Below are 144,179 nucleotides of genomic sequence, written 5' to 3'. Positions count from 1 at the left end.
AGATATAGGAAGAAATGGGGATAATTGAAAACATAAAACAAGACAGAACAACTTTTAGAACGTTAATAAAATAATTTTTAAGGGTTTCCAGAAAAAGGAAAGCAAGAAAGGAAGTTACATCTGGACGGAAGAACAGGGAGGGAAAAACAAAGCGAAAGAAGGAAGAATTATTTATGAGCAAGAAAATACTGTGGCGGCGATTAGGAATTTGAAGTCATAGTGGGGGAGGAGGAACTAAAAACACAAATTTCAAAAATCACTTCCGACCTAATTGCAGCACCAGAAAAGCACAATAATAATTATTAAATTAATGTCATACGGTCCACCTTTTTCAGTACTAAAATCGCTTGTTTCCTTATTCCTTTTCTTCTTGATTCAAACCCTATAAATCCATACTGATCTCTATTTAGGACAGTCGCCCAGGTGGTAGATTCCCTATCTGTTGTTTTCCTAGCATTTTCTTAAATGATTGCAAAGAAATTGGAAATTTATTGAACATCTCCCTTGGTAAGTTATTCCAATCCCTAACTCCCCTTCCTATGAAAGAATATTTTCCCCAATTTGTCCTCCTGAATTCCAACTTTATCTTCATGTTGTGATCTTTCCTACTTTTTAAGACACCGCTCAAACTTATTCGTCTACTAATGTCATTCCACGCCATCTCTCCACTGACAGCTCGGAAATACTTCTTATTATAATTGCTGTGAACATACCACATAGTCAAGCAGCTCGTCTTCTTTCCCCCACGTTTCCCAGCCCAAACTTTGCAACATTTTTGTAGCGCTACTCTTTTGTCGGAAATCACGCAGAACAAATAGAGCTGCTTTTATTTGGATTTTTTCCAGTTCTCCAATTAAGTAATCTTGGTGAGGGTCCCATACACTGGAACCATACTCTAGTTGGGGTATTACCAGAGACTTATATGCCCTCTCCATTACATCCTTACTACAACCCCTAAACACTCTCATAACAATGTGCAGAGATTTGTGCCCTTTATTTACAATCCAATGTATGGGATTTCCCCCGTGAAGATCTTTCCTTATATTAACACATACATACTTACAGTGATCCCCACAAGGAACTTTCACCCCCATCAACGCAGTAATTAAAACTGAGAGGACTTTTCGTATTTGTGAAACTCACAACCTGACTTTTAACCCTGTTTATCATCATACCATTGCCTACTGTCCACCTCACAACATTATCAAGGTAATTTTGCAGTTGCTCACAATCTTGTTACTTATTTATTACCCTATACAGAATAACATCATCTGAAAAAATCCTCATCCCTGATTCCACTTCTTTACTCATATCATTTATATATATAAGAAAACATAAAGGTCCGATAATACTGCCTTGAGGAACTCCCCTCTTAATTATTACAGGGTCAGATAAAGCTTCGCCTACTCTAATTCTCTGACATCTATTTTCTTTTTCTTTTTTTGGTAGTTGCTTTACGTCGCACCGACACAGATAGGTCTCATGGCGACGATGGAATAGGAAAGGCCTAGGAGTGGGAAGGAAGCGGCCGTGGCCTTAATTAAGGTACAGCCCCAGCATTTGCCTGGTGTGAAAATGGGAAACCACGAAAAACCATCTTCAGGGCTGCCGACAGTGGGGTTTGAACCTACTATCTCCCGAATACTGGATACTGGCCGCACTTAAGCGACTGCAGCTATCGAGCTCGGTGACATCTATTTTCTAGAAATATAGACACCCATTCAGTCACTCTTTTGTCAAGTCCTATTGCACTCATTTTTGCCAGTAGTCTCCCATGTTCCACCCTATCAAATGCCTTAGAGAAGTCTATCGCAATACAATCCATTTGACCTCCTAAATCCAAGATATCTGCTATATCTTGCTGGAATCCTACAAACTGAGTTCAGTGGAATAAACTTTCCTAAACCCGAACAGCCGTCTATCAAACCAGTTAATAATTTTGCAAATATGTCTAATATAATCAGAAAGAATGCTGATAATCTTATCAAATAATTCTGAATCAGCGTCAGCACTACACTTTCCCTATCTGTACATTCCAAAGACATCAAGTTGCCTATTATCTTTAGAAATGAGCCTTACACCTAGAATTTCATGTTTCTCATCTTTAACATTGTTTGTAGCTTACAACTTCTTCTTTCACTAGAATGAATTCTCCCCTTCTACCATTCCTATCTCTACAATACACACTCCAGTTCCGTGAGAAAATTTCTGCATCCATTAAATCAATTCTCAACCATAATAACTCATATTACAATATCTGGTAAGTATATATCTATTAAATTACTAAATTCTAATCCTTTCTTGACAATAGTTCTACAGTTCAACACTAACATTTTTAAATCATCCCTACTTGACTTCCAGATTTCTGTACCATTATCACCGCTCCCTAGTCCAGCTCCATGGCTAAATGCTTAGCGTGCTGGCCTTTGGTCACAGGGGTCCCGGGTTCGATTCCCAGCAGGGTCAGGAATTTTAGTCATAATTGGTTAATTCCTCTGGCACGGGGACTGGGTGTATGTGTCGTCTTCATCATCATTTCATCCTCATCACAACGCGCAGGTTGCCTACAGGAGTCAAATCAAAAGACCTGCACCTCGCGAGCCGAAGTCCTCGGACACATCCCGGCACTAAAAGCAATTCGCCATCTCATTTACCACTCCCTAGACCACGCTGTTTCCCTGAATGTACTTCTCTTTAACCCTTCTAAACAAATTTCCTAACTGCGGTTTAAGTGAAGGCCATCTGAGTGCAGATCCCTATCTCCTACCCACCCATCAGGATCTAGAAATCTCACTCCCAGTTTCCTGCATATCCACTCCATAGTCTCATTTAAATCCCCCAATCACCTTCTAGTCAGTATCCCTCCTACACAGTATTCCACTGATAATCTCCCTAGGCAAATTAACTTATATACATAATTATTTCTGTAATGTGTTCCTTGGTTCAGTACCCTCATGTGTTTTTTTTTTTTGTTTTTTGTTTTTAATTTTTGAAAAATATCCACACTGAATGTAGTTATAAGGGCTTAAGTGAAACTCTGCATTGACTCACATTAGCGCTCGTAGTGGTGATTACGTGAAACTCTGCATTGACTCACATTAGCATTCGTAGTGGTGCTTAAGTGAAACTCTGCATTGACTCATATTACCACTCTTAGTGGTAGAAAAAGGCAAACTGCTAATCTAATCAACCGGATAACGATGATTAAGGAAAAGATTGTATTTTTTAGGAATAAATAAAGAATTCTCATATTTCATTATATTTTATTTACCTAAAATTTGTAGTTCATCCCTTGGATATTTTCAACATTGAGTTGCTTGCCTGAAGGGGTACAACTGTGGATTTATTTTATTTTTTCTCGAGTGGTTTAACGTCGCACTAAGATATCAAATGTTTTCAGTGACACAAGGATCGTGAAAGCCACTTGTCAAACAATGGAACATCTCAGCAGAAGAGTGAGAAAGTTCAATCGGTTACTTTACGTGTTCCCTCAATGGTCAAATTGGAAATAATAATAATAATATGGCCTCACCTAATGTGGACAGCCATTTCATATGACGCCATGTAGGGCTGCCTGCGCGTCTATTTACTCTACGAGATGGCAGAGTAAACCATCTCCCCTTTGGTGGTCTATGACTTGGTTGATAAGGGTGATATCCTTTTCATCGTTTAAAAATATGACTACATCTGATTTGATTTTGCGATCTTTGGATCCAGAGGTCAAACAACTACCTCTGATCCATAGAGGAATTATTATTATTATTATTATTATTATTATTATTATTATTATTATTATTATTATTATTATTATTATTATTGTCCGGGGATTCCGTGGAACGCAGAGATGAAAGAAGGTGCGGGCATGAATGGGTGTATAGAGAAAAGATCAAATTTTAATTAAAAACTTTGAATTTTATTTCTTGTCTTTCTTTTTTTCTCTGTTCAAATTTTAAACTTTGCTAAGCAATAAAGAATAATCACATACAAAAGTTTAGCTCGTGAGCTCCAGAAACAATGTTAGAAAAGTCGACAACAATCAGACAACATGATTTAACAACCTGAGCTTGAAGCTCCCCACTTACAATTTTAACAAGAGCACCACGGCTCCTTTCAATAAATCTACTAGGAGACTGAGCTCCAAAATTTACAACAGAAGGAATAGCATCTTTGCTCCACACAATTTCTCTCTAGGAGACTATTCTCCAAGATTTACAAAATCCAGGCCTCTTAAAGACACAATCTACCTTTTACCAAAAACAAATAGTATTCATTGTCTTATCTGCTCAGCAGTTGAATTTACATGGAAATAGTAGAAAACTTTAACAGGGGTAACAATACCTATTCTACCTGGGCTTAGTAGAAAGAAAAGGTTAAAGTTATGGGCTGGAAATCAAAATGTCAGAAGGCAAACACTTGCTCTCCTCTGGAATACACTTGAAAAGTATCTAAACACTATTTGGGCTGATGGCCCTAAGTTACAGAAGCTAGGTCTATACTATGGAGGTGACTAGATTGAGAGAAATTTTAAATTACAAGATAAATATAAAGTTTATGAAATCATAGTCACCTCAAAACCAAGTTGAAGGGGAATACAAGAGGGTTCCCACTCATTATTCCCCAAGTTAAATTAAGATCTTAAAGCTGATCAAGAATTGACATGGCCGGAATCCATTAAGAAAGAATGTTGAAACCTTCCCCTCGAGGTAGCTTTCTGAGAAAATTACATTATTAAAAGATGTCCGCCATTACCTTGAGCTGGAGAGCCGTCCGGAGATGGGCAATGCACGTCCCCTGCCTCCTATATTAACACACACTACTGCTGGACTGGAGCAATCGGAAGACAACATGGCCCAAACGGTCCCAGCTTCGGATAATCAAATTAATATCGAAAATTTCTGATTGGTGGATTAAATAAATACAAAATTTCCTATTGGCTACAATATTAAGTTGGCAGGAAGAGATAGAAGTGCTAGTAACCTTAGAACACAAAAAACAATCTATAAACAATTCAGTTTGGGAAACCTTGACACACAAAATTACTTTGAAAATTAATTGCTCATCCTCACCCCAGAGGGCGCACATAAGTTGATAGTAGAGACATCTGTCGATGAAAGTTTCAAACTTCTTCCGAAATGAGTTTCAATGTTCATGTTATAGATGGCATTCTAAAAGGCACTTATTTTAAATGCACAGGGCGGGTGTACCTCCGGTACAATTATTATTATTATCATCATCATCCAGAAGACTGGAGTTTGATTGCCCGTCAGGAAGTTGAAGAATTTAAGAAATGAGATTTCCACTTTTAGACGTGAACATAGCTCTAAGATTCACTCAGCCTACACCACAAAATGAGTACCAGGTTAATTCCTGAGTGCAAAGGCGACCGGGTGTACCATACCCCACCAAGAGCCGAGGTTATGGTTACTGGAAGCTTTAACCTTCCACCCTTCCAAGGGCCTTCATGGGCTGTACAAAGATGACTTTCATATTATTATTATTATTATTATTATTATTATTATTATTATTATTATTATTATTATTATTATTATTATTATTATTATTATTATCATTGTTGAGCGTTTTACGTCCTGCTAACTACTGTTATGCTTTTCGGAGACGTCGAGGAGCCGGAAGTTTGTCCCACAGTAGTTCATTTACGTACCAGTAAATCTACCGACAAGAGGCTGACATATATGTGCACTTTCAAATAGGTACGGTACCAGCGGACTGAGCCAGGATAGAACCTGTCAGGCTGGACTCAGAAGGCCAGCGCTCTACCGTATCAGCTACTCAGCCCGGCATTATTATTATTATTATTATTATTATTATTATTATTATTATTATTATTATTATTATTATTATTATTATTATTATTATTATTATTATTATTATTATTATTATTACATGAGTAGGGTTTTTCGGACAACGTCTGCGATCACCTACCTGTCGCAAGTGTCGTTCTTGGGTGTCACCACTACACCAGAGGACGTAAAGAGGTCTGTTCCGCTGACAAGGGAGTGTGATGTTGAGGCTTCCTGCACCAACAACAGTTGAAAAAGTTTTTGTCGTTGATAGGAATCTCTGCAGCTGAATTATGTTCTGATTTCTCTGCAGGAGATCTGTCAATGAAGAATGAGGCACCATCATTAGAGGCTGACACATCATGAAGAACATTTTGCCAAAATATAAAGTTTACTTCCCCAAATACGAAAAGTAATTGAATACTATGAATTTAAAAGAGTCTAAGTGCCAAAATTGGAAGTTTCAGGTTTATCAGTTAAAAATGGTCTCTGTAAAGGCCGGTCTCCACTGATTTACATTTAACAACAACATGTTAAATGTTAAAAGTGTTAAATGTTAACTGCTTACACCAGCAACATGTTAAATGTTGAATACTGTTCCATTTAACATTGTGTCCACACTTAATAAACATGTTAAACTTGACTTTCTTTGTTTATATATAGGTAGTTCATCATATCAATTTGTGGTAATACATTTAGGTGGTGTCTGGTATTTTCAAACAAGGACAATGGACTCAGATGAAGAGGATTTGGCCTTTCCTATTGCTATAGTTGCTTCTTGTTATGATTTAGAAATGCAGTTCTATTAGACACATATCCTCCCATCATCCTGCTCATTGCTTCAAAAGCAAACCACTTTGAAGTATAAATTTTGTCGGCTCCCGCCCCCGACTTTTCTGACTTTTTTGCAACACTCGACTGTACTGGGAGCCCAGGGACGCTAGGTTTTTCCTTCGATGCACTCGCGGGAACAATTATAGATAATTTAGAGTTCCTGGAAAATGTCGGCTTTCTTCGCTTTATCCCTACATTACTTTGATGAGACATCCCACAAACACGGCCTTTCTATTATATCATGAATTAAGTCCAAAGTAATCTTGCTCCACTCCATTTCTGACTATAAATGTTATTATAATGCAGAGAGAACGACACATGTGCGCGTATCTGTACCAGTACTATATTTGTAGTTTATAACAAAGAGAATGGGTGTTGCGGAGTGTTGTAACTATAATCCTACTTCACGAGAAGCACGTCGTTTGCATCGTTTGGCTATCTGTTGACATGGAAACGGAAAGGAAGTTGCTGAAGCTGTGCCAACATCTCACGAACAACGAATTGACTTGACATGTTTTCCGCTCCAAGTGGAAAACATGTCAAGTCAATTCGTTGTTCGTGCGATGTCGGCACAGCTTCGGCAACTTCCATGATGTTTCCATGCAAACACATAACCTAAACGACGCAAACGACGTGCTCCTCATATAATAGGATTATAATTACAACACTCCGCAACACTCCTTCTCTTTGTTATAAGCTACAAATACAGTACACGCACGTGTGTCGTTCTCTCTGCACTATACTAAAATGTATAGTCAGAAATGGAGTAGAGCAAGGAGATTACTCTGGACTTAATTAATGATATAATAGAAAGGCCTTATTTGTGGGATGTCTCATCAGAGGAATACAGATATAAAGCGAAGAAAGCCGACAGTTTCCTGGAACTCGAAAATATCTATAATTGTTCCCGCGAGTAAATCGAAAAAATAAAACTAGCGTCCCTCCACTCCCAGTACAGTCGAGAATTGCAGAAAGTTCAGAAAATTCGGTAGTCGGGAGCGGACGAAGTTTATACTTCGAAGTGGTTTGCTTTTGAAGCAATGAGCAGAGTGAGGGGAGAAAATGTGCCTAATAAAACTGCATTTCTAAATCATAACAAGAAGCAACAGTGGCAATAACAAAGGCCAATTCCTCTTCATCTGAGTCCATTGTCCTTATTTAAAAATACTAGACACCATCCAAATGTATTACCATAAACTGATATGATGAACAACCTGTATATAAACAAAGAATGTCAAGTTTAACATGTTTATTAAGTGTGGACACAATGTTAAATGAAACAGTTTTTGACATTTAACATTTAACATGCTAATGGTGTCACCAGTTAACATTTAACACTTTTAACATTTAACATGTTGTTGTTAAATGTTAATCAGTGGAGACCGGCCTTAACAAGCACAATGCATGTGTCAAAAAGTAGGAAGAATTTGTTTTTACAACAATCCAAAGATGGAGCTGGTTGTACCGTATCAACAGTAGTCATGGTCAGTCAAATAGTGTGGTAGAAGTAATACAAAGTAACATGAAGTTAAACGTTAAACTTTAGTGAGGTGGACATAGACGATGTATATAGAGTGGGGAAAGTGAAGGGGGGGGGGGGGGAGACCGATCAAGGTTAATATCAACCCTGAGGGCGGAAATAGTGCTGAGGAATACCAGCAACATAAAAGGTGAGAAAATTTGGGTGAGAAGGGACATGGACAATGGCGTCATCAAGGAACAAATCATTTTACACAGGCAGCTAGGCAAAGCTCTGTGGTGTAGTGGTTAGCGTGATTAGCTGCCACCCCCGGAGGTCCGGGTTCGATTCCCGGCTCTGCTACGAAATTTGAAAAGTGGTACGAGGGCTGGAACGGGGTCCACTCAGCCTCGGGAGGTCAACTGAGCCATCCTGGAAGTGGTTTTCCGTGGTTTCCCACTTCTCCTCCAGGCAAATGCCAGGATGGTACCTAACTTAAGGCCACGGCCGCTTCCTTCCCTCTTCCTTGTCTGTCCCATCCAATCTTTCCATCCCTCCACAAGGCCCCTGTCTGGCATAGCAGGTGAGGCCACCTGGGCGAGGTACTGGTCATCCTCCCCAGTTGTATCCCCGACCCAAAGTCTGAATCTCCAGGACACTGCCCTTGAGGCGGTAGAGGTGGGATCCCTCGCTGAGTCCGAGGGAAAACCGAACCTGGAGGGTAAACAGATTACGAACGAACGAACCTAGGCAAAGCAAGATTTCAAGGCCTAAAGGCCTACATTAAAGGGCAGCGTTTGATCGTTGGAGACGGTCGCTGGTGGAGCACGTGGACACCAGCTCATCTACAGGATATAGACGAAAAACACCAATATCTGCAAAGTGTAACGTTGGAGGAAGGAGCAGAAGTGAGCAAGGTAACGCTGACGGATTACTAGAGCCCGGATTTTTATGCATTAATAGGTTAGAATGCAAACTAACTGAAGCGAGTAGCAAGTATAGTCTACCTTCACAACGACTATACTATGGGGTTTGCATGAACATTAGGGGTACGGCCCATCAGAACCCCTATCATTTATGTTACTCCTGCTACATTATGGAAGAGCGGGTGGCCGACACTTCCTACTAACCATCCAACCTGTTACTGCATAAAAATCCGGGCCTTAGTGATTACGTAGGTAGGAGCGATACGGCAGAAGGAAGAGGAGCGGATACAAGAGACGAACAGTCAGCGGCGCACGCGGGAGCGGAGGGCAATGCACTGGAAGACAGCCCTATCGAGTAACGCACAGGGATCAACAAGGGGATTGAAGAAAGAAGTCGAGAGACAATGGTAAAGGATAAAAACCTAAGTCTAAAAGATTTATGGGCAAAGAGAAATAAGTTACAGACTGATAAGGGGGGAAAGAGAATGGCGAAACGCATAAAACTCCGGAAGAGGATACGGTAGAAATAGAACCAACGGAAAGATCTAGAATGACCAGAAGTAAGTCAGGGAATTTAGAATATAAAAGTAAAAAACTAGAGTTAAAGGTATCATGTGTTAATATCGAAGAAAACATTCTCCACATAGGATTGGCGTAAAACTGATTTTATTTATTTATTTATTTATTTATTTATTTATTTATTTATTTATTTATTTATTTATTTATCTACATACACCTGTCCTTGTAGTTGAAATAAGGCCAGGAATTAGAAAGACAGACGTAAACATGCAGGCATCCCTAAATACTGGCCGCTGGTCAAGTATGCGCACAAGGTGGAAGTTTTGCCACTCATCCCAAGGGGGAAAAAAAAGACAACATACTCGTCTGAATGACATTAGAAATAACAACACCAGTTTTGACGTAAGGCACTAAATTTAATAAAATAATTTTGGATCCAAGAAAATTACAAAAAGTTAGGCCTAAATAGTTAGAGAAGAAAAACGGATAATGAACATAGAAAATAATTTATGAAACAAATGAAAACCTACAACTTGTTTTTCAGTCATTGACCGAGTCAGGGATGTAATGAATGAATCATGTATAGGCTAGTAATACGATGATGTCACCACTCCCGAAGTGATTTAGTAATGACTGATAGATGCTATGAAATGAGAATGGAGAGTGTTGCTGGAATGAAAAACCGGAGAAAAACCTGTCCCGCCTCCGCTTTGCCCAGCACAAATCTCGCATGGAGTGACCGAGATTTGAACCACGGTATCCAGTGGTGAGAGGCGGACGCGCTGCCGTTTGAGCCACGGAGGGTCCAGAAAATAATTTAATTCAAAGTAATTAAATGAGACGTGATCAATCTCAGTGCTACAATTATATTAACTTCGGTGTGATCCATGAAAATACACGACGCCATTTACAGACCTTCGTAAATAAAAATGAAATTAAAACCCCAACAGAATGTTCACAGAAATAAAATAATCCACCCAGAAAATAAATCAAATCACCAGCACGGACAGTTGCAGGTCCGCCTCTGTGGTGTAGTGGTTAGCGTGATTAGCTACCCCCTCCCCCCGGAGGCCCGGGTTCGATTCCCAGCTCTGCCGCGAAATTTGGAAAGTGGTACGAGGGCTGGAACGGGGTCCACTCAGTTTCGGGATGTCAACTGAGTAGAGGTGGGTTCGCTTCCCACCTCAGCCATCCTGGAAGTGGTTTTCCGTGCTTTCCCACTTCTCCTCCAGGCAAATGCCGCGATGGTACCTAACTTAAGGCCACGGCCGCTTCCTTCCCTCTTCCTTGTCTCTCCCTTCCAAACTTCCCATCCCCCCGCAAGGCCCCTATTCAGCATAGCAGGTGAGGCCGCCTGGGCGAGGTACTGGTCATCCTCCCCGGTTGTATCCCCGATCCAAAGTATGAAGCTCCAGGACCCTGCCCTTGAGGCGGTAGAGGTGGGATGCCTCGCAGAGTCCGAGGGAAAAACCGACCCTGGAGGGTAAGCAGAATAATACTGTCCCCAGTATGCTGCCAGCGGACACGCGCGGCCGCTATATGATTGTATGAAAACATCGGACATTGGTCTGTAAACAAATACAATATCTATATTGTATTTATTGTTAATTTGTTGTGCGTCCTGAGGCTGAGGGAATCTATCAAACGTTAATTTATTCTCATTTTAGCCATTTGTTGTGAGAAATATGTCGAATTACATATTTAGACAGTACTATATTTTAATTTATTTTACAGGAGAAGGAGGATCCTTACAATTACGCCATAAACTGTAAAAGTTCTTTCGTGTTTAACTTCTTTATGGACAGGGTACGAAATACCAGATGTCAAACGTTTTGTCTTTAATGAAAGCGGAGAAAATTGTGGTAACGTTCAAAGAGACCAATTTTAAAATTAAGGGGAATTAGATTATTATTATTATTATTATTATTATTATTATTATTATTATTATTATTATTATTATTATTATTTAATCAATTTACCAGGTAGGGTTTGTTTTTCCCTCGGACTCAGCGAGCATTCCCACCTCTACCGCCTCAAGGACAGTGCCTGGAGCGTGAGATATTTGGTCGGGGGATGAAACTGGGGGACGAGGACCAGTACCTCGCCCAGGCGGCCTCACCTACTATGCTGAACAGGGGCCTTGTGGTGGATGGGGAGATTGGAAGGGATAGGCAAGGAAGAGAGAAGGAAGCGGCCGTGGCCTTATATTAGGTATCATTCCGGCATGCCTGGAGAAGAAGTGGAAAACCACTTTGAAAGTGAATGAGGCAGGAATCGAACCCCTCTTCACAATGAAGTTACAATTAATTAATAGTTTTCCTTGATCAGGAAAAGCCAATTTAGCCAGAATGTTTTATCATAGAAACATCTTAATCAGTTTCTGAGGAAGCGTCGATGGATAGACCTCTAAGTGGTTGGCGTCACAAGTGACACCTCGTGGAAGGCGAACACAAGTGGCGTTACCTCGCTTGTTTCTTCTCCAATCTCAGGGTTGGCCAAAACCTACTCCCAAATGTTACTTGTTTCCCTTTCCAGCCGGAATTCTTTTGATCATGAGTGTTTACTACTCACAGTCCGGCCTTTCCTCCGGTAACAGTTGCCACACGACGCAGCCAGATGAGAAGTATTTCTGCAGGGCCGTCACGAGTTCAAATCTCTTTTGTAGTGTTGACTCAGCACTGATGGATGTGAAGGGTAACAAGATCAGAAGTGCTAAATACTTATGCTTCAAGCAAGTCATTATTGAAGATAGTAGAGTGATTTTCATTCTCTTCTATTGGGCACACTGATCTGGAACAACAAGGAATAAATATCAAGTAAATTCTCCGAAATTCTCTTAATTCAATGTAAGTTACTTTATTTTATGCAACAGTATTTCATCCAGATTACCGCAGCATCCTTTGGGATAAAAGTAAAATTACAAATAATTATTACTTAATTTTACCATTGTATGAATGTCTATCCCTTATTCCCGTTTCCTGATACAGGATCAAGGATTAGGTGAGATGGAGTTACACGAGGGCTGTGAATAAGATAATGGTAACTTTGATAGTGTACCGGGAGGTACACCTCAACGCCGCACATTCAAAATTAGCGCCTAAATAAACTCCTCTATCGAACAAAAGTGGAAACTACTACAACAGGGACTTGGAACTTTAATCAGAAGATGTCTCCACCGAAATATTAAGTAATTTTGTTATTGTGAAGTTTCCTAAACTGACTGAATTTCTCCTTGTTTTGTTTGCCATTCATCAAGAAGTTTGGACATTTTTCTACAGAGGACACTACTAAAAACTATTATCATGCACCCTGGTGCGAGGTGTAAGAAGTTATAATTTGAAGCATTTTTGTATTTCTAGGTTTTTGTAACTGATTGATGTTCATTTATTTTTGGGTTGGCAATATTTCCTTTTTCTTTCCGCCAGTTTTGAATCTGGGCAATGAAAAATTTCTGTAATTAATTTTCAACCTATCACAGGCTTCTTTTTCAATTCTGAGTGTAACTTTGAGATTAACCAATTAAAGTGAGAGGGTGTGGCTGGTTTAGTCTTGAATGATCTCGAACCTTCCTTGAGGGTTTATAAACTGCGGCTTTTCCCGTTTCTTGGCCAATTGATCGTCGTCTTTCAGAGAGTGTGTGTTTAAGCAGGAGGCGGGCGGCCTCTTTCGTCGGCAGCTAGAACGTCTACAAGGTAATGGCCACATAAAATCATTCTCTCTTGCTAACTCCGCAGTTTAATCCGAGGGAAAGGTCCACATCTTTAGTTATGCAACAAACTTTTATAAAATGTAAATCTTCTTTCGGTTAATGTAAACATTTCATAAAGCTTTAACTTAAATTGGGGATAGAGAGTGAGTTACCCTCTCGAGCTCCCCTTCATATTGGTTTGAGGTGACTACGTTTTGTAACAGTTCTTCCTTCTGTAATGTTTTAAAGTAATTTCTATACGAGTCATCTCAGTAGTTTGGGAATAGCCCCTGTTTCATCGGCCTTGAGCCCTTTAGGTTTTTTAGGTTTTCACTATCTTGGAGCGCGGTGTACGCCTCCATTCCTTTGGTGTTTTGGGCCAGTTATTTAACCTGTTTCTTTTCAATGAAGGCCCCGTAGGTTGGGTATTAAATACCCCTGTATAAATCATTTTTCAAATTGTAAGTTGTGCCTTGAGAGGCATTGATTGTAAGTTGATGATACCTTGAGTAGGCAGTAAGGAGCCGAGAGCCTGTTTGCTCTTTTTCTAATGTTTTGTAAGATTAACGAGTGCCTCTGGAAGGCTGGATATTGTATTTTGGGAGCAAGTGCTCTTGAATTAGGGGATTTCTGCTCTTGAATAAATGATTCCTTGCTTGAATTATTGTTGTAAATTGGCTCCAGTATATCTGACATTGTAAAATAGGGGCTTGAAGCCCAAAATTGTTAAAGGTCTCAATCTTATATTTTTCTAGTTTTGTACCTGATATTCTTTGTTGACTTGTTTTTTTTTTTTTGAAGAAATATAACCTTCAGTTCAAATTTTAAATTAAGTCGTATCTTGTAGTTAGACCCATTCAAGCTCGCACCTTCTTTAACCTCTTTCTGCTCCACGGGTATCCCCGTATCAGATAGAACGCAGTATTTCTTGAACTAACGAGTACAATACATTACATTCCTTCATTCTAGTCACCCGCAAAGTCTATTAGCCTACCTATTGCCAAATGTCGGAAAGCCGAAGAGGACCACTGGCAAGGCGTTCTCTGTTGATGACAGGGACGGAGCGCCCTACTGCACGGAGCACAGATACCATGTCAAGAAATCGGTGGCCTCAGAGGGGTTCCGTCAACTTCGGAAACAGGTCGAAGTCACAAGGACTCATGTCTGGTGAGTACGGAGGATGCGCCAATAGTAGTCACCGTTGACGGTTTGTCCCTCAAGCACAGTATACGTAAGAATAAAATAATAACACTCTCGTAGTCGTATGCCACAATCAGCATTAGCTTCACTCTAATGGGTTCCTGTCAAAATTACTGTAGACGTGGTGAACCTGGGTGACGCCATTCCTTCGATTGCCGCTTTAATTCAGTCTCGCAGGCTCGTTCCCACATCTCATCAATGACGACAATAGGCTGCATAAATGCGTCTCCTCCGTTGCAGTATCTGTACAGGTGGATGCCAGCCAGTGCATACCGGTGCCATTTCTGTACGTCGGTGAATTGATGCGGAACCCAGCGGGACGCAATTTTCCTCGTGTTAAGACATTTCGTCAGTATGTGCCACACTGTTTAATGACTTGAGACCAACCTCTACGGATAATTTCCGGATAGTCCATTGATGATCTACGGAAACGAGACCACTCACGATGTCAAACTGATCTTGAGGAATTGACGGCCAACCTGTGCGGTGCAAATCCGCAGTGTCATTCTGAATCGCACGAAACGCCTTGAGCGATCGTGCAAAGCATTCTCCCCGCGGGCTTCACGTCATCCTCGATGACTTTCTGATGTGTTTTTGCCCCGAGCAACCTCGATTTTAATCCACGAACGCTGATCAACTTTTGGAAACATGATTTAGTGCGGTGAAATCGACACTCTTCGCTTTTACGCTACACAGCATCAACATTCCCAACTGGTTGCCCGTCAAATGTACAACGCCACCTGACCGCTCCCATACCCGATCAGCGTCTAGACTACGTTGCCTCTACTTCATTTTTTTTGTGCAATTGAATTTCCGTAGCATCGACACGACGATAGGATAGGAAAGGCCTAGACGTAAGAAGGAAGCGGTCGTGGCCTTAATTAAGGTATAGCACCAGGATTTGCCTGATGTAAAATGGGAAACCATGGAAAACCAACTTCAGGGCTGTCGACAGCAGAAATCGAACCCATTTTCTCCCGTATGCAAGCTCACAGCTGCGCGCCCCTAACCGCACGGCCAACTCGCCCGGTCCTTACTTTATTTATAGCCCTCGTATGTTGATAAATTTGACCATAATAAGGGTCTATTTATTCCTGTACTGACTCGCATAAACTCATTAAAAGCTATATAAAATAATATTCTGGTTAAATCCGGCTAATCAATACACTTTCTATTAATGAACCTTATTTATTAATCATACATGTTTCGAGAAGAACAAATATTCTCTTCATCAGCGACAATGCAAGACTGCCTCTGTGGGGTAGTGGTTATGTGATTATCTGCCACCCCCAGAGGCCACGAACTTGGAAAACTGGTACGAAGGATGGAAAGGAGTCCTCTCAGCCTCGGTAGGTCAAGTGAATAGAGATGGTTCGATTCCCTCCTCAGCTATCCTCGAAGTGGCTTTCAGTGCTTTCCCACCTCTCCCAGGCAAATGCCGGGATGGTCCCTAACTTAAGGCCATGGTCGCTTCCTTCCTACTCCTAGCCCTTCTCTGTCCCATCGTCGCCATAAGACCTATCTGTGTCGGTGCGACGTAAAGCAACTAGCAAAAAAAAAAAAAAAAATAGCTTTCTTCCCTCTTCCTTGTCTATCCTTTCCAATTTTCCCACCCCAACAAGGCTCCTGTTCAGCACAGCAGGTGAGGTCGCCTGGGCGAGTAACTGGTCTTCCCCCAGTTGTATCCCCCGACCCAAAGTCTCACGCTCCAGGACACTGTTCTTGAGGCGGTTGAGATGGGATCGCTCGCTGAATCGGAAGGAAAACTAACCCTGGAGGGTAAACAGATTTAGAAAGAAAGAAAGAAAGAAGCGATTATACAAATTTAATTCAACTGTTAAAGTCTAACTTAAAACATTTTATATAATTACAACATCAATAAATAAAAACAATGTAACAATTTCATTTCTTTAGCCTGAATTTAAAGAACTGATGCATAGCTTTCGTTCGAACTTCAGTAGCATCCTTTTATCGCAGAACACAGGCGAATTTTGTTTTCACTTCAGACAACCAAACGGATCCTGTGATTTACATCCTCAACCGATCCACCCAACCTTTCCAGCACGTAGCCAAACGATTTAAAACTGCTACATTTCGAGAGTGGCTGGAGTCGAGACAAATACCTGGCTTTGAAGTTTCAGGCTCTCTGAAACAGCAATCAAGAGCTTCAGTCTATGAGTGGCTCACTGTCTTCTAGCACTTTTCTGATCTACTTGTTCTAAGAAAAGTCTGAAGAACCGCTGTGAGGACCCGCTGTAAATAGCCAGTAATTAGTGAAGTGCTGTAGTTCAGTGACGGCGATAAGGAGGATGAGGAGGAGGAGGAGGAGGAGGTGAAGGAGGGGGGGGGGTAGCTACCTCCGCTTTGTGGAGAAAACGTTATAATTTTATTCCATTTTAGCCGTCTGAAACTGTGAATTATTTTTTAAAAGCTATTTGTACAAACCCTGGTGCCTTATCAACTAATAATTTCCTTTATTTTTTGTAATTATTAAGAAAAGTACTTAGCGGAAATACGCACAAAATGTGTAAGTCTCTGGCGAGACCTCATCTAGAGTATGATTCCAGTGTATGGGACTCCACACTAGATTACTTGATACCAGAATTGGAAAAGATAAAAAAAATAGCACGATTTGTCCTGGGAGATTTTCGACAAAACAGTAGTGTTACGAGAATCTTGCAACTTTGGTCTGGGAAGACTTGGGAGTAAGGAGACGAGATGTTCGACTATTTGGTATGTTTCGAGCTGTCATTGAGGACATGGTGTGGAATGACATTAGTAGAAGAATAAGCTTGAGCGGAGCTTATAAAAGTAGGAAAGATCATAATATAAAATAAAGTTGGAATTCAAGAGGACAGACTGGGGCAAATATTCATTTATAGGACGAGGAATAATGGTTGGGAATACATCATCAAGGGAATTGTTCGATAAATTTCCAAGTTCTTTGAAAACTTTTGAAAAAAGCTAGGTAAAGAATTGATAGATAATCTGCCACCTGTGCGATTTAGCGGTTGTAGTAAGGATGTAAAGGAGAGGGCATATAAGTCTCCGGTAAGACACCAACTAGGGTATGGTTCCAGTGTATGGGACCCTCACCAGGATTACTTAATTCAAGAACTGGAAAAAATCCAAAGAAAAGCAGCTCGATTTGTTCTGGGTGATTACCGACAAAAGAGTAGCGTTACAAAAATGTTGCAAAGTTCGGGCTGGGAAGACTTGAGAGAAAGGAGACGAGCTGCTTGACTAAGTGGTATGTTCCGAGCTGTCAGTGGAAAGATGGCGTGGAAAGACATCAATAGACGAATACGTTTGAGCTGTGTCTTTAAAAGTAGGATAGATCATACAAGAACTTAAATAAACGCTTATACATAATCACTATTAGCATCTGCTCGCAAGGACTAGAGCCATAGTTCCATGAAGATAAATTTGGAATTCAAGAGGACAAATTGGGGCAAATATTCGTTTATGGGAAGGGGAGTTAGGGATTGGAATAACTTACCAAGGGAGATGATCAATAAATTCCCAATTTCTTTGAAATCATCTATGAAAAGGCTAGGAAAACAACAGATAGGGAACCTGCCACCTGGACGACTGCCCTAAAGGCAGATCAGTAGTGACTGATGATTGAATGATTGTAAAGATTCTGAAAAATACAAAAATATCGTACAATAGTACGAATTAGAGCGGGTTGCTGCAAGAATTTAAATAAACGCTCATATATCACCCTTAGCATCTGCCCGCAAGGATTAAAGCCATGGTTTCATATAGAATACTCACCCTAGTTCACAAATTAAAAACGGAAAATCGTCGTATACACTGACACTTCCTTTGTAACTAGTGTCCGAAAACTAGACACATAACTCTGATTTTCCTGTTGCACCAACCAACACACAGAGTGTGAGGTGTGATGTCCCTGCTTCCGCGGCGGAACATTTGGGTGTACGCATCGCTTTACTGTTTGTGGACTATGTCTAGATCTGCATTAGATTTTGAACCATTTCTTGCACTCTCGGTGTTTTTATTTTTATCCATTAGAGACAGCACTCTGAGACGGATTGTTTAACAGAAAAAGTGGTCATTACATGTAGCATTAATGAAGATAATAATCAATACAAACCATAATGGACTCACATATAAGGTAATTCACAATACATTATTTTGTAAATGTTAATTTGTATATAATGAGAATAAATGGGTTCTGAAAGTGAGTAACCGCCTCGAATTGTTAGTCATAGCGACAAGGCACTTTGAAGTACAGTCTGCCCAGAAAAAGAACGAGCGTAAACTGTCACATGAAGTTTTTCAGAATCAAATCTTCTGCCATTCCATAAGCAAATTGCATTTTCACCATCAGTCCGTATGTATATTCTAGACAGGAAATTACCCCACTCTGCTGTTAACTTCTCCCATTTTAGTGAAATTCATAGATATGAAACTAGGGGATCATTCAGGATACATCCTTCTCACACCAGTCAATATTATAGAGAATATAACATATATTGCCTCCTGTTATAAAGAACTGTAAGTCAGTCAAATGTTTAAAAAAAACTGAAAGAATATTACTCCTATACCTTAATATAACCTCTATGTAACTTACTCGAATTAATACATGGATATATTGTTACTATTTAATATTTTATAGCCATGCAATATCTTAATAATTATACTTCTGAAAAACTATGAGGCTAACGCGTTAAAAAACTATATCTTATACATCTAAAAATGTACTTGTCACTTTACTGACAAAGCTATACCATCTGTAATGTAATTATTGTGTCACCTGAACAACAATATGTACTGCATTGTCCTTATCACGAGCCATAGGCTCATGGGACCTTTTGTCACCAATCTATGTAGCCTATATACGTCCCTTCCGTAACTCATGTGGAAAAGCCCACCCGTCCTACGCCCGCAGATGTAAAGCTCGTCCCGCCCCTTCTGATAATCCTAAACTCGTCGCACCTATCTGCGCTGCCGATTCACCTACCAGTCCCAGCCGCTATCTTTTCCAATCTTCTACAGTCGAAGATTTAATCCGATTCGTCACCATAGCCCTCTCCAGTATTCAATCCTATCACCGTCCTCTCGTCTTAACACACCTGCAAGCTGCCGCAAACCAAACCCTCAATGTCCACTTTCAAACTTCCCATGCGGCCTAAATACTCACTTCCATTTCACCCGTTTGGAAAGTCTTGTCTGAACCCTGTTCCTCATACGCCCCTCACCCCCACCCCCAACAAGCTCATCTCTACAGTGAGCATTGCAGCACCCAGTCAGCAAATAGAACAGCGTTGGGGGGGGGGGGGGGGTGGGAGAGAGCTCCAGCACCACATCGACGGCCACAATCAACGCACACATCTAACACAGAAACAGGACTCCACATATCTCCCCGTCCCAACCTGGCCACGCAATGCTACAAATGCCTCAAACTCTATCATTCTGCAGCTAGCTGCTCAGCGTCCACCTGCTGCAACAGATGTGATGGCTCTCACCATCACTCTGTCTGTAAGGTGCCACGGGATCAGCCGAAGTGCGCAAACAGCAAACGCAGCCATGCGGCTTCGTTTCCTGGCTGGCATTACCGTCAGCAGCGCCAGGTTACCTACTTAACACCCATCCCACGTCCCTCCCACACCTCAACATTCCACCCGCTCTGAACCCAGCATCTTCAATACCCTCCCCCCCTACCCAACTTAACTCAAGATCCCAACAACCTACTCCTGATACTACTTAGCCTCCTCACTACCCAGAATAGGTCAGGAAGTAATATCGGGCGTGGTCACCCACTGGATGGGTGGACTTACGACCGCATGTCTCCTTCGCTCTCACAGCACAACCACTAGATGCTTAACCAGCACGAACTGCGCAATAATTGACAAAACCATACTCCGACCCAAATTCTTCAACAATATTAAGGCAGGAGTACGTACACACCATTATGGTAAGGCTCTCAAAACAAATAATGGTTGACGAAAGAACTGGCTCTTGCTTGAAAGGCATCAGTGTGGCAGTTGTGGCGTGTTGAGGTGCGTGCCAGGTGAACTATGGCCACATTATTACCAAATACAGTAGAGACAATACACGACACTTACGGATTTCGCCTTGCTAAAATGGGAGACAATTCGACGGTGGCGCTCCTAGTGACTTGACCTGAACAAAGCGCGCTAAATTCAAATATCAATGGAAATGTATATACGGAAATGGATAAATAAATTACGTCTAGAAAGAAAGTGGTATTGAGATATTAACTTCGAAGTTGCTAAAGCAATTCTGGATAAATGAATGAAGAATTATTTAAAAGGTTATTATTCAAAGACTGAAATTAGACATATAAACAAGGTGTGAAATGGACTGCTGTGAAATGGCTTGATCTTTCATTTATGCATTACTTTTTTAGCTTTAGCACTCCTGCCTGAACTGTTACGGTTGTATTTGTCTTTTATCCTCATTTAAAAACATTGTATCATCACATTAAGACATTTGTCAATAAAAATATCGGCATGTTCCTTACACATATGATGCAATGAATTAACATTTAATAGCTGGACAATTTTCCTCTTAACATGAAGCCTACTAACAGAAAGAAAATCTATAAAATCCCGGCTTTAATCTGAGAAGAGGGATAAAAGAAAGAAAAGTTTGAAAATCTCGATAGTGATGCTTTGAGGAATATTTACGTACAATTAGAGTAAAAATCTAACATACCCTTGGCTGTATAGTCGAGGATTTTTAAAGTCGCTGGCCTGGAAATGATCTGAACAGATCTTATAATTCTTATACAAGCGTAACGTCCCTTCTTTCTTGTACACTTTATCCAAATCGCTTCTGTGACATTTCAAAACCCACAGATCACACCTACAACAACACATCGGTATTGAAGGTTAACTGCTGCACTATACAATAAAATATGCGTATTATATTTTAAGCCCGTTAAAACATGGGTCGAGCAGGTCAGAAGATTATGAAGAAGACCCTACTATAAAAATCTCTGTCACTGGAATATATATGCAAACACAATATTACTTACATGTTCTTGTCACAAGGGAACCTGAAGAACGAGCGCGCATGTTTCTCTACTTCGTAATTACTGCAGCCAAACACAGCACATACCTTTTCCCTCATGTTGAGAGGAGATATCAAGGAATGACCCACGCTACTATTTAATTATGTCAACTCACTGAAAACGCATAAATAACACCAAAAACTTCACACAAAAATACACGTGCTCTTATGACAGAATCAGTACCGTTCAGGTCTATCCGCTAGAGTGAGCTCCAATAGCTGTTCCTCGATATCTCGCTCAGTGTCGTGTATTGTCTCTACTGTATGTGTTATTACCAAATGCATTCAAACAGGATCAACGTGCTGTTATTCTGTTCTTGGTTGCCGAAGGAAAAACACCGGTGGACATCCATCGGAGAATGAAGACTGTGTATGGGGCAGCATGTCTGTCGAAAAATAACCGTTGTGGAATGGTGCACAAGTTCCGTGCAGGTCGCGTTTCGACAGAAGACATCTGGGAGGCCAGCCTTGTCCATTATGGACAACAACAAACGGGCGGTGGATGAGGCCTATAGTCCTGATCTCTCCCCAATGCGATTATCGCGCTTTCGGCCCCTCAAAAAAGGCCTTGAAGAGGCGAGGCTTCCTGTCGGACGAGGATGTGGACTTCTTCACGCGGCAGGACACGGTGTTTTACCAAACGGGGATCTTCTACCTGGTGCGTTGGTGGGATCATTGCCTCAATGCTCACGCCGATTTTGCCTGATTGGAATCCCGATGCTGGACTGTACGGCAGTCGAACGGAACGGAACATTTTTGATAGCCTCTTATACTTTGTATTATTTAGCCTACTTTCCTTCATAGTCAACAAACATCTAGTTGAGAATCCTTCTAAATGCGTACAAGGATTTGATCTTCCAAGGCGACACTAGAGAATCATCAATCTGATAAGAACTGGACAAGGCAGATATGGTTAGCTATTGTGCAAATGGGGTTGGACTATCTCTGTAGATTGTGATTGTGGTGCCCCCTCTCAGTCAATCCACCACATTGTTGCTGACTGCCCAATTCGAGCTTTCAAAGGAACGCTAGTTGACATTCACCGCACATCGGATGAAGCAGTTGACTGGGTCAAAATACTAGACCTAGAGGTGTAACTTGTGACTACGCACGTTTATCCTGAAACTGCATATATGTACATAGGCCTACATTCATCATACGATAAATAATAATAAATACTTCCTTCATATCAAGACGTATAATTATGATTATTTATTTGTTTGTTCCAGATCAGAATATAATAATCTTTTATGTAATAACGCTGATTCTCCAGACAAGAAAAATAAAAAAGTAAAGGGAAAATAAATGAAAATGAAAATGAAATAAAATAAAGCTGTAAACTCCTTAGCCAAGAGGCCCATACCCCTCCCATCTCCTCCTTCTTCACATCATTTCACCCACCTCCTTCCTCCATTACATCTCCCCAACTCACCCGCATCTGTTGGCCAGAGACAGAGCGTAAACCTCTAGGTGGCCCGCCTCACCCCTTGAGGTTGCGGAATGAAAACGTCTTTGATGATGATGATGATGATGAAATGATGATGATGGTGATGATAGTGGTGTCCAGCTAAACTATATTTTGACAGTATTTAAAATTAAGTCTCATAAAATATTTAATGTTCTTCCTCTTAAAACAAAATCACCAGCACTTCTATTCTGCAATCCCCCTGTGGGTGGGGGACGCAGACGAAGAATACACCCACGGTATCTCCTGCCTGTCGTAAGAGGTGACTAAAAGAGGCGACCAAGGGATGATTGAATTAGAACCATGAAACTACTTTTGATTAGTACCATCACGCGGGGAACACCGTGGGTTGCCTGTACTTGCGAGTAGTACCACTATATTAGGTACGAAATAGGTTTGTGATTAGTAGCAGCAGAGAGTGTGTCACTGTGGGTTTTCAATACCCGTGAGTCGTACCCTTGTGAACAACACCACGGGTCTGGGCGTTGCCTGTGATTAGTACCACTATATGAGCGGCACCGTGGATCTGCGTTGCCTGCGCTTAGTACCCACTATGTGAAGAACACCACGGGATTACCCTCGGCCGTGATTAGTACACCTAGGTGAGGAACACCATCGGTTTGCGTTCCCTATGTGTGGCGCCATTATGTGAGGAACACCGTAGGTCTGCGTTACCTGTACAACGTACAATACTTGTGAGCAGTACCATTATGTGTGGAACACCGTGAGTCTTCGCTCCTTTTGATTAGTACCCCAACAAGACACATACCATGGTTCTACTTTACTAGCGATACGTACCATTTTGAGGGGCCTTTGACCTGGATTTTGGACCCCTTTAGACATCCAGCATCCTCGATTCAGGATTGTCCTTTAGAAGTGGTCCCTTGGTCAGTAATACTATTATTTATGATAGTTTTTTGAGCCGGATCAACTGATTGTTTTAAGTTCATGTCCATCCATTCATCCTTGATGACTTTTTATTTTGGTCAGTGGATGATTTTGAACTTTTACTTTGTCATTTCATTTCGTACCATTAGGGGCCGATGACCTCGATGTTAGGCCCCTTTAAACAACAATCATCATCATCATCATCATCATCATTCTATTCTTCAGTAAACTGTTATTATTTCCTGACAGTGGAAATGAATCGCTCACTTTCTGTTGTGTGTGAAAAACGTTCTGACAAAATATGATGGTTACATTAGAGTTGGTTACTTCTCTCGCTGTACCTTAATTAAGGCCACGGACGCTTCCTTCCCAATCCTAGCCCTTTCCTGTCCCATCGTCGCCATAAGACCCATCTGTGTCGGTGCGACGTAAAGCCAATAGCAAAAAAAAAAACTTCTCTCGCGCTCTCTCTCTCTTTCTCTCTCTCTATGTGTGTGTGTGTGTGTGTGTGTGTGTGTGTGTGTGTGTAGCGGTGCAATTAGTATTTTTAATGGGAGGTCTGTCTCTCAGAGCTTAACGTGTTAATGGAATCGTGTCTGTCCATTAAACAACAATCTGCTACGCTTGGTCGCGATCATGAGCAGTAGCGGCGATTGGGAATTAGAAATAGGGCGGGGGGGGGGAGTGGCGGTAAAAAGTACAGACAACGAAAAGTAGCGGCTAGGCGCGGGGGGGGGGGGGGATATATACATCAAACCTCAAAGAAAGAAAAACAAAAAAAATGGTAAGTTTTTAATACTCACTGAGCGAATTTCGACAGTTTAACGACTTAAATGTGGGGTAATAATAGTTTTTGAGATTTCGATTCAGTACTATAACATAAAACTTTCACTAAAGGAACAATATTACTCACGTATTACAATTAATTACAGTACGACATGTCAGCATATAGGTTGAGAATATCATATAGACACTTAGAAGAATTTAGCTACAATTCATTAAGCGCTCGCCGATAATTATGCCAACAACTGTTTCTACCTAAAATTATAAATGGCGTTATAGATAGTGGTGATCTACTGGCCAGAATAAATTTTAACGTAAGCAATTCTAACTTGCGTAACCTGACGTACTTTTACAATCCCTTATCGAACATATTAATTCATAAAATTTCGCCATTAGTAAGGATGTGTAGTACGTTTAATATCTTATTTAGAAACCACGACATAGATCTCTCAATATCTCTAACAGACTTCAAAAAATGTCTAGTGATTTTCTTTAGTGAATATACTTAAACAATCTCAACAAATAGCATGTCATAAAAAGAATTCATTACACTATCTCTTTGTCAATAATTCAAGAGGAATATAATTGTCTGTAAACTTCGAGGAATTATTTTTACACTGTTAATCATGCATCTGACCTGTTCGCATATGCGTGTGCCTGCACATAAAGTTTTAGTTTTTCCTACTTACGTAATCAGAAGCCAGTAATTGCAGAACTATCTAATCCCGATCTGTATATAACCTATTGTTGTTTTTGTAATTTTTTCTTTTAAATTTGTTTACTATAATTTTTCTAAATCTGTTGTTAATTTTTCTGGACCTTTTTCCGTTTTGCAATATTATTGTACTATACTTTGTAATGTCTGTTGTAATTGGAGTGCAACTCTATTACAGGCATGTGTCATAAATAAATAAATTATACAATTAAAAATAATTTGATATTTAACTGCACACTAAGAAACTAACAGACACTAAAGAGATTGCCAGATTGACGAATGCGTGCGGCGAGCGGGTGAATCATACCTCAGTGTGCATGACGTTGGCAAAAAAAGAAAAACCCTACTACCCTTCCTCACAGCACATGCAAAGTCTCCACTACTTGCTGTGGCGCTATACAAATCGGTTAGCCGCAACGACCGTATTTCCGCTAATAAGTTTGTCAATGAAATGAAAATCCACAGCCTGTTTCCAGTCATTCGACCGGGTCAGGAATGGAATGAATGAAGCCCCATCTAGCGGCGAGGATTGGAATTGTGCCGGCTGCCGAAGTCTGTCGCACTCCTCTGGGGCAATGATTAATGACTGACAGATGAAATGAAATTATATTGGAGAGTGCTGCTGGAATGAAATATGACAGGAAAAACCGGGAGTACCCGGAGAGAAACCGGTCTCGCCTCCCCTTTGTCCAGCACAAATCTCACATGGAGTGACCGGGATTTCAACCACGGAATCCAGCGGTGAGAGGCCAGCGCGCTGCCGCCTGAGCCACGAAGGCTCTAATTTTGTCAATAATTAAATAAAATAAAGGAATAATTAGCTGAGAAGACAACAGGGCTTGTACAAATAGCTTTTCCTAATAAATCCTATAATTTCTAGTTTCAGACGGCTGAAATAAAATAAAAATGTAATGTTTTCTCCACAAAGAGTGTGTGTGTGTGGGGGGGAAGGGGTTGCAGAGACGGGGTGGCCACGGTGGGGTTGAAGGGACTGTACAAATGTAATGGGACGGTGAAATAGTAAGAGTGGTGGTGGTGGTGGTGATTATTGTTTGAATGGAAGGGGTCCTGTACTTCAAAAAATGAAGGTATTGGCCGAAGAAAGACAAGGGCCACGAAGGGTGTGAAAATGAAAGACTCCCTAGGCCTCCAGTGCTCTAATACCGTCGGGGTCGGAAAAGAATAAGACTTGACCAAGGGAGATCGGATAGGATGGACGAGAATGAGGAGCCTGGCACAAGTAAGAGGAAGCAAAGCTAGGATTCAACTAAGGGCCCCGTATTTCGGTAGCCAACCCACGCTCCGAAGTTAAGAGCACCTGGGGCTCATTTTAGTCACCTCTTACGACAGATAGGGAATACGTGGTGTTGTTCTGACGCCCCTGTCCACAGGAGTTAGGTGGAAGCGGTGGAAATTCTTAGCTGGATGGGATGATGGGGACGGTCGTTGTAGAGTCCATTCTGGTATTGATAATCTAACCCTAGAGTACGATACCAACATTATTCGGCAGGTGCCCAATACTATAGCTCATTCCACGTTAAGAAAACAGTATTGCTCTTATGGACCTACAAGAAGTGATTAAGGGATATTATATTGTACTTTGTAATGTATAATGAAAGACAGATTAAAAGGATGAGCCATTTTTGCCCGCGAGTTATTAAAATAACTACATAATATTTCCTTTTTCATAAATACATTCGTAGGGAGGAAGCCCAATGGCAGTAACAGCCATCGCTTCGTTGCCTTCCTTCATTTCCCTTCTTCTCTGTTGCTCTCGTACAAGCCTCGTTGTAGTCGCTAACTCTGTGAACAGCTGGTACCTCACTTCTGTAGTGAAGTCATCCGCGGTATTTATTTGTTGCGTGTATGTTTTTAGACTTGAAATCAGTGCATAATTGTCTTGCGTTGAGTGATATTTATGCGATAAGCCTACGTGTGTGATTTCTTTCCTTAAAATTAATACTGCGATATTTTGTAGAGTCATCCACAGTATTTATCTGTTGCGTCCGTTTTCTAGCCTTTATTGCCTGGATAAATTTATTACATGCAATTAAATTCATCCCTCACCCCTCGAGCCTAGAAAAATTATTTGTATATTTTCTCAACAAGTTTGCCTTACACTTCAAAGCTGAGATGGCCTTTAGTTCGTAAAAATAATTTGTAGCTTAGTTTCTTCCGCGAAGCGAGCTCGATAGCTGCAGTCGCTTAAGTGTGGCCAGTATCCACCAATCGGGAGATACTGGGTTCGAGCCCCACTGTCGGCAGCCCTGAAGATGGTTTTCCGTGGTTTCCTATTTTCACACCAGGCAAATGGTGGGGCTGTACTTCAATTAAGGCCACGGTCGCTTCCTTCCACTTTCTAGGCCTTTCCTATCCCATCGTCGCCATAGGATCTATCTGTGTCGGTGCGACGTAAAGCAACTATCAGATGGCGAGCGGAGTTTCTTCCACTTTTTGTATTGAATTTAAATTCTGAATTTCACACGTTTATGTGCCGCCGTTTTCGCGTCATGGTGTTGAGCAGAACCCAACGAGCTAGAATAACATAGAGGCGCGGAAGCGCTGCCTGGGTGAAGCTAATAGAACTTTTTTTTTGTTTTTTTTTCGCTAGTGGCTTTACGTCGCACCGACACAGATAGGTCTTATGGCGACGATGGGATAGGAACGGCCTAGGAGTTGGAAGGAAGCGGCCGTGGCCTTAATTAAGGTATAGCCCCAGCATTTGCCTGGTGTGAAAATGGGAAACCACGGAAAACCATCTTCAGGGCTGCCGATAGTGGGATTCGAACCTACTATCTCCCGGATGCAAGCTCACAGCCGCGCGCCTCTACGCGCACGGCCAACTCGCCCGGTGCTAATAGAACGAACGTCCGCCATGTTTCCTGTGGTCACTCTAGCAAGAGGGCATGGCCCTTGAATGACGAAGCGTGTGGAAAATACGCATTTTAGAATCACTAGGGGAAAATTAAGGACCGTTGCCGAAAGCATTAAAAGTCATAGACTGCAAATACAGCCACTTCATCATATTGCGGCACATGGCCAACATCATGATCAATTGATTGTAAGGTATTTCAAAATCATCGCACAGTGACATACGACTAGGTCTCGAAATCGGAACAAGAGCGTTACCTTGCGTGTCTGTTGTGGTTAAGCGTAAATTACCATAAAAACCGTGGACATAAATATTTATGACAGAAAGCCTTAAAATGATAGAGATCTACAACAGGTTACTACCTCATTCTGATCGTATTTTTAAAAGTATTTCATCCCCATGAGTACTGCCTTTCTTTCTTAATCTATTTAGCCTCCAGGGTTGGTTTTTCCCACGGACTCAGCGAGGGATCTCACCTCTCCCACCTCAAGGGCAGTGCTCTGGAGCGCGAGACCTTGGGTCCGGGATACAACTGGGAAGGCTATTTGTTTTACGTCGCACCGACACAGATAGGTCTTATGGCGACGATGGGAGAGGAAAGGCCTAGGAATGGGAAGGAGGCGGCCGTGGCCTTAATTAAGGTACAGCCCCAGCGTTTTGTGGTGTGAACATGGGAAACCACGGAAAACTATGTTCAGGGCTGCCGACAGTGGGGTTCGAACCCACTATCTCCCGGATGCGAGCTCTCAGCTGCGCGCTCCTAACCACACGGCCAACTCGCCCGGTCAACTGGGAAGGAGGGCCGCTGCACCTGCTATGCTGAACGGGGGCCTTGTGGGGGGATGGGAAGGTTGGGAGGGATAGAGAAGGAAGAGGGAAGGAAGTAGCCGTGGCCTTAAATTAGCTACCATCCCGGCATTTGCCTGGAGGAGAAGTGGGGAACGACGGAAGACCACTTCCAGGATGGCTGAGGCTGGAATCGAACCCACCTCTACTCAGTTGACCTCTCGAGGTTGGTGTAGTGGTTAGTGTGATTAGCTGCCACCCCCGGAGGCCCCGGATCGATTCCCGGCTCTGCCACGAAATTTGAAAAGTGATACGAGGGCTGGAACGGAGTCAACTCAGCCTCGATAGGTCAACTGAGTAGAGGTGGGTTCGTTTCCCACCTCAGCCATCCTGGAAGTGGTTTTCCGTGGTTTCCCACTTCTCCAGGCAAATGCCGGGAAGGTACCTAACTTAAGGCCACGGCCGCTTCCTTTCCTCTTTCTTGTCTATCTCTTCCAATCCCCGCAAGGCCCCTGTTCAGCATAGCAGGTGTGGCCACCTGGGCGAGGTACTGGTCATCCTCCCCAGTTGTATCCCTCGACCCGGAGTCTGAAGCTCCAGAACACTGCCCTTGAGGCGGTAGAGGTGAGATCCCTCTCTGAGTCCGAGGGAACAACCGACCCTGGAGGGTAAAAAGATAAAGAAGAAGAAGGCGTACGCTTGACCGAAACAGGTGACTTTCGTGGTTACGTTTCCTTGGTGACGGGCGCTCCATTTTCTTTGTTTGTAAATGTGAATGAAAATTAAATAGGGTTGGAACGGCATTTGCCAGTAATAGCCGTTGGTCATTTTTTTCTTACATGCACTTATCTTCGAAATGTACAGCGCACAAACGACTGTATTGAGTGGGATACCATTTATCTCTTTTCGTCCTCACAACGCATTGTTCCGTTAATTCCTTGTTCTTTGAGGGAAATCTGAAACATAATCCGACAAATAATTACCGTGGCTATCCGTACTTTCGATGTGTAAGCAATAAAATGGGTTTAATTACAAATAGAAATTACAAAAAGGAACCTCGGTTATCATTCAGTAATACTTAAAATACGACATATACTTGGTTTTATTACTCCGATTAGTACAACCGTACGCTGAGTATACGGCTGGCATTCTTGAAAGCGAGAATCTATCTTTTTTACTTCTAACACTTTGATCGTGCATACCAATTTAATTTCCTGTCACCTCAACATACAGTATGTTCTCGCGCCAACTCGCTTTGTTTTGACAACCGTTAACATGGCTGCCCCTTATCAACTTGCTTCAGCAGTGAGCGCTGATGTCAGGCATACAGCCCCTCTATGTTATTCTAGCTCGTTGGCAGAACTGTTCGATGTGGCAACCCTGTTGTCATAAGGGCAATACTGCTTTCTTAACATGGAATGAGTGAGCTATAACCACCGCCGTCTCGATTGCTATAACATACGTAAAATTTACGCGCATGTCCACATCTACGCTAAAACAATAAGAAAACTCCACATTGTTTAAGAACTACGAAGTACAATTTGCATTATGTTGTTAATAATGAATAATTCAAAACACCTAAGTGGATCAGCTTCTACGATGTAGGTTCTGGTCGGATTTGAATTATGTTCTTTCTTGGGTATTCTCCTCTGTTTGAATCAGTTGTTTTCCATACTGACCTATGCCCATTCTTACCATAGAGTTTATGCACTTCACGGACAACAAAAATCTGTTCTAGAGGTTGGGAGGCTGAAGCTGAGCTGTTTCAAGTAGTCACTTCTGTTCTTCTCTTCCTTGTTCTTTTTGGCGATTTCCCTTTCGATGCCCACTCAGTTTGCTGAATTTCAACAGAAGCTTGTAAATCTGGATCACGGTCGAGATTATCTTCGGAACCATCGTCACTGGGTGCGTAGTTCGGATGGTCATCGGAGAGTCTTCGTGCTCAGATTCAGTTTCTAAACAGTTGTCTTCTCCGCTCTTATCTTCATCCAGCTCGTCAAGAATACGGCAAATAAACTCCTATTTCACTCTTTGTTTTTCCATTGTGTCCTGGAAAGCCACATGCCTAGTAACTATGAAGCAACCATTCGGAATGAGCAACCTACCCTCATACAACAACATGCAAGAACCTGTTACATACCGGTAATAATAATAATAATAATAATAATAATAATAATAATAATAATAATAATAATAATAATAATAATAATAATACTTAAGTTTTACGTACCAACGGTACTGCGTCAATACTAACAATACGTAAAAAGTCCGACTCGTTGGCTGCACGGTCAGCGTACTGGTTCAGAAGGTCCCGGGTCCGATTCCCGGCCGGGTCGGAGATTTTAATCTTAATTGGTTAATTCCTACGGCACGGGGCCTGGGTGTATGTGTTGTCTTCATCCTCATTTCATCCTCATCAGCGCGCAGGTCGCCTACGAGAGTCAAATAGAAAGACCTGCACCTGGCGAGCCGAACCCGTTCTGGGATATCCCGGCACCAAAAGCCATACGGCATTTCATTTTTCAACACGTAATAAAAGCGCAGTGACTTGCCGAAAATGAACTCCCGGCATGAACTCTTCAAACTTAGGCTCCTTTTATAGTTACATGCCACATGCTACACGCCACACGCCAAGCATGTGAATTAACATTGTTTAAATGGGACCATTTTATACTTACCTGCTCCCGTCTCGCGGTCGCTTCCTCCCGCCAGGCATGTGACTGAGGCGGGTCGGGACGAGCAGGTGGCCGCCACGCCTGACATGTCACGCCGCGCGGGTGGGACCAAAACCTTATGGGAATGTTTATAGTTGACGCTTCATGCCGGGCGGTTCAGTACAGTTTGTGGTGTAGTCTAGTGCTAACCAGGACAATGGATGCTGGATTAGATACGGAACTGCTCATTAGCGAATGCAGTGTAGATCGGTATTATGGGATCCAGGTAACGAAGACTACAAAAATCGAGATCTCCGGAATAAGGCGTGGGAGTAAATCTGCAGCGTTATCACCCCTACGTATGAAGAAAGATTCATATAATGCACACTCTCGAAACCAAACCGATTCGGGTCAGTCCCAACTGAGCGATGTCCTCCCAAACCAACCTTCTACATCTTTGTCTGATCCAGGGCAATTCCAAATTTACTATAATGATCCACATCAACGCCGGCCATCATATATTTGCCTAGATGAATCTACACATTCTTGGAAATCAGCAAGTTCTGAATAGTTTTAAATATGAAATGACTAGTCAGCAATATACAAAGGACATTAACGTTACTCAAAGCTAAAGTTACAAACATAATGTTAGAAATAATTTACATTTAGTTGTTTACATGGTATTTTATATAATGTTCTTTGTATCTGTAGATTGTAGTTTCACAGAACCGCTCTATTGGACGAATGGACAGGAAGTGTTTTCTTGTAATATGGAACTGACATTCTATTTTTCCAAATAATTCATCAAATGATTTTGGGGTCATCCTAAAATAATTAAAAATATTGTTTTGTCCTCTCGTAGGTCAGTGTAAAGGGTTTTGAAAGCTCCTATCATATACTGTATATTTGAATGTTCAGAGGATGAAAACTGAAATGCCTTTTCATCTTTTTTTACTGCCATTATCTCGCAGAGGTATGCAGCTGCGAATACTTTAGATGTAAAATCTGCCATTGTACCTGCTCGACAGATACGAAACTATAAAAGGGTCCTTTCCAAGTGCGAACGCCACATGCCTGGCTTCAAGCATGTGGCATGTAGCATGTGGCATGTAAGTATAAAAGGAGCCTAACGCATCTCAATGCCATGGTGACATCATCCACATTGATCAGTGGAACCACTGCATGGAGGTGGTCTGTTGGGGGTAACGCGGGAAGGAGCAGTTATTGTACGTATTTTCTATTCTAGGGCTAATTTGGGTTGGTGATATGTGGTGGCGCCGAGTCTACTGCTATTCGACGAGGGGTGGGTTGTCTTTGGTGGCTAGTGAGGTGCTATCCGTTCATATTTTATCCTTAAAGATTCCCATTGTGGTGCTGGTGCCGCTGAGAGGAAGGTGGGAGTGCATACTGCGCAGACATGATGGTCGTGTGGTAAGCGACTTCGGCTGCCGCTTGAGCGGAGCTGGTACCTACTGAGTACTGTACATGTGGTGGTTGCCGTCGTGACGGTAACTGCGGTGTGTGGATCCCTCTGGACATAAGGAGAAAGTCGCAACAGAGGAAGTTCTCGGAGATTTCTTGGTCTTTCTGATGATGATGGTGCTTGTTGTCTAAAGGGGCCTAACATCTAAGTTATCGGCCCGTCTTCTCAGTCTTTCAGCTCTGCGGGGCGAATCTCCCCGTGGGTGGGCGCGATAAAATAAAATCCATGTTAACCCATGCCTGTCGTAAGAGGCGTCTACAAGTGGAATCAGGGGCTCTGAACTTTAGAGCGTGGGTTGAAGACCAGGATTTCCTCAGCTGAGTCTGGCATTGCTTCCAATTACTTATGCCAGGCTCTTCGCCTTTATCTTTCCTATCCGGCCTTCCTTGGTCAACTCTTGCTTTCAAAATCAGTCAATACTGATCTGCATTCAGGGCAGTCGCCCAGGTGGCAGATTCCCTATCTGTTGTTTCATAGCCTTTTCTTAAACGATTTCAAAGAAATTGGAAATTTATTGAACATCTCCGTTGAGAAGTTATTCCAATCCCTAACTTCCCTTCCTATAAACGAATATTTGCCCCAATTTGTCCCCTTGAATTCCGACTTTATCTTCATATTGTGATCTTTCCTACTTTTAAAGACACCACTCAAACTTATTCGTATATAAATGTCATTCCACGCCATCTCTCCACTGACAGCTCGGAACATACCACTCGCCTTCTTTCTCCCAAGTCTTCCCAGCCCAAACGTTGCCACATTTTTGTAACGATACGCTTTTGTCAGAAATCACCCAGAACAAATCGAGCTGCTTTTCTTGGGATTTTTTCCAGTTCTTGAATCAAGTAATCCTGGTGAGGGTCCCATAAACTGGAACTATACTCTAGTTGGGGTCTTACGAGAGACTTATATGCCCTCTCTTTTACATCCTCATTACACCCTTAAACACCCTTTCATTTTCCGACCCCGAGGTAGTCTCATTTTCACGCCCTTCGTGGCCATCCCTTTCTTTTGCCGACCTCTTCATTCTTCTAAGAGTCGGACCTCTTCCGTCTTTTCCATCTGATTGGTGTTAAAAGAGGATGGTTGCCCAGTTGTACTTCCGCTTAAAGCAGTAATCACCACCACCATTCTTTAAGAGGATGGTTGTACTTCCTCTTAAAACAATATTCACCATCACAATCACCACGACCTGCTTCTTTTGTTTCTCTGGAACGATCTGTACTCCTGCGCATTGTGATTCAATGGTGCACACCAGTGCACACTCTTTGCATTGGTATCACTGGATAACCTCAAATAGTCGTGATGTGCGATTGCCGGGTTGTTATGTAGTGTTTTAGAGGTTAGGTTGTTACGGACAAGTTGTAGTACGTATTATAAAATGTACCGAACAGGATTTTATTAGGGAGCTTATTCTTTCCACGTGTGCTGTTCTATATATTCGTGCTGATAATGAATTTTTAACTTCAAGAAGATGACACTTAAAGTGTTTCTTTGCGATTTCTGTTTGAGACATAAACTTGGCATTGGGAAAGCAAATTTCATTCGACAATTTGGGAGAAGTATTTCATCTGAATCAGGTCTTTCTTCTGATGGGAGTATTAAGAAGAAAGTGAAGAAATATACTCATACTGTGATATTGCCTAAAACAGATTTTCCTCTAAGACTTGATTCTAGTAAGAGGACTGAGACGGAGTCTTTCCTATTTGATGTAAGTGAATCTCTCCTTTGTATTTATACAATTAACATGTGTGGGAATGTAGAATGAGTTCTTGGTTCAAAGTTGTTATAGGGACCGGGCGAGTTGGCCGTGCGGTTAGGGGCGCGCGCCTGTGAGCTTGCATCCGGTAGATATTGGGTTCGATCCGCACTGTCGGCAGCCCTGTCTACATGGTTTTATGTGGTTTCCCATTTTCACACCATGCAAATGCTGGGGCCACAGCCGTTTCCTTCCCACTCCTAAGCCTTTCCTATCCCATCGTCGCCATACGACCTATCTGCGTCGGTGCGACGTAAAACAAATTGTATAAAAAAATAAAATATAAAAAAAGGCTATAGGGGTAAAACTTCTGTACCTGGCTCGTAAGGTTATAGATGAGAGACTCTGGCGAGCTCACGGGCTTGCCAACTTCCACATTATACATAGTTACTGAATAACACAAAAGATGATGAAAGGTAGGTTACAGCTACAAAATATTCATCTGGACAAGACCTTTGATCTGGATAGGTTAGTTTAGGCTAGTGACAAGATCTTTGGTCTGGGGATGAACAAAGGAGGTTTTGGAGCATAAGCCCCTTGCTTAGGGCCATGAAGAAACCAGCTGGCTTCTAGCACTCCTGGACTCCTGCTTAAGTGGGGAAAAAATGTGATGAAGTGACAAAAAGTAAGAATATGGACACACGCTCCATTCAGGATTATTCGTCTAATAATGTCATTCCACACCATCCCTCCACTGACAGTTTGGTATATACTGTTTAGTCAAGCAACTCATCTCCTTTCTTCCAAGTCTGCCCAGCCCAAAGTTTGAAACACTTTTGTAACACTACATTTCGATGTAAATCACTCAGAACAAATTGTGCTGCTTTTCTTTGGACTTTTTCCTATTCTTGAATCAAGTAATCCTGGTGAGGGCCCCGTACACTGGAACCATACTGGTCTTACCAGTGATTTGTATGTCCTTTCCTTTTCATCCTTACTACAACTCCTAAATATCCTCATAACTATATGAAGTAATCTATAATCTTTATTTACAATCCTGTTATGTGATTACCTCAATGCAGATCTTTCCTATACTATCACCTAGGTACTTGCAGTGATCCACATAAGGTACTTTCACCCCTTCAGTGCAGTAGCCCAATTAAAACTGACCGTGCGAGTTGGCCTTGTGGTTAGGGGCACGCAGCTGTGAGCTTGCATCCGGGAAATAGTGGGCTCGAGTCCCACTGTCGGCAGCCCTGAAGATGGTTTTCTGTGGTTTTCTATTTTCACACCAGGCTAATGCTGGAGCTGTTCCTTAATTAAGGCCACGGATGCTTCCTTCCCACTCCTAGGCCTTTCCTATCCCATCGTCGCTGTAAGACCTATCTGTGTCAGCGCAACGTAAAACAACTTGTAAAATTAAAACTGAAAGACTTCCTCTTGGTGAAATTCACAACATGACTTTTTCACCCTATTTACCATAATGCTGTCCATCTCGCAACATGTCGAGGTCTTTTCGTAGCTGCTCATAATCCTGTAACTTATTTATTACTTTAAGCAGTATAACATCATCCACAAAAAGCATATCTTTGATTCCAGTTCTTTACTCATTTCATTCATATAACTTATATATATTTTGTAAAAAAATATTAAGGTTCAATAATACTGCCTTGAGGGATTCCCCCTCTTAATGATTTCAGGATCAGATAATGCTTCACCTCTTTTAATTCTCGTATGAAAGAAGAAACATTTCTAGAGGCGGGCTGGTGGGTACCTAGCAAGCATTGAGAAAGGATCTCTCCTCTATGCGACTTCAGGTATTGTGAAACATTGTGTTTCTATGATTCAAACATCCGGATTGGATTTTGTCCACCGAGAAGGAACCTTAGAAGACTGAATATCATATAGGGAAGGTAGAATCCATTGTGATGTAAGATATATAAATGTTACCTTCAAGTGCTTGTAGAGGAGAGATGTTTTCATTATGAATACCAGCCCGCTGCAAAAAGTATGTTTACTTTAGTCAAGCAGCTTCTAGCTCTGCCAATGGCTGACATGATGTTATTCCCAGAAATCAAAACGCACAGATTCCATTACCAACCTGCGCAGAATAAAAACACAAGTAAAGGCTCTTTCCTATGCTGTGGCACATACTGTCCGCACGTCAAGGAAAAGGGTAATTTATTAGCTGTAACCTGCCTTTACTTGTCCGACTCGTTAGCTGAATGGTCAGCGTACTGCCTTTCGGTTCAGAGGGTCCCGAGTTCGATTTCTGGCCGGGTCGGGGATTTTAATTGCTTCTGATTAATTCTTCTGGCTCGGGGACTGGGTATTTATGTCTGTCCCAACAGTCTCCTCTTCATATCCAGAACAACACACCACACTACCAATTACCACAGAAACACGCATTAGAGATTACATCCCTCCATGTAGGTTTGGCGTCAGGAAGGACATCCGGCCATAAAACAGGGCCATTCCAATTGTGTGCCACAGTTCGAACCCGCAACCCCACTGGTGTGGGAAAAGCGGTAGGAGAACATGTCTTTGCATATCGAGGCCAATCTCTGTTTCTAAACAATGGCCCCTTCAGGGTCACTCTCCCTTCCAGAGGTTCTTTTCTATGGTCATGGAGTGTACTGTCCACACATCAAGAAGATAAACCTTATTTAGTACTATCTGCGCACTTTTTAGTGATAGATTTACACCCTAGTGCTGAAGGGGTCGACTTCGGTTATCTTCGAGATTCGTATTGGCAACCTTTGAAACACAAACTAAGAATCGCTTATCATCGCTGTGCGACATCTGGCGTACACTTTAAGTACTCGTACTGTTGTTGTTTACACAGCAAAGCCAAACTATAGAATTCATGCTAGGAACACGTTTTGCAACGGGAAATGTTATATAGTATTATATATTGTGTGTGTGATACAGTTGTTTGCTTAAAATAATAAAGGTTTATAAAATTCATATCGATCGATCATATTATCGATTCAATTCAGATTTCATTTCCATTCAGTTGGCAGTATTAACGGAACCCTTCTTACTTCTCCAACGAGTAAAAAAATCTATCACTAAAAAGTGCGCATACTATACCTTTAACTTATCTTTTGTATGTATTGTCCCATCCCACTACAGTTGGTAGCACCTAAAGACGCTCCTGTCCGCGCTCCCATGAATTAACAACAAAAGAGTGGGACTCTTGACAAGGGAGAACAAAGGAGCATCGCCCTAGATTTTTTCTTTTATTCCTACAAGTTGCTTTATGCAGCAAAACAGATAGGTCTAAAGCTATTAAAAACTATTTAAAATAGTTTATGCTTGGTCCACCTTCCTTCTTCCTTAAATATTTAACACTAGTTTATACAACGGGTTCTCATCTGTACTTCTTTCATTCAAACTTGATTCGAAGTGATCTTTTGAGCAAGATAAGTTTCTAAACTTTCTAAAACATTCATAAGTTTATCAACAGATAGGTCTTACAGTGACGATGGGACAGAATGAGCTAGGAGTGGCCTTAATTAAAGTACATTTGCCTGGTGTGAAAATAGAAAACCATCTTCAAAGCTGCCGACAGTGAGGTTTGAACCCACTATCTCCCTAATACTAGATACTGGCCACGCTTATGCGGCTACAGCCATTGAGCACGGTCCTACTCTCCATCTTTACTCCTTGGAGTGTCTGTCCTAGGATTCTATCATAGGGAATACGAAACCGGAACAGACAGATCACTTGAAGAATTTAGGATATGTATTCTCCCAGGAAGGTAGTGTAAGGTACTAAGTAAAATGAAACGGAAATGGTGTATGGCTTTCAGTGCCCGGAGTGTCCGAGGACATGTTCGGCTCGCCAGGTGCAGGTCTTTTGATTTGACGCCTGTAGGCGACCTGCGCGTCGTGATGAGGACGAAATGATGATGAAGACGACACATACACCCAGCCCCCGTGCCAACGAAATTAACTAAGGGTGGTTAAAATTCCCAAACCTGCCGGGAATCGAACCCAGGACCCTGTGACTTAAGGGCATCATGCTAACCATTTAGCCATGGAGCCGGACAGTTAGTAAGTGAAACTGAATCAAGTTGCAGCAAAACTAATGCAGTGAGCTAGCAGTTGCGATCGATGATATTCTGTAATAAAGAAACTATCTTTACAACGGTCTGTTTTCAGACTTTAATCTATGGGAATAAAAGCATGGTGGTCTCAGCATATTCTGTTTTTAAATTGGAGGAAATGGATATGAAGGTAGTGAGAATGATTTCTGGTGCAAACAAGTGAGAACAATGGCAGGAGGGCACTCGGAAGGAGGAGATAAAGGCCGAGTAAGGAATGAACTGGATATGTGAAGTTTACATGTAACTAATCTCATTATTAGACCCGTATTGAACTATGCTATGATATACTAATAATTTGTTGGTTGTTTTGATCCACCTTTTCAATACAAATTACAGTTTGTGTTGCTAAGTTGTAATGTTACAACACTAATTTACCGGGACATGTTTCGCTTTTATTCACAAGCATCATCAGCCTATACAATTGCCTCAAGGTGTGTCATATTTGGATTGTTGTTACAAATTTCATTTTATTGAATGTAAATCTAATTTCAGTGATAACAATATTTAAAACATAAGAATAATATACACATTAAAAATTATGACAATATGATTTGCAATGTTAAAATGGAGTAACTCTTAATTCTAAAACACATTGAAGTCCAAAACACAGTTTTTACAATTTGAAAATTTGGCTAAAAATTGTTTGCAATGTTAAAATAAAATTGATTCAACTATAATTTGGCATTAAAATTTGTCATAAATATAAATATAAATATGATGCAAAATTGCAGTCTTTTTAAATAACATTATATAGAGAGCACAATTCTTAACTAAAATTCTCAATACTGAAATATTACTGTATTCTAGAAACCAACGCACTTCAGAAACTATGGCTCCTATATATTAACATCCAATATTTATATGTATGACTCAAATTTTAATGCCAAATTATAGTTGAATCAATTTTATTTTAACATTGCAAACAATTTTTAGCCAAATTTTCAAATTGTAAAAACTGTGTTTTGGACGTCAATGTGTTTTAGAATTAAGAGTTACTCCATTTTAACATTGCAAATCATATTGTCATAATTTTTAATGTGTATATTATTCTTATGTTTTAAATATTGTTATCACTGAAATTCGATTTACATTCAAAGTAATGAAATTTGTAACAACCATCCAAATATGACAAACCTTGAGGCAATATTATAGGCTGATGATGCTTGTGAATAAAAGCGAAACATGTCCCGGTAAATTAGTGTTGTAACATTACAACTTAGCAACACAAACTGTAATTTGTATTGAAAAGGTGGATCAAAACAACCAACAAATTGTTAGTATATCATATGTGAAGTTTTACGCTTAAACTGGCTTTGGTGGTGGGGAGTGTCAGGTAAATGGAGGAGGATAGGTTACCTAGGGGAATAATGGACTCGACCATGGAGGGTATGAGAATTAGAAGAAGACCAAGGGGATGATATCTAGACTCAGTTTCTAATGATTGAAAGGTAAGAAGCAAGGAACTAGACAAAGCCACAGAGCTAGTTACAAATAGAAGATTGTGGAGATACTTTGAAATTCTAGGGCACTAAATCACAGTGTGGAACTTTGGCATGATGTTAAATTATTGTAGTTTGGTACCCACAGTTCATTTCCAGGAAGAAATTGTATTAAAATCTTATATCTGTTTAGCATTTCCACAAAAACTGTGTCCCACCCCTTGGTTTGGGGCAATGTTGGGACAGGCATGGGGCAAAAGAGGGATACAGTATTAACTCGGTGAGAAAGCTTGTTTGACAGATACTGATGCAAATGTGGGACAGAGCTTATTCTTATTATGTGACTGATTTTTTTAAAAACAACTTTTTTAACATAATATTACACTACTTTTGTTAATTAAACAGATTTTTACTGCCAAAAGTTACCTGATGAAGCAACAATAATCACTTTACTACTAAGATAGGCCTACAGAAAACTTGGGGTAAATAATAACCACTGTCCATACATATTGCTCAATTAAAATATTAGCCAAGATTGATATCAAATACTTCTCAAATAGAAAACTTCACTCACTGCACATCGTTGATATGAAATGCCATAGGGCACCTAATAAAATATAAGTTGGACAAAAAGAATAGGCTACTATTATAGTCTACGATAAGTCAAAGTAATCCATTGACCTATTTTTTCTCCATTACATCTATGGCCTCTGTAAATTCATAATGGATACGATCCCCAATACACACAAATTTAGGTTGTGGCAGTTTAATATTCACATGACTAATTAATGTCACATCTTCATCTGGCCTGAATATTCAACAACACATGCATATCTGCAGTCATTGATTTTCTGCTTTCTTGCTACTTCAATTTTCACCAAAACAAAAGCTGACTTTACCCTATGAATGTCCCTGAATTACCCAAAAGAATGCCCCATCTATTGCCCCGAATAAAAAAAGAAGAATTTCTTGCTTAATATTGATCCTAGCAATACATGATTTTAGAGACGATTTCTGCAATGTTCTCTTTAAATTTGGATTAAAAGAAATTAATTGTATCTACAACAGTTTTTTTCTAAAATTAGAAATATTTCTCACCAGAAAGCAAATTTTTTAATGCCAAAAATAAGTGTTTTTCATTAATTTTGCAGCTCCCAACATGGTCATTTTTGGTCATTTAGTCATTGTCTGCAATTCAATGAACTCAAAATAATCTATTGCCGCTAATCAACCTTACAGATAATGTACTCGTAAACAGCTATGATGATGTCCTGCTTTTACCCTAACATTTTACTGTCCCATATTTGCCCCATTGACCCTATGTATAAAATGGCACCGCTAGGTTTTCGTTTTCAACTTCTGTTATTCTCTCTTCCAGAAATGCAAGTTTTCTTCTCTCTACAAGTGGCAGAGAGATCACGTCTCTGGACCAGAGTTTATTTTACATGATGGTCCTCCATATGCAAATGGGAAGCCTCACATGGGCCATGCTATTAACAAGGTGAGTAACTTGTGACCTCAAGTTGCTGAACACGTTTCATCAGCACCTCGTTGTCGGCTGTAACTTTTTCCTGCATAAAGTGAGCAGTTCACCTCAGTTTATGGATGTGTTTGCAATGACTAAACAGACCAATCTTGGCATAAAATATATGCCCACACAATCACACTGAATGGATGCAGGAGGGTGGGGTTGTAATTGATGGAGCTTTCTTGCTTATCGCTTGACCTCTTGATGTCTGCAGCATTCTCTTTTGAACAAGTTAACAGTGGTGGCTGTAGTGTTCCGCCACAGTGAACGGTCCACAGCGCATTCTTTCCATGTTGTATATGTATACCAGTTGTCTTCATGATGTGTTTCAGCTGGTCCTTAAAACGCTTAAGAGGGGCTCCATGAGGTCTACTGCTGGAGCAAAGTTCACCGTAAAGAATTTGGCGGGGAAGCCTGGTGTCACTCATGGGATGAACACGGCCTAACCATCTCAGTTAATGAGCGATGATTGTTGCCTGACTGCTATTTAGCTGTGCTTTGTCGAGAACTGCAGTGTTGGTCACATAGTCCTCCCACTTGATATTTTTCTATGACACATACTTTTTAGTATAATGAAGGTTTTAATGTGTGCTTTAACATTAAATAACAGGAATGTATCTTTGTTAATTATGTAGTAAGCCTAAACAAATGTAGCTGAACATGTCTACAAAGTAGACAAAACATGTCCTAAAGTTTTTTAATTTGCCTTAGGGCTGGTTCTACCACCTACAGGTAAAGTAGTGCGTAACTTGCCCTCTGCCTAAAAAGATATTTCCGTTCAACCACTCCTCTGTGGCGCTATCGGCAGCATAAATCGTAGTTACCCAGTGTGCAGTTTATCGGCCACTTTGAGGACCCGATAAGACTTTAACTGCTGGGCAAGTTTTGAGAGCTGAACATTATTAGCTGTATTTTTGGTGACATACAGTATAAATTAACGTAGTATGTTGATAAAAACCTAATACAGTTATCGGTATTGTATTGTAGGATTTTGAACATGCATGCTTCCCTTGAGTTGCAACTGTCACACTAGCCTCTCATATCTGCAGAGTCGGCAACACATTTTATATGTCAAGCTTTCGCGAAGAAGCTCTGCAAGGATACAAAATCAAAACCTATTTGGAAATCATCTCAAATGAGCTTTAATTTTCCAGTTTTAATTTTTCAGTTTTCGGACGCTAGGTATAAGTTGTTATATGTATGTGGGTCACCCTAAGCATTCTCATAGCATGATGGCTAATGCGCTCGCTTCGTAATATGAGGTATGAAGGTTCGAGTTGTCATCATACTGAATATTTTTATTTTCATAATTACCTGTTGTATTCAACTGCATGCCTCTTTTCATGCGTTCTTTTTGTTAAATAATATATTTCATTGAAATGTTTACTCACAATGTTATGTCTACTAGGAGAATACTTTATATGTGTGCTACATATAAAAAGTGATGTTATGATTAATTCCAATCAGCATTGATCTACATTTAGGACTCGCCCAGGTGGCAGATTCCCTATCAGTTGTTTACCTAGTATTCTTGCAAATCATTTCGAAGAACTTGGAAATATATTGAACATTTCCCTTGATAAACTATTCCATTCCCAAATTCCTCTTCCTGTAAATGGATGTTTACCTAATTTTATCTTCATAATTAGAATCAAAAACATGTGGAAGCATGTGGAATGAAACAAAGTAACAGAGCTAGTTGCACAAAGAGAATCGTGGAGGTACTCAATCCATTCACAGAAGCCTGCAGATAGAATGCTCAAAGGAAGATGTGGGTACATACATACAGCATATGGAAGTACATAAAAGAGAGTCAAGAACAACGCCAGGATGTGAAAATAAATTTTAAACTTGAATTTAAATTAAAAAGACAAAGAGAACCTGTGTACTTTCTATTTTGGAGCAAGCACCTACTACTGGAATATCTTCCAAAACGCTGTCTTATATGACAGCTTATAACTGGCATAATAAAATGTAAACATTAAAATCTCGAAATTATAAACCCAATTAGATATTGATTTTGCTTGACATAAATCGTTGTCCATAACTCTACAGACTATTAGGCTTGGTGTTGGTGATAATCAGCAGATGCAAGCGACAATCGAAATGAGCTTCATACATCTAACGATAGATAGCATCTCTGTTGAAAGAGAGAAGTCACTGAAAATCAATCCAGCCAACCCTGAATATCGGTGTCTAGCTCTGGGTGGGTAGCTACCTATACTAAGGCCCACGAGAGTTGGGGTGCGACGTTTAGCGCCGCCGGCTAGAAAAAATTGACCAACACTTCTCGAAAATGGTCTGTTGCTATGGCAACGATAACAACAATGCCACATTTATGGAAGCTATCGCCACATGGGTTGGCTTTTAAAGATAGAAATTTCATAATGTTCCGTATTGAACTGTATCACAATTAAATTGAAAACAAGAAATAAAGTGATTCAACCTATTCAATACAAGGAAAATAAGAAATGTAATGTTACATTCTTATTTGATTAAAAGCGGTACCAGTTTCGACCGCTATTCTGTGTCATCATCAGCCGATTAAAAAATAAAATAAAACAATGCATAGGAAAACAATAAGTAAAGGATAAGTCTTACACTAAAAGCAGTTCAAGAAGCATTATAACACTATAGGGATTAGTATTGCGTGATGTAAGAACCTAAAATCCAGAAGAAGTCAAAGATCAGTCATTTAAACGAAGCAAGGTGCAAGTTCTTGAAGAGCAACATAACATACGTAAAGTCCGGCACTGTGCTTCGAAATGTTTATTTGAATGGGTGAATAGTTCAGTGAACAAGCCTGCAAATACTTCTAGGCATAAAGTTATAATCCAGTTTAATAAATTTGAAGTCCTATATAATTAATCGGCTGATGATGACCCAGAATAGTGGTTGAAACTGGTACCGCTTTTAATTAAATAAGAATGTAACATTACATTTCTTATTTTCTTTGTATTGAATAGGTTGAACAACTTTATTTCTTGTTTTCAATTTAATTTTAAACGTGGGTTGGCTTGCTTTCGGTCGCTTTTGTGGTATTATTCAGAGTGGTACTTTGTTAGTTGTTGCTGGTTTATGTATTTACATGTTGGTTTCCTGATTTTTTTAAAAAAATTATTATTATTATTTTTTTGTAAGGGTTTTTTTTTTTGCTAGGGGCTTTACGTCGCGCCGACACAGATAGGTCTTATGGCGACGATGGGATAGGAAAGGCCTGGGAGTTGTAAGGAAGCGGCCGTGGCCTTAAGGTACAGCCCCAGCATTTGCCTGGTGTGAAAATGGGAAACCACGGAAAACCATCTTCAGGGCTGCCGATAGTGGGATACGAACCTACTATCTCCCGGATGCAAGCTCACAGCCGCGCGCCTTTACGCGCACGGCCAACTCGCCCGGTTTGTTGTAAGTTAATCAATGGCTAGTTGAACAGTTCTTTTCTGTATTCAACATGTGCACTTGTTGAGGTTATTGTCAGAAACTGATGACTTTGTTAGTGATTATTAAATCTCATAATTATTGGCAGTGACTTGTCCTGTCAGCACGAGCTTAGGAACGGGTCAAAGTTTATTGAATTGCATTAGGCCTACATGTATGATTAAATACTCAGCCTGTATGAAAGGGTGATATGCTGCATTTTGAGGTAACTATGACAATGCAGCATACTTCGTAGTTTCTGCTTTCACTGCTCAAATGTCAGACTCCAGCTCTCGTGGGAGGTGGTAGCCCACAAGCCAAAAGTACCAGCTGATTTACACCCTTAGTTAGTTTACCTCCCGCATAGCTGCCATCTAGTTTACCAGCCCTTAAGCACATAAACAGTATCGATTAGGTGGAAACGTTGTGTTTTTAATACTTTTAACAGTGTGTAATATCGATGTGGAAAATGCGGATGATTGCTTGCAACATCTTTATTATACATCACCAGCCATGGCAACCAGTTGTACAGTGCCTCTGTGCAACGTAACTGGTTCTTGGGAAAGAGTGAAGAGAGAATGACATTCTGTTAGCCTCTACAAATCCACAGAATGGCAATCTGCAAAACATGTGATCCTTCAGATTCTTAGAAAGGCCACAGCTGCTCAGTGGCAGAGGTATAATGCATCTACTGTAGGCCTACCTGGCACATAGTAAAATTAACAGTTTTAGACAGCGGGAATATTTTCGTGATGGATCAGCATATTGTAAAGACTCGTAGAACAGGTATTGCTGGCAAATTTTCAACTGGTTCCTGTCGATATTATGATGCCAATTTTAAATTAATGGTGATTAAACACACGGAAATGAAAAATAATTGTCTAACCACAAGAAAGTACAGCATAACCGAAACCAATGTTCCGCGGCAGCGTGAAGACAGAGATAGCTTAAAACTGCATACTGTACAAAAAATGCATTCAGTAGCCTGCAACAAAGATGCTTTAACCCGCCATCGGTATCGTTGTTAGGTAGCCCCTAAGAAAAACATTCCTTATTAAGAAAAGTTTTTTTGGTTTAAGACTCAAACTTTTCAAACTCCAGGTATTCTCAAATGAGTTTATGAGTCACACGTTTTCCTTCGTTACGCGATGATTCAAACCAAAAAACTTTTCTTAATAAGGAATGTTTTTGTTAGGGGCTACCTAACAACGATACCGATGGCGGGTTAAAGAAGTCGAAGATGAAATTGTGAAGTATGTGCATGAAAAACGCAAGGGCGGAATGGCCATACCATGGCGCAATAAGCTTGTTGACCTTGAGTGTCCACATCTTTATTATACTGTACATCACTTGCCGCTGAAGTCGGCTGAAGCTGGCAAGAAGGACTTGTGTCTCACTATAATCGCTAGTGTCATTTTATTCAATGTTTAACTTTTCTATTTTTTTTTTTTTGGAATTGTTCTTACTTATTAAGTAGTTGAAAATGTCCCAGAAGAAAGGGACAAAACATGTCCTACTTGATATAATTGTATTTTAATACGTGAATACATTGTGTTAGTATTGAAAAAAGATGGACTTCTCTCAAAATATTTATATCATATACTGTAATTAATCACTAGCAATACTGGCTTATGACCATGAAATTTATTTCGTGCAATGTGTGACAGGGTGTTGGTATATTCATCAAACCAGTCATGTATGTGTGCAGCCCTGTGAACACAGCTGTTGTCATCTTGGAAAATGGAGGTTTTCACAGCATACTCATCATAAAGAATGTTGAAATAAACTTTCTGGTTCTTGTTCACAGTGATCTGAATGAGTGGGTCCGAGTCATAGTATGTAAAACACCCCTAAACATCACAGAACCACCTCCAGCCTAAGCTACATCCTCTACACGTAGCGAGTTAAATGCCTCATTGGGCCATCTCTGCACTCGACACCTTGCGTCATTTGAAAATGGGCAAAATCATGGCTCATCGGACTATGCTGTTTGCCTCCAGTCAGCTACTGCCCACGTTCAGTGTTATTTGGCCCATCGAAGACATTCGACTTTATGTACTGTTGCGAGCAGTGGCCTCTTATGAGGTACTCAACTCCATATGTTCATTGCATACAGTTCCTTTCGCAATGTTCACTCAGAAACTAGTCGGCATGGACCTTAATTCGATGACAAGCAGCAATTGCCGTCGTGTTTGTAAGTGATTTTCATTGAAAAGGTGTGCCGCTTTTTTTTTTTTTTCTTTTTCTTTTTTTTTTTTTAACACCACAGTTCTCATAGTGTGTTTCATGGCTGAGAGTTGTGCACCATTCATCTATCCTATCTGACCTCCCTTTGTCAGCTCTTGTTCTTTTCCAGCCCCAGAAGTTTTAGAGCATTCAAAGCCCTTGTCTTTCTCTGGCTGATACCTTCATTTTTCGAAGTGTACATCACTTCACTGCTTTGATCATATGTTAACAGTGAAGGGTCACATGACTACCTGTTACCAATACAACACCATCTGCATTGCTCCAAAGCGACTTATATGATCTTTCAAAGAAGTGACTAGTTTTTGTCCGGTGTGCTTACATACATACATTCATACATACATAATCACCATCACCGATTCTCCACTCCAACAGACCTTGTATGGGAGTAAATAAGCCTGTATCCTGCCACCACTTGTCTTCCTGTATCTTCTCCCATTTCAGGCTCCTCCTAGCCATGTCGTTTTGCACCTGCTTCATCCATCTCTTGGTCTGCCTCTAGGGCTTTTCCCACATACATTTCTTCCACATTAAGTTTTAGGCGTTCAGGTTGATGTCATCCTCATCATGTGACCAAACCAGTTCACCTTGACTCCTTCAAAATGTCATGTAGTCTTTGTTTCAGCCCTAGTTGAAGGCACACTGATTCTGTCGGGTGTAATCTTCTGTATATTTGACTGATACATGCGGCCAGACAGACAGAATTGAATCTGTGGTCTCCAAGGCTTTTTTAGTGAAATAAGATAATGATTTTCATGATGTACAGACAAAGCATACCGGCCCCGCAATGTAGAGGTAGCGTGCCTGCCTCTCACCTGGAGGCCCCGGGTTCGATTCTTGGCTAGGTCAGGGATTTTACCTGAATCTGAGTGTTGGTTCGAGGTCCACTCAGCCTGTGTGATTACAGTTCAGGAGCTATCTGACGGTGAGATGGTGATCCCGATTTAGAAAGCCAAGAATAACGGCCAAGGGAATTCGCTGTGCCAGTCACATGACACCTTCAGCTGAACAACGGATGCTTGGTGGGTTATGACCCATTGGGGCTGTTATACCATAGGGTTTTGTTAGGTTTGGTTTGGTAGAGACAAATCATAAATTTTATTGATAGTTTTATTTTTTATTTCAAATAATCACATATAACCTGAACGAGAAACCAGCATGGCAAAATAGAATAGATAAACTGGTTACAGCACAGCATGTTACCAAGAATGCATATACTAAAAAGTGTCTCTCAATAGCAACCAAATTGGAACGCTACAAAGCAGTCAGCTAGTCACAAATTACATATGCATGTGAAACATTATTCAAAACAACAAACACAGTTGCAATAGATAGAGTACTCAAGTTATAAAGGAGAATAGTGAGAACCTGTTTAAATAAAAATTATCAAGTAAACAGAGTCTGGAGACTAGCTTCCAATGAAACAGTTTATAAAGAAATAGAATGTGTGACTAGCACTAAAAAAAAGAAACAAATATGAGGGGGAATGAAATATAAACCGGATTTTATTTTTCCACATAGTTTTCTGCTTTGGAAATGCATTTGTCCCAGCGTATGGGCTGCTTTTTGATGCCCTCATCATAAAAAGAAGAGGGTCATGTCACCAGGCAGTTGCGCACGAAGTCTTCCACACTCTCGTCATCTTCAAATCGTTGCCCTCCTAGAGCTTCTTTAAGCAGTCCGAACAAATGGAAATCGCAGGGTGATAAGTCCGGGCTGTAAGGAGGATGATCAAGCCTCTGACAGACCTCCAAACATCTCAACTTGAGATTTTTGGTCAAAGGCAAGGAACCCATCAGGAACACAGTTTAGGGAACTGTAGGTCGTTAGTGATGATTGCTTGACAGCTCCCATAATTAATTCCGACTTGTGCTGCAATTTCTGATACTCTTGTCGCAATAATGTCTTTACCCGCATGAATGTTTTTGTCTGTAATGCTGGTCCAAGGACGGCGATCCTGTTGCTGATTTTCCACACGTTCTCGTCCTTTCTTGAAGTTTTTATGCCAGGCAAACACGCGTCCTTGACATTGTTTGATCACCGAACTGTGCAGTCAATCTGTGGCGAATTTCCGCCACTGTAACTCCTTCACGAGCACGGAATTTTATAACTATGCGTTGCGCAGTGGAGGGGTGCACCTGTTGATCTGACATCGTGAGCGTTACTGACAAAACGGTGGGAAATATCTGACAGCACGCTTGATGCAGCACGGTCCCGCCTAAGCGTAGCAGAAGCGTGTGGCCTGTCCTACCAACTGTTGATGTTCAGGAGCAAAAATCCTGTTTATATTTGATCAACCTTCGTATCATTCTTAGGGCATCTAACACGGTCACCAGAAAATAGAATCAGTAGAAAAATAATCAAAAAATTATGTGAGGGTAAGAATAATATTAGATGGATCACAGAACTTAAAGAAGACATGAGAGAGTTACATATTACGATAGAAGAATTAAAATACAAAACAAATACACTCAAGACATTGAAAGATAAACACACTAGACTACAGATGAAAATCAACAAGCAGAGAATAGGAAGAGTGATTCCAGAAGCAGAAAATAAATTATGTTCAGAAAGGATGAAACAGTATTAGGCTGTGTAAAGTAGTCCTATGTTGGCTAAAAAATTAAAATAAATAAATATTACAAACTATGACATAATTGTCATCTTTTCATACTCAAAAGTGTACGGAAAATGACACTTTACTGTACTGTTTTATTAGGAATCTCCTCTGGTTGGTTGAACTCTGATTCACAGTAATGTAAATATGGAAGATATTCAGAGATAGTCTATTAGGCTACAATTCAGTGAACATCAAACTTAACCTCGTTGTACTGTTTCTCCACCTCATTGCATCATCTACCACACCAAAAATGACATCTCTGCATTCCCAGCTCAAGCAGTCTACAATTATTTATAATTAAACAGTTCATATAAAATAAACCAAAAATAAAACAAACCAAAATAAAATTACTTTAAAATAAGTAAATTCATCACAGCATGAAATAACATATTGTACGCAACAGCCACTAAAGTGATGAGTTAACTTTACTTGCTTCGAAATTCCGTCCAAGCCGGCTCGGATGTGAACATCTCGGTCACAATGTAAACAGATCACTTTCTGTGGCTGTTGTATAAATAACTGTTGCTGGCCTTTGCCATTTCTATAATCTGAGAGAGTAACACTCCTTTATTACCTTGGATAATTAGGTTCTAATGTACACTGTATTTACAGATACTCAAGGACATCACTGTCCGACATCATCTGCTGCTGGGCCATAAGATTCACTTTGTTCCTGGTTGGGACTGTCACGGACTACCTATTGAGCTCAAGGTACTGACAGAGTCGGAGAAAGACATATCAGCTTTGTCGCCTGTGGAAATACGGCATAGAGGTACGTTACTAATAGCACTCGGCAGCGTTGGCAACTTTGAAACAAAATGTTGGAAACAGTGTGTTTAAAATTGTTTAAAACAAAACACATTGATTCAAATCAGTTTTTAATTCAATGTTTCAAACAACTTTTTAAAACTCAAACTGTAATTTTATGTTTTCTTATGTATAAATATTCCTTACCTGTAGAATTGGAATGCAATTGAAGTGATTGTGTTGATGGGTGGATATTACTGAACTTTCAATTTGGGTTTCATTTTCATATTCCATTTCTATGACTACAAAAAATCAGTGTCATCCTCAGATTGTGCAGACATGGTTCTGTTCCTATAAGGTCATTTTGTCACTATTTGTTGTTTCATTCTAGCAACTCCCCCAACAATGTCTTCCTTGCACAACTTACATTTTGCCCTAATTGTTTTGCCGTTAGAACTTTTGTAATGTATAAAATGTTTCTTCACCCAGTTGAACTTTATAACTGCAATAAACTTATTATACTGCTAAGTTGTAAACACTTTCTACACAGCAATAAACAGAAACACAGAGAAGTAGAACACACCACCATTCAAACATAACCTAACACAAACAGCAGCCAATCACAAGTTGCAGAGAAAACAGTCTCAGCTGGTAAGCTAAGTACCCTGCTGGCTGAGATTCAGTTCTAAACATTGGTTTATTACCTACCATATAACTCTGGTCAAAATGATCTCTGAAGTATTTATGTTCAAGTGTTAAAATACAATATTTTATTACACTGTTTAAAACAGGTTCAGATTTTTAAAACTGTTTAAAACAAAAAACATGTTTTAATGATTTTTTAAAAACTGTTATTTTGCCAATCATGGCACTCAAGAGTGTGTTTTCAGTCACTCCATGTACTCACTTATTTTTCTTGAAATTTTTAGGTGTACAGTGGTGTTATTTCTTTTGTAATAAAGCATTTCTTAAATCTTAGAGTAATTGAAGGAAACTTGGTGATAGTTACATAAATATAAGATTTATAAATCTCAGCTGCATGATTGATTGGAGAAATGAGAGATATCCCCCTTTTAATGTGCCCTTTGTGCACAAGGCTCAAGCTTTTTATTTATTGATTTATTTATTCATTTACGAAGCACAAGATACAGCTACACTGAGCAAATTTCACTTGTACTGTCAACAGATTAATTAACAAGTGTAAACTTTCATGATAAAATATAACAAGCATAACAAACAATGACAAGATCAGATTCACAGCCTACTAATAACAACCGTCCAAATCGAAAACCATGAGAATGTCCGTGTTCATAGCCAAGTCGTCGTAGGTCAAGATTACATAAAATCAGCTTCTTGGTCCGTATCGCACTTCAATAGATTCACAATTAAGTAATTTATTTTCCACCTAGTCGATACAATGATTGCTTAAGGCAATTTTTAATGGTTAAAAGTGGTACATGTTTCGTATATTATCAACATCTTCAGCCACATAACACTGTTTAGATGAAAAATATATAAATTGACTAAGTAATGCTTTAGAGGAAGTGTCAATCTTATGTTAATTTTAAGGACACTTCCACCACTTTTAACCATTAAAAATTGCCTTAAGCAATTATTGTATCGACTAGGTGGAAAATAAATAAATACTTAATTGTGAATCTATGGGTCAAGATTGCGGTGTAACCTCTTCATGTCAACTTATCCTTAAGAGATTATTTACACCCCTCTCTAATGTACTTCTACTTTATGCTATATCAAGCTCTTGTCTCCTATTAATAGTGTTAAAGAAAGTTAGGAGGCAGATTATGAAAGATTGTTGAAGTATTGAGTGCTGAGTGTGGAGAATGTGGAGAAGATTTTTGATTCTGGTGGAGCGGGAAGGAACATGAAGAGAGAAGAGTGAGACAAAATGTTCCGAGTGGGTAATGCCCAATTGAGATCCCGTGGAGGAAACTGAGGTCAGCGACCCGTCGCCTGATGTGGAGAGAGAAATCTGATAAGTGCCGTTAGAACTCTGTCAAGTTACTACAGTCAGAACCAACTCAGACCCAATTCTTCTAAGACATAAGTATGTGCCATCCATTTAAAGAATGCGGAAGCTCATTATGAGTTACGTCTAGAGCGGTCAGGTATTCAGTTGCAGCACTGTCACGCTCCAGAATACCTCGGAGTGACCCTTGATAGAAGTCTTACGTTCAAAACCTATTGTAAGAGTAATAAGATGAAAATCTCCACACGAAAGATTCTTATTCACAAATTCACAGGGTCATGATGGGGCTCTCATCCTCAAACAATCTGAACTTCAGCAATGGTACTGTTTCTCTGCTGCTGAATATGCTTTCCCAGTCTGGTACAGTTCATCTTATGACAGACAGGTAGATAATGGTCCTCAATGAAACCTGCAGGTTGATTACAGTTTGCTTAAAGCCCACTCCAACAGGTAAGCTCTATTACCTGGCTGAAATAGTGCCACCCTGTGTACCTTTAAAGATAAGAATTTCATAATGTTCTGTATTGAACTGAGTTCACAATTAACACGTTGAGTGCCAGACCGATTTTCATAGGATTGCCGTCTAGTGCCGTGAGCTAATAACATCGAGTTACTCCCTGGTGCCAAAACGTTCACAGGCTTAACCAAGCAAATGATCGCTGAAATGAGGATGTATTTATGATATATTAGGTTAAATTATTATGTATATTAGGTAAAATATTGCGACCCCATATGGGGTCGTATTGGTCATTACGAAGTGTACACGTACACGCGCCCCCATATGGGGTCGTACTTATACAGTAGTTACTGACACGAACCTCGGTAATATTTACCTTTTCCTTTGCAGGGACGCGTTAAATGCTGTTGATTATGAGAGATGTGCTAGCTTGTTCATACTGGAGCCGTAAAAATGTACGATCCCCGATTTTAGGTCAGGAAATGTTTGTAAATGACGATCTTCCGAATTTAGGTTAGGAAATTTTCGTATAGAATATAGTTGTATAAAGTAATGAAAATCATGTGAATTTGGTAAATTAGGATGTAACAGAATAATAATATAAGAAGAATTAGTAGTTAAGTAATACTGAACAAGTATATAATTTTGTTTGTATAAATTTTAATTTGAGTAAGAGAACCTAGCAGCGATGATTGTGCAACATGGGAAACGAGTGACTACCTGTATATGGTTGAAGACGGTCATAATTTTTGCAACAGCTGGCTTAGAAACCCGGATTACAGTGGGGATACGTATGCTGAAGACAGTAACATCAATGTGGATGAACGTGCGAGATCGCTATTTGCTCTGTACTGGGTTCAAAATCACTGTAACTATATACTTTGTCTACATCATCATTGTCCGACTTGTTCGATATATCGTCCAGACTATCTGCACTAAATCTTTTACTGTTCGATTTACTCGTAATGACTTAAAAAAGAAAAGGAAACTCACAGCTCTGCACACTTACATAAACAATCCGTGCGCGAGATAGACAATGACTTTGTCACCCTACAAAGCATTTTGACATATCCATATGGGGTCGCGCCAAAACAGGGATTGAGGAATGGAAGTTAGACTATGCACGTACTTAAATGGACGACCAGCAGATGGCAGGAAGAGACTTTATAGAGCTTCGAAACACATACTTACTGCGCACCCAAATGGGTTTGCACAGTTCTCGAGTTAGAACGAACGTACGACCCCATATGGGGACGTGAAGTTCAAAAACTTCACTACTCTCACGTACCCAAATGGGGTCGCATGGCACTCAACGTGTTAAATTGAAATAAGATATATAATGGTTCAACCTTTTCAGTACAAGTAGAATTAGAAATGTAATGTTACATTCCTAGTTGATTATAAGAAGTACCGGTTTCAACCACTGTTCCGGGTCATCATCAGCCGATCACTTAAAATATAAAAAATAGTGCACAGGAAAATAATAGGTGGTGTATAAATTTTTCACTAGTTGTAGTTCATGAAGTATTATAACACTTTACGCAGTAGCACTGCGTGCTGAAAGTTCTTAAAATCTTGAAGAAGTCAAGGATCAAATATATAAATGAAGCCAGATGTAAGTTCTTGGAGAGCAGTAGAACATATGTGCTAATTGGCACTGTGTTTTTAAATGTTTATGTGACTCAATGAAAAATTAAATAGTTCAAGGATCAAATTTATAAATGTTGCTAGTCATGAAATCGTATAATACCGTGTAATATACTTGACGATAGAAATATATATTAATGTTCATAAAATCTCGTATGTCAGATTCTTAAAGTTTGGAGATGCAGAACAGTTGACATAAAAAACAATTGTGAAAAGAAAAAAGTTTAAAAGCACAATACTAGAACAATCAAAAATTGCACCCTTTCAAATTATTATAACATTTAAATATCCAAAAATCCTTCCTTAGTGAGCACCTACACTGTAATCTAAACACATCTCCAAAATTTCATTTCTTTATGTCCAGTAGTTTTGGCTCAGCGATGATGAATCAGTCAGTCAGGATATGTTATTTTATATAGGATGTGCTTAATGAATAAGAAATACCTTTAACACCATATTTAGTAGTGTTAGAGGAATCTTTGTAAAACTGGTTTGATGATCTTGTGTTATAGGTGTGAATATCTTTCCTGTATCGTAGTTCTGTATTAACAGAAATCATATTGTTTATATACCTGAACATAAATAAAGCTTGAGAGTATTTAATCTGGCATTGTACTGATAATATGTTTGTTCCCTGATAACCTTTCACAGATGGTTTCAGAAAAGCAGAGTCTTACGAAAGAAGTTTTTACTGAGACACAGTCTTTATGAATTCAGGCGGTCTTACGAAATCACAGTCATTTGAGAAAAGTTCATGTGGAACAGTCCCGTAAACTACATTAAGGTACAGTCTTTGCGAACCAAAATATTTGTACAAGTTAGTCACTATCAATAACTTGAGATGTTTCGCCTCCTTCAATTTCACACGAAGTTAAAGTTCTAACATCGCACTTCTAACACCTAGAAAATTTAACTGTATCACTCATGTCCTGTCATCGGCACTCAGCCGGACAGAGTAACGATCTCAAGTACGACATCCACAGCTGGCGTGCGTGACGTGGCAGCTGGAATACGAAGACACACACTGAATTCTACTGAGCCAGCACGCTTCTTTTATACGTGTGAGTCGGACTGCGAAGTTTCAAATACAAGATTCTTCAACCTTTAATAACTCGGCTATTCTTCCGCTGATTTTCTTGAAATTGGTACATTATTATCTGTTATAAAGATCCACATGATGACGTGGTTAAAATTTTGATCGGACATTCCATTTTGGAGATAATGAAATGGAAGCGATGGAATGTTCGATCATGACGTCACTTGGCCTTGGCTGACTCCCTGCAGCGAGCGATCACCTGCCTTGCTGTTACATCCACTGCTGGAGTGCTCAGCGGTCTTTTCAAACCCTAGTAGATGGGTGCTAGCGCGAGTTGCGTAAGAAATACTTTGACGGCGAATGTCGACAGGGCATTCCCGTTTCAATACATAATTTTGAAAGCTCTCTTGTGTAGTATTTCTAGTTCCTATATAGCTTCCTGTGTACACTTTCCCCATATTATATACATGTACATAAGTTGTGAATGTATGAGGGAGATATACGTATATGCTTTATAAGTGTTGGTTGTTTATTCCCAATCTTTTTAGTACATTTACACTAATATTTTTTTTCCCTTTATATTTGAGATATGCTTATTCCAACTTAAGTTATTCTCCAAAGTCATGCCTCAATATGACAATTGCTTTACTCTTTTAATGCGTTCATTGCGAATTTTTACTACGTTACAGGTATTGACAACGGGACTTGAACTGGCGAACCATAGTGTCGGACCAGAAAGACCTAATGCCTTAACAACCATGGCCGGGCATGTAATCTATAATCTTATTCTGTATAATGTCTAGCAACATGAATTCTTCTTCTTCTTCTTCTTCTTCTTCTTCTTCATCATCATCATCATCATCATCATCATCTGCTTCCAACCGCAAGAAACGTAAGCCTCTCCATCATTTTCTGTCCATCCACCACTTCTCTTCTCTCACTGTCGTCCAGTTCCCTCTTCTTGCCTCGATGCTCTTCTTTACACCTTTCAGCCATCTTCCCTCAGTCTTCCTCTAGGTCTCCTTCCCTTCGACTCCATTTCTAACATCTTTCTTGGTATCCTTTCTTCTCCCATTCTCTTAACATGTCCGTACCACTGCAGCCTTTTTCTGTCTTTTATTGTAGGGGTACCTCATTCACCATTTCCCAAACTCTCTCATTTCTTACTCTGTCCATTCTTGTTAAACCTACTTGACACCTCTGAAACTTCATTACCACTGCTTGTATTCTACTTTTATCCCTCTCCTTCATCACCCTTGTTTCTGATCCATACATCAAAATTGGTACAAAATAAATCTTGTAGATAATTCCTTTACATCTCTGTGGTACATTCCTGTTCTGTATCAATCCTCCCACACTCTTAAAGAATGCATTTGCAAACCTTCCTCTTTCATTGATTTCCATCCTGTTTCCTCCATTTTCTTCATTTACACTTCTCAGGTATTTAAAACTTTCAGCTCTTTTCAACTGCTCCCCTCCTAATGTCATGCCATTATACGTTTGGATATTGTTTTGTGTCATTACCAACACTTCCATCTTTTGTGCTGAAAACTTCATTCCATAAAATGACACAATTGCCTCCCATACATTGGGCTGTTTCTGCACTTCACTTGACGGTTTCCCCATATTCTTGATGTTTGAAAATAAAATAAATGGGTAATTAAATATAAATTATTCTTTAAAGTTAAGGATCATTATTTATCCTCACCAGCCATTCATTAACTATTTAAAATGAGGTTCATTTTCTGAATATTGCTTATAATGGCCATGTTAAAATTAGTGGGTCCGGGCGATTTGGCCGTGCGGTTAGGGTCGTGCAGCTGTGAGCTTGCATTTGGGAGATAGTGGGTTCAAACCTCACTGTCGGCAGTGCTGAAGATGGCTTTTCCATGGTTTCTCATTTTCACACCAGGCAAATGCTGGGGCTGTACCTTAATTAAGTTCACTGCCACTTCCATCCCACTCATAGCCCTTTCCTATCCCATCGTTGCATTTAGACCTCTCTGTGTCAGTGCGATGTAAAGCCAATTGTGAATAAATAAAAATTCTCTTAGAATTAGTGATCATTTTCTGTTATTTAACCCTTTCAAAGTGTAATCATAAGTGAAATCTTCTTGATAGGAACTAACATTCCTGTAGTATATTAATACTGTCACTGGGAAGGTTACTTCTGTTCTTAGTATTATGGTGTCTGCGCGAATAATTAAAGCAACGTACCTTTTCTGTCCAACTTCGATGTGATCTGTCTCTGTAAGTTTACTTTCACGGGGTTGTTCTAGTAGCTTTTGTCTTATAACTAGTGCTCTGATGTTGAAGACCTGTACATTCAAAAAAAAAAAACCCTAAAACTATCACAAAAGTCCCTTAAAACTCGCAAAAAGGACTAAAAATGCGATCCAAATGCATTCAAAATTTTAGCCTTAATTATATATTTAATGAAGAAATATAATGTTTTTATGTGCAACATTCTGGTGGTATGCAACATGCAATGCAAAAACATACGAGTGAAATACTTCTTCTTACAGGCGTTAAATATTTTTAGATTAAAATAATGCAAAAAAAAAAAAAAAAGGAATTCCATGTTTGTTAAAAAAAGTACTTGCAAAATTTAGAATGAATTCGGTGAACTCGCAATGGCCATCCTGGAGAAAGACATTGAAATTATTATAACTGCAGTTAAGCTCGCAGCAGCCGGAATTACGTTCAGGCCACGCTGCAAGCATAGCCCGTAGTAAGGTTTGACAATTCACTAAAATGTTAAAAATTAAATAACTGGAGGTTATTGAATAGGTGAACCTCCAGTTATTTAATTTTTAACATCAATAATTTCAATACGGAACAATGAAATTTTTATCTTTAAATTCACTAAAAATCGAGAACGAGCTATGCACACATTCTGGTGGTTACATCGTGTTTCTTCATGTACTAGTTACGAGAATATTTACGCTGATGGCAGTATTATATGTCTAAGTCAGAGAGTGTACGATATTTTCGACCAACATGCATCAGTAGATGTTGTCACTCAGTGAGCTCTAAGACATGGCTTTTCACGTCAAACATGTGTTTGACGAAAGTGATATTTTCGATATGTTATGCGCAAATGAACATATTATTGACATATGAATTTGAAACAACTTCTTACATTTCATATGATTGGAGTTCATTTTACGGCCTAGCGCATGTTACATGTTATAAACCTCATTTTAGGTCCGTATTGAAAATGTTTACAGTTCAACAATAATAAAGGTGTTTTAATTTGTTCCACCTATTCAATACTTATATTTTCACTTATAGTGGTTACATAAATAGTTTCTTAGTTTCATGGGACATGTTTTGCCCTCAATTAAGGGCATCTTCAGCCTAAATACAATCATCAACAATATAACTAAATTAAAAGTGGAAGTTAAAAGTTTAGTCAGATATTAAAATTCGGAACATAAAAATGTGAAAAGTGATACAATATATAAAGATGCTAATGGAAAACTGTCTTAGGATTAAACTGTAATCTTGTCGGAGACTAAAACTTCTATTAAAATTCTAATTAAAAACAGTTCACAGTTTTCCACTAATATTTTATATGAATTTTAGAATTTTAATGCAAAGAGTAAGGATTAGCACTGAGAAAATATGCCAATAAGAAGGCTAAGCTTTGGGCTGGTTCATCAAGTAATTAAGTCTCCTGACACGTACGTTTTAATAATTTAATATAATTCCATAAAGATGTCGATATGATGTATATTTTCCTATGCCATTTGATATAAATATTTACTTCATCAGGAAATAAATTAATTATTTTCAGTTGCATGGCAATATTTTATTTCTTATCGTATTATATGTCATGTATTTGATAGTTGATGTTCTGCCTGCTCAGCATGTGACAAAATTTAACGCATTTTCACATTTTCAAGTCTACTGGAAGTGCCGTTACTTATTGAATCGGACTAAACCAGACTATTATTTGATGAAAGATTGAGAAGATGTTTCACAGGCACAAGAACTAACAGGCTTGCTGTACTGCAACTTTGTACCTTACTCGCTATCGTTCATATCGCGTGACGTCAGAGCGCTCCAGCCAATGGAAGCTTCAACCGCCGGAGTAGCCTACCTTTTATTCTAGTTACCTTGGGGTTAACCACACTAGGGTTATAGAAATTGGAATTCGGAAACCTTACCTCAGTTTGCTTTGCAGTATATCAGAATAGTCATCTCCAGGTTATAGGTGTCGAGGATCGTCGGTTTTTAGTCAGCACATTGCCAAACATTGAGAAACTTTTATCACCATCAATGGATATTGACAAACACTCTCATCAAAATTTTCTCCTTTCAGTATGTAATTTATCGTGCACATAATTTGATACCCCTGGTTTTTTAAGCATCAGTTTCTTTATTTCATTTCATTTTCTCTTTTACTAAAGAAAAGATGTTTAAGAGGTGATGGATGAACTAGTTATGATTCGAATTGAGAAAGAGCTGTACAAATGTAGTCAAAAGAGGTTGAGGTTCCAAAAATAAAAGGCCGTTATGTCCTATAAAAAGGACCTATAAGCCAAAAAAAGTCAAAAATGCAAAAAAAAAAAAAAAAGGACAAATAAAACCCACCATTCTCTGAGCCTCGTCTTTGGACACTTTTGCTCAACTTCCGAGCCCTACTTACAACATTGAGTGAATTTGAAATTGTTCTGTCAGTTTCTCGGTCTCTCCATCAGTAAACTCGTAGTGATGCTGGATGCAGAATGGAAACCTCACACAGATCTGTTATAGTGGAAGCCATTTCTTTTCAGTTTTGACTAACGTCCCCATTCGATGAACAAATCACCATCAGCAAGGTCATAATGTACGCGGCCTGACAAAATAATGGAAGCACCCAGAAGGGCAGGAGGAAACGAAATGAAACTTCAGATGTTGAGAGTGTATGTGATGTGAACCATTTTCAGGGCTGCCGACAGTGGGATTCAAAAACCCATTGGAAGACCACAGCTATACGGCCAACTCGCTCAGTATGGAGAGGTTTGGAATTGAATCCACGCTTTGGGGATGAAATTTAGAGATTATAAATTCTACACCACCACTTTTCCTACCCTGGTGGCCAACGTTCTGATGGTGAATTTTTTTTTTCTGCCCATGAGACTCAGATTGGCTAGCCCCAGTGTCGGACCATTGAAACTTAAAGCAGATAAATTGTGATAGAACGGACGATTTAAGCATATTTATGTACGTCTTTCCTCACCTCTCTTCAATGAAGCTAATTGAAGCACTGTTGTGCATCTTTCAGCTCGCAAGTTTGCTGAAGCTGCTATCGCAGATCAGTTGTCCGTGTTCCGTTCGTGGGGCATCATGGCTGACTGGAGCAAATGTTACTTTACTTTCAACAGTGAATACATTAAGAACCAGTTCCGTCTCTTCCTTAAGATGTACGATATGGTGAGTCTTGCATCTAACAAACGTTATACTGTAGGGAGCACTGCTTTGATAAATGTAACATCCATTTACAAGTAATAATAATTTTGTGTGGCTATTGCTTGGTTATGCCCCTCCCCTACCGCACTGTCTCACATCATTATCATCCTCTGGTTATCTCCACATACTCTCTTTCTTCTTCAGCTGTATTCTATCCCGGTGTCTTGCATTGCATTTTATTTTATTAGTTTCTATTTATTTCTGCTACCACTTTCGTCCATGATTCATCTGATGTCCTCTCTGTTACTTTTTTGTGCACACTCGGTGTCATAGAACATCTAAATTGGTGCTTAATGTTGTCATCAGCTCCCGCTCGGAGCTCTGTGAGCCACCTGGTGACGAACAAGCATACCACATCACATCGAAAAGTTTAAGTCGAGTTCACTTGGAAAAATCACTTGCTATTTGCTTTACATCGCACCGACACAGATAGGTAGGTTTTATGGCGATGATGGAACAGCAAAGGCATAGGAATGGGAAGGAAGCGGCCATGGCCTTAATTAAGGTACAGCCCCAGCATTTGCCTGGTGTGAAAATGGGAAACCACGGAAAACCATCTTCAGGGCTGCCGACAGTGGGATTCGAACCCACTCTCTCCCGGATGCAAGCACAGAGTTGCATGACCCTAACCGCACGGCCAACTTGCCCGGTATGGAAAAATCACTATTTTGGCTTCTAGCGTACACGTAAATGTCAGTTATACAAGTCTTAGAATCACCTTCTTCAATGTTTATAAGATCCTCTACAAGGTTCTACTTATTGAAAGTTTATAAGTACCGTTACACCAGAATTATTCCATGTTCCACAATTCACATGTCACTTAGACATAATTTCACCCTGCAGGCCGACTCCGTACTATGCGGCAAACCAACATCGTCGTGTTGCCGGTGTGAACTGAGTAATGGGTTCACGATCTATGGCCTTTTATAATCTAGCTCTGACGTAATGTTTTATAAAATCTTGAATATCTTCGTAAATCTGAATCAGTTTTGGAGAAATTAACATGAGGAGTGGTTTAAAGTGTGTTCTATAAGATGTCGTTGTTTCTGAATTGATATTTCAATTGATTTAGAATATAGCAAATTTCTTGCATGGATGTTTCCAGATCGTATGATTCAACCTGTCCTTGACCCCGTACTGGCCGTGCGATGAAGAAAGTAGCATTGTGGCGGGTTGACTACTTGCTCTTGCGAGACTTTGTTATTATGAGCACTGAAAATACACTCGCTAATACTTTAAATTATTTATGACGTATTTTATTTAAGAAATATTTGATGTATGGTCAATCCTGGTACAACAGTGAATTAATACTAGTTTGTTTTTTTCTTTTCAGGGCTTCATTTATAGGGGAGTGAAGCCTGTCTTCTGGTCTCCTTCATCCAGGTACATTCAAGTATTATTCATACCATATTTTTTTGGGGTTCCAAAACACTGATGAATTTCTCTTCAATTTTCTGGAAAGGCTTATACTGTACTGATTTTTCCTAATATCACAAAAAAAAAAACTTGAAATAACTTTTTACTTAAAATGTTTATTCCATAACAACAGCAATCAAAGTTTTCTCTTATTCTCAAAAATGGAAATTCTATCTTTTGCATGTTCTTTTATTTTCTAGGTCTGCTCTCGCAGAATCAGAATTAGAATACAATCCACAGCATCGTAGCACATCTGTGTTTCTTCGCCTGTCCGTATCATCTTTGCCAAGTTCCATCGCTGCTCGAGTACCGTCTGAATCTCACAGATCATACGCTCTTGTATGGACCACAACGCCTTGGACATTACCAGCGAATCAGGCTGTGTGTTTCAATCCCGTTTTTCAGTACTGTCTGGTTGTTGATGAGGCTAACGAGAATGACGTCTACATTTTGGCAAGTGAAGAGGTTGGAGCTGTTCAGGAGAAACTTGGAAGAAATTTACCAGTCATTGCCACCTTCCCAGGTAGAATGGATTCTAAATCCTCTTTATTAATGTTTCAAACATGTTTTTAGAAAAGTAGGTATCTTCATATTGATTATGAATTTATGAGGGGTCTCCAAAACTAATGCACATCTCTGTTATATAAAGCCAGAGGGCTAACTCACTCACTCACTCACTAACATTAATCTTTACCCACTTCCAGATGAGCTAGAAACCTGAAATTCAGCAGGTGCAATTTTTCGGGTGCGCTAGAAGGCAAAATTAGAGCTTTTAGCCTGTAACCAACGGAGAAATTCCAAAAAGTTCCAGTGTTTAACTTTCACCTCTGAAAAATATTGAAATGTTGAGGCAGTTTTCAGGATGGTGCAGACCATCGTTTCGAGGTTTGTTGTGACTAAACGATAAGTCATATCGCCAAATGGACCACATATTCAGTACCCATCGTAAAGATTACTACAACTTTCGTCTTATGACTTTTAATACTGTCTCGATCCCTTATGCCTTAGATAGAGCTGCAGTTTCTGATTTTATATCAATTTTGTATATTTCCAAAATTAATTTTGCCGGGCTGAGTGGCTCAGATGGTTGAGGCACTGGCTTTCTGACCCCAACTTTGCAGGTTCGATCCCGGCTCAGTCCAGTGGTATTTGAAGGTGCTCAAATACGTCAGCCTTGTGTCGGTAGATTTACTGGCGTGTAAAAGAACTCCTGCAGGACTAAATTCTGGCACCGCGGCATCTCCGAAAACCGTAAAAGTAGTTTGTGGGACGTAAATAAAATAACTATTATTATTTAATTAATTTTACTGTTTGGGATACTTAGACTGATAGAATCATGAAATTCGGCAGGCTCATCACTGACTGGGTAGCAAATGGCCCATGGACTTGCCAGCGAGCCTGCAAAATTTCTGGTCTGGTTGTGCAATCTGTTTGTCGATTCGACATACCATTTTGCCACAGTAATTTTCCAAATGACCATTTCTAATGAAGAGCAACATAGCGGTTTTCTAGGTGCAACAATTTCCTACACATTTGCTATTTATAAGTATTGGAAAAGAACAAACAAGTGTCAATTATAGTCATATGCCAGGTGGTTCACCAACCCCTTACGATTTAGTTTTATGCATCCCTCCGGTTTTACTACAGTTCTGAAATACATCGGTCCCTCTCCCTAAACTGGGTTACTGTAATGAGATGTGTGTTTATGGGCTAGAAGACAGCAGGGATCATGAGCGCCACTGTTAGTTCATTATAGGTACCTCGAATGAACCTGTGAAACGAGCACAGATACGAAAAACATGTACTTTGCAACAGGACGTGTACATACACAGACCACGAGCAGGTATTGATAGGCTGGGAACTGGGCGCTGCATGTCAGGCCTCGCAGTAGCTCACATGCCATGAGCACAGTGGGATATGTGATAGTGGGCAGTTTTAGCAGTAACGGGAACAAACGGGCAATTTAGGAAATAACCATAGCTTATTTATCACTATTTGGACCGCATGAATATCAGTGTCAATGTTCCGATTTACTCTACTAGATGGCAGAAAAGCCAGAACTCTATTGCCTGACTTGTGTGAAGTTCCAGTTAACTTTGTCAGGCATGTATGTATGTATGTATGTATGTATGTATGTATGTGTTTATTTATTTATTTATTATTTTTATTTTATTTATTTTATTTTATTTTATTTTATAACACCCCTTGCTCAAGGCTTAACATCTCCGCCCTACAGACAAATCGCTATCTTCAGCATCATATGTCCTCTCTTCATATGAACACTGCGGAGATGTTTGGAACTGAATTCAGGCTCTTGATACGCTATCTAGTGATTACAAATTATATATCACCACTTCTCCTACCCTGCGGGCCAACATTCTGAGGGTGAAAATAATTTTCCACAAACATGGCTCAAACCGGCTGACCACATTGTCAGACCATAAAGGCTTAACAATCACGGCCACCTGATGGAAATTGTGGTTTTAATTCACTATAGTAGAACTGGCTTTATGACGAGATATAAAGAAAATTTAAAAAAAGACAAAAAGAACATGATTCTTATGTTCATTGTGTTTACCACAGTTGTGATACTTTCATACCATCTAATTATTGCCTGTATTATGAAGTCAAACTGAACTGAAAGGCTTGAAATTCCCAAGTATTGTGTGAATTTATATAAAATATCAGAATGTTAATTTCCCTTTTTTTTTTAAATTTTTTTATTTTTATTTTATTTTATTTAAGACATTAGGCTACTGTTATTCTTTATAATTTTGAACGTTGTGCTAAAAAGTAATATGAGAAAAACATTTGTGACTAGACTAGATGTTCTGTAATGTTTCAGGTAGTGCCTTGCGAGGGGCAATGTATCGACACCCTTTTGCTCCACATAAGGAACTCCCATTTGTGGCGGCAGGCCACGTGACTACTGGCAAAGGCACTGGTCTAGTACACACCGCTCCTGCTCACGGACCAGACGACTTCCTTGTCGGCCTCGAGCATCGCATGCCAGTGGTAAGAGATTCTCTCTGAAATGGAATAATGTAACACATTTCATCTGACTCCTGTGCAGATATGGCGACATGCGTTTACCAGGCCGATCTGATCTGAATCCAAGCCTGAGAATAGGGTACAGTTTACCACCCAGCCCTGCCCATTGGCCTGTATTTTTATATGAAATGTGTTTTAAGGGGACTGGGAAGTGTTCCAAGGAGAGAAATGTACTTGTTAGTACAGTATATCTGGCTTAATGTCATGCTGGGTGGTCCAGATAACACAAAATCCGGATATCAGAGAGTATCATTAAAATACAGCCAAATTCACACAAAGACTCTAGGTTTAAAACTTTATTTAATAACTCAGCGGCAGTGGCAAATACTTGTTTCCAGGCATGCAATTTTCCTCACTTCAAATTCACAGCAGTTTGTGTGTGAAGTTTCAGAGGCTGTACAGGCCAGTTCTTGAGCAGAACATACTTCCGCACACCGTGCAGCTTAGGGGCGGGGGAGATCTTGGCACTTTCTGGCAAGTCGGGATCCTCGTTAAACAAATTCATGCCATTGGCGCTTTCCTGATACTTCCTTCACTTTCCTGATTTAGTAAGTACCATCATCCTAAGTTCTTTCTTTCTTTTCTGTAAATGTGGTCAAGGAACTGGAGGTAACTCTCACTCATATGGGAAGATAGACGTTTCTTGGTGCTCAGTTCATTCAGAATGGAAATAGTAACTTTATACACTGTGTATTCAAATCAAACATAGTGATCATCATCCTTAATTTATTCCAGCAAGCCAGGTAGGATGTTTAAGAATGATGTGCCTCCATTTGTTACTGTCTTGGTATGCTGCTTTTCTCTCTAGAGCATCTCCTGTCTTCTCCTGTCTTCTCTAGGTCTTCTGTTATCTGGTCTAAGTCCCTTTTTCTGGGGCGTCCAATCAGTCTTCGTCCCGAAACGATCTTCTCAAAATACTTCCTTGAAATTTGAGTCACCTGCACCTGCTTAACATATCCTAGCCACTTCAACCTTGCAACACTCAGCCTTTCTTCCATGATCCAGCTGACCTGCAGTTCTCTTCATATCTGATCATTCCTAATTCTGTCCTTCCTTGTTTTCTGTACAGCTGATCTAAGGAGCTTCATTTCACAGCCTTGCAGTTGATTTACTTGTCTCCTATGTATGACACAACTCTCCAGACTATATGTTATGGTCATACCGTATTTACACGAGTAATCCCCGCCACCGAATAATCCTCGCACCCTAACTTTAGGAAGGCTGATTTTTTTTAAAAAGTTGCCAACATTGACTTGAATAAAACCCGTACCCCAATTTCGTGCCTCAATTTTTTATAAAAAATGCGTGGGTATTATTAGTGTAAATACGGTCATTCTTAAACAGGGTCTGTTTAGCCCTCTGAGGAACTTTCTTGTCCCGTACCATATTCTGTACTTGATGAAAATTTTAAATACTTTTTGCACCCTGTTCAACACTTCATTCTTGGCACTTCCATCATTTGATATTGTACTCCCTGGATATTTAAAAGTATTCACACATTCAGTCTTCTCTGCATCGAGGGTGAGGTTACAAGGTGTATTTATCCTGCTAACTTTCATTACCACTGTTTTGCTCTTGCTCACAGTTAACTTATATTCTTTAAACTTGATGTTCCAGAGATCTAGTCTCCTCTGAACATCTCTCTCAGTATCTCCCCAAATGGCGACATCATCAGCAAAAACAAATGCATTAAGATCTTCCTTATAGCATTCCATTTAGTTACTTTATAATAGTATCCATGTGTGAAACGAAGAGCGATGGGGAAAGAGTATAAAACATAATTAAAATATAAAAAGCAAACACAAAACTTACAACAAGTAAAAGCTAAGTTCATGTTTCTTTTGCTCAGTTTTTTTTTTTTTTTTTTTCAGTTTTCAGCCTGTTTAACTCACTGTAGTCTTTTTTTTCTGTAACACTCACAACTGACTAACACAGACTAAGGCAATACAGTAGGTGCATGACATTGTTGAGTGCGTGAGTCAACAATCTTCCAATCCCTCGCAGTTGCCAGTCTGCATTTCCTCCTTGCATTCCTTCTTATGCTACAGCCCAACTCAGTAATGTACTGTAGTTCACTACATCCAGGCCCAAAAATATTAACTTGTCATATGAATTTTAAAACATGTATTTCTGTAAAACATGCTGAATACGAGAGGTTCTACTGTACCAACAGTTTTTAAAAAGGTTTCTATAGGATACAAGGTATTCACTGGCATTTTGGAAGGGAGGGTGCGATCGGTGTTTGAGAGTAAGTTGGATAAAAATGAGTGTGGTTTCAGAACATAGAGGGGCTGTCAGGATGAGATTTTCAGTATGTGCCAGGTAATTGAAAAATGTTACAACAGGAATAGGCATTTATGTTTATTTTGTACGTCTAGAGAAAGCATATGACAGATTACCAAGGGAAAAGATGTTCGCTGTACTGAGTGATTACAGGATTAAGGGTAGCTTATGAAAAGCAATGAAAGGCATTTATGTTTACATTGGGCTCCAGTGAAAATTGATGATAGAATGAGTTTGTGGCTCATGTTACTTACAGGGGTTAGACAAGGCTGTAATCTGTCACCTTTGCTGTTCATTGTTATCATTGATCATCTACTGAACAGTATTAAGTGGCAGGGAGGGATTCAGTTAGGTGGAAATATAGTAAGCAGTCTGGCCTATGCCGATGACTTGGTCTTAATGGCAGATTGTGCAGAAAGCCTGCAGTCTAATATCTTGGAACTTGAAAATAAGTTCAATGAGTGTGATATGAAAATTAGCCTTTCCAAGTCTAACGTGATGTCAGTAGATAAGAAACGTAAGAGAATTGAATGTCAGGTTGGAAATACAAATCTGGAACAGGTAGATAATTTCAAATATTTAGGTTGTGTGTTCTCCCAGGATGGTAATATAGTAAGTGAGATTGAATCAAGGTGCAATAAAGCTAATGCAGTGAGTTCGCAGTTGTGATCACAGTATTCTGTAAGAAGGAAGTCAGCTCCCGGATGAAACTATCTTTACATAGGTCTGTTTTCAGACCAACTTTGTTTTATGGGAGCGAAAACTGGGCGGACTCATTCATAAGGTAGTAACAGACATGAAAATAGCGAGAATGATCTCTGGTACAAACAGGTGGGAACAATGGCAGGAAGTTACTCAGAATGAGGAGATAAAGGCTAAATTAGAATTGAACTGGACTGCAGAAGCTGTATGCATAAACCAGCTTCGTTGGTGGGGTCATGTGAGACAAATGCAGAAGGATAAGTTACCTAGGAGAATAATGGACTCAGTTGTGGAGGATAAGAGGAGTAGAGGGAGACTGAGATGACGATGGTTAGACTCAAATGATGTAAAGGTAGGAGGTATGGAACTAAGCAAGGCCACAGAACTAGGATTGTGATGACATCTAGTAAATCCACAGAGGCTTGCAGACTGAATGCTGAAAGGCATAACAGTATATAATTAAGATGATGCAGTATCTTGTCCATAATTTTTGCTAGTAAATTATCGAAGCTTGATATTTGTTTCTCCACAGTTCCTTTACTTTAATTCAAAATACTTCTAGCTTAATAAACTTCAGCAAAACAATCAGTACGGTACAGTTTATGAGAAAATCTTGACACTTGTGTGGTTTTTCATAGTCGTGTCGTTTATTGAACAAGCTGTTTTTAAAAAGAGAAATTGACAAAATGATGTTCTAAACATATTCTGAGATCTGGGCAAAAGACTCATAACTGTGGACTTTGCTCCTTTCAGGAATGTTTGGTGGACGAGTCTGGCTGCTACACTGAGGATTCCATCCCCGAGCTGCGAGGCTTGCCTGTGCTGTCATCTGGCAGTGAGAAGGTGCTACAGATGTTGAAGGCTGCAATACTTCATACTGAAGTCTATGTACATAGTTACCCCTATGACTGGAGGACCAAGAAGCCTGTTATAGTTCGAGCTAGTCAACAGTGGTTTATTGATACCGGTGCCATCAAGTCCACTGCTATTGTGAGTAACAGGATGGTCTAGATGTAACAGCTGTAAAAAGTCCCAGGAATTAGATTATTTTTTTGAATAGTACTGTATTTCTCCGAATCCAAAACAACGGTTTTTTCTCAGAATCTCTTGTAAAAAATCAAGGGTCATCTTGCATTCACAACCTAACAGTAATGAACAACCCTGGCAGCTAACACGGTAACCATGGTGCTTCTCACCCCTCTCCGTGCGCACACAAAACTGTTGACAATCAACATCCGTCTCTTTATTGTACATCACTAGCCACGGCAACCGGTTGTATCTCTGTGTAATGTGACTGGACCTCGGGAAATAGTGAAAAGAGAATGACTTTCTATTAGCCTCTACAAGAAGTTCCTCAAATCCGCAGAATGGCATCAAAACATGCAATCCTTCAAATTCTTAGAAAGACCATGGCTATTCAATGGCAGAGTTAGGCCTATAACGTGTCTACTGTACATGATGCTTAGTAAAATTAAGTTTTATAGATAGCAGGAATATTTTCCTGATGGATCATCGTGGAACGAGTATTGCTGGCAAATTTTCAACAGGTTCTCTTTGATATTATGATGCCAATTTTAAGTTAATGGTTATTGAACTCTCGGAAATAAAGAATAATTTTGCAGCCGCAAAAAATAATACGGCATAAGTAAAGCCAATGTTCTGCGTTGGTGTGAAGGCAAAGATAGTCTAAAAATGCGTACAGTATAAGAAAGGCATTCATATTATTTCACGAAGCAATTTTTAAGCCTGATTTATTTTTTTATTTTTATTTTTGCAGGAAAAAGTAGGGGTTACCGTATTTCACGGCATAATCGTCGCCACCGCGTAATCGTCGCATCCTTTATTTTCAATACAAAAATCGGACTTTAAACCTTTAATTACATAATCGTCGCACGTCCAAATTTTGTTCACTAATCTGGTTAAAAGGTAAATGGCACTGCAACGTAAGTTGCACATGAATGCGCAATTTAAATACGTGTATGGTTTATGGGCAATTTGGCAACACAGTCACGTTTGCGACATGTTGCACAACGTATAAATAAATAATACCGGTATATGTACGACGCATGGCTTACCGGTAGACTATCGGCAGTTTGACAACGTGGTCGCGAGACAGTGTACTATTTATTCACCACCTACATATTATGCTTACCGGTAGGCTATCGGCAGTTTGACAACGTGGTCGCGAGACAGTGTACTATTTATTCACCACCTACATATGAGTTCCCATTTGAAATAAGTAAGGCTGTAAGTTATCGCTTATCGGCAACGTCGCCAGGAAATACCGGCTAGGTAGGTTGAATGGACCTCGAACCAGCCCTCAGATACAGGTAAAATTCCCTGACCCGGCCGTGAATTGAACCCGAGGCCTCCGTGTAAGAGGCAAGCACGCTACCCCTACACCATGGGGCCGGCTCCTGTGTTATAGCGCACAAAGTGAAATCCAAGACGATAACGCAGATTTCCACGGAATTATTCAGCCGAATTATTTACGATGTCTCAGTTGTCATCGCTAGACTCTTATCTTACTACTACGTCATAAGTGTCTGGGCATGGGATGAAAACTTTTATCCAAGCAGTCAAGATAATTATTATCCAATGCTATTAAAGTTTTATTTTATAAACTCGTCAGTAATGTATTGTAAAATCATCAATAACTGGGAAGAAATATTAACCTAATTACCGTATGTTTAAAAGAAATTGAAAAAAATGAATGTTTGTTACTGACGTCTCGGAATACAGTCAACTATACAGTAGATCTACACCGCGCTAGCTAGAGCTCCGGTTTGCGAGCTTTGCGCAAGCGCAGTAGTGTGTCGCAACCAACGAGCTAAACTGATAAATTGTTGCATGCTTCCTTGCTGCCTAACAGTATTGGCTGCTCTGGAATGGACAGATCACAGATGCATTTATTTGTTTCAGATTTACGTGATTACTGTAGACATGTGTGCGTGAGAATTTAAGTTTTTAATTTGTGTTTTGGGTGTTTGCAGAAATAATTTGTTTTAATAGTGAACAATTACGGAAAGTCATTTATATCGCAAAACATTAACGTGTGAAGCATTTATAAGCGATTATGGATAAATATAGAAACTATTCTGCGGGCTTCAAGCTAAGCGTAATTGCCTTCGCTGAACAGCACGGGAACAGAGCTGCAGAAATAATTTTCTGTGAGTGAAAAATTGGTGCGTGACTGGCGGAAAGTAAAAAACAAGCTAAAAAGCACAAACCCTTCTAGACGCGCGTTTAGAGGTCCTAAAACAGGGAAGTTTCCTATAATTGACGAAGAAGTGTTTAGGTACGTCAACCCTTTAAAGACCACTTACGTCGATTTTACAACGAGTGGATGCTGAGCGGCGATCAGCAATTGACGCCCGCCGGAAATATCAGGCGTCCACCCTTGGACTTGTTATGCTCGTGGGTGAAGAAGAGTTGGGATCTTATACCACCTGAACTAGTCTCCAAGAGCTTCAAAAGGACTGGGATTTCGAATGCACTAGACGGTTCCGAAGTTGACGCAGTGTGGCAGGGAGACTAAGAATCTGATACTGGTATGAACAGAGGCGAGGACGGCGCATTAGATAGCGAAACCTGCGATAGCGACACCGAAGATTTGGAATAAATTGCGTACCGGTAAGTCCGCATTTCACAACAAAGCGATAATTTTTTGCAAGTGTAATATTTTAACTTTAATACTCAAATTAATGATAAATTAACTCAATACGTTCATTTTTATTTTCAGGTTGGAAAAACGTTCGCCGAATTGTTGCGAAAAATTATGAATTTTGTTTTAGACTATTTTAATTATTTTGATGTATAAACGCGAGTATTACGTGCATCTTAAATTTGTATCAAATACAATTTAGTTATAAATACATTTTTTGAGTAATACAAATACTGGTATTAAATATTCATCGTATAATGGTCGCACCCTACAATTTTTTTCGAAAATTTTGGTATAAAAAGTGCGACGATTATGCCGTGAAATACGGTATCTTAGATTTGGAGAAATACGGCAATATTGCATTAGATATAACAGTGAGAGCATAGTCTATTTGCGGCTAAAAATGAGTAAGATACTACTCTGCATTTTCTACTTGGTACCGCCCCTAACACACGTTACTCTTTTTGTTAGTACCGTCATAGCACATGGCATTTTATACAGGCTACTGTTAGTGCTATGTGGAATGTGTCATGATGTAGAGGGTATTGTTTAAGGCTGTTGCTCGCATGGCGTACAGTACAGACTATTGTTAGCACTGTCCCAAGACGTGGTGTACAATGCAGGCTATTGATAGCTCTGTGACAGCACGTAGCGTACACTACAGTCTGTTGTTAGTGCTATGTAGTATGTGTCATGCTGTACAGACTACTGTTAGTATCGTTGCAGCGTGTGGCGTACAATCCAGGTTCCACATCCTTTAACTCACCATATCCTGTAAGACAGTCCAGCTTTTTCTTCTTTGTGAATTCTCGACAGTTATATTACTTTGGGGAAAGAGGTAGCCTTTTGTCGCACCCCCAACCTGAAGGACCACTGTATTCCATTTGGTCAGGATCACCTTTCACCTCTCTGGCATGGGAAGCTCTACCAGTAGCTGCCTATGTAATCGAGTTCTTCTTCCGTGTTGAACCATGTTGTTGTTTTCTGTACACGGTGGGAGACTGATTACCTCGGATCATTTAGGAGTATTTCATGTTGTAGAAATTGATTCCAATAGGGAACCTGTATCTAATAAGTTAATTTATAATACCAATAAAATTTATAGTAACGGACCAATTATATTATAAAATTTATAATACCCAGTAATGGGTCAGTTATATTGATATTATAAATTTACTCATTCGGGACAGATATTTCAGGTTCACTATGGGAATAGATTTTTGTAACATCTGATGGCCTAGCAGGCATCAGTTTTTGAAAATGAGACAAAGTCTCTCATAGTGTATTGGTACTGCCAGTGGCTCTAAGTAGGCTATATAGTGGCTTTCACATTATGCACTAGCCATGCATCTTGGTAGGTGTGCTTGTTACCAACTGATGAGCCCAAATTGGCACACTGGGGCGAAATGCTGGCAGTAGGAATGAGTTAGCCTGAACATTTATAATGTCCAATAACCGACCAATTAGAGGGGTATTTCATTTGCCTCGACAAAGAATACTCCTGTGTATTCAAAATGTAGGCAAACTGTATGGAATGTACAGGAAACAACAACATGGATACCTGGAAGGAGGACTCACTAACTCTACACACAGCAGAAGCTTCACATCTGCCGATGTAATTGTTTTTGCTTCCCAGCTTCGTCAGAAATTGGCTTCAACACTCATTGAAGGGTAATCTTGATGAATCTTCAGTCATGGAGGAAGTGTAGGATAAAACGAAAGCTAGTTAAACTCGGGAAAGGAAAGATACTTTTCACAACAAACTTTCTGTCCCTTTGCAGCTCTATCACTGCTGCATCTAGGACAGGTAATTTGTTCTCCTTGACATTGTGAACCTTACATGTGAACTCAAACTCATTGAAATGTTGGAAGTTCTACACGCTGAATTTCTTCTTCTCTCTTTTCAGGAGAAACTGCGGGATGTTAAGGTGTATCCTGAGAGAGGCAGTTTAACAGGGAATACAGAGTACCTGTCGTCCCAGTTGGAGAAGCGACCCTATTGGTGTATCTCTCGTCAAAGGGTGTGGGGTGTTCCCATCCCTGTCCTGTACGACACTAGGACTCAGACTCCTGTTATTTCAAGGTGAGTGTTTGTATAGCAACATGTTTTCACTGTGAAAGACTATACAGGGTGTCCTTAAAAAAACTTCCAATATATACAATGGAGACAGCACACAACAAATGCATGAAAAAGGTCCTGTAAACCTTGGTCACAAATCCAATATCTTCAGAGTTATGGTCCGTTGCCACTACTGTCAATGATCATGATGTTCCAATAATTTATGCAGGGTCGTAGGAAACAAAGGACAGAAATACGTTCCTTGCCCTGCAAATGTGGAACGTGCATTATGGGGCACTGGCCCATTTTTATTGTAGGGTTCTGTGGCACTTAACATGGGTCTTCCATGAGCGATAGATTCGTCAGAGAGGGATAATACCTTGGCCTGCCTGTTCGCCTGAACTTAACCCTTTAGATTTTTGGTTTTGGGGGCTTGTAAAGACCCATAAATGATGTGGATACACTACAAAAACTTGCGTTCAATGCTTGTAATGAAATCCTGGAACAGCCGGGGGTGTTCCAAAGAATGCATGATTCCTGGCGAACAGTAGCGGCGATTGGGAGTTAGAAGTGGGAGGGGGGGCACAAATATTTATAGACAGCGGAAGTACCCGGGTTTAAGGGCTAGAGCAGAGAAGTGGGGGGGGGGGGGGGGATTTCTAAGGCATAATTAAAAAAAAAATGTATAGCTACAAATTGGTAAGCCTTTTCAATGCTCTCTGAGCGAATTTTTTTTGATATAGACGTAAAGGTTGAGTCTACCAACTTTAGTACGCTAATAATAGTACTGTACAAGAAAACTTTCATCAAAGGGACAATAATTACACATGTATTAAAATTAAATAGAAGTTTGGCATGAGTATGCAATTAAAATGTAATTTAGTATTTGACTACATACTAATAAAGTTACAAACACTGGATAGAACTACACATTTACTGAGCGAGGCTGCCAGAATGACGAATGTGAGTGGCAAGTGGGTGAACCATACCTGTGTCCATGACCTTGGCATAAAATATACCCCTGCTACCCTTCATCGCCGCATGTACTACACGCTGCTGCACTGTATGAATCGGTTAGCCACGACGAACGACATTTTGTGGGTATTTCTGCTAAGTATTTGTCTTAATAATTAAAGAAATTAGAGGAAGGAATTAGCTGAAGAAGCAATAGGGATTTTACAAATTGCTTTTTTTAAATTTTTTATCATTTCTAGTTTCAGGCAATTTTTTTAATAACTCCTAGGTTCTTCAGTCTGTCGAAACAAAAAAAAGTCAGGTGGCTAAACTTTAATGTTAAAAAAGAAATCTCCACAAACTGAGAGGTGGGAGGGGGCGACTGCTCCCCTTGCCGCCCCTCTAATCGCCGCTACTGCATGCCAAGTAGGGTGGAAGGATGCATTTCAATAGATGGCAGTCGCATCGAGCACATGTTGTGAAGAGTAGATCAAAGACATGGTGATGATTGATGTTAGCACACCAATGTTTATAGGACCTTCTCCTTGTTTATTGTGTACTCCCTCCTCTGTAAATATTGGAACCTTTCTCGAGGACACCCTGTATAAGATTATGAGTGAGTTTAAAATACACTCCGCCGGCTGAGTGGTTCAGACGGTTAAGACGCTGGCCTTCTGACCCCAACTTGGCAGGTTCAATCCTGGCTCAGTCCAGTGGTATTTGAAGGTGCTCAAATACGTCAGCCTCGTCTTGGTAGATTTACTGGCATGTAAAAGAACTCCTGAGGGACTAAATTCCGGCACCTCGGCGTCTCTGAAAACCGTAAAAGTAGTTAGTGACACGTAAAGCAAATAACATTGAAAATACACTCAAGGATCAGAAGTATTTATGATATGGTGGAGAGAACGTTCGAAGTGAAATCCAGTCTGAGACGAGATAGACGGAGTTCGTAGATGGACCCTTTCTCCCTGGTTAATTTCAGATGTTGTTTAAAGGGGCCTAATAGCTAGGTCATTGGCCCGGTAACTTCATATTACTGATGTTGATCCCTATCAAAACGAGGTGCTGGGGCCGATGACCTTAGATGTTAGGGCCCTTTAAACAACAAGCATCATCATCATCATCATCATCATCATCATCAAACGAGTTGTTGGATCTAATGCAACAGCTTTTCTGGTGCGCCGGTTTACTGGAACAATATCAACTCGTTTAAAAGATCCTTTAGAGGTTTCACAGTGTACTTCTTCTTTTATTCAATCTCGTACTTGGATGTGTCATTCGGCATGCAGATAAAATCTGATTGGCTGAGTGTGGTCCTGATTGGCTGTGGTAATGGAGAACCTGCACAGACAACATCATTTTGATGAGTCAAGATAAGAACGAGCTGACAGATCAGGGTAGCTATCGCACAGCAGGTTGCAAAAGTGAGGCTAGGGCTCAGTGAACATACGACCATGTACTGTATATGTCGATGTCAAGATCCAAGAGGCGTGTACCGTATTTATTTGATTATAAGCAGAGCCCCGGAAATGAAAAATGAGAAGTTAATAAAAGAAACATGCAAAGCATAATGAATACATTTTATTAATTAATTGTTTAGTCAGTCGTCACCATGAGATGATTCAGATTCACAGTCATCTATTTCCTTGCCACTATCTTCGTACAGAGCGTAGTCCTCTGTTCCATCGAGCAATTTTTAAATGCATGACCGATGATTTTTCATGGAATGTTTGGAAACAATGCTAGAATTTCAGAAGCTTCAGTTAGCGGAATTACTGAGCGAGTTGGCCGTGCAGTTAGAGGTGCTCAGCTGTTAGCTTGTATTTGGGAGATAGTGGGTTCGAACTCCACTGTCGGCAGCGCTGGAGATGGTTTTCCGTGGTTTCCCATTTTCACACCAGGCAAATGCCGGGGTTGTAACTTAATTAAGGCCACTGCACCTTTCTTACCAATTCTAGCTCTTTCCTATCCCACCGTCACCATAAGACTTATCTGTGTTGGTGCTGTTTTTCCGTGTTGACGATACTGGTTCTAAGCTGAGGGACATTTTTTGAACCCAGCAAAAAAAAAAAAAATTTTTTAAAGTTTGGTTTACAATTGGGTAATTGTGGTAGCTGTTAGCTTGCCTTCAGGAGATAGCAGCCCTGAAGATGGTTTTGGTGGTTTCCCATTTTCACACTAGGCAAAATGTGGAGCTTTGCCTTAATTAAGGCCACAGTCGCTTCCCTCCCAATCCCATCATTGACATAAGACATCCATGTGTCGTGCTATGTTAAAAAAAAGAGACACATAAGATCTGTGAAAAACCACTCATTATCTGCAGATGGTACCAGGTTCCGGTGGGAGTATAAATTCAAGTAGCTTAGTAGCATATGTTAGCAAAGTTGACTCAATGTAAATAACAGAATCTAAAGCAGGAAACAGGGCTTTAGCCCTTGAAATACACTGAGATCTAAAGCTCTTTCATGTCAAGCAAAGATCAGGGTCTACAGCACCATCATTTGCCCAGTTGTTTTTATAGCTCCATAACATGGACAGTAAGGAAGACCAACCGAGATAGGCTTCAAAAGGAAACTGATCCAATGAATCCATGGACCTATGAAAGAGGAGGGTGTTGAAGAGGACAAAGAGATGCATTGTGGAATCGGAGGATGTCAAATCACATGATTAGTACTTTAAGTACATCAGTCTCTATTTTATACGTTCCTGGTAGGCCAAGGTGGACACATACAGACTTGAAGTAGCAGATACAGTGTACAAAAAGAAAAGCTTAACTCCCTTCTTAAGACTCGCAAATTTTCAGCAGAAATGATGCATGTACCTATTATAGAAATTTCAGACTAATTTAGAAAATAACGATCAGAACGAATGAAAAAGTACTGGGCAGATCACAAGGACTAAAATGTACAACCTTCAAAGAGCAAGTGAATGTGGAACGACTCAATATGACCAGTAAAGTTAATACTAATAATTAGGGCCCGGCTGTTTATGAGCCAAAAATTTATTAAAATATGACTTCAAAATTATGTGGTTAGATTTTCTAAATCTTCAAAATCTTGCCGCTGTTATGTTGAAAATGTACTTTTAAAATCTAGCACATTCAATAAGAATAAGTAAGTGATATTAATTTCAAATTTATTTAATTACGGTACTCAATCCAGAAGTAACTCAGAACTCTGCACAGAATAAAATAAATATCAACTGATGGGCAATCGGAAAGAAGTAGAATAACAAATTACATTCATTTTAAAGTTTTAAAATAGGAACAATCTTCTATTTTCATGCCACATTGACTTGTAACGGGGAAAGGACCGCTCAGCATCGCAGGATGTTATTAGGGCATATTTGAAATACATCAAATCATTAAGAGTTCAATTGAGGTTCACCTTTCTGGCGCTTTCTACTCATCTGTCTGTTTCTATACAGCTTACCCTCCTAATTCACATACATACATATTTCTAAGAAAGATCATCATCAATGTCCCACTCCAGTTGCCCGGGTGTGGTTTCTATGGAAGATAATTGTAAGAAATTACAGGCAACAATTAGGAGATGTGAAAAATCCGTCTTTGAGACGACTGCAAGCAGGTATGTGCAAACGGAATTTTAAAAATAAAAATATGAAAGAAATATGAAAATTCACTGTGAAAAATGACCATATTATGAAAAATTACCAGGAAATGACACAAATGTTAAAAAAACAAAATATAATTTTATATGATCCGTGAAAATTACATAATTTTAGTCACCGTAGATAAAATCATGCTTAAGTGATATTTTCCATGGAAAGAATATTTTTTTTTTAAATATGACATGTCGTAAACATCCGGGGCATACTAGTAATACATACCCATTATACTTGTTCTTTGGACATATCTACTTAATGAACCCAGGAAGACTAACCAATTAGATAATAAGGATTTTAGAGATAGGAAAACTATGGTATGCTGGCATCAGGAGTGAACAAGAGGACCTGCCAGTGTCATTTTGACAAAATGTCGCCTATCTCTAATCATTTGCTCATCAGTGTACTCTGGTGGCTGTCAGATGTGTACAGTGGATTTACATTGGTACTGCTTTGTTATGAAACAAGCCTCATATTTCCTTCTTTACTTTGTCAGTGATAGTTGGCAAATACCTGAGGCTGAAGAGGTATCTTTTAATTTTTATTTTTTCAGGGACCTCATAGAACATTTCTGCAATTTATTGGACAAGAATGGATCGGACTTCTGGTGGACTCAGCCTTTGAACATCCTGGCTCCTGGTGATTTGCTAGCTCAACATAATTTGGATGCAGACCACATTGAGAGAGGAAAGGTAATAACCATAATCTTTTCACATTGCTGCAGTACACAAGTTAAGAATTCTTGTATGCAATCTTCTTAGTGTAGATATCAGAGAAACGTTGTGACAGTTGCAATTATTTATATGGCTAAAAACATTTAAGCTCTATAAGTCTTTAGACTTTTTCAATCGTGAAATTACCAGCATTTCGCACCACTGTAACAGTGAGCTCATCAGTTGGAATGCTACACAAATTAAATTATGGTTTCCTTCTAGGAACCTTATTTTTTGTTATTTATATGGTTCTTCAGTATTGATGTTCAAACCTATAAATAATGGAAAGAAGCAAACCGGTGATAAATCAAGTCATGTAAAGAAAGATGGAAACATGAATAGAAACAGATAATACCAGTTATCCATAAAAAGACCGGGTGAGTTAGCCGTGCAGTTAGGGGCACGGTGCTGTGAGCTTGCATCCGGGAGATAGTGGGTTCGAACCCCACTATCGGCAGTCCTGAAGATGGTTTTCCGTGGTTTCTCATTTTCACACCAGCCAAATGCTGGGGCTGTACCTTAATCACGGCCACTTCCTTCCTACTCCTAGTCCTTTCCGATCCCATTGTTGCCGTGGGACTTATCTGTGTTGGTGCAACATAAAGCAAATTTATATGTATTATCCATAAATGTTTGCGCCGTATGTTTCAGTGACAAATAACGACTTGGTGATTTCTTGCAAATGCATTTTATTCAGAAAAATAATCTCATTCAGCTTTAATTACATGTTCCCAATGAGATACAAACTTATAAATCCTGCTTTTGTAAAAAGTTCTTGTCCCTAGAAGCAAAAAATTGTCCTATGGCCTGCGTGACATCATCTCAGTTTCAGAACTGTTGCTCACGTAAATGGTTATCCATGGCCAAAAATACATTATAGTCAGATGGAGCGATGTCTGGGTAGTAAGGAGGATGAGGTAAAACTTCCCAACCAAATTACCTCCTTTGTCACTTTCGCCATTTGAGGTCTAGCATTGTCTTGAAAAGGGATCACTTCTTTCCTGTTGACTAGTGCTAGCTGCGTGACACGGTGCAGCTGCAACCCTTTGCAACTGAGACGAGTACACCTCGGTTGTAATAGTTTTGCTGCATTCTAGGAATACCAAGTGCACAGTACCAGCGCTGGTCCACCACACACAGAGCAGTTCTGTTTATGAATGTTTTAGTTATCACATGATTTGTTTAATTTTTATTTGGCTGCAGATGACCAATAAGCAGCTGAAACTAGTTCCAAAATTTATATAATATCATTTACTTGATATATTGTATTGAAAAGGTGGACCTTTTGTCAATTTATTCTTTATTAAGTGAAACAATGCACTGACTCACATTAGTGCTCATAGTGGGTTCTTAAGTGAAACTCTGCATTTACTCACATTAGCACTCGTAGTGGTGCTTGAGTGAAACTCTGCATTGACTCACATTAGCGCTCGTAGTGGTGCTTTAGTGAAACTCTGCATTGACTCACATTAGCGCTCATAGTGGTGCTTAAATGAAACTCTGCATTGACTCACATTAGCGCTCATGGTAGTGCTTAAGTGAAGTACAAGATAAATTCCTTTCTGTGTCATCATCATCATCATCATCATCATCATCATTTCCCTTTATCCAGCTGTAGCCGGGTAGGGGCAAATATGGTTCCTCTCCACTTTCTTCGGTCTTTCCACCACTCCTCCTCCAACACTGTGTCCCAGTCCAGGTTTCTTTCTATAATGCTGCGTTGGATGGTATCCTTCCATCTCAATCGTGGTCGTCCACGGCCTCTCCTTCCTTGGATTTGCATTTCCATCACCTTTTTTGGCATTCTTTCGTCGCTCATTCGCTTTATGTGCCCAAACCATCTTAGTCGGCTCTTCTCTATTCTATCATTCATTTTTTCCACTCCAATTTCTTCCCGGATTTTCTCATTCCTTATTTTGTCTCGTCTACTCTTCTGTATCATACTCCTCAAGAATTTCATTTCGGCTGCCTGTATTCGACTCTCATCCTTCTTTGTCATTGTCCAAGTTTCTGCTCCGTAAGTTGTTATGGGTACGTAATACATCTTGTACATAGTATCCTTTGCTTCCATTGGCACATCTTTGTCCCATAACATATTTCTTACACTATGATAGAAACAACTTCCAGCTTGAATCCTTCTACTAATCTCAGCATCCAGTCGAGCATTCTCCATTAATTCACTCCCCAGGTATTTAAATGTTTCCACTACTTCCAGGGGCTTGTCTGCAAGTCTAATCTGACCTTTCCCTTCTTTCTCCCCTCTCGTCATAACAAGAGTTTTACTCTTTTCTACACTTATTTTCAATCCACATTCTTCAATCTTCCCATTCACCACATTCAACTGTTCTTGAACCTTCCTGTCGTCTTCTCCCCAAATCACAATATCATCTGCAAATAACATCATGTTCATTTCTCTTCCTCTATATGCTGCTTTTGCTGTTCTCATGATGTCATCCATTACTATTGTAAACAGGATTGGTGATAGAACACTTCCCTGTCTCAGCCCACTAGTTATTTTGAACCAACTTGTCCTGCCAACTTGTGTTTGCACGCAACTACAACATTCCTTATACAATGCCATGATCATTTTTATTAATCCCTGTCCAATTCCTTTTTGCACCAGACTGTCCCAAACTTTCGTCCTAGGGACACTGTCATATGCCTTTTCAATATCAATGAATGTCATCACCATATCATTCCCGTACTCCCAATGCTTTTCCATTAGTTGTCTCATAATGAAAATGGGCTCTATTGTTGATCTTCCACTTCTGAAACCAAACTGATTTTCCTGTATCTGCTTCTCAACCCTCAACCTTATTCTACTTTCCAGTATTCTTTCCATTATCTTAGCAACATGGGATATTAGAGTAATTCCCCTGTAGTTCTTCAAAACTTTCTTATCACCTTTCTTGAAAATTGGGATGATTATTCCTTTTTGCCAATCGTCAGGGACCTCCTTATTCTCCCAGACATTCCTGAGAACCCGATATGTCCACTGCAGGCCTACAGCTCCAGCTGCCTTTATCATCTCCACTGAAATTTCATCTATTCCAGCGGCTTTTCCATTCTTCATCTTTCTTACTGCCATTTCAATTTCATTCATTGTAATTTCTTTATCCATTTCTTCGTCAACTAATTGTCTTTCCTGGTCGTCCATTGAATGACTGTCATCCGTTCTTATGTTCAGCAGCTTCTGAAAATACTCTCTCCATCTATTTCTTATTTCTTCCGGCTTTGTTAAAATTATGCCACCTTCATCCTTCACAAATCTGGTGTTTACTTGATCTCTCTTTTTGTTTCTTAAGATACCATACAGTAATTTCTTGCTGCCCTGCGTATCATCTCTCAATTTCTGTGTGAATAAGGCCCAGCTTTTCCTCTTTTCTTCCTCCACTACTTTCTTGGCCAAATTCTTTGCCTCCACATATTTTCTTCTACTTTCTTCAGTCTTAGATGTTTTCCATGCCTTCCATGCCATTTTCTTTTCCTTCACTTTAATCTTTACCCTATCATTCCACCAGTGTGTTTCTTTGTCTTTCACATTTCCTGATGTTCTACCACACACCTTTTCTGCACATCCAACTAGTGCTTCCTTAAATCTTTTCCATTCCTCTTCAACATTCCCCACCTCTGTCCTGGGTACCAAGGGTATTATTTCCCTTTGAAATTCTTCTTGTACGCTTTTCTCCTTCAACTTCCATACTTTAATTCTTTTCTCTCTTCTTAATTGGGGTTTTTCAATCTTTCCCTTTCTGTGTATTGGTACATTTATTTTCAATATGAAATGTCCTCCCTTTTTTATAACCTGCATAATTACAATGATTAGAGAAATTTGAAAAGCAGATGCAGATTCAGTCTTATGTCAGCATCACTGCTTAGACAAGTGCTCTTCAGGTAATTTTCTCACCTACTTTAAGAGTTGGGAAAGCCGGGCTGAATGGCTCAGACGGTTGAGGCGCTGACCTTCTGACCCCAACTTGGCAGGTTCGATCCTGGCTCAGTCCGGTGGTATTTGAAGGTGCTCAAATACGTCAGCCTTGTGTCGGTAGATTTACTAGCACGTAAAAGAACTCCTGCGGGACTTAATTCTGGCACCTCGGCATCTCCGAAAACCGTAAAAGAAGTTAGTGGGACGTAAAGCAAATAACATTATTATTATTATTATTATTATTATTAATAAGAGTTGGGAAAGCTATGATGCTTTTTAATCAACATTATTCGCCCACTTTAAGACAATTTAACGTGTCTCCTGCACTATTTAATTTGTTCTCAAATATACATGTGTGTGGTTATACTTATAAATATCTGTTGCGCTCTTTTGCTGCCCGCATGGATTTGAATAAGATGTCCTAATATTTTATTATTGAAAGAAAGTGTACCATATCAATTCTTCTAACTGCTTCGGATACCCCATCTGTATCCATATTTGTCTTGCTACACCTGTATGCAAAACAGTTTATCATTTCCTCAGTTTTGCATAGTAGACATACAGGTGTTTTTCAGAACTTTGGAGAACCTCTCCCAAGTTTGTTGATTCACACTCAGTAGATTTATTCTGGCTGTTTGCACAGGACATCCTCGACATCTGGTTTGATAGTGGGATATCCTGGTCCTCTGTTCTGGAAAATGACAAGGTGGCTGACTTGTACCTGGAAGGAGTCGATCAGTTCAATGGATGGTTCCAGTCTTCACTGATGACTTCCGTTGCTGTTCAGGGGAAGAGCCCATACCGGTTGGTTTATGATTACTTACATATCTGTTGTCTTCAAATGTTGTAATAATTTTATTGAAATAAGATTGTGAATTCGATCCACTGATTATTTTAAAATGATATGAAGAACTACTGGGGAATTACTCTGATATCCCATGTTGCTAAGATAATGGAGAGGATACTGGAAAGTAGGATAAGGTTGAGGGTTGAAAATCAGATACAGGAAAATCAGTTTAGTGTCAGAAGTGGACGGTCAACATTAGAGCCCGTTTTCATTATGAGACAACTAATGGAAAAGCAATGGGAGTATGGGAATGATATGGTGATGACATTCATTGACATTGGAAAGGTATATGACATTGTCCCCAGGACTAAAGTTTGGGACAGTCTAGTGCAAAAAGGAATTGGACAGGGATTAATAAAAATGATCATGTACAAGGAATGTTGTAGTTGTGTGCAAACACAAGTTGGCATGACAAGTTGGTTCAGAATCACTGAAAATGAAATGGTGTATGGCTTTTAGTGCCGGGAGTGTCCGAGGACAAGTTCGGCTCACCATATGCAGGTCTTTTGATTTGACTCCCGTAGGCGACCTGCACGTCATGATGAGGATGAAATGATGATGAAGATGACACATACACCCAGCCCCCGTGCCACCGAAATTAACCAATGATGGTTAAAATTCCTGACCCTGCCGGGAATCGAACCCGGGACCCCTGTGACCAAAGGCCAGCACGCTAAACATTTAGCCATGGAGCCGGACTTCAACATCAGTAGTTGGATGAGACAGGGGAGTGTTCTATCGCTAATCCTGTTTACAATAGTAATGGATTATATCATGAGAACAGCAAAAGCAGCATATAGAGGAAGAGAAATGAACATGTTATTATTTGCAGATGATCTTGTGATTTGGGGAGAAGACATGAAGGTTCAAGAACAGTTGGATGTGATGAATGGGAAGATCGAAGAATGTGGATTGAAAATAAGTGTAGAAAAGAGTAAAACTCTTGTTGTTACCGGGCGAGTTGGCCGTGCGCGTAGAGGCGCGCGGCTGTGAGCTTGCATCCGGGAGATAGTAGGTTCGAATCCCACTATCGGCAGCCCTGAAGATGGTTTTCCGTGGTTTCCCATTTTCACACCAGGCAAATGCTGGGGCTGTACCTTAATTAAGGCCACGGCCGCTTCCTTCCAACTCCTAGGTCTTTCCTATCCCATCGTCGCCATAAGACCTATCTGTGTCGGTGCGACGTATAGCCCCTAGCAAAAAAAAAAAAAAAAAAAACTCTTGTTATGACTAGAGGGGAGAGAGAAGGGAAAGGTCAGATTAGACTTGCAGACAAGGCCCTGGAAGTAGTGGAGATGTTCAAATAACTGGGGAGTGAATTAATGGAGAATGCTCAACTGGATGCTGAAATTAGTAAGAGGATTCAAGCTGGAAGCTGTTTCTATCATAGTGTAAGAAACATGTTATGGGACAAAGATGTGCCAATGGAAGCAACGGAAACTATGTACAAGATGTACTACGTACTCATAACATCTTATGGAGCAGAAACTTGGACATTGACAAAGAAGGATGAGAGTCGAATACAGGGAGCCGAAATGAAGTTCTTGAGGAGTATGATACAGAAGAGTAGACGAGACAAAATAAGGAGTGAGAAAATCCGGGAAGAAATTGGAGTGGAAAAAATAAATGACGGAATAGGGAAGAGCCGAAGATGGTTTGGGCACATAAAGTGAATGAGTGATGAAAGAATGCCAGAAAAAAAGGTGATGGAAATGCAAATGCAAGGAAGGAGAGGCCATGGATGACCACGATAGAGATGGAAGGATACCATCCAAAGCAGTATTAGAGAAAGAAACCTGGACTGGGACACAGTGTTGGAGGAGGATTGGTGGAAAGACCGAAGAAAGTGGAGAGGAATCATATTTGCCCCTACCCGGCTACAGCTGGATGACTGGAAATGATCGTGATGAAGACTTTGGGGGTAAATAATGACAACCCACATTTTGTAGGTTCTGAGATATAATGGAATGAATTTTCACATCATACATGTCCAGGAAACGAGGTACAGTATGTTCAAACAGGAGAAAAAACAATTTTGCATACAAAATCGGAACATTTTAGTAATAAAATTTTTTGTAGAACCGTATATAACGCATACGGTTCGACATTCAAACCATACACCGTAGATAGAGGGTTGAAAACCGTAGATGTACGGTTCAACCCGTATGGTTGGCAACGCACAGATCCCATTAAGAACAAGAATTCCTTGAGGATCATCGTACAATATTGAACTTGGATGGTCAGCCAATATTTCATATAGTATTTATTTTGAATCGTGTGACAACCAATGGAAGTCAAGGGCAAGGTCGGTGCACAAACTTTCAAATAGAGCAACTGACAGAGTTTCTAGTTTGGCAGTCAAAACAATTATTTTCCAATATGTAAATGAAAGAGTAAGATATAGATCCTGGTATTGATGTTCCAACTGGCTATTGTTTTGAGACATTTGTGAATAGTTTCGTCCGTACGATGCACGCAATGTAAACATGCGTTAAGGTCATGTGGTGCATCTGCGTTTTGTAGTTAAGAATGTCCACCAGAGTAATGGTTAGCACAATTAGCTACCGTTCTCGGGAGCCTGAGTTTGATTCCCATTACTCTACTGCCAGAGATTTATGAATGGCTGGCACAAGACGATATTAGAATGAAAGCAGTGATCAAGTTTACTCAGGTTTACTGTGTGGTGTACCTCGTGAAAACGTTTCTACAGGGGACGAGGGAAAAGAACGTGTTAAGCTGAAAAACATACTATTGAATATCCCATTAAAAACTATCCAACAGAGACATGGAATCACATTAGTACATTTTACATTATGTGTGTAGTATTTCAGGATATAAAGGAGAGCACTAAAAAGTGAAAAAGTCGAGAGAACAAAAATGAAAAATTCTCCACTGGTGCCTGTAAAAGTAACAAGAGAGTATTAAGGCAACCGAGAAGTGTGAAACAATAGAAAAATGTAATTTCCAATGATTACCGTATAATCCCGAATACCACCTGCACTAATTTCCCCAAAATATTGGTTCTAAATCTTGGGTGCGGGTCGTATTCAAGCTGTTTACATGGAGTATTGAAATAGATTTGAATATGGTTACCACATGTAAATGGGCATTCAGGTCTTATTGTGTTTTAGTTGCGTTCTAGAAAACAAGATCAATTTTTCTCAATACGGTTACAGTGGCATGTAAACGCAAAATGTAAGGTAATGAAGTATGGTAAATCAAGAATATGGGTAAATATGAAAACCGCTGCTGCGGATGGTCGATCGTGCGGCCAGTATCCAGTAATTGGGAGATAGTGGGTTCGAGCCTCACTGTTGGCAGCCCTGAAGATGGTTTTCCGTGGTTTCCCATTTTACACCTGGCAAATGCCGGGGCTGTACCTTAATTCAGGCCAAGGCCGCTTCCTTCCACTTCCTAGGCCTTTCCTATCCCATCGTCGCCATAAGAAATATCTGTGTCGGTGCGACATAAAGCAAATTGCAAAAAAAAAAAAAAAAAAAGTTTCACAAGTTTTGCTGGCACGCTGGATGCGCAAATAGCTGATATCGCGGATATCATACTTTGTGAGAGTCGAGACTGTAGGTTACGGAAGTTTACCTCGCTCACATTCAAGTTCCGTATCTGTCCCGCGGAAGTGGTGTCTCGATAGTAAGCGATGGATTCAGAATGGCGTCTGCGGTCATTTACTGTGCGTGAGAAACTTAAAGTTGTAAGTGAAGTTGAAATATACGGAAATTGTGCCGTAGGCAGAAAGTACGATGTTGATGAATCGTGTATTCGTGATTGGCGGAAGGAGAAGGAAAAACTTATAAAAAGTAATGGCGATCACAGAACGTTCCGCGGGCGGAGTGCAGTGTTTCCGGAAATTGAAGAACGACTCCACAAATTTGTGATAGAAAAATGTGAATTAGGATATGGTGTTTCTAGTGAAATATGTCAATTGAAAGCACTAGAGATCTCAAAAGAACTCAAGACGCAGAGTTTTACTGCAAGGCGCGGATGGATCCAAAACTTTTATTGGAGAAAGGGATTGTGCATTCAGAGACGTACGCCTATTTCACAATGTCTCCCTGGGGCGTATGAAGAAAACTTAACGGCTTTTCAGCGTCACATTATTCATTTGAGGGAGCAACATTCGCAAATTGGGCATGCTGACCAGACACCTGTCTATAGTAGTTTGCAAGCTGCTTTACGTTGCATCGACACAGATAGGTCTTATGGCGATGATGGGATAGGAAAGGGCTAGGAGTGGGAGGGAAGCGTACGTGGCCTTAATTAAGGTACAGCCCCAGCATTTACCTGGTGTGAAAATGGGAAACCACGGAAAATCATCTTCAGGGCTGCCGACAGTGGGGCGAACCCACTATCTCCCGAATACTGGATACTGGCCGCACTTAAGTGACTGCAGCAATCGAGCTCGGTTCTATAGTAGTAATAACAAGAGTTGGAGTTTGACATTTCTTAGAGGGAGGTCCGTTTACTGCCTGCCGTGGCGGGATAAAGGGAGTGGCTGTGTGGTTGCCATGGAAACGAGGGTGGGGTGACTACAGTTGCCATGGAGATAAAACTTCTGGGATACTCGTCTTGCTGGGAGTTATAATACCAATATAAATGGTCCGTTATTGGACATTATAAATTTTCCAGCTAGCTCATTCTTGGTTGCCAGCGTTTCGCCCTCATGTGCTAGGGTGGGCTCATCAGTTGGTACCTAGCACACTTACCAATACGCTGGCTAGTGCATACCGTGGAGGCCACTGCGTAGGCTAACTGCAGCCACCGGCAGTGCCAATGCACTAAGAGACTTTGTCTCATCACTAAAAATTGATGCCTGCTTGGCCATCAGATGATATAGATGTTGATTCCCATAGGGAATCTGAAATATTTGTCCTGAATGAGCAAATTTATAATACCAATATAAATGGTCCGTTATTGGACATTATAAATTTTCCAGCTAGCTCATTCTTGGTTGCGAACGCTGGCAACCAAGAATGAGCTAGCTGGAAAATTTATAATGTCCAATAACGGACCATTTATATTGGTATTATAAATTTGCTCATTCAGGACAAATATTTCAGATTCCCTATGGGAATCAACATCTATATCATTGCTGGGAGTTGCCAAACCTCTCACTTCACTTGTGAGTTAGATCTTGTCGCAAGCAGTTCAGTGTGAGTGGCATTCTATTTATGTTTTTTGTGGCCATTAGTAAGTTCCTAATTGTATTTTAAATACTATTTACGTACGTACGTATGTGCAATCATTGTATTTTAATTTATATTTCGAATACGAAGAATACTCCTCGAAGGAGAGGGAGGCCCAGGACTCGTCCACCTCATGGAAAAAGAAAAATTCTGCCGGCCAATAAGGTGTGCAGAAACAAAGTATAGGACAAAGGATTTGTCAGGCTATAGGTACCACCCCTGTTAAAGAATAATAATGTTTTTGATTTTACGTTCTGTAGCACTTTCAAATACCACCTGACTGAGCCAGGGTTGGGATAGAAGGCCAGCGCTCTACTCTCTGAGCTTATCAGGCCGGTCCCTGTTAAAAATAATGTAACATGAGACCAAGTCAGTCACAGTCACAGCAAAATTTGTCCCATTTGTGACCACTCCCTTTACAGTGGAAAACAAGAATGTGAAGAAAGAACAGTTCTTGTCCCATTTGCAATCACTGTAAAATTATCAGCAGCCTGTCAGGGTTTTCCAACTTCAACGCAGCAAGGGGACTGCTAATAAGGCGTACTCCACACAACTGTGTGATAAGGATTCTCCCAACCCGTACCCTCTCTCTTGAATGTTTTTTGGGGTAATATTAGTCTATACTTCTTAACATACTGTAATTATTCCAGCTTTATCCATCCATCGTTGACGTAGCTTTGATGGTATGCTATCTGCGTGCTTACTTACGACATGCAGGTCAATGAGACACGAAGAAAGGCAAGCCTTATGCTTTATATAATGGATACTCTTACAGAAATTTACGGAAAAGTGAGGGATGTTTGGTGGCGTGGGTTTGTTTTACCGCTGGATTTACGTCGCAGCGACACAGATAGGTCTTGTGGCGACAATGGGATAGGAAAGGGCTTTGAGTGGGAAGCAAACGATCGTGGCTTGTTGTGAAAAATAGGAAACCACAGCAAATCATCTTCAGTGCTACTGACAGTGGGATTCGAACCCACTATTTTCCGAACGCAATATAATCTTTTTGTGCTATCATTATAGAATTATCATTTTTTCAACTTATTTTAATCTAAACATTTTCTTAACATTAAGTTTTGGAATCTTGTACATCTAATCCAAGCGTACAGACAAAAATTATAATTTTATATTTTATATTTTCAATTGAGGAAAGGGCACGAAGATTGGAGCGTCTGAAGAAGTACTGGGAGGACCACAAAGCCCGAACAATCCCTTCAAAGAGACCTGAACGACGGACTGACTAAAGTGATCCTATGTGGTCATGAAAAAAGAAGAAGAAGATGATGATGAAAGTAGACTGAGTGGCTGTGCGTTTTAACGTGCTGTGGCTATGGAACCAAGCTCTGCATTCGGGAAACGCGTGGGTTCGAACTCCACTGTCGGCTGTTCTTAGAATAGTTTTCTGTGGTTTAATATTTTCACTTCCAGGCAAATGCTGGTATAGTTCCTATCCATAGGCCAGAGCTGAGTCCTCGCACCCCTTACCCAATTTCATTCACCATAACACATTTCATCGTCATTACCTCCTCAACTGAGGTTGGTGCCAGGAAGGGCATCCGGCAGTAGAAACATGCTGTATAAATTAATCTCATCTCGTCTCGACCCGGTATCAATAAATGAGACTGAGAGGTAGACATACATACAGACAGAGGAAAGTAGGCTGATTATATTTTGAGCAGCTGCTTACTTAACGACTCGGTATGAATATTTGAACAGTTTGAGCATTATGTAAGCATTCATTTAATATTAATATTGTGCCCTATTGTATAGGAAAGTGTAAGTTAACTGTTAAGTATGAGATGAGCTACAATTGCTTTAAAAAGGGTAGCACTGTCAAAGAAGTTAAGTGTTACAGAAAAATCCTTTGTTTTGAAATCGGAAAGTGTTAAATTCAACAGTTTTAATACGCCCATCTTTTGTCCTACTTCTTAAAACTCATTTAACTGCCTTTACACCCACAACCATCTGGTAACTCTAAATAAAAGGTTTATTTCAGTCCTGTTTATTTCTTGTCAGTCCCGATATAGACGCATCAGTCTCAAACGGTAAATATAAGTAATTTAATGACTTTCAACATACGATTCGTAAGATTCCCAGTTTCGCCAGTTACTTGAGAGATGTCTTCCTGTACCAATCCTTCAGCAAGGAATTCCCTCACAGCAACCTGACTGTTTGTATGTCACTGGCCAGGTAGTCTACAACAGATCACAGCGGTCGGAATGAAGGAGAGAACAAGTGAGCAGGAAGCGAGGGGTAAGAGCATGTAGAAAGGAATGCTGGAATGTGGCAACATCGTGAAATGGCACGTTCAGTGCTCCTCCTTCCAACCTTACCTGTCTTACGCCAACTCTTGTTATTACTAGTATACTTTCAAATGCCGTTGGGAAACACAGTGGATATGAGGGATTCTAAAAGTGTAACCATCAGAACAGGTGGGAATGAAAAGCAACGATGCACGGTAATGTTGTGCGTATTAGCGGATGGAACCAAATTCCCTCCATATGTGGTTCTGGAGAGGAAAACACTTCCGAAAGGAAACTTGCTGTCTGGCGTTATTGTTACAGCACATGAGTCCAGCTGGATGGACAGTGCATTAGTTGAGGACTGGGTGAAGTGCGTTTGGCAACGTCGCCCAGGAGCTTTGTTACAAAAACGAAACAGGCTTGTGTTGGACAGTTACCGAGGACATACGACTGACACTGTAAAAATATGAGGTGCTGGGGCTGTACCTTAATTAAGGCCACGGCCGCTTCCTTCCAACTCCTAGGCCTTTCCTATCCTATCGTCGCCATAAGACGGTGCGACGTAAAGCCCCTAGCAAAAAAAAAAAAAAATGAGGAAAGGAAAAACCGATCTTGCAATAATTCCTGGAAGACTTGCTTCTATTCTATAGCCGTTGGATGTATGCGTGAACCGGTCTTTCAGAACTGCAATGAAACAGGTGTACACCAAATAGATGTCTGATGGTGATCACGCGTTAACACCAACTGGACGAGTGAAGAGGCCTGAAGTGGGACTAATATGCAGCTGGATCAAGACCGCATGGGCGCGCATTCCCAATGATCTAGTGTCCAAAAGCTGTAAGAAATGTGGAATTTCAAATTCAGTGGACGGTAGTGAGAACGACTATTTGTGGAAAGATGCCAGCGACGAAAGTTCCTATGGTGAAACTTCAGATGACGACGGTGAATTGTAAATGATCTGAGTATTGGATCGATGCTGATTTTATTAACTGTGAGCTGTTTGAATTTAAATTTGTGGTACATTTGAAGAAAATTAAATAGGTATGTAAGTTATTTTATTTTTTATTTTTTTCCGTATTTTGCCGTCTCAAATTTAGGGTGTGGGTCTTATTCGGTGGCGGGTGGTATTCGGGATTGTGCGGTAGTTACATATCTCAAAAACTAAGAGAGGTATTTCCTTGAATGTTCGTTTGATATATTTAGCATACATTCATCATTATTTGCAGTAGAATATGAAGTTTCTATCTTTAATATTTTGTGTCAGGAAGAACATTATAACAATAGTATTTTAAAAAGGTATTGTTAAAAATTCCCTCAACTGATGTACCTATTTCTGAGACGGTACCTAAACCATACCCCTAGAAACTTTGCATGCATATTATTTAAACCTTTTTTGAGTTGCTGAAATAAAATTATTGTCCTATTGTTTACAAGAGTTGAGAAATGTTTATATCCTAGTTGAAAACTGAAATTTTCTATAAAATTTTCAGTGCTCTTTAAGTGTCCTTAATGAACTAATCAAGATATCTGTTTAAATGTACTTCCACAAGCATATCTACATAGTATCTAAGAGACTAACAAGTTTCAAATCTATATATATAAAATAGCTTGTCCTGACTGACTGACTGACTGACTGACTGACTGACTGACTGACTGACTGATTCATCATCGCCGAGCCAAAACTACTGGACATAATGAAATGAAATTTTGGGGATACATTCATATTAAGATGTAGGTGCTCGCTAAGAGAGGATTTTTGGATATTCCATCGTTAAGGGGGGTGAAAAGCGGGGTGATATTTTAAAATGAGTGAATCTATATCTCAAAACTTTAAAAGTTTACAAGTGTAAAAATTGGTATTTAGAATCTTCTTTAAAAATAAGGAAATACGTATTTTTTTTTGTTTTCAGAAAATCCCAATAGGAGGGGTGAAAAAGGGTGCAAAAGGGGTTGAATGCCTTTAATCAGGATACCGGTACTTATATCTCAGAAACTGAAGGTATTACAGACCTGAAAATTGGTATTTTTGATCTCTAATAAAAATAAAGAAACACGTATTTTTTTGTTTTTGGAAAATCAAATTAATGAGAGTGTGAAAAGGGGGGTGAATTTTTAATATCAGAGTATCTATATCTCAACACTTTTAAAGTTTACAGATGTAAAAATTGGTATTTAGAATCTTCATTAAAAATAAAGAAACACGTATTTTTTTGTTTTCGGAAAATCCCAATAGGAAAGGTGGAAAGGGGTGAAAAATGGGTTGAATGTCTTTAATGAGGATACTTATATCTCAGAAACTGAATATATTACAGACCTGAAAATTGGTGTTTTGGATCTCCTTTAAAAATAAAGAAACACCAATTAAATCCAATTAATAGAGGGGGGTGAGAGGGGGTGAATTTTTAAAATGAGTGTATCTATATCACAAAACTTTTAAAGTTTATAGATGTAAAAAATTAGTATTTAGGATCTCCTTTAAAAATAAAGAAACATATATTTTTTGTTTTGGGAAAATCCCAATAGGAGGGGTGTAAAAGGGTGAATAATGGGTTGAATGTCTTTAATGAGGATACCTATATCTCAGAAACTGAAGATATTACAGAACTGAAAATTTGTATATGGAATCTCCTTTAAAAATAAAGAAACACGTATTTTTTTGTTTTTGGAAAATCCAATTAATGGCGGTTAAACAGGAGTGACATATTTGGGTGAATTTTTTGAAAGACAGTATCTCCAGAATATCTGAGAAACGTAGAATGTTACAGACGTAAAAAGTGATATTTGGAATCTCCAGTAAATGTAAAGAAACATAGGCGATTTGTTTTTGGAAACTCCTCTTAAGGGGAACTAAACAGGGGGTTAAATTTTAAAATGAGAATTTATACAGTATATCTCAAGAAACTTAACATGTGACAGAAGTGAAAAATGGTATTTTTATCTCTATAGAAATAAGGAAACGTGTATTTTTAGTTTTTTCATATAGCCCTAGGCTGGAGGGGGGGGGTAAAAGTGATTGAAAATGGTGTTGAATTCTTTTAATTAGGCTACTGTTATCTCAAAAATGAAGATGTTACAGACCTGAAATTTGATATTTGGAATCTGCTTTAAAAGTAAAGAAGCACGAATTCTCGGAAAATCCAATGAATGGGGAGGGGGGAGGTGAAAGAATTGAAAAATTAATTGACTTAATTGTATGAGAATACTTACATCTAATAAAAACTAAAGTTGTTAGGGCCTATAGATGTGAAAATTGGTATTTGGATCTCTTTTAAAGACAAAGAAAAGCCCGTTTTGTGGGGGGAGGGGCGGATCATCTTGGGAGGCGTGAGTGAAAAGGAGTTGAATTCCTTTCATGAGGACACATAAATCAAAAACTGAAGAAGTTACAGTCGTGATAATTGGTATTTAGAAGATCCTTTACTATTAAAGAAACAAGTATTTTTTGCCGGAAAATTCACTTCAGGGGAGGGGAGGAGTGTGAAAGTGAAAAATGTGAATTATTTTAATCTGAAAACTGAAGGCACCGAGCTCGATAGCTGCAATCGCTTAAGTGGGGCCAGTATCCAGTATTCGGGAGATAGTGGGTTCGAACCCCACTGTCGGCAGCCCTGAAAATGGTTTTCCGTGGTTTCCCATTTTCACACCAGGCAAATGCTGGGGCTGTACCTTAATTAAGGCCACGGCCGCTTCCTTCCCAGTCCTAGCCCTTTCCTGTCCCATCGTCGCCAAAAGACCTATCTGTGTCGATGCGACGTAAAGCCAATAGCAAAAAAAAACTGAAGGTAATAGACGTAAACAATGGCGTTTGGAATCTCCTTTAAACATAAAGAAACACGCCTTCTTTTAATTTTTTAGGGGGGGGAGGGGAAAATAAACTTAACGGCGGTGGGTTGTAAAAGGAGTTGAGACCAATTGATTTTACTGTTCATAATGTATTTATAAGGAGCCTCCGTTGCTCAGGCGGCAGCGCAGCGGCCTCTCACAGCTGGGTTCCGTGGTTCAAATCCCGGTCTCTCCATGTGACATTCGTGCTGGACAAAACGGATGTGGTACAGGTTTTTCTCCGGATACTCCAGTTTTCCCTGTCATCATTCATTCCAGCAACACTGTCCAATATAATTTTATTTCATTTGTCATCCATTAATCATTGCCCCAGAGGGGTGCACAGGCCAGCTGCCGGCACAGTTCCTATTGTCGCCACTAGATTGGGCTTTATTCATACCATTCCTGACCCTGTCGAATGACTGGAAACAGGCTGTAGATTTTCGATGTACTTATTCTGATCATAAACCGATCATTTTTAATCTTTCATGGGTTCGTTTTCAAGAGCCATTTTTCCCTTCGGAGAACGTTTTTAGATTACAGTACCTTCTCCTAGCATATAAATAAAAATGTAAACACATTTGAAATAAACTATATTAATGAGATTGACCGTCCAGGTTTTCACCTCTATAATAAGGTCAATAATGCACGGAAGTATGTCATTCGTATGGCCAGAATTTCCCCACACTTGCCTATGCGCGACAATGGTGCTGGTCACATTCTCAACAATGACAATGACAGCAAATGTAATTTACCGCCAAGTAGCGGTCTCGTTAAATGTGCGGACCGCGCTGGAAACGGGTCCTGGACGGGTAATGACTAAGAATGCAGTCCGCTGCGGGTTCAGAGCCCCCAAGGCACCCAAGACGACTCCACGCCGGATCGCCTGAAGGATTTCACCCATATTAAAAATGCTTATAGGTGAAGATGGCAAAGATTTAGGGACGCAACTGACCGGGTGGAATACCTGGACCTAGCCCGGGAAGTACGAAATCGATTGCTGGAAAGAAAGATTGAAAAATGGAGGGAGACTTGCCGTAATCAATTAGAAAACGAGTCAGATCGCGAATTTTGGCGGATTCTTGCAGAAAAATAGTCAGATCGCGAATTTCGGCGGATTATATATCTAAAACAATAAGCATTCAATTATAAATTTCAATATAATACCGTAGTGAAGCACGGGTACCTTGCTAGTACATTGATATGATAGTTTCTGAGAAAAAGGTATACAAAGTTTCAAACAATATGACTTACGGAAAGTCTAAAAAGAATGTCTGACTGGTAGCCGGCATCTAATGATATTCAGCGTGCAGAGTTATGATTAAACCTAATTTTATTGCCTCAAATATAACTTCAGCACAATAATTGATACACCAAATTCTTCGGGAGAGATTGGAGAGTTTTTTAAGCTCAGAGAACAATATGACTTTATTTTGCCCTTAGGTTCATAGAAGTAACTACAGTACATATTATAACAGGTCACTTTCTTCCTAAAACAAATGTATGATGAATAACGTAGATTCTTCAAAAGGTTTAGCAATAGGCGAGTTGTTAAGATTTGACTTATTTCAGTATAACAATATTTCGCTATAACAAATTAATTTTTGAGGTCCCCAAAATTTTGTTACACTGGTATTTTACTGTATTATAATAATTATTATTAATATTTTATTATTTACTCTCCAAGGAAGGTAGCCCTGTTTTACCTCAAAGTATGTTAGGGTATAGTTTATAATATTACATGTTATTAATGCATTACCTAGTGGAACAAAATACTGCAAAGAATTTTACCGGGCAAGTTGTGATAGCCTAGTATTGTATACAAAAGAAGTCTTGAAATTCCTTACTAATGAAGACAAAATTAAAATATGTCAGAAAGTGGACTGGCGTCTGCATCTTCAAGCGTGCAGAAGTCACGAATGATGAACTTGATTGAACTTGCACCTTTGAGTTTCGACTTGATCACTCAAGTTGGTCGAAGTTTTTTCAGAATGGTGGCCAAAGTCATTCCTCCCTGTCGCACATCGTCAAGTGTAACATCCCATTCATTGTCTAAGAGTATGACCAGAAAATATTGTTTAATAACCCACCGATCTGAAAAAAAAAAATTTACTATTAACATTTGTTTTAAAAAGAGTATGATCTGCAATAATACTTTGATATTTTTATTGACCCCTGTGCATATGTTTTCGTTTTTGTTGTTAGTTTTTTTAACACCTTTCAGTGCATTTGTTATTTTATAAGCCCCAGCGGAAAAGGTTTTCATATTTGTTTCGTGTTAAAAGTATTAAAACGTGTGAACAACATCATCCTTAGAAATAGTTGATATAATTATCACTGTACCCATGGATACATGATGTAAAGTACCCTCATGTTGGAAAAAATCGTATCTAGTGTTTCGTATCCCTGTTGGATAGTTTTTATTCGTATATTCAATAGTACGTTTTCTCCCCTAACATGTTCTTTTTTGCTATCCCTTGCACAAATGTCTTAATGAGGTTTTACTGTATATCAGAAACTGGCGAGGGAAAGTTTCCATTGCAGTAAGTCAGGTGTCCTAACAAGTTGTTCCTTTTGATATCGTGTAGTGAACAATAGAAAATTAAATGAGCTACTGTTTGTTCAGTTTGGCACTTACAAATGTATCTCTCTGATGACTGTATTTTAAACCGTTGAAAATAACTTCTAACTCTCCCACATCCAGTAATAAACTGTGTAAGTATAAAAGTGGGTTCAAAGAATTTTGAAGTTAAACGTCGATGAACGGTTGGAAAGAACAAGTCCCGCGTGTCATGTCCCTTCATGCTATTAATATTCATCATCATCATCATCATCATTTTACAGTTCCAGTTTCCCGGGTAGTGTTGACAAGCTTCTTCCATTCTGTCTTATTGAGATACGTTCTGTTATTAACGACGTCCTCCAGTGGGTTCTTGGTCTTCCCACCATCTGTTTTCCTGCCACATGTCTCTCCAAGTTAACATAAATGCTGTCCTTGTTGGCTCCATCCTCATTACATGCCCAATGGACTTGCTGACCCGATCTAACAATGTCGTCTCAATCCCAGCTTCCTTTCTAACCACATCATTCCTTACCTTGTCCAGTTTTTTTTTTTTTTTGGAAATGTGGACCTAAGGAATTTCATCTCAGATGCCTGCAACTTTGATGATTCTCTCTTAGTGAGGGTGCAGATTTCGATACCCCATAGTTAAAATTGGTATGAATTACTGATTGACCATCACCAGCTTTGATTTTGTTGGTACTTTGGGATCCCAGAAGAGTGTTCATACTTGCTGGTAAAAGTGAGAGCTCTTCTGCACTCTATTTGCAACCTCCTTTGTGGCTAGTGTATCTCGAGATATTACACTACCGAGGTGCGTAAAGCTTTCCACACTTTCTAGTGGATGGTTTCCTAGCATGATGTTCGCTGGTCATTCCTCTCTGTTTCTTGCCATCACTACTGTTTTGGGTTTGCTTATCTTGAGATTGAACTCCTGGAACGTAACCTTCCATTAGTTGAGTCACAACTGTACCAATGACTATGGGCTGTTAATATTTATAATATTGTGTACCAAATATAAATTGTGTTGATTAGGAGGAATATCTACCAATCATACTTTATTTATTAGTCTGTAGAATGGCAAAGTGCAGGATCACCAAGAAGACAGAAGTTCTAGTAAAACCCTTCGCCATTGAAGCTGATGGTCATTGTGGCTTACGATGTCAGAGACGTGATTCTATGTCAACTTAGTACGACATGGCTCAGCATTGATAGCAACACCTGCTGCGGAGACAGTTATGTTGTGCCGTTAGAGACAAATGCCCGGATCTTCTCAACAATATGATCCCTTTCCATGACAACGCCAGACCGCTTGTAGCAGAAGCTGTATGCAGGCAACGTCAGCGCTGGGGGGAGTGGGGGGGAACACCTGCCATACTCACCAGACCTGTCTCAATGCAATTTTGACCTCATTCCCAAAGTGAAAGAACCATTACGTGGGAGACTGTTTGGGACACAAGAGGAGATTAGCAATGCTGTAAAACATGAGATTGCAAAATTCAAACAAGGTGACGCGACTGGTATCCAATGTCTCCCGCATCATTGCCAGTGTGTTGTTGTGCACAACCTAGGGGACTACTTTGAGGTTACTGTACTCACTGAGAATAAAGGTTATGTAGCTCAAGGATTTCATGGCTGACAAGTTTTCTCGCTTTAAATCCTACTGCTGAGTGGCTCAGACGGTTGAGGTGCTGGCCTTCTGACCGCAACTTGGCAGGTTTGATCCTGGCTCGGTCCGACCGGTGGTATTTGAAGGTGCTCAGATATATCAGCCTCGTGTCAGTAGACTTTCTGGCACGTAAAAGAACTCCTACGGGACTAAATTCCGGCTCTTCGGCATCTCCAAAAACTGTAAGTATAGTTAGTGGGACATAAAGCCAGTGACATTTTCGTTACAAATAAAACTCCATCTGTTTCATTGCTCTAATTTATTTCATTATGACCTAATAAATGCACACACACACACACACACACATATATATATATATATAAACACACACAATTCTAACCAGCTGTGAATGGCCACACTTACTAACTTACTTACTAACTATCTATTTACAAATCTCTCTTCTGTACACACACCAGGGAGTCCCGGCTGGCTGGAATTACCTGGCGACGGCTATAATCCATACTTCCACTTTCCCAAGTCCAGTCGCCTCATGCGGCCTGTGTAGACCGCTAGATTTGAACACAGGGCTACGGGCCAGTTGACACACGACGACTGTTCGTTGGTTCGATTCCACAGACAGTCCAGTAATTCACACAGTTGCATGCAGTGAACAACTAAGCAACTCAACAGTATTCAACAGCAGGACATTTCCCACATCACCGAACATTAACACAGGTCTATTTCCCTTCACATTTGCGGTAGCGGCTTTCCTCACTGGGTCACTGTGATCCTCAGTCCACAGAAATGCACAAGCACACTGTTCTGTCAGGTTCAGACCTCGGCGGGACACTAGCGACAGCCAACTCCTCTGTCGCCCTCAGCCCAGCCAGCACTGAGTCTCTCACTGACTTCACCACCGAGTCCAACACTGACTGACTGTCCGCGGCTAGCCTCCCTTTTTATAGCTCGCCTGTTTGACCCAGAAATTTTGCTATGTCACTAGAGCCAGAACATTCCTGTTGAGTATCAAATAAAACTCACAGGTAAGCCGGCCGACGAGAACAATACACGGGAAGGCCGGCCCCACCCCATGAGCTGGCTGGGAGATCCCAGGTAGTCTGAGTCAGTCACCCCTTCCTGGAGTTACCGAAAGGGGCTACCACGGGGCTGGCACGTAACATTATTATTATTATTATTATTTATTATTATTATTATTATTATTATTATTATTATTATTATTATTATTATTATTATTATTATTATTATTATTATTATTATTATTAAATCCTACACCTGGTAAATTTACTCAGCAATATTCATACATTCCACAGCACCGTATGTTCCCCACTCCCATCTGTATATTTCCATTTGTCTGGTAGACTCCAGAGAGAAATTTTTTATGCACCAACCCTCATATATAACTTGACATTTTTTTTCTCCCCTTAGCATATATTATAAGCTAAGTTTATTTTCTACTCTGTATTTTGTTCCAGGTCCCTTTTTGTTCATGGTTTTGCTGTTGATGAGAAGGGACTGAAGATGTCCAAGTCCTTGGGAAATGTCACAAACCCAGAAGATATCACCCACGGAGGTAAAGATCGCAAGGTACAGCCCGTGTACGGTGTTGACACCCTCAGGTGAGAAATAGGGCTATTGCTATGTTATTAGGATGTGAAACTTCTTTTCCTGAGCTGAAGAAAAGTGCAGTTAATTACATCAACATGGCAACTCTTTTTTGAGTTACAACACAGTAACTCATATACTTTTTATTTATTTATTTACTAGCTGATGTACCCATTGCTCTGCTGCAGGATTCTCAGAAAGACTGACTTTGTGGTTTTCTTAACTGAAGTCAACATAGGTCATTACAAAAACGTCAGTAGGAATGTAGCGATTAAAAGCAATGTTATCATATCAAATACTCGATCAAATTTGCTTTACGTCGCACCGACACAGGTAGGTCTTACGGCAATGATGGGATAGGAAAGGCCTAGGAGTGGGAAGTGGTCGTGGCCTTAATTAAGGTACAGCCCCAGCATTTTCCTGGTATGAAAATGGGAAACCGCGGAAAACCATCTTGAGGGCTGCCGTCAGTGGCGTTCGAACCCACTATCTCCCGGATGCAAACTCACAGCTGTGCAGCCCTAAGCGCATGACTAACTCCCCCGGTAAATAAAAATTAAACCGATTATGTGATAACTTAAACATATGTATACCAGACACAGACAGTGTTGCAGGAATAATTATAACATTAAAATACATATAATAACAAAAATTAAGGTTATGATCTTCTTGTCATAATATGTCTTTAAGTTGACTTAGGACCTCCGGCAAAGAAGTAAATCTCTAATGTCTGATGTAGAACAAGCACTGACTTGCTGGAGGAAGCAGGCAGGCCATGTAAATTCTTTTGTTGGACCCTGTTGTCGTTATTTCTTATAACGAAATTATTCCTGAAAATAGCAAAATTGACAGGGAAATACAAGGTGCCTCGGAAGTGATGGGATAACCGGAATGATGTTCAAGTTGGTGCAGATGATGTTATAATTGGCAGTACATCAATAGTTGAAGAAACCAGTGAAGGAGTAATTATGAACTGGACTGACATAGAACCTCAAGAAAGTAATTATCCAGGTCAAGATGTACCATTTGCTGCTCATCACCCTGGGCCTATGAACTTGCCTCTCTGTGACAGGATGTGGAAACTTCTTTTTCTGAGCTGAAAAAACTCAAAATCCATTTCGTTAAAAATTTGTGTTGTACTTAGCATTCGAAATGAAAGTGGAGAACTGTGGGGAATATGTAATAACATAATTTTGTGTGTTTCAGAATACCATGTTTCAGGAATAAAATTATCTATAAGAAATTATTTTGTAAGAGCAAAATATTTCTACAATTACCTTTGTTCAAAAAATTTTATAATTGTATTTTACGATAGTTAGAAATCATGATAGGTTCGGTCAGTGATACAGTTTTCTGTCGGCAAAGAACCCGTCCACTGCAGACATTCACCGACATATTTGCAAAGTGTGCGGTGCTTTGTATGCCGAAGAAGGTGACAACACGTTGAGTCAGATTGTAACAGGAGACGAAACATGGGTTTCGCATATCACGCCCAAATCGAAGCAACAGAGCATGGAATGGAAACACACACATTCAGCTGTAAAGTTGAAGGCCAAACAGACTCTGTCCCAGCGCAAGATCAAGATCAAGAACTCTTGGTCATCAGAGCAGGCAGCAAGTTTCTATGAAGAGGGTATTCAAAACTTAGTTGTAAGGTATGATAAGTGTTTAAACAAACTTGGCACCTATGTTGAACAATAGAGTAAAGTATGTAGAATCTGCAAATAAATGTGGTGTTTGAAAATCGTCTTTCGTTGTGTAGTTATTTTCAAATGGCCCTTACTTAAAAAACACGCTCTGTAGATCAGTCCTTCAGCTTTCTATTGGTGTTGAATATGGATGTTGAGAATTAATATGTGATTACAGGCATGGTTTTATTTTCATATTGAGGAAAATAACTGCAGCATTTGACATTTAAACCTGTCGAAGTTCTAGGGTTAATCTTGGTCTTGCTATTCCATAATTTTTCAATTATTCTTCTGCTAATTCTGGTGTCTGGTATTCTCATAAGATGTCCAAAGAATGATATAAGATATATTGGGTTAGTCGATGTGCAGTTTCCAACTTTTGGCATCTAGTTGTTTTTTTTTTTTTTTTTTTTGAGGTATACATAATAGTAAAGATGGATGAAAATTAACATTTTGTAAAGGGAAGTGATGTCAGATGGGAACAAACATAAGAGAATTGAATGTCAGATAGGGAATTCAGAACTAGAACAGGTGGATTATTTCAATAGCTAGGATATTTATTCTTGCAGGATGGTAGTACACAAAATGAAATTGAATCAAGGTGTAGCAAAGCTAATACCTTGAACTCGACAAAAAAACATATTCCAGAAGAAACAGGTGGTTCGTGCCATGCAGTCTGTTGTCTGATTGAATATCTGAGCGCACCACCTCCGACTGAGTCATGTCGAACAGTCTCGTTTGATTGGATCTCCGAGTGCATGACCTCCGATTAGATCGCGCCGAGCAGTCGATCCTCTGGTTGGTTGACTGTGATCTCCCTGATCTTAGTTGGCTTCGGCCGTAAGTTATATAAGGGGGTGTACCAGGCCTTGCTGAGCTTTAGTCCTTTCTCCTTTCTATTAAAGTTATCCAGATGTTTGTGTATTTCAATAGCTTCCCTCTAGAGGCTTGGAAGTGAGATGCTGTGGCCAGTACATTAGTATCCTCGTAATGGATCTCATGCTTTCCGGCAAGCAAACAGTGTACTGTACTTCAACTTTGGAGGACAGGCTAGAGATTGATCAAAATTGAGGCACCGTGCGGCTATGGGTGCGCGGCTGTGAGCTTGCATCCGGGAGATAGTGGGTTTGAATCCCAATGTCAGCAGCCCTAAAGATGGTTTTCCATGGTTTCCCATTTTCACACCGGGCTGTACCTTAACCAAGGCCACGGTCGCTTCCTTCCAACTCCTAGGCCTTTCCATCCCATCGTCGCCATAAGACCTATCTGTATCGGTGTGATGTAAAGCCACTAGCGAAAAGCAAAATTGAGGATGAAGTACTGGACAGAGTGGAGAAATTTAAGTACATTGGTTCTACTGTGGATAAGGAGGGGAATTTGGACTTGAAGGTGACGTGTAGGATAAACACTGGCTGGTTGAATTGGAGGAAGGAAGATGTTGGGTGTACGTTATGAGGTTGAACTTAAAACTGAAAGAAAAAGTTATCAGGATCGCCGTAAGACCTATCTGTGTCGGTGCGACGTAAAACAACTAGCAAAAAAAAAAAAAAAAGTTACCAGCTTTGCAGTGTTGTATGGGGAAGAGATGTGGGGGATCAATGGTTATAAGCATGTTATGAGAAAGAATGGTGATTATATTAATAAAAGAATTGTGGGAGTGAATGTGGCAGCTCGGCCGAAAACAAGATGGGCACATTGCATGCAAAGGGACTTGACGGAGAAAGGACTGACAGATGTGTGGAATCAAGGAAGTGGAAACAGCTCTCCAAACATGTCAAACTTGCCTGAATGGGAAAGTACAAAAAATTCCCTTTAGAAGGAAAAATTTTTAAAACATCCACCTTAGTCGATACAGTACATTAAAACATATAAGAGGTAATGATTAAAGGAATTATTGGCGCATATTAAAATACAATATGTGAAGAACGCCTAATGAAGGTCGAAACATGTACCAAATTTTTTATCATATCATGTTTTAATATATTTAATATTTAATTGTCCATTTTTTCACCAGTTGCTTTTAATTCTGTACAAGTCAAAAAGCTAATCATCTCCGTACAGGCCATGAGGGCCCCTGGAGGGGAGGAAGGTAAAGGCTTCCTCTATCCATAAAATCGACACTTGGTGGGATAGAGTGGTTAGCTATATGCCCGGCTGCCTTTGCTCCCAGGATTTAACCTGGTACTCATTTTTTGGTCTAGGCTGAGTGAACCTCAGGGCCAGGTGCACCTCCAGAAGTTAAAATCTTGTTTCTTAAATTTTACGACTTTCTGATGGGGAATCGAACCCACGTCTTTCCGGGTGAACAAAGCACGCCTTTACCACCTTGGCCAGGCAGCCCCTTTTAATTCTATACAAGTGTTCAACAAATTTTTTTATATTTCTTGAAGACAGCGATTTATATTTACTGAAGTATACCAACAGATCATAAGAATTTTCACGGGTTATGTTACATCCTCAAGACAGTGACTTATTTTAGTGGATATTGAATATAAGATCAGGGCTATTTTCAAGTATTTGTGTTACATGTATGGCCAATTATTTTTGTAAGTGTTTTAAGACCTTATGGCTGATGATGGTCTAATATCAACAGGCCAAAACTAGTACCATGATTAAATTGAAGTTCTAAATTTATATTGTATTGATCTACAATAACTACACTTTTTCTGAAAACTGTTTTTCTTATGTCCAAATCTTTCTATTTGGTTAATTTTTACACTCTTTTGAAGAATCTTTTTTTAAAAGCATTTTTCATATGAAATTATGAAACACAAACATGAAACATTTCGTCTACAACTGAATTTTATGGCACAAAATAAAAAAAATAAAAAAATAAAAATTCTTCTTGAAACACATTCAAGGATAACCTTACAACAACGCTCTATCTTCCACCGTCTCCCTACACTTGGTAATTCACTACCCGATATTGACATATTCACACCTTTCTCATCCTTCAAACAAAAAATTAAAAGATTCCTTTGAAGTCCTCTCCAGGTTTTCACTTTCTTCCGCCCCACCAACCCTTGACCTTTCTTCTTCCTAATTTCTGAAACCGACACTTGCCAGTTACCATTGTCATTGTTGTCACATTGTTACTATTAAAATTGTTAATTATTGTTGTTACTTAATATTGTTGTTTATACCTTTGTTATCTTTTATACTTATTTAAACTTATTATTATTATTATTATTATTAGTGTAAAATGGCCCTCCATAGGCTGTATCTGATAAATAAATAAATAAATAAATAAATAAACATCAGTTCAGTCACCTCCTATGCAAATGCTGCAAACAAGTTGTCCTATGTTCTCCACAAATGTAATTTTGACACTTGAGATAGATGAAGGATGTCTTTCTATCTATAGATCATTCCATGTTAAGAAAACAGTATTGCTCTTATGACAACAGGGTTGCCATATCGAACAGCTCTGCTCAACAACATCACAGGAAAACGGTGGCATATAAATGTGTTACATGCAGCATTTAAGATCAAGATAAAAATGTAGAAGAAACTAAGTTGAAGATAATATTTATGAACTCTAGGGGATTGGGGAGTGGGTGGTGGTTAGAGGGGTTCATTTTGATGTTCGCAGGAAAATGGCAAAACAGCAGAACATAAACTTGTGAAACTCAGTTTTTAAGATAAGAAAGGGAAGATAATACACTGAAAATTAAGCACAGTTTACTATCTACTTTGTTTCTTCCTCAGCCTCATTCATAGAGTAAATAAATCACTGTATTAACGTTAAAGAAAGAAATCGCACACGTAGTGTAATTAATCACATAACACTCACTCAACATAAGACAAGTTTAAAAAAGATATGCAACACAAAAATAGAGGACTTCTCTTCAACAGTGATAAGCTGCCAGGATTCACAGGGTAAGGGATTATGCGTTGCATGTACAAGAGCGACAGAGAAGGAAAATGAAGGAAGGCAACATTGTGCTTCCTCCCTGCGAATGTATTTATGAAACATAAAATATTCAGTAGTTATCGTAATAACACTCTGGTACAAAATTCCTTATGCTTTTTTCCTTTCTTTCATAATATAGTACATTATAATATTCCTTAATCACGAGGAATTATGGGCGTCTAAAAGGGGATGTGTTCGCTCCTTCAGGATGGAACTCTCCCAAGGAGACGGAAGCTATGGCAAACCCAGCTCAGGCGGACCACGGTTATATGCTGATGGTAAGGAATATTGCCTTACTTGCTACCATGTTCCTCTGGTGTGTTGTAGGTGGTGGGTGGCTTGCCACGCCACTCAACGCGCTAACATACCCGTGAGCCCCAGTATCATCCAGGCGAGTGCCGATGCAGTCCACAAGATACGCATCGTCCTTCGCTTCCTCTTGGGAGCCGTTCACGATCTTGCCCCACAGAATGTACCCGAGGATGGCTTCTACATGTTGGATCACTATCTCCTTCACCTACTGCACGACTTTGATAAACAGGTACAATATGAATTTTTAAATTGCTCTCAATCATGTTTAACAAACCTGTTACTTTTGTAGAACTTTACTCTCCTAAATGTGAGTAATATTCATGTTTGATCAAACTACTCCTTCCCGTCCCACTCAGCGTCTGCTCTTGGAGGCCACGTATCTCCAGTTTTATATTGCAAACCCAGGGACAAGTGTAGGCCTACAGGCGAAACCATGGAAGGAGCGGACAACGGCAGTCCTTGCAGAGGATTAGGTCCTCCTTGCTTTAATATTTAGAAACTCCTTGTACATGATAAAACAAACACCTCAAACTTCACCCTGCAGTGGTCGCACTCAGTAGTTCTATGTCATAGAAGTTTGCATGGCGTCCACGCCACACCATTTCGTTCCTGAGGAAATTACGCACCGATTTAAGGCCTAAAAAACACCCACGCAACAAATAAATACTGCAGATCACTCCCCTACAAAGTGAGCTGCCGGCAGTTCACAGAGTGAGGGAATACACGAGGCTTGTGTCAGTGCAACACAGAAGAAGGAAAATGAAGGAAAGCAACAAAGCAATGGCTGTTCCCGCCATTGCGCTTCCTCCCTACAAATGAATTTATGAAAAAGAAAATTTTGTGTAGTTATTTTAATAACTTAGGGCAAAAATGCCTCATCCTTTTTATCTTTCATAATACATTACAAAGTACAGTATAATATTCCTTAATCACGAAGAATTATGGGTGTCTAAGAGGGGGGTGTGTTCGCTCCTTGTAGGTCCATAAGATCAATACTGTTTTCTTAACGTGGAATGCGCTATAGCGATCAGCATTCACTCATAAAATGTGTGGTTTATTACGCTGACACTACGCTAGAACCAATGTGAGTCAGACGCACACAGATGTACAAATGTAATTTCAGCGCAGTTTCAGTTTCCTGTTTGTGCACTCCGCTATAGTAGTAGATGGCACTGTCTCATCAAAGAATAGTTCCCAGCATTCTTTAGGAGTTTTAGCAAGCTCTGCAACACGTTTCACACCAGACTATTGCGTGACGATGTTTTTTCGCAGGGTATGAACTCTGGTGGGAAGTTTAGCTTTACGCCACTAAAAACAGAATAGTTTACCAGTACATACTGTTGTGAAGTAGAGAGAGATGGGAGATAGGCGAGACAAAAGGAGCATTTATCCAATGTTAAGGCTGGGTTTCTTTTGAGTGTGTTCTATCCACTTTTGCCTACACGGTAAGATGCTGCCCTCCTTCTGTTTCCTATACATACATATTTTGCTCCTGTTAGTTACTGGTGGAAAATTTCTTATATTTCTGTTAGGGCTAGTTTACACAGTGATACTAGGTTTAATAACTAATTTTATGAAACACATTTCACATGGAGACACTAATGCACACTGTAGTTTCAGAGTATCTTCTGCATTTTACTTCATTATGATCTGATTATTATGCATGCTGATATCCTTGCAGCAAATGCAGCTGTGGCAGAGGTGTTGTTAGTGACTACAAAGGCTGAGAAAAGAAACAGATGAGTATGAAATAGGGAATGGATAAATAGATCACATTTAGGATGTCCTGCAACCTTATCGAAAAAGATAATCCTAGAAGATTGAACTTACGAAGGAAAAATCTAACTCTATATGCTAATGCGATATTTTGTAAACTTTAATAAATCATGCGTAACAGATTTAAATAACTACTCTTGGAAACTATTTTCCTCAGGAGGGGATCAGCAATGTTGAACTGGGGAATTCCTGGCTTATAAGTTTATTCCGTACCAGTACTGGACTTCTTACTAATCTGTATCTTGCTGATCGTGAGTTCAATTCTTGTAGGTATTCATGATAGAATGGATTTTGTTTCCATATTCTTCAACTCTCAGTCGATCCTTATTACTACCTTCCAGAATAGATTCAGTACCACCGGGCTGAGTGGCTCAGACGGTTAAAGCAGTGGTCTTCTGGGGGCAGATTCGAACCTGGCTCAGTCTGGTGTTATCTGAAGGTGCTCAAGTACGTCAGCCTCGTTTCAGCAGATTTACTGGCATGCTAAAGAACTCCTGTGAGACTAAATTCCGGCACCTTGGCATCCCTGAAAACCATACAAAAAATTTGTTAGTGGGACATCATAATATTATTATTAGATTCAATACCAATAGAGCATTTGACTTTATTTTTAAAATAACATTATTCAAAATCCCATAATACGTTCGGACTGAGTACAAGTTGATACGTTTAACTATTTCTTCGCATGCCCACTTCATTTTGCAAAACAGGTAAGGCAACAAAAAGTTCATAACCTGAAAATTACCAGTTTTGCTTTCACAAAAAAATTGGAAGCAGCCGAAAGTTGCTAGTGTCGCAACTGCAATTCATGCATGCGCATTCAAATAAAAGCTAGGTGTGAAACCTAATATCGTTGTGTAAACTAAACTTTATGGTGTGGGTATTTTTTAACCACTTTATGGATATTTTTTTTCTTTCTGCAGGTTCAAGAAATGTTCAACAATTACCAATACAACAGTGTTTGCAAGCTGATCACCAACTTTGTGACCAACGATGTTTCTGCCCTTTATTGCCACTTGACCAAAGACAGGTGAGCATCATTACTGTACACCTTCAGAAGTGATTCAAGTTCCCCTCCTTTGCAGTCTGTTAAGAGCTTTATCAGCGTAAGGTTCAGTTTCATTGTTCACGTGTTTAGTGCTCGGTGTGTTGTTTCAATGCCATTTTCAATTATGTGAGTGTGTGTATATACATAATACCTTCATAAAATACAGGAAATCTTGTGGGAAAACACTCTGCGACTCGGGGAAGGCTTGGTGGGAGACAGGCTTGCAACGCAGGCGACGGGGTGAACAACAATCCCCGTCATAGATAAAATAATGTCCTTGTAGTTTCTTATCGTGAATACCTTAAAATAATGAAGCGCTAGTATCTTCTAACTAATCGTCTAGATCAGCCATTTCCAAACAGTAGTCCACAGACCCTCGGGAAGCTGCGACGATAATGCAAGGGATTTGCAGTAATAATGTTAAGTTGTAAGTACTTAAAGATCTTAAAATATTTCATTCATAGATCATTATTCTAAATTCAATAACTATGTCTTCACTGTTGCATAACTTACATACAGTATATGTAATTCTTGGCCGATAGGTGGTATAAGTTGGCAGTATCTTGTGAAGACCAAGTTTCACAACTTAGAGCCTCTGCTTGACATTTGGGTCCATGACATCCCCTATACCGTACAATTTCTAGAAAGGAAATACTGCATTTAATGCTTTTCATGATAACATACCTGTGTGAGTATGCCTTTTCTGCTCTCACACAAATGAAAACTAAGTACAGAAACGGAACTTAAGTTGAGGCTGATCTTCGATTTGGGTGACTACGCTTGTAAAACGCTTGGTTTTGGGTAAATTGTCCGGCTCCATGGCTAAATGGTTAGCGTGCTAGCCTTTGGTCACAGGGGTCCGGGGTTCGATTCCCGGCATGGTCGGGAATTTTAACCTTAATTGGTTAAATTCGCTGGCATGGGGGCTGGGTGTATGTGTCGTCTTCATCATCATTTCATTCTCATCAGGACGCGCAGGTCGCCTACGGGAGTCGAATCAAAAGACCTGCATCTGGCGAGCCGAACTTGTCCTCGGACACTTCCGGCACTAAAAGCCATACGCCATATCATATATTTGGGTAAATTGCACCGTCCGTCCCACTGATCCAACTGTACCAAGTAAGTTTCCAGATCCAGACAGTTGTAATTATTAGCCAAGTGTCACAATGTTTTATAATGTCTATGCATGTATATACATTATCTTTATGTAAATGAAGTTACATTTAAATTTAAAGGAAAGTAAATATTAGTCCTAAATTATACGAATACAATCAAACATGGTAACATTACAACATTCTGTGTTTTGTTCAGTGAATTCGATATTATGTTCTGTGGGTAGGGTGTCCTTGGACATAAATGTGATATGCTAAGGCGGCCTTAGACACAGAAAGTTTTGGAAACCCTAGTGTAGATAGATGATTGTATACTTTTACCACTACTTCCAGAAGCACTTTTTTAACGTCCTGTAATGCCTGCTGTGAATCTACTTTTATTTCCTTTGCAGATGCAAAGTGACATCTTTTCATAGGATTCTCATCACTGGAAAGAATGTGAAACTCTCAGAGGGCTCTGACATTTGAAGTACAGAAGATCCATGTTTAACACATTGAAAACAGTTTGACACACTAGAGGTCACGCACGTTTTAGAACGCGAAAGGTCACGAAAATGCAAATTGCTCAAGGTTACTATTTTCAGGACCTGCTATTTTGCTTTTGCAGTCAACGCTCTGACAAAAATATAAATATGTACCCTGTTTAACTGCCTTTCAACAAGTAAAAATATACTTCTCAATGTAAAAAAGATAATAAACATGGCAAGATGTGGTAAAAATAAGAGTTTTCAAACTGCGCAAGACAAAACGCATGAGCAAATTGCCTCATTGTGTGCATTTGGGCATTTCAGTGAATGATTTGGTCACAGTTCAAGTACAGAATGTATATTCTTAAAATGAAGTACAAAATTTAAAAGAAAATAGTGTAGGAAATTACAAAAAATACACATTCACTTCAAACCTGCTCACAAACTGATTCCAACAGCTGTCTAATTTTTCTCTGTTCCTCTTCAAAATTCATTATCTATAATAAAGTTATAGGGCCGTTGACCTTCGATGTTAGGCCCCTTAAAACAACAAGCAAGCAATAAAGTTTTAGATAAAACTACAGCACCACTTCAGAAAAAACATCAAAACTCATGAACTTTACTTACTTGTAAAAATGCACTATGTGAGGGGTCACATGAAGGCAACTTGCCAGGGCAGATGCGAGGGTGAAATAAAGCTTCAACCACTCCGAAACGCAGCACGCAAAACACCGACGATGGCCGAGGTCAGGTGTGAGAGAGTGGGTGGGGGGGAGAGATGAAATGAACACTCTAAACCCTGCTGTTGCTAGGAACAGAACACCTTGAAAGACTAGAGATAGGAAGTTCATATTCACAGGACATGTTCATTAGAATGTTTTGCAGAAACGATTAGCATTTCAGTCATCTAGATTCATCATGTATCCTGTTGCCTAGTAGGCACTGGGTTCTCCATTGGCACTGATAACTTGTTCCATACGTGATGGTATCGACGCGTATAAGGCGCGAATGGCGTCCTGGGGTATAGGCATCCATGCTGCATTCACCTGGTTCCACAGTTCATCTTTGGTGTTTGGCATTGGGTCACAGCACCGCACCCGTCATTTCACCATATACCACACATTTTCAATTCACAACAAGTCCAGTGATCGGGCGGGTCAGGGCAACAGTCTGACATCCTGTGACAACAAGAAGGCACGTGTTCATGCAGCAACACGTGGTCGCGCATTGTCCTGCTGAAATATGATGTCTGAGGTGTCGTGCAGAAAGGGTATGACTACGGGTCGCAGGATGTCATTGACTTAGGTCAAACTGGTCACAATGCGCTGGACATGCACAACTGTGATTTATGGCTGTACCCAATAGCACCCCACACCATAAGGCCATGAGTTGGTGTGTGTGTCTTGTGCAAATGCAGTCAATGTGATGCCTCTCCTCCTCTTTGCGGCGAACCAAAATGCGGCCATTATTTTTCAAACAAACAGAACCTGAATTCGTCCGAAGACACTATCTGCCACCATTCGTGTCCCCAGTGACATCATTCCATTCACCGTTGCAGTCTAGCATGTTTATGCACATTAGTCAAAGGTAGGTGAAGAAGTGGACACCGTGCCAGTAACCCAGACCGTAATAAACGGTGATGGACTGTCACTCCTGATAGTGTACAATGTGTTACACTGTCCCACTGTTGCGCAAGAGCTGAGGAGGACGCAGATCTGTCCTGCAATGCCATTCGGATGAGGTGTCGATCTTCTCTGGGGGTGGTCTGGGTGGTGCGACCAGACCCATCTCGTCGTGTTCTACGGCCTTCTGTGAACAATTCTGTATACATGTGTTAACTGGCGACACACTTCGTCCCGACCGACTCGTTGGCTGAACGGTCAGCATACTGGCCTTCGGTTCAGAGGGTCCTGGGTTTGATTCCGGCCGGGTCGGGGATTTTAACCTTAATTGGTTAATTCCAGTGGCACGTGGGCTGGGTGTGTGTGTGTTGTCTTGTCTTCATCATCATTTCATCCTCATCACGACGCGTAGGTCGCCTACGGGCATCAAATAGAAAGACCTGCACCTGGCGAGCCGAACCCGTCCTGGGATATCCCGGCACTAAAAGCCACACGCCATTTCATTTTTTCACTTTGTCCCACATGAGCAGCAATTTCCTGGATGGAAGCATCACGTTCTCTCATGCCAATAATGCGCCCTCTTTCAAACTCACTCACTTCATGGTACGGTTCTCGCATACGTCTGCGAGGCATCCTGAACGTCTGCTCAAGTCACACTGATCCATTACCTTTGGTTTATAGAGACAACGAGAGCAGCAGGCACATTTACCAGTTGATGGTGGTGCACCGAGATATCGATGTAGACCTTGAACTTGAGGGCCGGCATGGTTCAAATGCTAATAATTTCTTCAGAACATACTAATGCACATGTCCTGTAAATATGAACTTCCTGTCCCTAGTCTTTCAAGGTGTTCTGGTTTTTATGAACATGAGAGTAATAACAAACATAAGGAGAGTTCGGCAAAGTGCCACTGGTGCGACCTCTCGTGGGTTAAATTATTTATTTTGTCTAACGTGATCTTTGTTTATCCATGATTCGAGGATCTCTTCCTCTTCACAATAATGAGGTGAAGAAACAGAATGAACTAAAGAGAGATGAAGTTCACATATATGAAGGAATATGCTTTGTGTTGTAACACTCACTTCATTGCCCTGAATGCATAATTACTGGGCATTCATAAGTGAATAATGCTAACTCACCTCCCGAAACGCACAAGGAGTGTACTACCAAAATTTCACATTGATCCCACTTTTCAACAGCTCCCTTTTAAGTTGTGCCTAAACCTGAATGTTGTACTGTCGAGTATTTGAGTTGTTTCCATTCTTTGGGGTATGACCTCATATATTTGTGTGTAGAAATTATTTTCCTTTTAGACAGTCTTTTTAAATAAATGATCAAATTCGCCATATTGGTGCAGCATTTCTTTAACAATTCGTATGTGGTAGTAATTTATGGCTAGAGCCCTGCGCGGATATACAAAATGTTATCCGCATCTGTACTTCCTTCATCCGCATCCATGAATGGTTATCCGCGGATACTGTAATTATTCAACTAGAGTATATTACACGTGGATAGATCTGTTAACATACTACAATAGGCCTGATACGTGGCACCAGAACCCCTACAGTCACTGGTCTTGTGATAACTACCGACGTATTGACCTTTGTTTCTTTCTTCCATTAATTGTGGGCAGGAGCCAGTTAGGTCAGATTTATGGCTTTATGATCTTAAGGCTCTTTATATATTATAATTTTCCCATACCACTGTCAAGGATAGCCTTAACACCAGCCAAAATATGAGTACAGCTGAGTGAAAATCAATAAACTTTATTATTTAGAAATTATTAGCAAAATGACCCGCACTGCCATACATTTTACATCCACCAAGACACTAACTTCGCGGATATCGACATCCGTGCAGGGCTCTATTTATGGCCATACGCAGCAAAGTAATCAAAAAATAAAAAGTTGCATGCAAAATTTTGGAAAATTTACTAAAACTATGAAAATATATGCAAATTAACCAAATGCCTCGTTTAAGAGTGGAAACCCACCTTTAAAGTAGTCTGTAGACAAAATAAATACAGTCCCCTAACCTTTTCACTGGAAGAATGGCACAAGGGACACTCCATAATATAATCTGACAGTGGTAACTTTAAGTAGACATTAGTCCTCTGTACAACCTGAGTTGAGGAGCTAATGAAGATGAAATGAATGAAACTGGGTAAGTAGGCGGAACGAAATGGCTGTGGACTACGGATAGAAACTGTCCCAGAATTTACCTGGAAAATGAAAATTGAAAACCATGGAAAATTATTCTCGGGAGAGCCGACAGCAGGGATCAAACTCACATGTCTCCTGAATGCAGAGCCTGGCTCCATAGTATATGTACTAAAAGCTACTTTCAGTGATGATTTGTTTGAAACATTAGTCAAAGAACACAGCAGTCACAGCTGAACACATGCTCCGCATAAATAAATATTTTACAGGGTGTGTGTATCAAATTTTGACAGCAACATTGACCCTTGATCAATAATATGAACCGGAATAATAGTCGCACTTCCAGGACTGTTATTACTTACGTCCCATCCCCTCTGTCACTGCCAGTGTCACTCGTGTGGTTGTTGCTCGCAGGTGAGCTGGAGAAAGAATTTTCGCCTTCGGAGTCACGTAAACTAAAATCTGACACTTCATGTGTATCATTCAATATTGACACGTATCGGTATCACTACTCTGTTTTTGCAACGTCATTTTACAGGAAAATATGTAATAAATATGCGCACGAAGAAGCTGTGTCCCGTAACGTGCGTATTACGCAACTCCCACTAACGTGAGAAGAAACATTTCAAGATACTGAGGGGTTTTCCCTCATCAGTAGAACTGAAGGAACACCTTTTGCTGTCTATGAGCATATTTGTGCATCACCCCCTTGGCTGGTAAAGCCGTGAAATTCAAATAGAACGTGCATGTAGGTATGTTTCCGCCCGCAAATAGCTAACGTGCGTGTCTTCTATTTTTGCAGATTGTACTGCCATGCTCAAGATGCACCGAGTCGACGAGCCTGCCAGTCAGTAATGAGGCATATCTTAGAGACAGTGACCACAGCTATTGCTCCAGTGCTCCCCTTCCTCGCTGAAGAAGTCTTCCTGCATCATCCCTGTAAGAAAGGTGAGTTGACGGTCTGGTTCTTACTTGACTGAGTTAAGTTGGCCGCATGTAAAGTGGTATGAGTTGTACAGCTGAAAGCTTTCATTCAGGAGATGGCCGATTCAGTTCTCACAATTTATTAACTTGACAATTTTTAATGGTCTGTTTTTGCTCCATTTTGACTTCTACCTAACAATCTCGCTACAGATGATACAAGTCCACCTTGTGAAGCTGTTTAACACATACACTGGTGGAAAATGAAATTCCAACACCAAGAAGGGGTTGTGCTAGATAAATAACATTCGGGAGACGTGCTTGCATATTCGAAAGATCAGGCCTATTCAGTTGTGTGCGCTAGTCGATGAACAGTGGTGTTAGTAGCGCCACTAAGAACTTGCAGTGCAAGTTTGCTTTAATATGCGCTATACACTTCTTGAGCATTAGTCATCGTCAGTGTTGACATTGTGAGGTAGGTGTGAGTCAAACATGCCTTTAAGGAAATGAAGAAGGCAATGTCAACAGCTCAATGAGTTTGAACGAGGCCGCGTAATAGAGCTACGAGAAGGTGGATGTTCTTTCCGCGATACTGCAGAAAGACTTGACAGAGATGAATCTATAGTGCATCGGTGTTGGCAACAGTGGTCACAGGAAGGCACTGTCTGAAGAAAACTGGTGTACGGCTGCATTCAGGCCACCACAGAGAGGGAAGACCACTGTATTTGTTGCATGGCAGCAGCCATTAGAGCTTCTGACAGTGCGAACTGTAACAAATTGATTACTTGAGGGACAGCTCCGAGCTAGACATTCTGTAGCGTTCATGCCACTAACTCCGAATCACTGCTATCTGCAACTTCAGTGATATCAAGCTAGAGCTCTTTGTAGGATGGAGGTGGAGATCTGTTGTGAGTGCCGTAGGTTGGTAAGGAGCAGCCCAGGTGTGCACTTGGAACCAAGCTGTCTGCAGCGTCGACACACTGGATCTACATCAGTCTGGCGAGCAATTTCCTTCGACACCAGGAGCACTCTCACCATTATTCCAAGAACCTTGACAGTGGATTTGTACGTCAGACCGGTTGTGCTGCCATTCATTCGCAGTTATCAAGGGCGGTGTTTTCCAACAGGGCAACGTCTTCTTCATTCTGCAGCTGTCGTCACCCAACGTGCTGTCCAGAGTGTTGACCAGTTGACCATTGAGAGCATGTATGGGACATTATGGGATGACAAATCCAGTGTCATCCAATACCAGAATTAACCGTTGCTGGTTTGACTGACCGAGTGCAGCAGGCGAGGAACTCCATCCTACACAAGGCACCTGTACGATACAATGCAGGCTCGTTTGCTTGCTTGCATTCAGAACTGAGGCATCTACAGTTACCTATCTTACGCATCTACAGTGGTTATTAATGTACCACCTAGTCACATGTCTTCTCGCCCATACATGAACCTGTGACCTGGAAACTTCAATCAAATAAATATGTTACCTAGACAGCTGCTTAGTCTAAATTGCAATCCTCTAAACTAATGTCTCCTAGGTACTGCGATTTCATTTTCTGCCAGTGTATTATCTAATAAATTTATTTTTCCTTAAAACTGAATGTTTTATTTCCACCATTCGATACTTAGATATAAATACATGTATTAGAACATTTTTCAGTCTCCAAGACCTTTGTCAGCTAATGAATGAATATGTTTTTATAAATATAATATAAACACCTTACAAAAAAGCTATTACTACAATTAATTCATCTTCTAGTGGCCATGCGGTTAGGGTCGCAGAGCTTTGAGCTTGTATCTGGACCCCACTGTCGGCAGCCCTGAAGATGATTTTCCATGGTTTCCCATTTTCACACCAAGCAAATGGTGGGGCTGTACCTTAATTAAGACCCCGGCTGCTTCCTTCCCACTCCTAGCCCTTTTACTATCCCATCGTCGCCATAAGACCTATCTTCTGTGCCAGTGCAACGTAAAGCAAATTGCAAAAAAAATTAAAAAAGATTGTCTTTTGTAAGTGGTACTCTCGTTCATCACCAGATAGCTCACTGTGCGCTAGCCTTCTGAGTAGGAAGTGACAACACCATCTTAGTACAAAGTGGGATGTTTCCTTTCCAACATGCCTTTGTGTCATGAAATAAACAGCAAGATCATCAGATTAATCAAAGGTGATGGAGGAGGACTATGGTAGACAAAATAAAAGTTAACAGTAGCTGAGTATGCCCTATCGTCAGGTCAGGATGTCATGTTCCAAGATTTTAGAGCTTTTACCCCACGAGACACTAGGTCTAGGATGGTACAGGAAGCGGTGGAAATACGTAAAAGTCCTAATTATTTCAGCAGGGACACTGGCTATCAGTTATGCAATACGTGGTTGCCAGTCATTAAAAATTTATTCAGGTAGTTAGTTCCTTTCACTGTCGTTACTTAATTTTGCTTTTTTCCAAATTTGTACTCTCCTCATCTCTAGATAGTTCAATCTAGGCTGTCTCATAATTTCATAATCTGTGAGCGCTGGTTACTGTAACAATTATTATTTCTTTTTACTCTAGTTTTATCAACTTCATCGTATTATAAGGCATGATCAAAAAGTTTGCTTGACGTTGCTGCAGGGGACATGCAACGTAGCGCGACTCCGATGTGGGTATATAAGCACAGACATGTGTGCAAACGGATTAGTATGGCAGTCGTGTCGTGCCAAGGTGCGTGCGTTATATACAGCCACGTGAACTATAATACCAATATAATGGTCCGTTATTGGACATTATAAATTTTCCAGCTAACTCATTCTGGTTGCCAGCGTTTCACCCCAATGTGCTAAGTTAGGCTTATTAGTTGGTAAATGGCACACCCGCCAAGACACATGGCTAGTGCATACCGTGGAGGCCACTGCGTAGGCTACGTGGAGCTACCAGCAGTGCGAATGCACTGGCAAGCAGGAATGAGTTAGCTGGAAAATTTATAACGTCCAATAACGGATCATTTTATATTGCTATTATAAATTTACTCATTCGGAACAAATATTTCAAGTTCCCTATGGGAATCAACATGTATATCATCTGATGGCCAGGAAAGCATCAATTTTTTGGTAATGAGACAAGGTCTCTCATAGTGCATTGGCATTGCCGGTGGCTCCAAGTAGCCTATGCAGTGGCCTCCACCGTATGCACTAGCCATGCGTCTTGATGGGTGTACTATTTACCAACTGATGAGCCCAACTTAGCACACTGGGCAAAACTCTGGTAACCAGGAATGAGTTAGCTGGAAAATTTATATAATGTCCAGTAACGGACCATTTATATTGGTATTATAAATTTACTCATTCGGGACAAATATTTCAGGTTCCCTATGGGAATCAACATGTATATCATCTGATGGCCAGGCAAGCATCAATTTTTGATAATGAGACTAAGTCTCTCATAGTTGTGTAATGGTTAATGCTTGCCCAGGTTAGATATTTAGAGTGACAGGAATGCTGGTTGAAAAGTCCATGCAGCTCACCTCCATTGGAAGTTCGTCTTAACCCATTCAACGCAAAACCCGTATATATACATTTTGGTGCAGTGTGTACTTCACCGATCTCATATATGAACGGGATATAGTGTCATGCTTTGAAATTCTGTGGAAATGCTCAAAGAAGTTCTGTAGGCAGATATGCCACTCCATTTCGCTTGTTCTGAAACCGATTTGATGTTATTTCAGCTTCGTTGGAGTGGAACATCTGTCCCGCTAACGTGTATCCATCATGGCGTTTCGAAGTAGACATTCAACTCTTGTTGACGAAGAAATTGAATGTTTTCTCATAAATATTGATCCTGGAGAGTTATATTTTTATATATATGTATATAGGGGGCGATATTGAACTTCAAGAAAGTGCGAGACAAATTAGTAATGATGAATCCCATGCAGAATTGTCAACCCCTTCTCAGATAAATTCTAGATTCTTTTTTCCGCAAATGTAAATGATTTTGATAATACCAGGTCTTGGATCAACAATTTTATATTACATTCCAGTAATAATATCACTGAGCAGAGTAGCCGTGCGTGTTAACATCCTTCGGCTATGGAGCCAAGCTCTGCATTCGGCAGCTAAGTGTGTTCGAACCCCTCCATCAACTATCCTGAGAATGTTTTTTGTGGTTCCCTTTTGCGAAGCCAAGAAAATGCCAGGACAGTCCCTATTCATAAGCCACAGCTGATTCCTTCCACTTTCTTACCCAGTTTCATTCACCATCATTCATTTCATAGTCATTACCTTCTCAACTGTCGTTGGCATCAGGAAGGACATTCAGTTGTAAAAACATGCTGTAAAATAAAATCTCACTTCATCCCTAACCCCGTATTGGGCTGCGGGGCTAAGGGAATGATATGCATTCCATTAAAAGTATCAGTAAAAAAAATTCTGTAAAAGTGCTTCTTCCTTTAAAAAAAATAAAACAGCCCAGAGTGTTTGCCTGTTCATCAAAACTTGGCAGTGAAAAGGTTGCAAATTTATATTCCATTTTCTTTCTAGATAAGGAGCCATTCTTCTTCTCTCCAGTCAAGCGACCTCTACCGGAGTGGAACAGACCAGAAGTGGCCACAGCCATCGACGTGGCTCTGAGTGTAAAACAGGTGATAAACAAGACTTCACCTCTCCCAAACACTTGGGAACTTGACGCAGCTGTCATCACCTCTGGCAGTTCACTGCGAGAGCTGAAGGTAGGTCATCCTCTCAACAGATGGAGAGCATTCGACTACATTTCTGCCTGGTAAATCTTCACTCGTGGTACCAGAGGTCCTGTAAGTAATGAAGTCTCTTGTACCCTAAATTGTAGCTTTAATCCCATCCATAGTCGGTGGATTTCTGAAGGTGAGGAACAGAGACCGAATACCGGAATAATTAAGATTTGGGTAGAATACCAATATTACAAAATACCTGTACTCATATATAACCCTTATTAGGGAAACAATTATTGAAAATACACTGCCTGTTTCAGTCATTCGACCAGGTCAGGAATGGAATGAATGAAGCAGCCATCTAGCAGCGAGGATAGGAATTGTAGGAATTGTGCTGGTTGCCGAAGCCTGTAGCACTTGTCTGGGGCAGTGATTAATGACTGACAGATGAAGTGAAATTATATTGGTGAGTGTGGCTGGAATTAAATATGACAGGGGAAAACCGGAGTACCCAGAGGAAAGTCTGTCCCGCCTCCGCTTTGTCCATTACAAATCTCATATGGAGTGATCAGGGTTTGAACCACAGAACACAGTGGTGAGAGGCCGGCATGCTGCCGCCTAAGCCATGGAGGTTTCTGGAAACCAGTATTATTACAGGTAAAATATGAGAATTGGGGCAATAGTCATTGCAACCATTTTCTTTCTTGCAGATACCGGCCCGGTTAGAAAATGCGACATACAGATGAAAGGGCGAGATGGGTGTTGAAGAACATGCGAACATTGTGCATAACATATTGATTATGGTAGTGTACAGGACAATACTAGTTTCATGGTGCAAAATAATTACAGCCAACCACACCTCCTACATTACAGCACAGCACAACACAGCACACAGGCAGTTGGCATGACAAAACTGGGTCCATTGCATTGTTCACCATACGGTGCCAACGTGTGAGTGATACTGAATACCATCTGCATCACCGTTTGGTGTACCATGTGTGAACAGTTGTTGCACAGCATTTGCAATGTACTCTCATATCGCAAACTGCGTACGATGTAGTGGACCTTTAAATTTCATATGAGACGAAAATCACAAGGCGAAAGTTCAAGAGAGTATGGCAGGTGCTCCAATTCTTCCGATCCCCAGCATCGCAGTTGCCCCCGTAGACATTCTGCTTTATGTGGTTTAGCGTTGTCGTGCGGTATGATTGCACAGTCCACAAGATCCGGACATTTCTCCTGACCGCTACATCATACCTGTCGCACCAGGAAGTCCCTGTTGTATTCTGCACTCGCTGTTCTACGATGGGGAACGAAGTGGCACACAGTGACTCTTCTGACATACGCAACGATCACCATCCATTTCACTGGGCAAAGTTTCTGACAGAACTTCTGCCGCCTTTGTGATCTGGCATGTCCCGCCTCCGCGGTCTGACGTTTGAGTTCCGTTCCTGAGCCCTGGCCCAAAATTCATCGATGGCGATTATTCGCGACAGGAAGTGATCGCCCTCCTGTTGCCAGCATGCTAGGTGTTCGGAGCATGTTGCATATTGCATCCACCATTCAACTTCCGTCAGTGCATGCGATTTTGCACAGCTGCAGCTCTGTCCACAATATCCTGTGGATGGTGCATTTCTCGATGCCACTTGCCCTTCGTAACTCCAGTAGCGCCCATTATCTGTCTTCCGCTAGGAGCTGCTCGATGACAGCACTTGCCACGTTGGTCCGCACACTGACAGGTCATCCCATGTGCTGCTGATCACCGGTTGCCACACTTCCCTGCTTAAACGTTCCTCCCCATCATGCTACTGTGCGGAGTGGGAGGGTACTATTCCCAAGAGTCCAATTCACTGTGACATTCCCTCTCATTTCCCCCAGCTGGAGAACGGCTATTTTGAGGTACGCACGCTGATCAACACGGGTTACTTCCATCTCGCACGACACTCGCCATACAACTGATTTCACAGCACACTCTGTGCTACTATCAGCAATCACAGAGCCATCTGTTGTTGTGAGTACACACTATGCCTTCATAGCTTCCAAGCGACAAATAGCAGTTTATGATCTGCTCACAATGACTTTTACCCCAACCCTTGTACACCCAATATAAAGGTTACATTAACCATTGATAGGGACCCTCTTCGGAGGCAGCCCTACCCAGGGAGTGACGCCCCTGCCTATGTGAGTCCCAGAGCACACTGACCTGGTGTGTAACATCTGGTATGGGTCCCAGCTCAGGGTTATGAGTGAAGACCTCAACGGCATCTACGGTGGAGAAGGTGGACTTCGGTACGGCGGAGATGGCAGAAGGGGCATACCCGTAGCGTCTGTACTCCAGAGGAGCGGCTACAAAAGGCGTCTGTCTCCATGTTAGGGGCGGCCTAATTTTGAACCTGGCAGTAGGTATCAAGTGCCTTTGGGTGTGGCGAGCCCATCGTAACAATAGCCTATATGGACAGAGCAGATATGGTGCCTCGGAAAAGGTTAGGGCGTCCCCTGTTAAAAGCGACGCGCAGCTCTTCAGGTTCTGGGGAACTGTGAAAAATGGGCAACCAGCACCAAACTACATCAAAATTGCAACAGTAAATATACTGACACTGACGCGAAAGACAGAACTGGTTGACTTCATGATAGAGAAAGATATAGCCATACTTGGACTGTGCGAGACCAAGAAGAGGGGTACAGGGGAGATCCCTCTGAGAGAAGGATACAGGCTGTATTACAGCGGAGGACCTGAAGCAAAAAATGGAGTGGCCATCATACTTAGAAGAGAAATCCAAGAATATGTGGAATATACGAAGTACATCAGCGATAGGATAATGATGATGAGACTCCAGTTTGAAAATGGCGTGAAAGATCTATTTCAGTTGTATGCCCCACAAACTGGTTGCATAGATGAACATCTAGAGGACTTCTTAGAGGAAGTGGAGAGACAGATAGAAGATAAGGAAGTACTATTGATGGGAGATCTAAATGCACAAGTTGGAATGGAAAGACAAGGAAAGGAAGATGTTGTAGGGCCCTTTGGATATGGAAATGTAAATCCAGAAGGCGAGTTGTTGGTGGATTTTTGCATGAGGAATCAAATGATTGTTGGAAACACCTGGTTTAGGAAGAAGAACAGTCAGAAGATTACAAGGTATGGTTGGGGAGACAGACGAACAAAGACCATGATTATTATATAATCATAGAGAAAGAACACCGGAAGAACCTTGTAGATGTAACAGCCATGCCTGAAGAAGCCTTTGGTGGAGATCATAGAGTTGTGATAGGAAAATTGAAAGTTGGAAGATTGAAAAACCCCAATTAAGAAGAGAGGAAAGAATTAAAGTATGGAAGTTGAAGGAGAAAAGCATACAAGAGGAATTTCAAAGGGAAATAATACCCTTGGTACCCAGGACAGAGGTGGAGAATGTTGAAGAGGAATGGAAAAGATTTAAGGAAGCACTGGTTGGATGTGCAGAAAAGGTGTGTGGTAGAACATCAGGAAATGTGAAAGACAAAGAAACACACTGGTGGAATGATAGGGTAAAGATTAAAGTGAAGGAAAATAAAATGGCATGGAAAGCTTGGAAAACATCTAAGACTGAAGAAAGTAGAAGAAAATATGTGGAGGCAAAGAATTTGGCCAAGAAAGTAGTGGGGGAAGAAAAGAGGAAAAGCTGGGCCTTATTCACACAGAAATTGAGAGATGATACGCAGGGCAGCAAGAAATTACTGTATGGTATCTTAAGAAACAAAAAGAGAGATCAAGTAAACACCAGATTTGTGAAGGATGAAGGTGGCATAATTTTAACAAAGCCAGAAGACATAAGAAATAGATGGAAAGAGTATTTTCAGAAGCTGCTGAACATAAGAACGGATGACAGTCATTCAATGGACGACCAGGAAAGGCAATTAGTTGATGAAGAAATGGATAAAGAAATTACAATGAATGAAATTGAAATGGCAGTAAGAAAGATGAAGAATGGAAAAACTGCTGGAATAGATGAAATTTCAGTGGAGATGATAAAGGCAGCTGGAGCTGTAGGCCTGCAGTGGACATATCGGGTTCTCAGGAATGTCTGGGAGAATAAGGAGGTCCCTGAGGATTGGCAAAAAGGAATAATCATCCCAATTTTCAAGAAAGGTGATAAGAAAGTTTTGAAGAACTACAGGGGAATTACTCTAATATCCCATGTTGCTAAGATAATGGAAAGGATACTGGAAAGTAGAATAAGGTTGAGGGTTGAGAATCAGATACAGGAAAGTCAGTTTGGTTTCAGAAGTGGAAGGTCAACAATAGAGCCCATTTTCATTATGAGACAACTAATGGAAAAGCATTGGGAGTACGGGAACGATATGGTGATGACATTCATTGACATTGAAAAGGCATATGACAGTATCCCCAGGACGAAAGTTTGGGACAGTCTGGTGCAAAAAGGAATTGGACAGGGATTAATAAAAATGATCATGGCATTGTATAAGGAATGTTGTAGTTGCATGCAAACACAAGTTGGTTCAAAATAACTAGTGGGCTGAGACAGGGAAGTGTTCTGTCACTAATCCTGTCTACAATAGTAATGGATGACATCATGAGAACAGCAAAAGCAGCATATGGAGGAAGAGAAATGAACATGATGTTATTTGCAGATGATATTGTGATTTGGAGAGAAGACGACAGGAAGGTTCAAGAACAGTTGAATGTGATGAATGGGAAGATCGAAGAATGTGGATTGAAAATAAGTGTAGAAAAGAGTAAAACTCTTGTTATGACTAGAGGGGAGAAAGAAGGGAAAGGTCAGATTAGACTTGCAGACAAGCCCCTGGAAGTAGTGGAAACGTTTAAATACCTGGGGAGTGAATTAATGCAGAATGCTCGACTGGATGCTGAGATTAGTAAAAGGATTCAAGCTGGAAGTTTTTTGTATCATGGTGTAAGAAACATGTTATGGGACAAAGATGTGCCAACGGAAGCAAAGGATACTATGTACAAGATGTATTACGTACCCATAACAACTTACAGAGCAGAAACTTGGACAATGACAAAGAAGGATGAGAGTCGAATACAGGCAGCCGAAATGAAGTTCTTGAGGAGTATGATACAGAAGAGTAGAAGAGACAAAATAAGGAATGAGAAAATCCGGGAAGAAATTGGAGTGGAAAAAATGAATGATAGAATAGAGAAGAGCCGACTAAGATGGTTTGGGCACACAAAGTGAATGAGCGACGAAAGAATGCCAAAAAAGGTGATGGAAATGCAAATCCAAGGAAGGAGAGGCCATGGACGACCACGATTGAGATGGAAGGATACCATCCAACGCAGCATTATAGAAAGAAACCTGGACTGGGACACAGTGTTGGAGGAGGAGTGGTGGAAAGACCGAAGAAAGTGGAGAGGAACCATATTTGCCCCTACCCGGCTACAGCTGGATAAAGGGAAATGATGATGATTAACCATTGAAGACTGCTGTAATTGAATTCATACATTAGAATATAACTTACGAAGACAGAGACTCCACAGTAAAAGTTCAACAGCACAAAACAAAAAGGATTCTGAATATTAACTTACATAGGGAAAATAAATGTTTGTCATTAAAGTACCGTATTTCTCTGAATCCAAGACGACCCCCACTTTTTCCTTAAAAAAAAAATGAAATCTGGGTCTAAAGTGCCTTTCTTGTACAGTACACATTTTTAGACTATCTTTGTCTTCAAGCCAACGCCGAACATTGACTTTATTTATGCCATATTTTCTTGCGGCTGCACAATTATTCTTTATTTCCTTGGATTTAATAAACCATTAACTTAAAATTGGCATCATAATATCAAAGAGAACCCGTTGAAAATTTGCCTGCAATACCTGTTCCATGCGTATCTACAATATGACGATACATCAAGAAAATATTTCTGCTGTCTATAAAACTTAATTTTAATAAGCATCACGTACAGTAGACACATTATAACTCTGCCACTGTGTAGCCTTGGCCGTTCTAGGAATTCGAAGGCTCACATATTTTGACGTCATTCCGCTGATTTGAGAAACATTTTTATAGAGGCTTATAGAACGCGTAATTCTCTCTTCGCTATTTCCTGAGATCCAGTGACATTACTCAGAGGAACTGTACAACCGGTTGCCACTGCCATCGATGTATAATAAAGAGGCGGACATTGATTGTCAACGAGTCGTGTGCGTACATGCGTGTGCGGGGGGGGAAGGAAGGTGGTGGTGGGGGAGTGAAAAGAAGCAGCATGGTTACCGTGGTAACTGCCAGTGGTGTTCATCACTGTTAGGTTGCGAATGCAAGACAACCCTTGATTTTTCAATGAGATTCTGAGGAAAAACATTGCCTTGGATTTGGCGAAATACGGTACATACATTCTCCTCACTGTTCCAACTTACACAGTGATATATTGGAAGATATCCTGTTAATCAGGACTAATCCACAGTAAGCGTTGTTGTCTGGTTGTCATTGCACTCCAGAATACATGCACGCGACATTCAGCCGTGCTGCCCCGATGTTGTTGTCGAGGCACATGAAAGCATATTAAAACAGCCTTTCCACTTGCTTGCACGGATACAAGTTGTCTTGAACTTGTCTGTATGCATGTTGCTGAAATGGGCCCCCAAATTTCTCTCATGATTGCCTATAAACAAAGGCTTGTATTAATGTTATTATATTCTCAGCTGTTATCCATCAAGATGCAAATCAATATCAGTGTTCAAAGTGAGCAAATTTCTTTTCTAAAGAAAGGCCTTCCTTACTTCTGCCATCATTAGTTATTTTACTACCCAAGTAACAATGTTCATCTACTTCCTTTAAGACTTCATTTTCTAATCTAATATTACCTGCATTGACAGAGAAATGTGGGATAAGTGTAGGATAGATAGAAAGAAAGTTGGATAAGTATAGGAAAAGGGAGCAATCATAAAACAAAAATACAAGTGGTATAGTTTTCATCTTTGTCCTTTTTTTTCCATATTTATTTAAAAAAGTTCTTATCTTGCTCTTTTCGCATCAACACTGAAGATCTATCAAGAGGGCCGCTTAGTGAGCTCATTGGAGGCTTACAAGGAGAGGCCAGACCCTACGGCCAACTGATTTCAAAGAGCTTCAATGTACCTTTTGGTGGGGGACACTCAACAGTAACTCATGAATAGGGGTCTAGGTCAATACGCTTTTGTTTTAAATAAAACAGTGAGGTCAAATGTCATGTCGCAGGATCCGCTTCGGACAAAGTGGAGGTGACAGAACACTAAAAGATGAACAAATTTTACCTAAACATGTCGGGTCCGCAACCTAAAAATTTCCAAAAAATTGATGAATCCCCAATTCCATTGCAACAGATTTGCATCACAGTCAACTGGAGTGGTGGCCTCGTGGTCACAGTACTTGTCTGCAAACGTCAAAAACATGAATTTGAGTCTCATTGCACTATATTTCTTGTACAAAATATTTGAAGGAACGTGTTGCATATCAATATCAATGTTGAAAGTGAGCAAATTCTTTTCTTAAGAAAGGCATTCCTAGATTGTGCTACTTTTCATTTTATGTCGTCCTTACTTCTGCCATCATTAGTTATTTTACTACCCAAGTAACAATATTCATCTACTTCCTTTAAGACTTCATTTCCTAATCTGATATTACCTGCATTGACAGAGAAATGTGGGATAAGTGTAGGATAAGAAGAAAGTCGGATAAGCATAGGAAATACGAAAATATTGCGCAAATTGTAGTATGCTTTATTTTCTACCTGAAATTAATATAGGCCTAAACAGTCTCACAGTTTCTGCTGGATCTCTCTCTCTCTCTATGTATGTATTTTTTTTTAGTTCCGTTTGGGCCTGCTATGGACCACGTGGTTCTTATCTCTAGCAGCTTTCTTCTTTGACCAGTACTCCTTCATTCTTGCACTGTGAATGTCTTTTCGCTCCTGAGTCCATTTCACACCTCCTCCCGGACGTACTGTTTTTTCTGTTAGTGACTGGAGAGAGTTTGATGTTCTGATCAACGTTCTGTACCTATTCCTGTCATAAATTTCACTGGGAGCAATGTCCAATTCTTGAAGGTCTTTTCTGACGAGTCTTGCCCACTTGGCATTAGTCGCTTTCCCTCTAGAGATGGTGTGAAAGATTCTGGAGGTGAGCCTCTGATTGTCCATTCTCATGACATGACCGTAGAAGTTCAATCTCCTCTTCCTCATAGATGTTGTAATGCTCTCCAATTGTTGGTACAGTTCGTTGTTGTGCCTGATTCTGTACTTGCCTTCTTCTTTAATGGGGCCCATGATTTTTCTCAGGATCTTCCTTTCCTTCAGCTCCAGTTTTCTAAGTTGCCCTTTTCTTACCATGTTTAGGCATTCTGAGGCATATAGTACTGACGGTCTCACTACAGTAGTGTAATGCCTGATTTTGAGGTTAAGGGAGAGGGATTTGGATTTGTACATACTCTTACATAGGTGGTAGGCATTTTCCAATTTGATGCATCTGCTGTTCATGGCCTGATCTTCATTCATGTTTGGGGTTATCCATTCTCCTAGGTATTTGAAGGAGTTAGTCCTTTGTATTGTTTTGTCCCCCAGTGGGATTGATTTGGGTGCATCTTTGATGTTGGTGATAAACTGTGTTTTGTTGATGGCGATCTTCAGCCCTACTTTAGCTGCTATGTGGTCGAGAGAGGATAGTTGATGGATAGCTTCCTCCACACTGGATGCCAGGAGTGTAAGGTCGTCTGCGAAGGCTAAACAGTTGACTGTTAACTTGTCTTTCTTGTAGCCAATTCTCAATCCAGAGTCATCCTGTAGCATTTTCGTCCACTCACGAATGACTTTTTCAAGTAGGCAATTAAAGAGGATTGGAGATAGGCCATCCCCTTGTCTAACACCTGTTTTGATCTCAAATCTCTGGGACAGTTCCCCTCTGAATTTGATTCTGGCAGTAGTGTTGGTAAGAGTTGCTTTCACTAGATTCAAGGTTTTCTTATCTAGTCCCAGTTCAGCGAGTGCCTGGAAGAGTGACTCTCTATCTACTGAATCGTAGGCCTTCTGAAAGTCAACAAATGTTGCCACGTAGGGTGAGGCGCTTAGGTTTTTGTAAGTGATGATGGTTTTGAGGTTCAGGATTTGTTCGGCGCATGACCTTGACTTGCGAAACCCAGCCTGGTACTCTCCGATGCAGGAGTCTAGTTGAGCCTCTACTCTTGTGAGTAATATTTTGGAGAGTATCTTATACGTCACTGATACAAGGGAAATCCCTCTGTAGTTGTTGAGATGTATATATATTGTACCAGGAAAAGATGTTTGAGCAGGAGCATGAGATGGGTCTTAGGGAGTGAGCTGTTCTTAGGAGCCGGTACAAAGAAACGTACTTGCAGTGAGAAATAATAGATGGTTCATTTCTATTACTAGCTTTATTCAATTTGTCTGAGATGCTGAAAATCCTATTATTTTGCCGGTAGAACCAAATTAATACTAACTTCTTTTTTGTAAGAATTGTTATTTGCACTTTCAAAATCTCAAAATATTTTTGTAGTAAATGAAAATGAATCACTTTCATAAAAATGAATGTTTCTTTCAGATTTTCTAGAGTCTTTCTAAAAAATGTGATATAATTTGTAAATTCAACACAACACTTAAATTATTCTCTTCTTGAAACCTATAGTCCTTCTAATAAAATTCCTACAGTCTGTTTAAGAAATGTTATCACTGGACAATAAAAATTATTATGGGAAAACTGTTTAAATTCTTAGTTCTTTGAATATTCACTTGAATATTAAGAGAAAATTATCACTGAAATTATGAATTTCAGAGGTTTTTGAATGTTCACTTGAAAATAAAGTTATCAACTCACAAAGTCGTATTATGAATTAGTGACTGAATTTAACACCTTTGAAATGACTTCAAGATTTATCACTGTCTTTATAGTTCAAATAGTATTGAGATTAAATGCACTCATATCACCTGAGATATTATTCGAGCTGGAACTGATGAAGTGTAGTACAGCATCGATGAATTCCACTGATGTCATGATGTACCGTCTCCCGCGCCATCCCACGTCATATCTCGTACCCTCTCCCACGTCGTATTTTGTTCAGGTTAATATGGTGAAAGCAACACTCGCTCAAGATTTCTCTGTCACGCATTCGATCGTAATGACACGAGAAAGTTCAATTGACACTTCGACTTGTAAAGAGTGTTGAATTAATATGATTTTATCTGTTTGAAGTAAGAAACAGTTTGTATCACAGTTCGTGCCACAGTCGAACACTTAAATTGAACTCAAAACACAATTTAGAGTAAAGATATTCGACACCTTGAATTAAAATCACAGTTCTGGGTTCCGAGGAATAGTCCTTGGTTCGAAATACTGTTTTTACAGCACAGTTCATAGCACAGTTTTTCTCTTTACACTATTCACAGTTTATAGCAGAGTTCATTCCATGTTAAAGAAAATAAAGTCACAGTCTCTCTAGATTTATGCTATTTAGTTGGATATGATATTAAATATCGTCGTATTGTGACTCGCAGTTTGTTAACCGCACACGAATATGTTTAAATGCTCGTAAATGTTTGCTACACCAAATATTAAGTAAATAATAACTGTCAGTTTCCTTCAGCTATGTTAGTATTGTCTAAACTTAATGAAAAATAGCCTTAATATTCAATGAATCGTCTTGTATGATTGTTCATAAATACATCACACTTGATAATTTGATCACCAAAAATATGTCAAGTTCGAGACCTCATGAATTCTACTAAGTTATAAGTCTCACAGATACGAAATTCCTAAGTCTGAATAACATTTGGTCAAATGCTCAAGTTACATTATTATCTGTTGTGAAATTTTACAAGTCTCATGTAGCACTGGTTAAACCTTAAAGTTCACCTTAACACAGGTTAAGAAATTTGTAAGTCTGAGTTACTTCGGCACACACTGAATATTTTCACGTATCAACGCACGATTGAAATTTTCACAAGTCCGGCGAACGGTATTACAGATGATAGAGTTTCACATTCACGACCCGTATAATGTTGGTTCGACATACCGCCGTGGTTGAGTTACAATGCATGACTAACTTTGCTTCGTTGACCCCCCTCTCTTTTATATGCAGAGTCAAGGCCACTGCAGTTTACTTGCAGAAAAATTATGTTTCTTTCCACGTCGATTTCTCAATAACCTATAGGCCGATTAACATGAAATATTAATATGATTACATCTAATTAATGAGCTTCACGCTGATGTGCTTTAAATTTTGATATCTCAACTGGTTGCCGAGATATTAAAAATGATCCAGAATATTCCAGGCGAGTCTGTGACATGTGGCGACTACATCACAGCCGATATAACGTGTACTCTTCCCTCTCACTTGCCCCGAGCTTCACATTGTCTCACTAACCTACATGCTGTGATCAGCTGTTCCAAGCCATGCTATTTCCAGTACTTGATAAAATAATGAGCTATGTCCCAGAAATACATATGACCTTAGGCATTCCTGGTACTATGTATATATTAATATTAATTTTAGGTAGAAACTAAAGTTCAGAGCAGTTTGCCTAATATTTTTATTCACAGTTTTATCTTCACATCCCCTCAAATAATAATTCATGTTGTACAAAAAATACAACTACGACGAGGCTTGAACTCACATCGTCGAGGTTCTTAGACAAGTACGGTGACCCCTCGGCCACCGTTCTGCCCGACTGTGTTGTAACTCTCCAAGTATATATGTGTTGCATTAGAATCTGGGGACTCATCTATTTTTCGGAAATTATTAGGTTGCAGACCTGACAGGTTTAAGTAAACCATGTTCATCTTTCAGTGTTCTATCACCTGCAGTTGGTCTGACATAGATCCTGTGTCATTACATTTGTCCTCAATTTTTCGAAAACTAAAGCCTATTTACCTAAACCCTTATACATGAGTTACTGTTGAGTGTCCCCCAACAGGTACATTGAAGCTCGTTGAAATTGGTTGGACACGGGGTCTGGCCTGTCCTTGAATGAAGGAGTGGGATTGGTTAGGAGAGAACCCAGCAATACAAAGACATGGTGATGGTTCTTTCCTGTTTTTATGCTCGTTCTTGGCTCCCCTTTGTATTTCTCCATCTTTTGATGCTGACCTGCCCTTGTTCTATCTTGTGTTCATGTCTTTCTGTACATGATTTGACCTGTCAGTGTGTTTGAGAGTATTCCTATCCTCGTTTATAATCTCTCGTCTTCAATGAATTTTTATAAAACTTACAAAATTTTGTTATCCTTTGCAGAAGTTCTCATCACCAGACGAGCTGAGTGAGTTGTTCCAAGTATCGTGTGTGAGTCTGCAAGAAGGAGCTGACGAGGAAATGAAAGTGGTGTTAACCCCAGCCAAGCAGCACCTGTGCCCAAGGTGTAGGCGGTGTACTTCAGACTCTCGTGACGAACTCTGTGCTCGCTGTCAGCTTGTTGTCAGTTCTCTGCCTGTCAAGACTGCTCAGGCCATTTAATATGTACATAACTCACTCATAAAGTAGTCTCTGTTTACTGTGTTGTCTTTTTCACTACACACGAGAACTTTGTTTATCCAGAATAGATGGCATCTGAGGTGATCCTGATTAAAACCTTCACCTGCATAGTAATTCGCAAGTTGCGTGAACTGCTTATAAGCGTCAGAAGTTTATAGATACTTCTGACATCTACTGGCCTTATTTTGCAATGAAGTACTACAAAATTTATTTTCATGGAATATCATGCTTCATATAGAATTAATTTGGCCATGCACAGGTTTTCAGTGTGGTCAGCAGCAGATGCAATATGGCGAACACGCTAAATTCCCCAAGTGTAAACAAACAAAGTAATTTAGCAGCGATATCGAGTGAATGTTCTTGCTTTGCGATGAAAGTAAAAACAAAAAAGTGACAACTATTCTTCTGAATCCAAATGTGAAGAAATTGAAGACGTTCAGACTTACTGGGTTACATTTGGAGGGCTGCGCAACAGAATCGAATTACCGGCAATAGTGGAATTCATGCTAATTTTGGGGATAATCCCGAACCATTGACAATATTTGAACATTTTCTTAGTGATGAAAAATTATCTGAAGTAAATATAAAATAAAAATAAATACGCAGCATGTGGAATGATCAGTTAAGGGTTAATGAAAATCTGGAAATAAACTGTTAAAAGAATACAAGCTACATAATATATACAACCTTTATTTTGATACAAAGGAAATAAAACAACACATTTAGGCATTTAAACTCAATACTGAACTGATTTATATTCACTAAAATACAATAGATCTTCTGTTTTCCGAAACACATTTAACTGAAATGCCGTTTAAATAACTGAACCCCCTGTGGGTTGGGGATCCAGACAAAGAATACACCCATGGTATCCCCTGTCTGTCGTAAGAGGCGACTGAAAGGTGCGACTGTGGGATGTTTGTATTAGAACCCTGAAACTACTAGTGATTAGTACCATCATGCTAGGAACTCCATGGGTCGCTTTTACTTGCGAATAGTACCACTATGTTACATACACAGTAGGTTTGTGATTAGTAGCAGCAAAGAGTGGTTCACTGTGGGTTTACAGGACCTGTGCTTAGTACACCAGTCTATTGAAACCTGTTTCTCGCAACACCCACTGGTGCAGCAGATTCCTGACCTTCTAACCAGGTTAAGTGATGCTGGCACCAGAATCACTTTCGCAAGGCTTCCAAGCCACGTTGGGATCCCGGGAAATTGACTTGCGGAAAAAGCTCCAAAGGAAGCAGTACTTTTACCACCAAGACCTATTTTGTACCTGCTCAAGATATTTGTTCTCAGCTACATCGGACCATCTTGGCATCCTGGGAATTGGAGTGGGTAGCCATCCAAACTCCCAACAAGCTGAGGGCAATTAAGAAGACAACTACTATGTGGTTGTCCTCTTTCCTGGAGAGAGGCCATAGTATTGTATAGGCTGAGAATAGGTCATGGACGATCTACGCACTCTTACCTCCTTAAGTGGAAAAACCCCCCAGTGTGTTCTTGTGGTGCCGACTTCACCATGGCCCAAATCCTCGCAGAGTGCGCAGATCTCTCCGGCCTGTGATGGAGCCTCGGCCCGCAGGAAACACTCTAATGCATATTAGCCGATGATGCAGCTGCAGCTGATCTCGTCATCTGCTTTATGTGCGACGGTGGATTATTGAATGGTACGTAAATTGCAAGTGTTCTGTTACTCAGGGAACTCGTGTCCCCTTTTGATTTGTTAGTGAACTTTTCGGCCTAATACAATATTTTTTTGTTGTATTTTGTACTTCATTTCTAAATTCTTTCGTTGAATAAATAATTTTGTTCTATTTTAAATTTCTTTTCCACTAAATTTGTTCAGAGAGGATGATTACCTAGTTGTACTTTCTCGTAAAACCAAACTCACAACCACCACTGGTACGAGTCCCTGTGATTGTTACACCTATGTGAGGAACACCATGGGTTTGCATTGCCTATGAGTGGTGCCATCATGTGAGAAATACCATAGGTCTGCATTACCTGTGCGACCTACAATACTTGTGAGTATTACCCTAATGTGTGGAACACCGTGAGTCTATGCTATTTTTTATTAGTACCACCATGGTTATACTTTGCTAACAACAAGTACCATTATGAGGGGTAGTTGACCTGGATTTTGGACGCCGTTAGTCAACAAGCATCATTGATTTAAGATTATGCTTTAGAAGCAGTCCCTTGGTCAGTAATACTATTGATTTAAAACAAAAGAAGAAGAAGAAGAAGAAGGTGATTTTTGTTTACAGTTATACTATAATACTTATATTTAAGTTAGGTATGTGTTCAACAGACTGAAAAGCTTTTAAGTTAAGAGCAGGTTTACATCATACAAAATAAGCCTCTGTGGTGTAGTGGTTAGCGTGAATAGCTGCCACCCCCAGAGGCCCGGGTTCGATTCCCGGCTCTGCCACGAAATCTGAAGAGTGGTACGAGGGCTGGAACGGGGTCCACTCAGTCTCGCGAGGTCAGCTGAGTAGAGGTGGGTTCGATTCCCACCTCAGCCATCCTGGAAGTGTTTTTCCGTGGTTTCCCACTTCTTCTCCAGGCAAATGCCGCGATGGTACCTAACTTAAGGCCACGGCCGCTTCCTTCCCTCTTCCTTGTCTCTCCCTACCAAACTTCCCACCCCTACGCAAGGCCCCTGTTCAGCATAGCAGGTGAGGCCGCCTGGGCTAGGTACTGGTCATCCTCCCCAGTTGTATCCCCCGACCCAAAGTGTGAATCTCCAGGACACTGCCCTTGAGGCGGTAGAGGTGGGATCCCTCGCTGAGTCCGAAGGGAAAACCGACCCTGGAGGGTAAGCAGATTAAGAAGAAGAAGAAGAAGGAACAGTTGCATATGATTAAAATAATAAAATAAGCACAGAATAATACTGCCGCCAGTATTCTGCCAGCAGATCTGTAAACAAATACAATATCTATATCGTATTTATTGTTAATTTGTTGTGCGTCCTGAGGCTGAGGGAATCTGTCAAACGTTCATTTATTCTCATTTTAGCCATTTGTTGTGAGAAATATGTCGAAATTACATATTTAGACAGTACTATATTTTAATTTATTTTTACAGGAGAAGGGGGATCCTTACAATTACTCCATAAACTGTAAAAGTTCTTTCGTGTTTAACTTCTTTATGGACAGGGTACGAAATACCAGATGTCAAACGTTCTGTCTTTAATAAAAGTAGAGAAAATTGTGTTAACGTTCAAAGAGACCAATTTTAAGGTTAAGGGGAATTAGATTATTATTATTATTATTATTATCATTATTATTATTATTATTATTACGGGGTTACCCGTGGACCAGCAGAGGTGAAAGAAGGTGCCGGGATGAATGGGTCTATACTCCGAACGGCTCTACTTCTAAATTGACGTTTAGGCCGATTTTGGCTCTGTCTGGTGGTTGTGCACCGAAGCATAGACATCCAACCAATCCCAACCTGCCATTTATATCGATTTATATCGGCAGAGCACGATCTCGAAACCTAGTTGCCAAGTCTGATATTTACATTCACCACGTGGTTAACCTATCTCGCTCAACGTGTATGGTATTCGGTACGGTTCGCGATCTTTTGCATTTTCCTCCAGTAATTAGTGTTTTATCATATAAGTTTTATTTCTCTAGTATAGTACAGTATAGCGTAGTTTACAGTTTAGCATAGCATAAGTACAGTATAGGTTTAATTATTAAATAGCTGTAGTTTTATTTACGTCCGTGTATCAGTGTACTTAGTTCGTCGTGTTTACCATGTCTCAGTGTAGTTCGGGAAAGACAAGTGGCAAGAAATCGAGACGTGTGGGACAAGGCACGCCCTTGAGAAGCCAGGCTCGTGAAATTGTGTCCAATGTGCGCGAGTACTTTGAGAAAGAAAAGGAGAACGGTGCTACATTGCTTCCTTTAGCACAAGCTGTACAGAGAACTGCCGACGCTACCAAAGTGAGTAAATACACAGTAGTGGCAATTGGAAAGGAGAAATACCACGCTGAGGAACAATCTCCTGGATCCTCTAAGTTTGAAACACCGGGTAAGAAAAGGAATCGGGCCAAACCAGTGACGAACTTGGACAGTTTCGAGAAAGATGCCATTCGTCGTCATATTTATGACTACTACCGCAGAAAAGAACACCCTACTCTTGCGAAGCTACGTGAGTCTCTGAAGGAAAGCGAACTATTTAAAGGCAGCAAGACTTCACTGAATGTTGTGGTAAAGGAACTGGGATTCCGTTACAAGAAATTAAACGGTCGCCGAGTGTTAATGGAGAGAAGTGATATTGTGATGTGGCGCTGCCGGTTTTTAAGGGACGTTATGAAGGAAAATTTTGATTCGATTGTGTGGTTAGATGAAACATGGATTAATGCAAACCATACCGTAGGAAAAGGCTGGACAGATGATTCTGTGGAAGGTACAATGGCAGTGCCCATTGGAAAGGGGGGAAGAATTATTGTGCTACATGCCGGTACCGCAAACGGATTTGTACCTAACTGTTTATATGTTCTGAGGTCTAAGAAGACTGGCGATTACCACGAGGAGATGAATAGTGTCAATTTTCAGAACTGGTTTGAATACACATTGATGAATAACCTGTCTGAAAATTGTACAATAATAATGGACAATGCCCCCTACCATTCCGTAATTCAAGACAAAGCTCCGACAATGGCAGCAAAGAGTGGTTAAGGAGGCACAACATTCCTGTGCGGGACGACATGAAGAAAGGTGAACTGTTGCAGCTTGTGAAAGAAAACAAGCCACAATTTCCTGTGTATGTCGTGGACGAAATTGCAAGACGTCATGGACATAAAGTTATTCGACTTCCACCTTATCATTGCCACTTCAATGCAATAGAGAAGATTTGGGCTCAGGTTAAGGGTTATGTTGCAACAAAAAATAAGCGTTTTACTGTACCCGAGGTGGAAAACATGTTAACCGAAGCTGTGGTGAACGTCAGTGCCGATGACTGGAGGAAAGTTGTGCGCAGTACACAAAGATTAATACGTGAGGCGTGGGAAAATGAAGATGTACTGGAGAACTCCGTCGAAAGTTTAATAATATCTTTGGGACCTGGTGATAGTGACAATGATTCATCGTTAGAGGGTTCCAGTGACTCTGAGATCAGTGGAGTGTTCCCTTTGTAGGCCATAACCTCCTTCCTGTGTCAGCCATTGGCGGTGAGTGATGTGTTATTTCCTAATTCTCTTTTATTCTGAATAATATATTCTCTTATTAGTGTCAGATGTTGTTAGTAAGTGTAGATTTTATGAATTTGTTTTCATTCCATATGTACCGTATTCGTTTTTCTGAGTACGGTATTACATTTTACTATATATGGCTGTTTACCGCGGTCGTATTGCATCAGCTGTTCTCGCGGGTGTAGCGCGCTGGCAACAGAGGATTGGCGATGCTCATTTGTTTTGCGAAACTTCAATTTAGAAGTAAGGCCGTGCGGAGTATAACTACAAAGTCAAAGTTAATTTAAAATTTTAACAAAGGTTATATTTTCTTTTTGAGAATTTCAAAATCAACAAATAACAATGTAACAGGTACCAGTAGCAATAAACAGATCTAGTAAAGACAAGATAGGTTGTATAAACAGATCTTGGGCTTCAAGCCCTTACTACACAATTCCTGAGCTACACGCTCCAAATTACAAAGGTCACCATTTTATGCAATGGCATAACACCCCTCAATACATGGAGCACTTGCTCCCAACTTTTAACATCAAGCCTCCCAGAGGCACTTTTACAACACTTGAAAAGAGCTGACACGCTCTCAGTTTTTCAAGCCTATTCAAGGCAATACCAAAAAATTTCTTACACCTTTTGGCCTTCCCTGGCCCAGCTTACAAAATTGAAACAGGGGTATCTCGTACCCAACCTATAGTGCCTTCGTGTAAAAGAATTAACAGTTAAATAAATGGCCCGAATACTTGTACTCCTCGATGTGATTTCTTAAAACCTAAGAGGCACTAGGCCGATGAAACAAGGACTATTCCCAAACTACTGAGGTGACTCGTATAAGAATAATTTTAAGACATTACGGAAAGGAAGAAAACCAGTTACAAAACGTAGTCACCTCAAACCAAAATGAAGGGGAGCTCGAGAGGTTAGGTCACTCTCTATCCCCGATTTACAGTTAGAGATTTTAGGAAGTTTTTACATAAGCCAGCAGAGAATTACATTTGTAGAAAAGGTTACATGGTTAAAGTTTCGGACCTTTCCCTCAGGTTAAACTGCGGAGCTAGCAAGAAATAAAGATGTTAACTGGCCATTACCTTGCTGAAGTCCTGCTGCCTGAAGAAAGAGGCACCTCCCGCCTCCTGCTTGACACACACACTAAGTTAGATATTGATCCAATGGTCAAGAGACATGAAAATCTGCAGTTTATAAACCCTCGGGGAAAGTTCGAGACCTTTCACGAATAAAACAGCCACACCCTCTCACTTTATTGGTAGATGAAAAAGTTACACACAAAATCGAAGATGAAGCTTGTGAAGTTAAAAATTAATTACAAAAATTAGGGATTGGCTGAATTCAAAACTGGCGGAAGGAAAATATAAATATTGCCAACCCAAAGATGAATGAACAAAATTTAGTGAAGAAAAAACTTATGAATACAAAATTTCTTCAAAAAGAGTTCTTTCACTTCGCACCATGGTGCATGATCATAGTTTGTTTTGGCAGTGACATCTATGAGAGAATGTCCAAACTTCTTGATGAATGGAAACAATACAAGTTGAAATTCTCACAGTACTGGTAACTTCGCAATAACAAAATTACGTCGAATTACAGTAGTGACATCTTCTGAGTAAAGATTTAAATAGGTCTAGTTCCAAGTTCAGTGTTTCTCCTGTAGAGGAGTTCTATTGGCGCAAGATTTAAATGTGCGGCGAAGAGGTGTACCTTCCAGTACAGACCCCCACCAAATGTCCTTCCAAGGGGTGACACAGAAGAATTTTGAAAAAAATATTATTTAACTTGAAGAAAGAAAAAAATTCTAAGTTTTTTTAAGTAGACAGGTGCAAGGTAGATTAACTCCAGCTTTAGAGTAGCTTTGTTGCCGTAGAGTGTGAAATACATTCTGATAATTTGGACGGCATGAACTGCCAATGTCCAGTTGAGGTCGCCCGGACCCCTCAAGTACCCTCAGATACACCTCTCCCGCTACTATGAGAGGGGTAGTCATGGTGAAGGACGCCGCAGATCAGAAGTATATCTCCAGTCCCCAGATGAGTAGGTGGTAGGGGCGCCGCAGTTCAGCCTTTGCCAGGAGATGGACTCCAGCTCGTCGTACACAGGTAGACATAACGGGAATGGAGTGGGCCCCCCACCTCAGTGGTGGTACGGCGACAAACGGCTGCGGCGTACTGAAACAGTATGATCTCGGCGACAGGAGTTGTTGGTGACTTGAGAACAGAAGGTACGATCTTTATTGGTGATGCTGAGGACCGGGCGGCATGGAAGGCTTTACATGCCATAGGTGTGGAAGTGCAGGAGGCAGGGGCTTGGTAATGGCCACTAAGGAATTGACAGCAGGAAAACCAGAGGTTAAGATCGTACATCGAGTATACATCTAGATAACAAAATACAACCAAAGGGCAGAAGGCCTTAGATTTAATGAAAAATATAACATTCAAGCTCCTGCTAAAATGTTGATAGCTAAGCTAACAATGACGTTACACAGGTTTTATTTGCGAGATGTGGACTCTAAAGATCCTCTCCGAGGCTGGATTGCTCACCAATAAGGTAACTGGAGTCAGGAAATCTAAAATTATGCACGGCCCATGAAATCTTGGGGCAAGCTTGCCCGTGGAAACAAAGTTTTTAACCATGACTTGATCTCCTACTTTTAAATTGGTGGGCCTCCGTCCACGATCACATCTTTCCCTAACCTCTTCATGAGAATCTTTAAGATTGGCCTTAGCATTCTTCCATAGATCTCTAATATTATCGGGATCTATTGTCTCTGGTAGAATATCATTAAGCGACCACAGGTTACAGAGCGGCGTGTTGGGCACAAATTTAAACATCAAGGAAGCTGGAGTTAACTTATGCGATTCATGAACAGCCGAATTCAAAGCAAAGGCCAACCAATGCAGGGACGTATCCCATCTGGGATGATCTTCATGATGATAGGCAATTAGAGCCGATCTCAGATTACGATTGACCCGCTCAACCAGAGATGAAGTAGTTACATGAGAGATGGACAGATCAAAACAGAATTTACGGAAAGATTGTAAGTAAAGGCTTTAGCATTATCGGAAACTAAATATTGACATGGACCAATAGAAGCAAAGATGGAATTTAAACAAGAAATGGTGGACTGAGCGGTAGCCAGCTTAGTCGGAAATAACCAGGAAAATCTTGTGAAACCATCTACACACACAAGAATGAATTTGTTGGCATTCCCCTTTGATTGGGGGAAGGATCCTACGTAGTCGATATAGAGGCGTTCCATGGGGCGCGATACTTGATGAGAAGATAATATAATAGCCCTAGCTTAGTGGACATGGTGGGGTTACTAAGCAAACAAGATTTACAAGCTTTTACCAATTCAGGAATTTCACCGTCCATACCTTTCCAAATAAACATCTCCCGGATCTTTTCTCGAGTTTTGAAGATGCCTAAATGCCCCCCTAATGGGGTCTCATGGTAGTACTTGAAGATCATGGGTACAAGAACACCTGGAACCACAACTTTAATCTTCTGATCATGCCTCGACGGGCAACATAAAACCCCATTCCTTAACACATAAGGGACGACATGTTCCCTAGAAGAAAGGGTTTCCATAATAGGAGCTAGCACTGGATCTTTTACAATATCCCTAAACAACATGGGGGCCGCAGTTAGAATGGCATTTACCCCAGAAGGTATGGGCGCGGGAAGAGAAGATCTATCTTCCAATTCAGAGATCTCCACATCATTAGAAAACATACGGCTTAGTCCGTCCGCCACAACATTTTCAGATCCTCTTATATGCCTAACATCAAACTGGAAGGCCGAAATCTGGATGGCCCATCGGGCTATACGACCTGTACGACGCGACCTAGCTAAGACCCAGCTTAGGACTTGGTTATCTGTTTCCAAGTCGAACTTGACGTGTTCCAGGTAGAGTCGGAAATTCTCTAATGCAAATAATACTGCCAAACCCTCAAGTTCATAGATGGAATACTTGGCTTCTTGAGCCGATAGTGTCCTAGACGCATAGGCGATGGGTTGCCTTCCGAGTTCAGTCTCTTGAAGAAGCACTGCAGTCACCGCCGACGACGACGCGTTGGTTCGAACAATGAATTTCTTCGAGAAATCAGGCATAGCAAGAACAGGGGCATTACAAAGAGCTAATTTCAGGTCTTCGAAAGCGGCTTGTTGAGAAGGCCCCCACTCAAATTTGACGCCTTTCCTACGAAGTAAGTTCAAGGGCGCCGCTCTGTTAGCGAAGTTAGGAATACATTTCCTGAAGAAATTCACCATGCCTATGAACCTGGCAATACCTTTGATGCCCTTAGGAGGTCTGAAATCACGGGTGGCCTGTGTTCTAGAATGATCGATCGAAACACCATCGGGCGACTCAATATGCCCTAGAAATGACATGGAAGGCTTAGCAAAGGCAACCTTAGATAACTTCACCGTTAACCCTGCTTTACGAAGGCGACTAAGGACCTCTTTCAGATGATCAAGGTGTTCTTCATAGGTCTCAGAAAATACGACGACATCATCAAGATAATGATATAAGTATTCAAACTTGATGTCGAAGAAGACCCTATCTAGCAGTCTCGTTAGCACAGCTGCCACCGTGGGGAGCCCGAAAGGCACGCGGTTGTACTCATACAAGTTCCAATCCGTGGCAAAAGCTGTTAGATATTTTGATTCCTCGGCTAGAGGGATCTGATTATACGCCTGATTGACGTCTAAGATGGTGAAGAACTTAGCTTTCCGAAACCATGAAAAACAAGAGTGTAGGTCGGGAAGAGGCACAGACTGTAACACCACCTTGCAATTTAAAGCCCTATAGTCAATCACAGACCTGAAGCCACCTTGGGGTTTCTGAACCAAGAAAATAGGCGAGGATTATGCCGACTTAGAGGGCCGAATTGTACCATCTTTCAGCATCTGATCTATGATCTCCTTCAGAGCCTTCATTTTAGGTGGAGATAACCTATAAGGTGGAAACCTAACTGGGATCAAATCA

The 144,179-nt window shown here is 40.2% G+C and overlaps 1 protein-coding gene across 1 annotated transcript; it reads left to right on the top strand.

Moving 5' to 3' along the window:
• Positions 1-34,423: 34,423 nt before the first annotated feature.
• On the top strand, positions 34,424-135,652 carry IleRS-m (Isoleucyl-tRNA synthetase, mitochondrial). The gene is made up of 17 exons (XM_067156087.2): positions 34,424-34,843; positions 41,760-41,882; positions 50,800-50,959; positions 61,337-61,485; positions 62,855-62,904; positions 63,138-63,460; positions 65,783-65,952; positions 69,727-69,963; positions 74,545-74,720; positions 79,828-79,966; positions 84,559-84,719; positions 101,691-101,834; positions 107,749-107,962; positions 110,433-110,539; positions 116,721-116,866; positions 121,350-121,537; positions 133,738-135,652. Exons 1-17 carry the CDS (start codon positions 34,607-34,609, stop codon positions 133,954-133,956), a joined length of 2,943 nt encoding a protein of 980 aa, XP_067012188.2. The 5' UTR covers positions 34,424-34,606; the 3' UTR covers positions 133,957-135,652.
• The last annotated feature ends 8,527 nt before the right edge of the window (positions 135,653-144,179 follow it).

Source organism: Anabrus simplex, chromosome 12 (assembly GCF_040414725.1).
Source record: "Anabrus simplex isolate iqAnaSimp1 chromosome 12, ASM4041472v1, whole genome shotgun sequence".
Classification (NCBI taxonomy): domain Eukaryota; kingdom Metazoa; phylum Arthropoda; class Insecta; order Orthoptera; family Tettigoniidae; genus Anabrus; species Anabrus simplex.
Note: the sequence above shows the minus strand (reverse complement) of the source record. Positions and strands in the feature narration are given on the sequence as shown.

Coding starts and splice junctions, on each gene's coding strand:
- IleRS-m (XM_067156087.2), top strand. CDS start 34,607: ATGACACTTAAAGTGTTTCTTTGCGATTTCTGTTTGAGACATAAACTT. Junction 62,905..63,137: donor TTCTGGTCTCCTTCATCCAG/GTACATTCAAGT, acceptor TTTATTTTCTAG/GTCTGCTCTCGCAGAATCAG. Junction 110,540..116,720: donor TGCCACTTGACCAAAGACAG/GTGAGCATCATT, acceptor CTATTTTTGCAG/ATTGTACTGCCATGCTCAAG.